This window comes from Metopolophium dirhodum, chromosome 5, assembly GCF_019925205.1.
Source record: "Metopolophium dirhodum isolate CAU chromosome 5, ASM1992520v1, whole genome shotgun sequence".
In the NCBI taxonomy this organism is placed as follows: Eukaryota; Metazoa; Arthropoda; class Insecta; order Hemiptera; family Aphididae; genus Metopolophium; species Metopolophium dirhodum.
The window spans coordinates 30,929,688-31,055,965 of record NC_083564.1 but is presented as its reverse complement, the minus strand read 5'-3'; the positions used below and the strand labels follow the sequence as shown (position 1 = coordinate 31,055,965).

Below are 126,278 nucleotides of genomic sequence, written 5' to 3'. Positions count from 1 at the left end.
ATTTAACAATTGGCCATTTTGAATTTTTACAAAAAAATTTTGCACTGTACTTGTAGCACAAGCGTCTATAAATTATAATATATAAAATAAAAATGTTTATTTATTGATTAGAGAAAAGTTATTTCGTTTGTCTGCTGGTCATTCTGTTACACCTTGTATATTATTTTATAACCTATTATAAGTGAGTATGTAATATAAAGTACAACGCTCCTGCCTCCAATATGTATATATGTGTGTTAATTATAAAATTATATTATATATTGCAGTAGAGTTCTATAATATGTAATGTGCGGTGGTGACGGGGGCTGAAAAACCTCACAGTGACGACTGTCACAAGTACACCTACAACTGTCATCTAGCTATATGTATATTATAATTTATAATATATTTATATACAGTGTGATTCAAGTGAATCACACTGTATAGTGTATACAACATATAACGTAATATGATTGACGTACCTTACATGAACCTATACGGGGCTACGAGTGGTTTTTTATTTTATACATTTTGTTTGACAGTTTGAGCAATATTAACATTTTGATAATTCACAATTATTAATATAAAAACAAGTCTGTGTAAGGGACGTGTACAGCCATAGCCCATAGGCTATAAGCGTATTCTAAAATGAGACCAAATAATAACTATTTATTATCTGAATTGCTGTCGGTTGAAATAAACTGCTTTAAAAGCGAGCTGAATTTCTTAAACACATATTTGTTTGTATTTTAAACTATACAGTTTTTCTATTAGATCCGATACTAGTTAACATTATTGGCAATAACAAAATGTATTCTGTTTTATAACGCCTAATATACATCGATACGCGTGACACGTAAGTCTCGTAAAAGGGTTCGGTTCAGAAAGGGTTAATCGAAAAAAAAAGAGTGAAACACGTCTTGGGAGTTGCAGGAATGACATATGCAGTTTAGATTTATATATATACAATAAATCGTACGATTTCCAAAACATCGTGTTCTCCGTGGTATTTACGATCATGTTATTATACTATTCAAACGTCATTATAAATGTACAAAACTCACCATTTTAAGAAAATGTATACACTAAGTCTCTAAACTCACTAAAACTTACATGATGACCAATACATAATACACAAATTGTGTATATAACCATTATAACCACTGTGCATGTATGTGCGTTATAAACACATCTATGTAGCGTCATCGTTGTTATGTTGTTATGATGTCGAAGAGTAGGTATATACTCAATAATGCATTAATAAAGTTATATGTAGGAACCTTTTTTAAATCTTTAAATGTATTTGTCGTGTAAGTGAGTAACGATAAACTTATTAGTGTATATTACTCGATATTATATAAATATATTATTATGATTATTTGATATCAACTTTGTGTACTCTTCCTGTATACATATATAACTACATAATGGTAATTATTACAATATACGATACGTAATTTTTATATTTTTGTTACTACTGTTGTCTGTCTTAACAGTTTCAAAAGTATATATATCACAAGTCACGTAACCTAAAACTAATATGTACCTAAGATTAAATACTTGAAAGAACTAACGAATGTGTGTGTGTGATTTAAGAGACACCTAACGTATAGGTGAATGGTAAATCTTAATGATTTCCTAGGTACATCGTACATGCATTATGAAAAAAATCATATCACATATTATAAAAAAATAAGTAAGTATGGGTTTTAACTTTTTAAGTATACCTAACATGAGGCTGCAAGATATATTGACTTGATTATCGAGCATCACCGGAGAATTGTATATTTATTTATTGTTTAAAAGTTGTTCTACGAAAATGTGATAAATTTGAAAAATTATTTTTTATGATAATTGTGGACACATACGTAAAATAATACGGAATCGATCTTGCAATAAACATAATAATATTGTTTTTCAAACCCATAAATCCTCGAACAGGGGAAATGATAACAAATAAATTCAAAGAAATACATCGATCAAACGATCCGAGTTCCACCGGGTGGTATAAAAACAACACGACGATCGGATTATGTCTGTTCACAAAATATAGCGAATATAGGGTTCGTTTATTATAGGGCACGTGTTAAACCTTGTAATTTCATCGAAATATATGCAGCACTGCCGATACAAAAACTAGCTGGTAAATTTTTTATACGTTTTTAAAGTTTGATTACTCCAAGTCCATTAACAATATTTTATATTTATATATAATAATATGAATAGTATGGTAAAATTTGTAATTACTTACTAATTTTTGATTTTAAAACTTAATAACATTTGAATACAAGATTGATATCATATTATGTATACTTATTAGTTATTAAGTATACTATAGTTTGTATGTACTAAAGTATGAATTGGAAGTTATTTAGGATAACCTTACCTATTAACTTATTATAGTAATTAGTAGTAAGTATAGCAGGTATTACTGTTTTAGTGTATTATACAATAATAATTGTAGCTTTAATATAATTTCATGTCTAACTATCTTAGGCACTATACGAGTTGAGAACGATGTTGCAAAAAAAAAATTGCAGAAATCATTATTTTGGAAGTTATATTCTTCCAAAGAATACCCAGTAGGCATAACACTGTACTTTACTGTCACGCCCAGCACATATTATGGTTTTTTACGTATTTTAACGGTTTAAGAATGATGGTGAAATAAGCGGTTTTATTTCTGTTTTATCGGACATCCTTTTTCAAATTGTTTGTTTTAATGATTTTAGCATGCTGAAAACGACGGTGAAGTCAGAATTTGGTGGTTGGACTTAGTTCTTAAGTTTTAGCTATTTGCAGACCCATCCAAGGTGGTTTTACCTAATAAGTCAAGGGATATTTTTGATTTTAATTGTCCGAGCGAACGCAGTGAGTGAGTGACCATGCCGCGTGTATAATATGTGCTTTTAATAATTTTGATTTAATTCCTAGGCCCACCCAAGGTGGTTTTACATAACAAACCAAGGATTCCCGATGTTTTCGATTTTAATTGTCCGAGTGACCGCAGCGAGAAAATTACCACGCCGGGTGTATATGAGAACATTATAAATTTTGATTAGGTATATAACTTTAAAACTAAGTCTGACCGCCAAATTCTAACTTCACCATCGTTTTCACATGCTTAACTACAAAGGTACGTTAAAAAAATAGTCATAGTACTTGTTACGATGTGCATATAAATAATATTTTGATCAAGTCAAAAATTTGTTTATTTATTTTATTAATATCCTAATTGAATGTGCTGTAGAAATAAGATGACTAGCTGATTATGTGAATTGTGATTTCACCATCGTTCTTAACTCATGAAAGTACGAATGTTAAAAAAAAAAAATAATAATAATGCTGGGTAGCTAAAGTGAATTTGTTCCTCAGTATATTGTTTAGGGCAGCGTTTCTATAGCGTTTTAGCGTTAGGGAAAAATTACTTATCAACTTTTTTTTTGGATCTGTAGCTTAAACAATTATTGAACTATCACACTTTGTTTGTAATTTGAACATATAATTATTAATATTAATCTATCAATATACTTTATAATTTATAATAAATACTAGATCCGATAATACATCTATTTTATATTTTTGTAATATGGATTTATACTAGAGATATAGGTACCCTTAGGACTTTATAAACATTTTAATAACTAAAAACTATTGGTTCGAATTTCGAATTTATCTCGAGATATCCATATTTTCAAAAAAAATGATCCACTAAATAATTTTTAGTAAAATAGGGGGTTCTTAGTTTTTAATAAATTCATTATTAAATAAAACAATAGGGATTAGCATGCTTGGTGAATCACTGTGTATGTTAAAATTATATATACAATATATATGCGGACTTAGTAGAAGACGTAATCGGTTAGCTTGTCGCATTATTTGATTATAATTTATAATAGTTATAATAATAATAATACGTCGTTATTGAATTCAGATATTCAGAGTCCTATAGTAATTAATATGGCACAAAATATTTTGAATACTCTATTTATATTTTATACTGTAATTTAATCTTACATTCAGAGATGCAGCGTCTCCGAGTAAAGGAGTCGGAATTATCAACCGGATATTTTATAATAATATTACTTACCTAAAATTAAATTATTTCAATAAAATGTGCACATGCATCATCGTCACTCGGGAAATAAATATTTGAAATAGCTTTCTGTTTTACAGCATATTATATAATATGATATACAACAGGAAGTTTGAATTTGTCCTCGGATTTTTTATTTTATTAATTTGATTTATGTGCGTATTATGTTATTACGGTTTTACGAGGAATATTTACGATCTCGATTTTTGTCTATTTTTTTTTTTCGTACACTTTGCAATGACGGGCTGCCTAAAATATGATGATATGATATCACAAATGCAGTCGACACGATTTTAGAGTGACTTTGGTACGTCACGTTGTCCGTTACAAAATTTACAATATTTTTTGTAATAATAATAATGTACACTATAATTTATTGTACGCAGCCATCTCGCGGGCGATGAGCAATATTTTCAATTTGTCTAGCTCGATTGACGAGGGGGGAAATCGAGACTTAAACACACGTGTTACCGAGCGTATCCCCTCCTCTCCCCCTCTCCACCTTACCCTTGGCGGGAGGACCGCCGCTGCACGTGTCGTAGTTATCCGGAAATTACTCGCTGTACACACACCGCGAAAGCGGACGACGACGTGTGCGCTGCAAACGGGGTGGAAAAAAAGCACCGTCCTGACTTACTGTCGAGGGGGGGCAAACGTATACCGTCACGGCGATGGCAGTCAAACGGACTGCGTACCTATATGAAAAAACGCATAATTTTTTTTATAACATCATAATTTTTTTTTATCATATTATAATACCTATGCCTATGCAACTCACTCGAATATCTCGTATGTATATATTTCACGAAAGCGTTGCCTCGTAAATATAGAATCGGGCACGTATATAATGATATAGAAACGGGAAAAGGTCGTTGCATTTTAAAACACATTCGAATATTCGAATTGGTCAAACGCCGCGCGCTGACGGGCGAGGGAGACGACGAAAATAATGTCTCGCCTCCGAAAATAGACGACTGTCGTTATTATTATTACGATTCTAATTAAAAAGCGTGGCCAACAACCGCGTTGATGTTTTTCTCTTTATTAAATTATATATATCAACAATTTCATCACACGTCGCGTCCGTCCGTAAGCTTCGAAAAATAAAACATTCCATTCAAATTTTCGGGATTTAGTGTTATATAATATAACAGTCAACAGCCGAGTACTAAAACAACTGCAACAGACGTCTGCACTTTTAGTGGTAGGTACGCGAATTATGCGTTTTTCTGTTATTCGGACGAAAACATACCTCTCCTATACGCGTGACCGCGATTGTTGAACATCGACAACAAAAATAATATGTTACTTTTACGATATTATAATATATTATAGTTGAAAACCATTATATATTTTGTTAAACCTTTAACTCCAATCATCGACGGTTATTTATTCTACTCTTGCTTTATTCGTATTATTCGAGTTATAACACCTTAATATTTATAATCTAATGACTATTTTAACAGTTTTTACAATCGTTGGATGGAGTTTATCTTGCGGGAGAACATTTTTATATTGTTTCTATAATATGTTCTTCTTCGAGTGCATCAAGCATGTTTAGTGTAGTGAAGATCGATTGTTGAATATTTCATGTACATTGGTATATTTGAATATTTGATAGCTATGCGTTTAAATAGGCGATTGTTAACTCTCCCGATATTAATCACTTGTAAACTCTCTCGGTGGTTAACTCTTCCGGGTCTACTTCAGTACTGACTCTTCCTAGTCTAATAACTCCGAGGTAATAACTTTGTGGGTACTTTATAATAAATTGTACCATAGAAATATAGAATACAATATGAACATACAAATTTTAAAAATGCTCAATTAGCACATCTACTCAAGTTTATAAATTATGGTAAATAATAAAACTAATAATAATATAAATCGATTTTATTAACCATGAGCTATAATAATTATATAATAGTTTTATTATTATTATAGTCGGGATACTAATAAAACAAAAAATTATTAGTTGTATTAAATATTAATTTAAATTTAATTTTTATATAATATGAACATACAAATTTAAAAGAAGTCTAATAATTACTTATATTATAAATTAAAGTGAATAATAATAAAAAAATTTGAATTCCTACAGGTAAACCCAGGTTGACCCAGGAGAGTTTACTAGTTTAAAAAAAATCGGGAGTTCACCACCACCAGTTTGATTAAAAGGTCTTCTTTACATACGTCATAAGCTGGTGCCAGTTCTTAGTTCATGAAGGGAGTATCTGTAGAGCAATAAAAACTGGTTTGGCGGTAAAAACGAGCATTTTTACTATCAAATAAAATCGTATCCAAATCAAATGTATACAAAGAATAATAACAATATTATAATATAATTCCCTGTATTAGTTGTATGAACACAACTTAGATTGTAAAGATGAAAACTAAAACTATAAAAACAGGCATAAGTTTATTATAATAATATCAAAAAACTACACATCATATAGGTATAAGTTCTTAAGTACATGCATAAATTATAAAATATATAGGTGATACACAAATATTAAATATTAAATTTAACACTTAAATAAATAATAAATGGTAATAATTAACACACACACAAAAAAAAATCGTAATTGTATTACCCACCTAATGAAATAATATATTATGAATTATAAAACGTGTATTGACGTGTTGAATATACTTATTACAACGTTATGGCACTATTGTTTTTAAAATAATAAAACCAAATTATGTACCTATATGTCCTATCATATATTTTATTAATACTGTAATCAATTATTACAGGGACTCAATGACGTATTCAATCATACTTCGAACCAAATGGAATAAATACAATTATTTTTAGATTAAATTAATAAGTATTAAATTAATTAATAATTTAGTCATGTACAGAAAGTTAAAAATATAATATTTAAAACGCTGGTTTCAAAATAATTATGCATTCACTTCATATGTCATTATTATTATTCTTAGACCTGCATATTATAATGTATATTATAAAATGCATAACGATTAAAAAAATCAATTAAATAAATTACAATTTACAATGCATGCGTGTTAAACTGTTAACCAACTTTCGCTGTATGTTTACAGTTTTAAAAAAGTTTTTATTGTTTTGAATACAAGAAATTAAGAAGAGGAGTAGGTCATCATTAATTTCTCTTCTTCATTTAACTTCCATAAATGATCATTAAAATCCTCTTCTCATGTTGTATACAAGCTATTACTTTATATTATTTTATTATTTTTACTGTCCTGAACTCACTACTAAAATTGCTGTTTCCTTTTCCTTTCTTCCGTGTATTGGCATTGTAATTGTCAAAAAGTATAATTTCTCCTTAATTACCTATATATGCATTATAATATCTACACTCCTAACCACTGGTGTCGTCGTATTATTTTTCTTTCATATTATTATATAGTTCTCGACTTCTTGATTTATGTGTTCTGTTAATATTCTAAAGAAAATTATCATAATTTATTATAGTCTTACTGGCGTATTATGGTTCATGAAAAATAGCCGGAAAAAAAACTTTTGTTATCAGGTTAGTTAGGCAGGTTTTTTACTGCCCACAATGCAGTCGACGTCGGTAATCATGACAAACAACAATATCATTAGTAGGTTATGCAATATTTTAATCGATTATTAAAACATAATATTTTGCATTATAAATATGCAGACACGTGTGCCTATATACTAAACACTTAGAATTTAATTTTAATATTAATGTTAGTTTCAAATTTCAATATGCAAGCGCGCGAGTTTGTGACACGAATGATAAATATATATTTTTATTGTATTTTTTTCCTCAATAAAAATAGTTTCTCATTATTACTACAATACTACAACTGCATTATGTGCCATATGAAAATAAATTATTATATCTCTTACATTCGAGACGAAGATGTATATTATTTCGTCGTCGGCTCGATTTCTGACTCTTTTGGTGAAATTCCAAGTACGTCGGAATGACTACGAATTCTGCGCCCTCTGCCAACCCTCCTCCACCAATCGTGCACACAAACCCCCAACGGCATACTTGTATAATAATAAAACATTATTATTATAAGTTATAACAATATTATAATGCGGGTTGAGTTCGCGCAGTGGTCGCGGGCGTGTTTTTCTACAACAGAATAATAGTCGCGATAAATTGTATTATATTAATATTATCTATATGCACACAAGTACAAAACGTTAAAATAATATAATAATAATAATAATAATATTATACGGAATAATCGTATCCAGCAGAAGCCGTGCACTGTGAACACTGCAGTGTGCAGCCTCGTTGTGGCTCATAATAATAATAATAATAATATATAATGTTTCGTACATGGTAGACGTTTAATTAAGTTCAATCAGATCAGGCATCGTGTGTTAATTAAGGACAATATTTGAAATCGTCAATCAGACTGCGGCGGTCGTTTACGCACGACCGAGTCTGCGGTGGGGCATGCACGTGGGTCCTGGAGGCTGGAGGGCTATAAAGTATATATATATATACACACTATATTATATACTTTACACAATATATACTAATACATATATATAACGCACGCCGACAAGTCCACAAATCCAATGGCGACTTGTGTACACACGCGACCCAAGACGAACGTTATTATTCTTATACGAGCTCGGCCGCACATTACGACGCTTGTTTACATAGTATAATACGTATAAACTTTTTTCTTTTCCACAACGTGTATCGCGCGCCGAAATAATATTTAGACATACATAGTTGTATTTTTCCACATTTTGGGCTCGTGTTTTAGAGATTTGAATTTTTTACATCGGTATGTCTAGGATGATTTTTCGTACCCATCTAACTGTAAATGTATCCGATCAACATATATATAACGAGGTTTTGCAGCACATACTGAACGCATAACGTCCACTACCTCGATTTTACGTTTAAATTATGTATTTGTTCAAATTCAGATTTTTATAATTTGTTATCAAATAGTTACCTGTAGGTACGCAGTAAACGAGTATAATATATTTAAATGCTCAGATTTATTATGGTGCTTAAAGACCCGGCCCAGGGAGGTTCGAAAAATCTAGCTGACCAAATATTTTTATCCCAATTGTTTTAGCTATTAATTACATTTTTAAACTATTATTTTTAATTTTCTGACGTCTTTAATGATTTAGGTCATTTTCAATTTTATTTCATTTAAAACTACATTTTTTAGAGATTTTATGATCGCACGCATATTTATTTTGATGTAAACTCATAACTATGTTTTTAATGTTGTATTAAAATATGCATAGATTATTTCATATTATTTTTTGTGCACAAAGTGACATCTTAACATTTTTATCTAGAAAAATAATTTTGATATTAATTTCTAATATATCGACATTTCTAAAAATAATCATATAGGTACCTTACTAATAGAATTCTATGTACAAAATGCACACCTATCGGTTGCACTGCAAGTATTTGAATGTCGTAAAAATATTACTATGGAAAATATTATGGTCTTTAAAAGTGCACTTAAAAATTTCAAAAATCAGAACTCGATTGAATGCGTGATTTAAGCAAGAACATTGAGCAAGCATGTTTGAGGATTCGCCTTGCGAATTATACTTATCGCGATGACGAAAAGACGCCCGTGATTGATGAGTTATTCGATTCCTAGATCTAGATTATATTGTATATTTTTTACTCCCACATTGTATTATGATAAAAACGTAAATCCACGTGATTTGTATGGAGGTTTTTTTTTAATACTGCAGGTGATTAGGTTCAAACGGATCGAGACGTTCAGGAGCCGCGACAAGCCGTCAAGTCGACGTGATATCGATGACATTATTATTCGATCATTTTCTCCTTTTCATCATTGCAAAATAATACCTTACTAATACCCCGCGCGTTTATAATCGAAGAATATAAAAAACCACAAACCCGCCGATATGGTTAAATGGGCGTAAAAAAATGTGTTTGTACAATGGTAAAATATGTCTGCGGGAGTGTTCAATCATTCGGCTTCGTTTGAGTCAAAGAGGCCGCCGCGCGTCGGACCCGTCACACGTTTTGTTCGGTAGAAGAAAAGGGTAAATCCTTAGCCTCGTTCCCGAAACGCATTAGTCGCACATACCTATTATCGGTTTTGTATACACATTTTAACGTTCGTTTGTTTCCGAAAAGTTTCTCAAATATTTGTTTAAAATTTCATAATCATCGGATATACCAGTATACGGTAGGCACGAGCCACGTCGTTTTGGAGATTATGAGATTGTGTAGTCTGGATGGGGGGGGGGGGGGGAGTTTAAGTAATAAAACCTGCGTATACCACCTGTTGTGTTTTTTACGACCGCAATGCTAAAGGTGTTTTTATTCCTCTGTTTGAACAATTGAGATTTAGATTTTTACGTTGTAGGTAGCTTTGCAGTTGGTATTATATCATGTTGATTTTATTTTAGAGTGCATATAAGGAAAACCATAATATAGAAATAATAGACACACATTTATTGTGTGTTTACTGTTTCGTTTGAAAACAATTTAAAATACCATCGATATATTTAAAAAAAAACTTCTAACATTTTTACTCAATAAAACATGACAGGGATAAGATCTACGTACCTATTTTTTATCATCTAAATATTTTAATCAAAAACCGGTAGCTATACCTACATAGTCAGATAGTCTGTTGTGAAGAAACTCTGAACGAAAGTTATGGTTATTAGAAGGACATTGCTCTGAACAGTTTACCGTTTACCTGATATTAATCCAATTCTGTACGTAATGAAAATATATAAACGAATATCTAACAATTAACTTTTACGTGTTTACCTCAAACTTTTATCTTCGTTTCTATGATGATTCAAATCGTACTTTATATAAATCGTATTTGATAAACAAAAAGTTTATGTATCGTTTTGAACTGTGTTTATTACAATTCAAACGAAACGTGTTCCTCAAAGTAATTATTTCTAATATTAGTTTTAATATTTTATTTAGTTAATTTTCAATGATTTCATATTATACATTACGGCACTTTTTATCTTTGAGTGAAAATATCGCACAGCTATACAATGGATCTTATAAGATAAATAATAAACCAGCTCTAAATAGTGCCAGAACGAAAAGTAGTCGGTATAGTTGTGAAGATTATTTAAATTTATTTATTTTCTATAGTTCCGTCGTTTTATGATTCACTTTTATCTTGGACACTACTACACTACTGCATTGTAGGCTATAGTATAAACTATGCGTATAACGAGATTTATTTTGGTCAATCTACGCTGTATATTATCTCAATGTTTTGAAAAATACATCAATATAAATTGTAATAAAAAAAACCTAACCTATTTTTTACCAGTTGAATAATTGAGTGACTATAAAATATCAAAAAATTTTATTGTATTACACATATTATTATATAATATTAAATATTTCATTGGATAATTTACATATTAATATAATTTAATTAGGACTTATGTGAATTGCTTAATTAGTTCGTACATTGTGTTTGTCTATACAGGTTGTGATACCTCGTGCATGCAGGCTTAAAAGACGTTATAATTATTAGAGTTGAGTAGGTAACTATTATTCAAGACCTAACTCGTTTAAATGTTATTATCGGGTTTTGAATTAATCCTGAAATTATAGTACGTTTTGCCATTTGAAATGTTTAAAGCAGAAGAATAGTACTATAGAAAAGACATAACACGTATTATTTTGACTATAAGTAAGTATAATAAGAATCATATTCATATATTTAAATCATTCCTATTAAAACTTTAGACTTTTCTACTATAGATCTCTTGCAATGGCTACTTATAATTGTAACATTTAAAAACTAATGTCGTTATTAACATCTAATAGATTTATCGTTTATTAGTATTGTATTAATTGTATTGCTTTATTTATCCTACTCTTAATATTGTACTGAACTCAAACATATATACCCCTCAAAACAAGCTTTTTGCTTAAAGGGGAGTTGCAAACATATATCATGTATATTTTTTTATTCATATTGTAAACATTTGTATTGTTTTGCTAAATTAATTATTATTATTTTATTATACAGGTATACATTGCGTTTAAAGAATAGCGGAAATATTATTTTTATCGGTCTTAAAAGACACAATATGTATAATTAAAACTGTTTTATATTATTCCATCTTGTCTTGTTTATAAATATTTAGTACCACTGTTAGGTTAGGTATCTACAGGGAACGCGTTTATTTTATATTAGGTGTAATAATTTATAAATATTTATATATACGATTTATGGTATGTGTATTTTTTTACAATCGTACTTACTTAACTAATGCGTCTTATGTACTTCACTGTTGTCTGGCAATCTATATGTCTTAGGCGTGCTACCTCTTCTGTTACTAAAATGTTTACAATTTTATACGATAAATTTTATATATATTTAGTCAACGCTAATGTATACATTGGCGGTAGCACTTTGTCGATCGAATGGCCGTAAATCTAAGATTTATTTTAGTGGAAAAACTGTTCCGAAATCTGAAACAATAATTATTAGTAGGGCTCGGATGTTGTTGCATTTGCAGTTAAAGGGTCTCCTACTATATCGCATATTATCTACATCTAATATAGGTATATTATAATATTTTTATTTCAAATTTCAAAACGTAACCCGTGTACAATAATCCCGCACATTTTTCGAATCGGATTCAGAGCTTCAAAGATAATTTTTTATACGACTGTTCGTATTATTAGACGTAATTATGTCTTACAAAGAAAGTTTGAAGAAATCAGATCAGACAGTCGACGTTTTGGTTAGGAAATTATTTTTAACGTGTCAGTTTTTTTTTGTCCACACAAATTTGTACCAACGGTTTATTCCTTTCCGGATCCATCCGTGTAGTTGGCAAGTTGCCTTAGTAAATCGTAGTCTCCTCCTGCGGACCAACTATATATGTCTGCTGCACTAGGCGTTAGATGGGTTTTAACTTTTAATTGATTACCTACGTCGAACGACGCATAAAACACCTTGAATTCCATCTTCTAATGACTGTAATCAAGCAACAATTTTCCCTTCAAAAATCTAATAATTGCCTTTACACTGAAATAATTTCAATGTTGTGAGAATAACACCAATAAAGTTAGGACTTGGGAGATCATTCTAATGAAATATGTCTGTTGGTAAAAATAGTAGGTAGCTAAATCTAAGTATATTAAATAGTAATGTCCTTAGCATTTGATTTAAAACAGAAAACTTGATTTATGAAGTTAAATTGATTAGTGAGTGGTAGATTAAATTAGGTAACATTTAATTAATACACATTTTATAAGTAGGTAATATTATATTACTTATATAAATTATGCTATAAATATATGTGATATAAGAAGATTTTTTTTCACTGTATATTTTTTTGATCTTAAACGAAACGAGAAAGTGTTGGCTTTACAATCGATTATCAACATTTTATTTGATGTTAGGCCTTTCAAAGTTTTATGTTTGAATTTCGGCCAAATTTGTTATTTTAAAATACTATTATAAATCCGAAATGCTATAAATCCTATTCACGGTTTGCACAATGATTCACTTAGAATTGTTTTTTTTAATATTACGTACCTATATACTTTCAAATGTATTACAGTCTAACGCTAATGACTTATATATATTATATAAGCTGTAAAGTTTTAGTTGTTGTTTATAGATTATAATATATTGAAAATAGTCGTATAAGATAGTAGATACTATATTGTGTATGAGTACAGTATTTTATAATAACGTTTATGAGAATATAATTTCTTTAGCTTATTGGGTATTGAGGTTGTGTAGTTTCAATGATTTATACGATTTTAAACTATATTAATATTTAGTTTATATATGTTAAATAAAAAGCTTTTAACTTAAATATTTTGGTTTATTTTAATGTTAATCTGATGAATACAAGGCCATTATGCTGCTAGTTTGTTTACGCCTCTACATTATTTTGCTTTCGGACAAATACTAAAAGCATATCAAACCATTGTCGGCAGATGCTAAAAATAAGCCTTGATGTATTATATATACATATATTACATCTGTAAATGTCGGTAAACTATTTCATACTCTAAATGCTTCTCAAATATTAATTTTTATAAGCTAAACAGTATTAAAAAAATATGATGACTTATTTATAAAACTCCATACTATCGACAGTCTTACCCACACAGCATTATTGTTGAATGATAATACTTTGAAAATATTTTTTGTCAAATATATATTTAAAACGCTTTGTTATCATCTCAATAAACATTATAGCTTAAGTAGTTATGTGAAATATATTTATAATATTTTGTTATCATCTTAAAGAATATATATTTTATTAATTATACATATTATATATATATTTAATTACAAATCAAACAGAAAGACTTCATCCACTGTATGTCATAAACTGCAGTAACTCCAAATAAGTCAATTGAATCTTTATATTCTCTCTTGCAAAATTGTGCATTATAAGTATTTATGACTTAGTGATGTATGTATTATTGTTATGAAAATGTTATGCGATTTGGTGGATTTAAATAATTTTATACTTGGAATGAGAACGCAATAATCATATCATAATATTATATAGATAATTGTTCAATAATCATTCGAAATTATGCATAGGTAAATTAAACTAGGTACTTTAACATTTCTTTATTTGAAAACTCGGTACTCATGTATAAAAATTTTTGAAAAATGTGAATACCTATATATACGAGTACCTCATATTATAGTTGAGTTTATTGAAAAAATAAGTGGATTTCAACCTGTACCTGATGAAATTAAATCTTTTTCGTATATAGGTTGTACATAATATTATATACATATAATTTATAACATAATATGTTAATATCACAATGTGTATTAAGCGTAATAATTACCTTGAGACACTGTTCACACGGTCCCTTTACATTTTTCAACCACCGAGAGAAATGACAAATAGCTATGACTGTATTTTTTTTTCCTTTTATGTGCGGAATTCCGCGTGACGCGAATACAAGCGGACCAACAGACCCGTCACCACTCACCGGGTCAAACGCGCCATCAATCCATCCAGATGTTCCGAGGATTACATCCTGTTCCTGTTCAACATTATCATTTATAGTTTGTTTGGACCACTGGGATAATGTGTAGGTATTATATAAATCATCACGTGGGATTGCAACAGTTCTTAAAACAGAGCGTACTCTATTAATTAAAAATGTACTTATTTTACTCGAATGTCTAAGATACTAAGATACTAATATAATATATTTTGAGGTTAAGATCAATATATTATGTACCGTACCGATTATAATATTTATTATTTTAATCTTACATTCAACTATATATTCAACAACCATAATATTACTGTGATACAAACCTATTTTAAGTAAATATTTGTATAATTTTTGAAAACACGCATTCATGTATTTACATGTATTACGTGAGAAAATAATTTACACTGTTTACACATCAATTTGTTATTATAGTATTATGTGATTATTTTATGTGTAGGTATGACGTGGAGATTATTTGTTTGTAGGAGGTTAATTATAATATAAGGTAATATTTATACGTTAGCACTTAAGACGCATGCTTAGCCATAGAATTTTACACTAATTACTTATTCTAAATATAACCTCAATTGCTATACATTTATCACCAATTACTTAACTGTTTCGTTAAATTTGGTTGAAATTTATGAGAGGCGTACACACTGACCACAATTTAGTATTTACAAACATCTCGGGGGCTAAGCTAACAATTTTCTCAAAATGAAAAACAATTATTTAGTCGTCTGTTAAAACATGTTAGGTTTCATTCATCATCAATACTACTCGCGAGTTCGAAAGTAAATTCAATGATAACTTTTTCTCCAACACGTTCATTATTATCACGTCCTTATGGATCAATATTTCTGACTAATGCAGTCTACAGCTATTAAATGAAAATAAAACCGCTGTCTTCCACTACGCACATAAATAATATATAACACGTCTATACTGAACAAGTATATGTATAGCAGCAGCTAGGTAGTAGAGAATGCTGGAGAAGAAGACCATAATATAATATTATATAAGACCCGCCGTAAAAAGGCCATCGTCGTCACCCGAAAACGACGTATCCTCTCGTCCGACATAAATTGTGGGCCTAAACTGCATAATACCTATTAGGTATAATAGGACACGGTTGCGTGGAGTCGATAACACTACATAAATTCACCACGACGAACTTGTATACAAGTTTCTATATTATATAAGTACGTGGTTGATGAGCTGCTTAAAAAGCGGCGGTGGATGCGGCCTATACGTGAGACCGAATTAGTCGTCTCCTTGGGGATTTGTATCCGACGGACACGATTTGGCACTTAAACCGTTTGACCGTTTACAAACGAGGAACATCACGAGCTGGCCGAACGACGAAGGGAGACGCTAACAGCACGACGACGGGCTTACCCGCGCGATATAATGACGACGGCCTGTCAGACGTTGAATATTATGTATATTTAGATGCTATAAAGTACAATATCGGAGGGAAAACGGGGTTTAAGGACACTACGGAAACTTTGCCGCTAGATATAATACGCTGGATCATCAACAATCGTCCCGGACGTCCGTGTCATTCGTCGTCCGCTGCCGTCATACAAGTGCGTTCATATTATATATATATATAAATATATATAGGCAGACACGCGAGTTATACACATACCCACTATATCTATACATATTATGTTTTACCTACGGTGTACACCGTGTTCGCGGCGTGACGACGGCGCTAGGGAAAAAAGTTTCCGGCTTCCGAAAAGCTATTTCGCTCCGCTCGTTTATTATTAACTCGGTCGTTTTCGGTTACAAATGAATAATATGCGCTGCTCTCGCGGTATATTATTTACACGACGTTGCACACACGATATACCTATATATATATATAAGTGCGTGTATAATATAATAGTACAGAACATTATAACATCCGAACAGGAAACCGGCGAGCGACGATGACGACGGTGACGATCTTACGGTTCACAGACAGACGAGCGGATGATGGCCGTGAAGAAAATATATAATATAATCATTCGGGCCGATGCTAAAAACAACACGCACGCACTAGTTGTTGTAATAATATATATAACACATAATATTGTACAAACGAGTGTGAGTGTACATTATATATACGTAACGACTGCAGTTACATATACGTGCGCGAAAGGGGTCTATCTTGCAGGAGGCGCGCGCCCGACACCCTTTTCTAATATACACTCTGTAAACGGCTGTTGCGGCGTTTTTAGCGCACGTGTTTCGCGCGGTAGGTAACCGATAAAAATGTATAATAATAATATATTAAACGTGTGCCAGTGGCGAGGGGGGTTGTGACTTTGGTGGGGTGGAGAAGTCCCGCGGTGTTGTGGCGATCGTTTTTTTTTTTTTGAAGGGTGGAAAATTGGGCTGGCATGCAGATTTCACGTTTTTATCTGAGAAAAAACCACGAGACGTAACTATCGGCTATTGGTTTTTTTTTTTTTAAACCATACAAAATAAATTAAAAATTTCGCAGAATTTGTTAGGTACCCAAATGTTTTTCGAATAAAACCTCACGACATTAATGCATATGATGTGATTATAAATAATATTATTCATATTACAAAGAGAGGTAGATTATTTTTTGTAGCATAGGTAATAATTGAGTACCTTTATAGGTACATTATTAACTGTAGTCCTTCCATCTTCGGGATATTGATAAATGATTATATTCAAATATAAAATGATATTAATATATTATATATTAGGCACTCGCATAGACATCGTGAGGTATAATCAATAATCATATTCGTTTGCGTGTGACCTACGTGCTACATATTATATATTATTATGTACGCCTATTATATATTTATATTTTCTTTAAGAGCAATGACCATAATATTTATAACCGTGTTGAGTGTTAACATAATTGTTAACAGTTGGTAAAGATTTATATCAGTCAACTGTAATTCAATTGCGGCAGGTTCACAAATCATAATAATTATTGTTATAATGAGTGAACCAGATTGTTCGTTCAGTCGTTCTATTATTGGAGAAGTGTATATTATACAATATATATTTATATATGATAATATTATTACGTTGTCATTATGTGTATAGCTTTCACGTTTCTTCAATATTTCGGTTCGAATTATTTATTTATGAAAAAATATTTATCATTTAGATCACATTTTATTATGTACACCGTCCAGTGAAGTTTTTATAATTCGTGTAAAGCAGTACATTTTATTTGGATTGACCAAACAAATATCAATTATAGGTACCTATGATATAAGCGTTCGAATAAACAACGATTTTGACAAGAATAATTTTAAAAGCCTATAGCTGCTATTAGGTAGGTACTTGCATAATATTATGTTATTTAAAAAATAAATGAAACGATTAGATTTTCGTATAGAGCACATCACGAACAACTGCAGTAATAATTAGATGATTTTCGGAGCGATGGAGATAAAATGGTATTTTGAGTGGCACTGTCTGTATAATAATGTGTATAAAATAATAATAAAAACGTCATAACATCATTAGAATATTATTTTTATATGCTGTGGGACGGAATAATCGCCGCCGAATGCATTTTCATCCAGGATATTAATTATTATAATGGCACCAGGACCGTCTTCAATGGGTATGATGCGTTCTAATGAATGTGACGGTTATTATTATTTTTTATTTCGGCTACCGTACAATGACCGCCGCGGACAGCACTTTTCACGAAACAACAAGACAGTAAAAACTGGTATTTTCGACATACCGCAGTGGCTGATTCCACCCACTCTTGGTGGGCGTACAATATTATATATTTTTATATAACAGTCGTATTAAAATAAAAACACCGTTTGGCCGAAAATTTAATTCTCTCGATGTGAGAAGATAATAATATGTCTTCAACCGCAGTAATAATCGATACCGCGTGTGCGGGCATATTTCATAATAATAATATTTTATACGATACACCGCGTTATAATAATCGTTAAGTTAACATAATTTTCCACCAATATTACTCATATGAACCATAAATATGTCACATTAGTTCATCTTAAATTTAGTGTAGGTAAAATTTATTAGGGAGTAGAGTAAAAATTAGAAAACGAAAATTCGGTGGGACAAAATTCAATTTTAGGTATAATATATTACAATATGACTAAAATATATTACCTATTCAAAACTAGTACTAGACATAATAAGATAAATGTTAATTTGATTGAAAGTTTCAGTTTTTTTTTTTTGGAAAATGATTATATTTACGTAATAAGTATAATAATATAATAACTTAATATTTGATGTAGATGTTGAATTTTCTTTAGTACTTCATATCTTATAATATTTGATGTGATACAAATGAATTATTATATAAAATGTAATAGCAATAAGTTCTAAAAAAAAAATTTCACGGATAATAGACATTTTAAATAAACTTTCATTATAGGTACGAGGTACTTATTACTTATTATTAAGTACACTTTTGAATTTTTAAATAATAATGTTTCGTTCTTTCTATAGGATGAAATTATATTTCAAGATTTGTATTCTATATAATATTCAACTATACTTATACTTCGTACATATTTTATCAAAATACCTACTTACATTGTTTTGATTTTAGTTAGACGGCAAATTCAATATTTTATTTTTGGGATTGATGCACGAATAAAATTCACCTCACATTTTAAAAACTTGACTGCAGCTATGAAATTTGAAAAAACATAAAATATTATTTGTTATTATAACGTTCACAGTTTAGCATTTTCCACGTATACATACTTATTTGGTGGCTGTAGGTAAATATTATTATTATTATTACATTCAAATGTTCAACTTTAGCTGATATTATTCCCATGTCGTTTTTCGTTTTCATCGAATTTCTATGCGGGTAAACATCGATCGTATAACGTGTTTTTACTAGCACAAAATTCAAGGTTTTAGTGTTTTACCGACACGAATAAATCAACAAATACAGTCTAAATACAATACAATCTAATAAAATTCATTTCACTCTATCGATGTAACTTTATTAGCTGATTGTGTAGTAAATAGGTATACTATTGTTTTTTTTTTTCAGGTTAATTTTTATTATTCCGTTTAATTATGTGGTTCCGGTGATGACATAAGTGACCCTATACGCGCTGTTTTGTAACAAAAGAAAAACAAAGAAATTTATGTGGCAAAATATAACTGCATAAAATTAAGTATAAAACGCGAACCTAAACTATACAATATAGATTTGCGTCATACCTAATATTATTATTACCTTCTATTAATATAACCTTGCAACACATATATAATGACTATAATAATTGATAGGTCTTTGAAATATTTTCATTAGGGGCCTATAAAAATCAATATGCTGCTCAGAACTTTGTATGGCGTAGCTTTTTCTAAAATATTATTCGTGTTTGTTGTTAATGAACTTAGAACAGATAAATCATTGTTTACGTCAACCAATAGTGTTGTATCGATTATTTTTTTTCGAATATTTACAATTACTACGTATATTATTAATCGGGTTAACCAACAATAGCAGCGACATTAACAATCATTAGACGTGACGAGACGTATAACAATTAGTCTAGATCAGGGACGGTCAATCTTTTTTAAAAGGGAGCCAAAAAGTAAGAATTAAAACGTATATAAGGAAAAAAAATGAATACTTGCACTTTATATTTTTCACATTTTTTTTACAAACTAAAATTAATTTGTTCGCGGGCCGCATTGAGTGCAGTCGTGGTCAAAATTTGACCGTTGGGCCGTAGTTTGCCCACGAATGGCCACCACTAAGCGCTGGTGAGCACTCAGAACAGGTGAATGGATGTCGTCGGACTACGAATATTGAATCACAACAAAACCAGAAACAGTAAGTCCAGAAGCAGTGAACTCTCCGAATATATACTATATATTTAAGACAACGATTCGATACGTTCAGGTAAGATATTTTTAGAAAAAAAAAAGGTTAGTATTCAATATTTGTGAATAGATCTCAATAGTGGCGTATCACGTAAATATAATTAGGAGTAAAACCAGATTTCTCCTCTTTGCGGTTAAAAACAAACTCGTAAAAAACTATTAACAATAAAAATCGTTTACTTTTGTTGTAAAAATTTTATGTACTTAACGATTTTGTATAACGCAACCGCAGTTAAAAGTTATAACTATATTGTCTATATTAAACTTCAGTGTCTACTCAAAGAAGGTTCTTAAATTTTGACAGTTGTTCGTATATACATCTATTATAATATATTATCGGTATAATATGCTACTTGTCTATAATGCACCTATGTAATATTATAATGACGTGTGTGCCGGATACTTATTTCGTCACCCCGCGGATGTTTCCAATAATATATTATAATATACGAACAACGCAAAGTTTAAAACGTTTATTTTTACAGTTGTTTATTTAACTATAAACTCTTCCGCACTGTCGATTTATATATTTTCGTTTTGGCCATTTTTGAAATGTAGGTTGATGAAATGGGCCACGGGATTTATCTATAGAATATAATAAATGGGTATAATACATATACGATAAACACTATATTATTATAGTTATATAGGTACCACTCTAACGCAGATATTAACCATTCGATTTTTGTCGTGCCAAATGTTGTTTTATGAAAACGAACAGTAACAACGGATACGATGGTAATATGCAAATAAAAATATCAATAAATAATATGTTTTTATTGTGTGTAGGTACATATCGTGTTGAATAAAAATAAGCGATGCCTACTTAAACACCATTAAAAATCAGTTTTGGCTTCGACCGTGCCAATAATATTGTACCCATAGGTGTTGTCCAGGATGCAAGCGCCATTATTTATGTGTGGATATATTAACATTATCGTTATGGGCACTTAAATCTACTGTTTTTTATCATACGATTTAAAAATTTTTTTATATGGAAATTAGTAAAATAGATTTCAATAGGTATAATAACGTTTAAGTGGTTACTGCATAAAACATAAATGGTTTGACTAGGTAGTCCGTAGCCTGTAGACATAGTAAATTTTTTCACTGCTTCTATTCAAAATAAGGCCATTATATTTTTCATGTCTTCAGCTACTAAATACTAAATAGGTATGTAATAAACTAATAATTAATAATAATATATTGGGATTAGATACTTAATTGTACACCTACATAATATGTTTTGATATTATACATTTATAATTTTCACCGTAAAACATACATATTATTATATACGTTTTATATATAACATTACTTGTACCTAAATTCATTTGAAAAAACTTAAATGGGTATACATGTTAGGTAAGGTATACATGTTAAATAAAAATTTTAAATCGTCCAATATTTCTATAAATTACATGAATAATTTTAATGATAAACTTAAGCCAATCAATAATAATAATGTTGTGTTTTTAATAGAAATTCAACAAGTCGTTCTAATATATCAAGATCGATACAACGGGGATAACTGGCCCTGTGGCGCAACGGATAACGCGTCTGACTACGGATCAGAAGATTCCAGGTTCGAATCCTGGCAGGGTCGACGAATGTATGTTTTTTATGTTTTAATTTTGAAAGGTTGCCCGACACCCTGTTTTTTTTTTTTTTTTTGGCAAGCCACATGCTCACAACCGTTGTGGTGGGGGAACCAATTCTGTCGCGTCTCAATAGTTCTCTGAAAACTAGTTTTGTGATTCAAATATGACTATCGACTGGTCTGTAATATATAAGAACATATTGTTCTACCTAACCACGAGGACTGAAGATCTCCGAGATCGAGTTGAAAAAAAATACGAATTTCCCATAATGATTTAATTATGAAATGTTGTTAAAATAATAAACATATGCATTTATGCGTGTTTTGGTGAGATCCACTAAGCGTTGTACCAACAGCTTATAATCAGAATATATTAAACCTAATGGTTAAATGGTGTTATTGTCAAAATCATATTGTAAACCATTATCATATTCAATTGATGTGCGACAGTATGAAAATTACTAAACGTTTTACTGTCTTCTGACAAGTTGCTATTTTTGATTTGACACTATTCCCACAAAAACCGTTTATTTTAACCGAGATAATGCAATACAATAATCTACGAGTTTTCTTTGGGGGAAAGGATCTGAGTATCTGTTTTCCTTACGCAGTATAAGACCAACCGTTTACCATGCGTCAATCGCCATTTTATAGTCATATAATAATGCATAATATAAGTTACATTATATCTTATAACCTAGCTGGTTACTTAACAAAAAAATATTAATATTATGTTATTTTTATAGTTAGGTAGGTCGTAGACTCGTTCTTCGTAAGTATACACATTATTTATTTTCATATTTTTATGTCGGATATTATAGTGGGTAGGTACTTTTTTTTTCTTCCAGTTGAATCGCTTATGAACACCGTTCGCATTACTTCCCCACGGGTATTATAGTTGGTAGGTACGTAGCGTACTCAGTACAATTTTATATTATCATATTATTATATTATTCTCTTATGTCATACCATTTGAATTTTCAATTAAACTGTGTTATGTAGTTAGGTTATGATTTTATAATATTATATTGTTTGTACACATTACTTCACATTTAAATATGTATAATGCCATAATGGTATTTAAATAAAATCGGTTTAACTTTTTTCTTGGAATTTCAAATATAATATTATTATAATAGTATACTTCCATCGATTTGATCGAGTATAGTGAGTACGATCTATATAAAAATAATCATCATAAAATCGAGTAAACAAGTAATCAAACTTATTTACTTATCAAATAAATTTCAATTTATTCTTCTAAAAACATTGTTTGAAATAAAAACATAAAAAATTCTGCCGACCTTGCCAGGATTCGAACCTGGAATCTTCTGATCCGTAGTCAGACGCGTTATCCGTTGCGCCACAAGGCCGTATGACGAAACCCTGGCGATTTAGATTATATTACATTTTATATTATTATTATTAAGTGAATGAACATTAATAATATGTTTAAGTATTATAATTTTTATTCAACCCTTGAAGACTGAAGAACCATGATCGATATTGTGGTGTACGATATTTCATATTTCATATTCATTTTTTTAATAATAATATGTTGACTCTTTATAAAAATGTTCTAACAATAATATTATCAATTTAATAGGTATTTATGTTTTTATAATTTATTATATATTTTTTATTTGTTGATATTCTAAACACAGCATAATTTATCCAGCTAAAATTATTTTTAGAACGTACCTATATGTATAAACTGTTATAATATTACTTACTAAAACAATATTTTTTAAAAACTTAGGTATTTAACAATTTATTACTTTAAGCAGGGCTTGAAACCGATTGAAATAATTTCGGTTTCGGTTTCAATTTTGTAAACCGGTTTTTAATTTTTTCGATTTCGGTTTCAATTTTTCAATACCGGTATTAGGAAATTTCGGTTTTGGTTTTGATTTTGTATACTGATTTTGAAATTTTACGATTTTGGTTTCAACTTAGCAATACCGGTATTAAGAAATTTCGGTTTCGGTTTCCAATTATCTTTTGTGAATAATGAAACGGTTATCAACATTTTAATAGTGATCTCAATTTTATTATGAGTATTAATTATGCTTATTAATGGAATTTACGTATTTAAAAACACGTCAATTAAAAAAAATTATAATTTCCAATTTTTTCAGATTTTGGTTTTGAATTTAATACTGTTTTCCAAATTTTTACCGTTTCGGTTTTGACTTTAATACCGGTATCCATTTTTTTTTCGGTTTCGGTTTTGGTTTTATAACGGTTTATACAGGTTTCTGAAATCGGTTTCAAGCCCTGACTTTAGGTAGTGTAGTGTGAGTTTAGAGTTATACATGACTTAGGGCTAAATGTTAGGTAGGTTACTAGGTTGTAGGTACCTAGGTAGGTAACCTATACGGCTATACCTACTGTTAAAACTATTATAACCTTAAAAAGTAAACATAGGTACCTACTATTTCGATTCATCAATACCATAGAATATAGGTGTATAATCTATCTGTAAGTAGTAACCAATAGGCAGTGTTTGAATTGTGGGGAGTCGGTGCAGAGGTATAGAAAATATATTATAATATTCTGTTTAGAAAATATTTATGCGTACCTTTTTTAATTATATCTTAATCAATATGACATTTAAAAATTCAACACATATTTTATTTACACTTTAACATCCCACTTTTAATTTTTCCCAATTCAAGCACTGCCCTATATATTATGTTCTCTGTTATAGGTTAGATTTTTTTTTAATTATTCAAGAAGATAGTACCTATATCAGTATATATATGATTAGGTGTACCTACTTATGCTTATTAGTTATATTTACTTATTACTTATTACTTATCATAAAACCTATATAAAGTATGCCGGTGACATAGCCACTAGCCAGCCACCCCGGGGACAAAATAGCCATGCCTCCTAATTAATACTTAATAGGCACTGTCTAATAGCCAATAATCTGCCATACACTCATACCTATAATGGTGGAAATATTTTTAAAAAAAATATGTAGGTAAACAAAGTTTTGAGCATTTTGTGTTACAAAAATAGTGTGAGTGTTATAAAAAAACAATATGGAATTTGTTTGGACATTTGTACTCTTTTTAGCTCTTTGTACAATTGGCAGATATATATATATATGAGCAAAGCGTGAGTTCGGTGAAATGCAATTGAATCTTGGACATTTAATATAATAACGTTATATATATATATATATAATTAATGTTACGCGGCATTAAACGACATCCGTCGTGGAGTATAATATTAGATTATATAAACGTGAAAAACATATTTTCGAAACGTTACACTTTTCAATTTTTGAAACACTGCTCAAGTACACTGCGAACACAACACTGTAAACTGCAGCAGCCCAGTACAACGGTCATAAAACTATTGGGATATATTTTTTTTTCCTATATTATATAAGTCGAATTTCGTAAGACTCAAAAGGCCAATAACGACGTTTTGGGTCACATAATATCATTATATTATAGTAATAGCATACACATATAGAGACGACGATGAGCTGCTGCAGCGTGTGCGCTACATGTGCAGGTCATCAAATGTCCGCGGGACCAGAGTCCCCAAGCATAATAATATATATATATATATGTGTGTGTGTGTGTGTGTGGCATCATTAGAACTACGTTCTGGTCCCACAGAAACCCATAAAACCATATATATATGTACTATATATATGCTCAAATAATACGACAACGATTCCTACCGTCGGGTATTATTATTATTATTATTATTATTGTTCCAGTCGCGACCATTTGGAGTACACGTGGATGGATGGCCGATGAAGAATATATTCGTCGACTCTCGACAGCTCATCTCTCTGTATTAAACTTACACATGTAATCGTAATTAAAGACATATTTTTTTCTCGTTTTTACATCCCCCGAGCACCTTTACGTTCAGATGGGAATCTACCGGTCTGTATATATAACACACACACACACACACATATAAATATATATATATATATGTAGGTATACCTAGCTATATCTTATATAGTGCACCTTTACACGCATCATATGTGCCCCAAATCCGTCTCCCCTTTTCCGCGGTATAATATGTGTACCAACACACATCGCATGTATGGTATATAATATTATCTTGTTTACCGTGCGTCGGGATTGTGTGTCATCCGGCCGTGTATACGAACAGAAGCTCATCATCGCGGGGGCACGTGCTAATTTGGCTTAAGGTCTCAACAGAGTTTCCGGACATCTTGATTCCGGCGGAATTATATAATATCTATGTGATGTCAAACAGTTGTCGTCGTCTTCGTCGTCGCGTTGAAAAAACCGTTTCTCTGACATTTTATCTCAAACACGTGTCAGAAACGCAACACGTACCTATCTAACGTACACGTTACCGTGATGCGCATCGGTACGTTGCAGAAAAATGACGCACACGTATATAGTAATTAACGCGGCAGAAAATGACTGAAATAAAAAAACACGCTAAATAGTGTAGGTATATATGGTATACGGTCGCTATATTTCCAACCTTAGAACAGTATACGGCATAAAATACCATGGAATAGTGTTTCCAGAAAAAAACCTCCGTGACATCGACCGTTGTATACAGGACAGTATAACGAATAACCAATATATAATATTATGATTACTATACACTTGATGCAGGTCAGCCAAAATCATAAATGTGTAAACAAACCTACAAGTTAGCTGCAGTTATATTATTCTGTATAGGTATGGTTAAAGGTAATACAGGTACATTAAATTTAAATTACCATAATTTATACAATAAATATGTGTAAGATATAGCTTAATTTAATTTACATTTTATTATGCCGATATTTTAAAATTAATTTGAATTAATAATGGTCGTAAGTAATAAATTTAAATATAAATCACCTTATTAGTGAAATCATAACATAAAAATAAATAATTTATAGTTGCATATTAACGGAATTAGTGGTTGCGTTGATAATTTAAAATATCATAAAAAATATACGCTCTAAGTTCCAATGTCCAATAAAAAACAGAAAAAAAGCTATTAAAGTAAAATAAATCATTAGGTGGTTACTCAATATAGATACTTTTTTTTTTAATTTTCTACGTTATAATGACACTTTTGAGTACATAAAACTTTAACATATGTTTTATTTATAATAAACAAATGAACGTAAAACCAGTTATTTACGAGTTTGTGTTTATTATACCAAGTCGCGGTTGATAACAACTGCGTTCTAGGCGACTTTGAGTAATTGTATGGTTTATACCACCATGGCATCATGACACCATGTACATAATAATATTATAGTTAGTTCATCGTGGTACTGTATAACCTATATGTCATTATTTTCTTTTGTTTTTGTAATTTTAACACCGAATTTCACATTTGCCGATTTATTTTCTTCTGCTGTTAAACGTCTGGAACTATAATAATTCAAATATAATACCAGAAAAACTACTCGGACTAAAGTTTTATTTAAACCTATTTTGTTTCATGCAGATGATAAAACATTATAATTTGGGTCTTGAATGAAAAATTTATTAGTTATACAATATAGATGAGTAAAACGTTACAAGTGTCTTTTTATGCATTTCCCAACTCTTCCCTATTTATGGCTATATCATTATCATACACGACAATATATTATTATTATCATAGGTATGTCTCATATTGTATTTGTTCTTTGTAGGTAGATATATATATATATATATATATTGGAAGAGTATATAAAAACAAATTATAAAACGTCTACTTATATAATTTCAAATTTGATGGAGTTGAATAAAAACTGACGTTTTACAACAAATCAATTATAATTCAAACTAGATTATATATTATTATACTATTAAATTGAACAAATAATGGGGCCTACATTTTATAGACTCTGGTAATTAATGCATATACTACCGGCACTATTACATGAGTAATGATTTGTCCTATAAATATTTGACACATTTTTAATTTATTTGGTAGATTAAAAGTATACTCCGCGGATATTAATGCGTTGTACTTTCTCGGTTAATTAAAATATATTTATATCTTTGAGTTGAAATATATTTAATTATTATACATATTACTATACAGTTATATATATATATATATATTATTATGTTTTTGCGTGAACTTAAAAATAATATCAGATCCACTGGTGTTAGCGAGTACAGCAGTCTCGTTCTATTTATACGGACCGTTGACCGAGTGCGCCGTTAATACTCCCAAATAACGTCTCGTGATTCCGTCATTATAAATTATAATATCGCGATAAAACATGAGAATTCCATATTTTGTGCCATTCAATTTGGGACTAAACGTTCTAATTTATAAAGTATACTAAAACTGCTTTATTTTGTGTATAATTTAATCTGTTGTTTTTCTTTTCGTGTATAATCCGAATATAGGTTCTTAATAACTTTAATGCAAACTCATTATAGTTATTACTTATATTTATTATAATATTATTTGTTTTTTATAGTATAACTAACTGACCTCGTGTATACTACGTTGCCCGTTAAAAATACCAACTCTATATCATTCAAAATGTGTGTTAAATTCGTTATTTAATACCAGGCGTATATTGGTATACAGTGATGTTCAAAATTTCCCGCGACAAATTCCCGTGGATTTACCCCTGCATGTTAAACTTCATTTAAGATTTTTGACACGATGACGTAATAGTGGTTAGTGGTTAGAAGTCACACTCATTTTTATGGTTTTAACCAAGTACAAAATACAGGACTAAAATTATAATATTCAATCACAATAACTGTTTTATTTTTTGTAACTAATACCAACCCGATAATAAACCAAAATGATCATTATTTATTATTATTATTATTTCTATTATTTCTATGAAAAATTCTTAAATATGCAATAAAAAAATTAAAGCCGCTTATCAAGATAAAATATAGCTTATAGATTCTTGGGACAGTGTAGCTTTCCGATGGTAAAATTTTTTTTAAATAGGTTAAGTAGTTCTAGAGATTACCCCGAACAAATAAAACATTTTTCTTCTTTATAATATATTAGTATAGATATAGGTTCTTGTTAAGAATAAAAAAGGTTATTATGTCAACATAAAATATTAAAAACAAAAATAAAGTTTTCATTAAAAAGAAAAACATAATTTTAGCCGAGCAAAGAATAAAGTCAATAAAAATACAAATCTTAAATATGAATTTACTATAGGTGCAATTTAATACGAGTTTTCTACGTTCATATTTTATAGGTACGCGTTTTTACTATTTACTATTATTATAGTATATAGTATATTATAGACTATAGTAGTATTATATTACATATATTAATCATAATTAAATTGATTAATGACCGTGTAAAATGTTTATTTAATCTTATTATTATATTCACTGATAAATGAAAATTGAAAGTTCATAATTCCGGATGATTACCTATATACAAATATAAAATCGCTTATACAATTTTAAGAAAACGAATCAGTGAATTTTAATTTAATTTATCAGGCATATTATATTTAGTATCTGTTTAAATATTTTTTTAAAATAATATAATCATTATCTATATAAACAATTTACCACACACACACACCGATATTACACACCTACCTACTATAATAATAGTATACGGCTATTTATTGACTTATGACTTTTCAATCGGAGTAAATCATCTATGGTCAAAGAAATTAATAACTACTGGCTACTATATAGGTACTGCTGCAGCTGCAAGTTTATATTATAATCATAAAAAGTTTGTAACTCACGTATTGCGTATATATCAAATCGAGATAACAATATTATATCATGGTGGGGGACATTTATGATATTGTGAGTATTTGTAGTCGGTTCATGTTTCGCAACATTTTATTATATTGTAATATAAAAATCAAATTAAATCGTATACCTAATAAATATCAATTAAACAGTGCGACCGGGTGCGGAACTACAATACATATACCTACTATATACGCGCGAACCATTACGACGATGATAGGCGATGATGGATAATATAGATAGGTATAAGTGAAGTTAAAGAAAAGCTAAAATGAAAACGTTTAGAACTTGCTAAAACGTCATCTTGTCACAGGTTGGTAGCCAGTTAATATTAGGTGCAAATGTATAATACGGCAGTGCGGTCTTCAACCGGTGGGTCACGTTTGATGAGGTGGTACATAGTATGGGTATAATAGCATGTACAACATTTGTGTGGTTGGTGCTTGTGAGAAAAAATTCTTCGATTTCAAAAAAAAATTGCGACCGGAACGACTACAATCTCTTATTGCAGCGCGTATACCTACTGCAGCGGTGGCGCAGTATTTCAAAAAAACATTTCAATATTTATGGCTTCTTCTTGGAAAATGTGTTTTACGAATAAACAAAAGCAAGTAGGAATGTAAATATTATTTTCTTAAGTATTTCAATCTGAAATTGAAATTATATTTTATATATTTCACTTATTAATATTTCGAAATAGGTAGTTCATTATTACGATTTTAACACATCCCCACTCGTATATTAAATTGTGACAGTATATTATGTTACATGACACCTATTATATAATATATGTATTCATATTATATTAACCCCACATAACGTACGGGCACAATACGATTAACTGCTGACCGATTTAAAATATTACAATGGGTAATAATATATTCATAGACAATTAACTGTAGCAATGTCTGTCGCCGATACAAATCACGTATAATATAACGTTAGAACACATTTAGCAGGGTTGGAAAGTGTTTTAAACAAAAGGTATTGTTTAAAGCATATTATATTATAAACGTTTAAAACATTTGTGCCGACGTTTAAAATAATTTATTTAGGTTTAAAAAAGCCTATTAATTATTAGTTAGAATTTAATAGTTAAATTTAATATTTTGATAAACAAATATGGGTACATTATCATTTTGTATTTTTAAACTTGGTAAAATTAAAATCAAAAACATTATAAAAAAAACCATTGTTTTAAATAAAGAAAACATAGTTTTAAAAAAATAAAATGTTCGCTTTGTTTAGTTTAAAAAAAGCTATTTTTTCCAAACCTGCATTATAGACATCAACACCTTTGATATTACTGAACTCTATTCATCCGTTCTACTACGATACAGCTACTGCAGGCTGCTATTGTAAAACCTAATTTACCTATATTTTGTAAATATATTATTGTTCGTACTTTGTAAGTATTTGGTAGGCAATAATAAAATAATAGTAACTGAAATTAAGTCCTATTTCAATTTATTTAAACACATTAAAGATCCTTGTATCTTTCTGACTTTGGCTACGGAAATTATATATCTAATGCAGCCACTGTACATTACTACAGAGTCCCACGACTCTCCCTGGATATCTCATATTTAATAACATTTTTACTGGCCACCCCCTGGTCACGTTACAATAGTATTACTATCAAGAACTATAAGTACTTACAAGTATATATATATATCATGTATACGATACGTTTGCTATATAAACTTACCCAAGTATAACGACATGTCAATGCATTGATTTTTATTTATATTCAAAAATTGTTGAAAATTATAGCAGATTGATAATTTCTTTCAGAAATGTATTAAAAGATCAGTTGTATGTATTATTAGGATAATATAGTTCATCCTCGTATTTACAATTTAATATTATTTCATTATGTGTTTCACTTTGGAATTACATTTATTTTCAAGATATTAAAAGGTTAATACCATATTATTTTATAATATGTAATGAACGTGTGTCATTCATATTATTTTTATTTTGTAGAACTTGAACGACGTGATTTGCATACCCCTGATTTCCATCCTATATAATATAAATTGTATGCAATACCATGTACGTTTGAGCAAGGCTAACCTCCCCAATTTATTTAATATATTCGACACTTTGAAGCAGGATTATAATTTTTTAATTTCAAATATTATTATTTATTAATTATTATACATAATATGTTTACGACTTTACGAGATTGATGTCTGGAGACGCTATGTGGATATAATATAAATAATAATAATATAATCACAAATATGTACTGGGTGTGTTGAGTTAAAATTACCTATAGTGAAAAGTAATTTTTTTTTTTATTAAGCCTATAATAAACGGCTATTATAATCGTGTAATTTTTTATGAAGAACTTGTATACATACGATTTCCCCGAATTTGAAAATAATATATCTAATACGACAAATATAGGTGACTATAACATCGTACTCGATATATATGTATAATATGTATGACGATACGTGAAAATATTTCAGATAAATTAATGCGATTTTTTCAGGAATTTCTAATTAGAAAAATGTCTACTAACATCTATATCAGGGGTCGGTAATAGGTGGCCCACGGGCCATGTCCGGCCCGCGGAAGGAAAAAAAATGGACCGCCAAAAATTTTCTTAATTTTCCTATATATCCTATATACTCCCCCCCACCCTTCATACCAAAAATTAAACTAATATTGAAATCGATTTTATGAGGCGCTGAGACAATAATAACGGTTTATCATTATCTGTGTTGTTGTTGAACGTGCCGCAGTAATAATGTATTACTTTATAAATAATTAAATATTAAATACTTTGTCTTAAAATGTGTTTTTAATACAAAAATAAATACATTAATGATAAAACTATGTTTAAAATTTTTTTGGCCCTCGAAATTTTTTTTTTTAAATATCTGACCCGCCACATAAATTAATTGCCGACCCCTGATCTATATTATATTATTATGTATTCAAAATGACCAGCCAAAGCTCTCGTCATGATTGACTTGGGCGTACAATCATATAGTATACATTATAATATACATAAAATAAATATAAATGCTTATATTTTGTTATTATTTTTATTCAGTTTGTACGCGCGACCGGCGGTGCTGGCGGCGGCGGCGACGGAGGAGGAGGGCGAACGTTTACCCTGGCGCGGCGGACCAATGGCAGCGGCGCGTTTCCCGACTCCGGCCAAAGGATATAGCGCGGCGGCGCGCAACACAAGAATAGTACTTACGCCGCCGCCGCCGCCGCCGCCGCAGTGTGTTTATATTATTATTATCAGCCACACGACAGACACAGTCCACCCGACGGCCGCATCGCTCGTGTGTTTCGCGTCAATATACATTCGCCCGCTCGCGATTTCTTTCCGTATAAAAAATTGCTCGTATTATTTTCGATTTTGTCGTAGTTTGAAATAAAAAAAAAAAAATTAATCGAACAGTGTGTACGTCGGTTTTGTCCGGAAAAACTCGACTGCAGATCGAAATATATCGCATAACCCTCCCACATAACACTACAGTGGACCGAGTATAAGATATCATCACACCGGTCTAATAATATACGCGTTCCGACCATGGATTTTTTCGTCGAGTCCCGCGAATTCGCCTGACGACCGGCGCTTCATAAAAGTACAGCGAGTTATTATATACACATCGTAATAACAAACTAGACCACAGCAGTCGACCAGCTCGCCAAGTAAGATTTTATGCTCACACATTTGGCTTTTTTTTTTTGTTAAATTTTTTTTCGCTTATACAACTGCAATTTTGTTACAATAACAATGTAATATGTTACGCGTCCTGAGATATCCTGCATGTGCGTTCCACTTGTATACTACTGCAGACGTTTGAAAATTTGCCGGACTAATTATTATATTGTTTACTATATATAGTATATTTTATTAAACCGTGACCGATGCACGACAAAAATTGGCTGTAAAAAATAGAGATATATAGGTTTTGGCTAGACAATCGTCGCAGGTCTTAAAACATTTATCAACTGAAATTTTGAGTAAAAGAGGATTTGACATTGGCGGCTGTGGGCAGCAATATATTATAGTATAAATAGGTCCCTGTAGGCTGTATAGTGTACATCATATATCTATACATACATAATACATATAGCACCGTATAAGTGCATTTAAGCGCAAATCATCGCACGTTGTTTTTCGATCGGAGGACACATGCGGGGTCGATCGTGTTGGTGCCATCTGTTTTTCTCGAAACGTCCAAAATGTGGACCATGTCAACCCTGCGCAAGAAAACACATTGCGCACGGTGTAAACAATAACACGTTGCAGCAGAGACAGAATTTTTATTATACACCCTTAAATAGGTACACTCTGTGAATTAGAGTTGGATTAAAATTTGGAATTTTAACAAAAATAATGTTTTAGTCTTATTCTATGAAGGTATATGATAAGTGTAAACACACATATTATAATAGATAAATTTACGATTGAATGGGTTTTTTGTTTCTCTGGTTTGAAATTTTGACCAAATAGAGTTACATATTTCCTTATCAATTTCAATCAATCGTTATAATACACGGATATCTACCTATATAACCCTATTTAAAGATTTTTTCGTCACATGTATTTAACACAAATAACAGCTGGTTACGTACTCGTGATGGAAGTAGGTTTTATATTATTTCATTTCTACCTAGATTTTAATAAGCCGATACCGTTTCGACGTTACCTATACAAAATAATAAGTGCGCAGAACTTGTAATTAGATTAAAAAGCTTCACGGTGGTTATACAATATAGTATATACATGTATATGTATATAATATATACCGACCGGAATATTATAAATCTCCAGTTTAATTGGGTTCTGGAAATGATGTAGACTCTGTCACGTATAAATAAAAATCAGGGCTCAAAATAATTCATTAGCCAGTCGTTTTCTCCTACTCCCTCGAACACCACCGCATACGTACATAATAATGTAGTGGCCGCCGCCATAAATTGTAACACATTTAAACACCATCTCCTCGATCTCCCCGCGTTGATCATAGCTCATATTTATCACATTAATATACCTACATGCACATAAAGAAGATTCATAAATTTATCGTCATGATAACATGACAACCTCCTCCGCAGTATATGTTTTTCTACAAAGATATTAGTACCTAAAATATTATTTATACACACATTATGATATAGCTTGGACACATTAATTCCGTATCATCAATCCATATAGATAAGACGTGCACTAATCTTATTAATCATTCAGTAATAATGTCGTACGGTTTATCAACATTTTTTTAATTCAAATTTTTACTCTTAAACAACTGCATAGAGATTTGTAAATCTATGTATAGAATTTGTATTAATAAAAATTATCGCAACTTTTTGTTTAGTGTATCTATTGTATATATAAGTATAGGTTATATACACCAACTAATACCTACATATAATATAAAATGTAAGTCCGAATTACTCGAAATAATTGATGTCGAATAAAACCGCATTGAAATATTTAAACCTCAGACACATTTTGTTGATGAGCTCGAAATCCCATACGTTAGCGTGTATCCCACGTATAAACTAAATAAAATCGTCTCGAGTTACTGTCGTTACGATTCGCAAACGTGCCGCGGACGTAATCTTTTCATCCTCCGGCGGTCCATCTTTACTACATCTAAATACCTATATACTATATAGTATAATGTGTAATATGTCACAGCAAGAAAGAGACGTTTTGCGACCACAACATCACGTCGTGGACCCATGTATATACGTAGTATATCCGGTTCGGAGGGAAAAATAACAAATCCATCTCGACGGACGGACATCACGAAACGTACGTCTCTTTGTACCGTTTGACTTTTATCGACACTATATATATTTAATATATAATATTATGTATTTTTCTCGTTCCCTAAAACTATAATATTATATACACGTCATAATAACGACTCGCATTTAGACGATAAATTTCGGCGTTTATAATATTATGTGAATCCGTCACACGATATGGTTTTTACGAGTTCAATATGATGACAGCTCACCGAATCTTGAAATTAAATTATTATACTGTGAAAATAATAATTGTGATCGGAGCTCCGTTCACATGCTAATCTCTCTCTCACACACACACACTGCACGCGGACTTATCACATGGTGCTTGTGGTCGTATAATATGACTTATAATATATTATATTATTATATATACGAACAATAATAATTAACTCAATGACCGCGGCAACCAAACATTAGAACCGTAACCATTAAGTCATATTCCATAATAATAATAATAATAATAATATACAAGTGTATAGTCACTTGATTTGATGATTTAATGGGCATTTATATTTTATATCTGAAATGCATATGGATACGATACACCGCGGATGAGTCTATTGTTGACGAGTGTGTAAAACTACGATTCCATCATTAAGCTGACCTTTGAGTACCTATCCTCAAGTGTCAGCAGAGTAACATCCATAATATTCATACCTTTATTATAAACCGCTCACAGACTATAATAAAGTGTATCACAACAATATTGTTATAATTCAATACTCCCGAGTGTATTATAAGTTTAACTATAACATCCGCCATCGTAAAAAAGTTATATTCGTTCGTCCAAAATGTTAACGTAATATGTTTTCGATAAGACGTGTACGAACAAATAACACATACTTATCGTTAATAGTTGAATAATTTAATTCAAGACAATTAAATATTTATTGTCCAAAATATGTACAGGCACATTTAAATATAATTTAAATAGAATTTGTTTCACAGATAAATACATGCACGTAAGACATATTATTTACTTCTACCGTGCATGCGACGGTTCTGATATAAAAGACCAAAAGAAAGCACAAGTGAAGTCGGTAAATATAATAAATAATTTTTGGGGAATAAAAAGAATCTGTATTCTAGTTTTTAAGCCTATATCAATACACACCGATACCATGCTTACAGACATATTATTATTATAATCTTCAACATCCAATTATACGATTAAAAAATAATGCGGTCTTCGCGATGAGTTTCAAACGTATATTATAATGTCTCAATAATAGCGTTATTTATTACAGGTACCGGTTACGCGGTGCAATGTCATATAATTTAGGTATTACAAGAAAATAAATCCGTACAGAAAAACATCTCTATGTGTAGGTACCGCTGTCGTATTATAATATTATACATATAGGTACGTAATAAGCTCGTTGATGTATTATGTGTAAACCTCACAAACGAAACGAAAAATACCCATCCGTGAGACATCATAATATATTAAATCAAATACCGTTTATCGAATATAATATAATATTTTATGGTATTTGTTTAACCTTATTTATCTTGTACGCGCGTCTATATTTGTTTAATCCTTATACGCTGTCTAGTCACAGTGGCAGCAGCAGTAGTGGAGTTAATCACGTATTATTTGTAACGATTTCAAACAGTCAACAGGTATAATATATATATATATGTATATATATACACAGTACACACATATATATATATACATATATATATATATATATATATATACGTAAATGGTAAGTCTCACGTCCGTCACACGCCTGCACGTCATTCATCGTCGTCGTCTCAATCGTCACTGCGATATGACGTGCACCTACCTATAAATATGAAAATTTAAGATATCATATACGCTTGCCTCGTCTTGTAACAGCTCAAAATATTGTGTTATAAACTCTGCAGGCTATTTTAGGGAAACAAACCCGTCTTTCGACCGCACCGCAGCGGCGCGGGGTGTGCATGCGCTGCGGGGTGGGTTTTTTTCGGGGGTTGGCCACCGCCGCCGGGTGGTTGCCGGACTCAAACAGGTGTTGTGCGTGTGTGCGTGTGCTGCAGTGTGATGATGATAAGGGACTATCGCGAGACCCGGTACAACAATAATAATATATTATTATATTATGTTATTGTTGGAGGCGCGTGCTCGTGTATCACGTAATATACGTAAATATACTATTTTATAATACACGCGGGTGTGTGTGTGTGTGTGTACAGAGGCACAGGGCGTACATAATAATAATGTGTATAAACACCGGGCCGAGACGATGTGCAGACGGTGTGTATGTACGTACGCGCCTCGTTCCGCGTATATGTGTATCATAATATATAGTAGGTATCATAGGGTGTTGATAAAACCATTAAATCCGTGACGGCCGCGCGTAGGACGGATGATAAACAGATATAGTCGTGTATCGATGGATGCCATAATGACGCACAAATGTACTAACATAATAATAATATATGTACCTAGGCTCACTATATTATGCGGATTTCCATCGTACATTACGCGATGTCTGAATATACACTGCACATCGTCTAAGGTATGTATGAAAATATATTCTGTTATTGATGATAATATTATTATGTATACTATCATATGATGCGAAATCTGTTGAAAGTAGAACGTACATACGTTATCGTGGTAATATACGATATGTGAAACAAACCAGCTACCTACCTATTATTGCCTATATAGGTATTAATTATGATAGGTTAGGTATTATAGTGTATCGCCATATCAAAAACCGTTCCATTGAAGCGCCATCCCTCTTTTCATTAGTGAACTTGATGATTCCTTTTTGCTCCCACATCCACTTCGTAATTCCACTCCACGTGCACAAACTATACACCCGACAGCATTCAATCCACCATATGATGCACTATAAATTACACGTCTATAATGAACGTCCCATCTAACCTAATGAACAATTTTTCGTTCCAGTAATGGGACTGTTTTGTAATAGTATAAATAAATAAATAAATGTGATTTGAGTGTCGCGCGGGTCCGATAGGGATTTTTGGTGTAACCATCACGTACAGGTGACGCATCTGTGACGACTGACTGTCGGACCCTAGACATCTCTTATCTACACCTATATATTGTTCGGTGATATTTATACCTATGTCATATTATTGTAATGTGTACCTTTGCCCTCGCCCCGAAACACTGCGCCCATATTATATGTACGTATATATATTATTATACCTAAACGCACTTACAAGAACGATCGAGTAAATCAATAACGCAGCTAAGTCGGGTGGAACGGAGTGTAAAAACACAGATATCGGTTTTTGTGTACTTTTATTTACTCTAGGGAAACCAACAATCACGAAATCGGACGACGTTTTTATCTAATCTCTCGATGAATATACCACCGAGCCGGGGCCAAAGTACCTACGCCTATAATATATCGTACGCTCCGCAGTGAGTTAAAGTTTTTTTTATTAATTTTACGGTGCGTTATATCGTGTAAACATTATTTTACTGGCTCGAAAGCGGTCATCGTAACACATACACACACACACACACACACATTCACCCTCGTAAGGTACACACATGGCACGACACCGGCACCGCGGGACGGGGAAGAAATGTATAAAAACGAAAAATAAATCGTTGGTATATTATATATTATGGTATAGACGTATACTAGTAAATATAATATATATATATATATATATCATTATAATATGCCAGCATTACACGGGTCATACGCGCGTATCCATCTGCAGCATCATTAAAACATGGCGGGCGAATATTTTATTTGAAACACGACGCGCGGGGTGTACTATAATATAATAGAGGTACCTTACTCGCTGTATGCGTAACGATGTCGGGTCCGATGCGATATTTCACGAAATAAAATATATATAATTAATAACGAATGTCGAATGGTAGGTAATAATATGCAGCACCGTTCCCCAATTTTGCGTTATAACGACTACCCGACCCATGATGGACGCTGCAAAATAATATATTTTCGTCTAATATCGGATTTCACATGTTATATTATATCATACTATTACTGCGCTGCTACTGTATAGGAGTCTCGTTCACAGCCGAGAGCTACCTAAACGAGCGGAATTTTCAAAAAATTGGGTATTCTTCCGGTTTTTGTATTATTTTCAAGGCTCGAATCCTATAATAATTTATAAACGTAATCTACGAATGCGTTTAAATCCAACAATTTACCACTGTTGGTCAAATGATTTAGTCGTGGAGAGGGGGGGGGGGGGGGGATGGGTTCGATTTTGCACTATTCGATCATTAAATTCGATCATTTATAATATTGTAAATATTTAAAAGGGTCACGCGGAGACTTACACTCACCCCCTCCCCACACGATTGAACACCATATTGTATACAATACATATTACTGCAGTTCTTAGCCCATGGTGCACTCAATGTTTCATCATAATATTCCAATGGTATTTTTATCGAATATAATAACGAATCGTTTAATTGAGCTGTACAAACAATATATTTTTTTGATTTGTTTAAAAAGCTTCATTCCCGCACCCTGCGACCAGAAGCAGTTATTGGTTGACGCGTACCTAATCTAACGTGTCGCGATGACATTGGGAAATATTAAAATTGATATAATATGTGTTCCAAAACGATGACGTGCCTACTGTCACGAGCCCGCTGATTATAGTTGATTTAAAAATCAACTCCATAAATCATTATAATATATTTTATGCTACGCATTTACAACGTCTTAAGTCCATTATTGAATATTGCTTGATTTACGATTGGGACTGAAATATATATATAGTACGATTGCGTGTACAACATAGTTGTATAATATATATATATAATATAATACTCGTACAATGCACTACTCTCGTATTATAATTATATCAATCCATGTTATAAATTATAATATACATTGTATAATGGATAATATTATAATATAGCCTTTCGAAAACGGCCATTACTTTCCATTCACTTATCGTTTTAAAAATATATTATAATTATTTATAATTAGATACTCTACAATATTAAACTACCTATTCAAAAATAAAAGATATTTTTTAATTATATTAACGATTACAACAATATTATAATATGTTTCTCGATGATTATAATAATTATTAATTCTTTAAAAATAAGTTAACTCTGAACATTACTTATATTTACTGAAATGAATCACGAATGATCTCATAAGTGCACGTTATGTATAAATTTAATAGTTCATTTCAAAAATAAAACAATTATACCAACTAAAACATTATACGCCTACGTCTTCAGTGTCAGTAAATTATGCCATTATTTTTCTCGTGTAAAATGTGAATGAATTGAGTATAAAGCTATAACCTCAATATCAGTATACAAAGGACGGTGACTTTTACACGTGAGACGACCATATTCGGTTACCGAGTTCCAACATATTACTCTCGCACACGCCATATTATTATCATCATTACGTCGTGCAATTATTTTCGTAATTGCTCACATTTTCCGTATATTTTCACTAATTTAAAATAGAATTGGATACGACATATGATCGTATATTGTAATATAGGACGTATATTATTCTACGAGCCGAAATCGTAGAGGTAATACAATATTTGACGTTTTCCACACATATGTTTCGTATGTTTTTTCAGTCACATATCGAAGGGACGTATGGTTCGACGGAGCAACCCGCCAACCAAAACGATCTTTATATGCATAGATTATTGTATAAAATCATACAGGGTGGTTTACCGATCATGTTCACCCCTTTTTTGGTATGTGATGATTTTAATGTATAATGTAGTTATTCAAATTCTAATTTTTAAAATTCTTAAATAATATATTTAATCAAAGATCATATTTTCAAATTCTTAAAATTGATTGTACTACTTAAGGTCGAGAAAAACGGTCGCGTAACGAAAAACGCTTCTGAAAATTTTGACGCATTAAAATCAAAATACAAACAAGTAGTTTTGTGTCATTTAACTTTGTGTACTTTAAGGATAATTGCAGGTCCCTGGTAATGGGCCCGAAAGATATGGGGGTCGTGGTGATTGAAAATGTAAATATAGTAATTAATATTGATCCATCGACACTTATAATTTGTAAAAATGGCCCGTGTATAATAAGTACTAGATCCAATATATTTTATATTTTTGTAAAACCACTTTTAAGGACCTAAGTATTAACATTTTAATAACTGAGAAACTACTAGTTGGAATTTTGAATTAGGTATATCGAAATGTTTGGAAAAATTATCCACTACAGTAAGAAACCATTCAAATCAAAATTTGAATAAATTCATTAGAAAAAAACGGGGGCGAGTATGCTTGGTGAATCACCCTTTATATAAAACATATGGTGACTATATAATATGCTGCAGAGCGTATACCCTCGATGAGGTACGAATATGATTTAACAATGTATAATATTTTATTATTATTGTTCGGGAATGATATAAGACAATATTTTTTCTTCGTATTTCTGTTGCACGTGTGTGACTACGACGCGACACGCTTTAAAAGTATATTATATTATATTTACAAAAAATGGTCCGCTCTTTTTCGTCACAAAAAAAGGCGTGAAATGCGCCGCAGCGTTATTCGAATCATTATGGTTCGGTCATATTTTTTTCAAGCTCGAACGGGTCGAAAAGGCCGTACAAAGTCAGCTTACGCTGTATTAGTATATTGCTATATTATCGTAATTCATAATAATAATAATAATAATAATAACAATAATAACTATAGTATGCCATATTATAATATATATGGTACGTAATGATATTACAAAGACTGCTCATCGTCGTTGTACAACAATGACGTATAATAAACCATATTATCGTGTAGACCTCTACGATGGAGCGATTAAGTGAAAAGAAGAGAAAATCATCACGTTCTCCTGAAATCCGACTGTGTTGCTCGACACGCGTTAATGTGGAGAAGAGTCCATTGTGTTATGTCCGAGCGATGTCCGTGTGTAGTCGGTGGGTCATCGGAACGTTCAAAACCACACGACAATATTAATATAATATTATAAAACGGCGCAGCGTCGTGTATAATATAATATTATGTGCAGGATGGTTCACCGCCGCCAAGCATATTGTTCACCCCATTATAATATTATCCTTTATAATTATTTATTAATATTTAAATTTAATAATTTTGATATTTGGAATTTAAGACCGATATTTTAAATACTTGGAACATTTTTCCATTTAAAACGAGTGTTCCACGGAGTTAGATATAATTTTTTTTACAAACGAATACCAATATTTTATAATATACTGTAATTTATCGCGTATGATTTTTTTTTCCCAAAATGTTGATGCGTCTTAATCCAAATTTGAACGAGTACACTGTTTGATGTGCTTTTTACGTCGACAAAGTCTACTTATTTTATCGTCCGTTTTTTTTTTTACCATAGTCTAGACTCCGGTACGCGTTTTATCAACTTCAACTTAAGTTTCGTTTTTAAAAGTGTTTAATAATTTATAGTGACGCACTGCAGGACTTTACCGAATAAATCATTTACGATTTTGATTTCTGACACTCGGATACCTACTTAAAGGGTCGTCGTCATCACTGTCCTGTACTGCGTACTATATAGCGCGCGTTTCTATTTTAAAAATAACCGTCGTTTGGGTGTGTAGCGTTTTCACGGGAGATGACTATGACGATGACGACCGCTATATTATACGTCTGGTCCGGGGACTTGCAGCCGTACACAGGGTTTTAACTACCTTCGCAGATGAGGAGTCGCCCGCGGCCATAAAACGATACGACAGCAGTGGCGTATTCCTCTGGGTCTTCGGCGACCACGTGAACGGCACATGTTTCGCCACTGCGGGATTGTCGATAACCTGCGAGTGCCTCCGTACAAGTGCTGTTGAGTACATTATAATATTATAGTAAAATAAAATAAAATTCAGTGTATGCATGTATAGGTACTTTTCATACGGTAACTGAAAACGTATTCTCGTGCAGGAGAGCAAATTTCGGCGACAAACAATCATAATAATATTATCGCCAAACCACGCAAGCATATACCGATAATGCTCAGGTCTTACTTATTTTTTAACCGTCTATATAACCCGTCGGAATTTAGCCAAACACGTGCGCTAAAAAACAGAGAAAAAAAGGGCGTTAAGTGCTTTACCGCGGAGCGGGTGCGTCTACAACGCACAATATTATAATATATTATTATATTTGGTTCGAGACGCTTTTACGAATTTTTTATTTTTTTACTGCTCGCCATCATCGCCGCGTATATTATTGTAATATAATAATACGTCGCTCGCGCCGCACCACCGTTTAATTTATTTTTTATTTTCGGGAAGACGAAACTTCCTCCCCCCGCACACGTGTGACAGCATCGCATCGTCGCCGTCGCTAATCGTTTCCGGTCGAACGTCGCCGAAATTCGTATTCATATAGTATTATAAAAATATATTATGTTTGTGTACGTTATGGAAAAAAAAACGGATCAAAAATAAACAGCGACGACAAGTCCAAAAACTTCTTCGTCACGTCGATTTAAACTCGTATACGCGTTTTCCGGTCGTCATCGTCGTAATGATATTATATTATTATACGTTTTAGTCGTTGTTATAATTTACTATACTTACCATCTTTATTATGCGTACGAGTCGGATAGGTTGATTTTATGTAACACGTTGACGGTAGAAAAATGATAATTATATTATTTACGCCAAAGTGTTGACGGGATAGTTAACGTTCAATACAAGACTATTATATTATGTACGTTACGTGCATGTATATATGATATATCTGCGGAGAAAGCGTTGTTAAACGATTTTCGAAAAGACCCCAAGCCCTCATAAATTATTCTCCGCGGCCGATATTATGTTATATTATACATTTTGACCACGCTGTAGATCATCAACTGCTTGGGGTTTATTATCCAACCTCGAAAACACGCAATTATTTAATCATAGACATCATGATCTGGATTATTTGTCTGTTTAACTGCGCTGCTTTCAGTTTTAGTTCATTTTTCGGAGGACTCCAGGTGGATTTTGAGGCGTATATCCCCGTATTTTCAACATTTGAGTAATAGGTAGCGGCTATCAACATTTTTATATCCGAATACAACATTTTGAAAATGTTCTCGTACCACTTGTTCAAAAAACCCTTTATTTTTGCTTATTAAATAATGTATCTATATAGTCTATACGTTATTTTACATGACGTATATTGTATACGGATCCTTTTATTAGGAATTACATAATTATGCGTAAATATAATCATTTACTGCACAAAAGTAAAATTAAATATTATGTACCTATAGTTATTATTTTTATTGATATTACTAATAACTATTATAGTTTAAATACTTCTATGAGACGATTGGTGATGTGGGTCCAGTTAAGTCTTAAATCGTATTATGCTTGATTAATTTTTTATTATTAATTTTTTGTATATAATAAGCGGGCAAATGTATTTTTCGGACAGATAACACAAAAGGGATTAGAAACCGTTGAGATCGTTTGGACAACGCCGAAAATTAATAATAATTCTTACTACAATAGTTGAGAAATGCTGGAGTAAGGGATTTGTTTTCCATTATACATATTAAGTCTTTCAAGTTGGGTATGTGGGTTTGATTTCTTTGCACGTCTTCGAAGCACCATTATGATCACATTGTATTAAAATTGTTTTAAAAAAATTAATTTTTGTAAGTGTAGAAATTGATTGAAAACCTCGCAGTACTTACAGTATAATAATATATAGAGAGAAATCTAAACGCACCGTCAATAATCGCGGTGTAAGTATATAAAAAAAAAAACAGAAGTTATCAAAGTTTATTTTTGTAAAACAATTTACACGGTACACCGACCGGCGAGTAAGTATATATTATATTATAATATTACAGTATGTTGTATGTATGTATCGTACTCGTTTTAAATTTAGCAGAAATATTATTTCCGCTGCGTATATTATTACAAATCACAATACTGTATTATAATATGTTTACGAGGCCACCCCGGTGTCTGAAAATACTCTTTTTTTCAGTGGCGGCAGTGGCAGTCATATAGTAGTAAAAGAGAAAAATACAAACACAAAAACAATAATATATACACATAATATATACCTATAATAATAAAAAACGCACACGTGTCCCCGCGCGCGCGGACGCGGTTGTTTTACCTAAACAGAGAGAGACGGCTATACTTACGGTCGGCGTGCGCTTTGGAATATTAACGAACCGAATAGTAGAAAAAAATGGTAGTCGCGACTTAGGTACCTACACTGCTGCGAAGATATAATAAAAACACACACACACACACACAAAGTTTAATATTATCATCGCGTGTACCTACCACACAAATATATAAATAAATAAAAGTACGTAGAAATTATTATTATTATTATTATAATAATGTGTAAACGACCGAAAAAGACAGTGCTAACACACACACTATATCGTACTAGACGATGAGCCGAGGGTGGAGACGCTAATTTACGGCACGGCCGGCCGTGTCAACGCGCTCGGACGTTATATCATATTATTATCATATTATATTACCTACCTATATACTGCCACATGTGTATAATAGTATATATTATATAAACGATGCGAGCAAGTCTTTTTTTTTTAATCAGAAGACCATTGTCATCATCGCGTGCGCTAGATGATTTACACCTAATCCTACCGTAAGAATAATGATAATATTTATATATTATTATAATGCTTCAGTTGCAGTAGTTATGTATATAATAACGCACACACACACACACACACACACACACACACACACACACACACACACACACACACACATACCACAATCCATAACCTATCCACTCGCCTGTCCTTCCTCCGCACGAGGTGACGCTTAAATATCGGTATGTACAGGGTGCTCTAAGCATGTACGGTGTGCACCCCATTTATTTCATTTAATAATGAATTTGATAAAATTCTGATTTTTAAAATTTTTAAATATACTTTAAAGACCATATTGTCAAGTTCTTTATATTTTTTCTACTACTCAACGAGTGTCCCGTGGCGATATAAGCTTGTTTTTCAAATGAGAACCACCCCTTTTTTTTTGTAAATACTTTAGTGGATAATATTTTTGAAAATACATACCTAAGTACATAGCTCCCTCATACCCTGCACGGTCATACAAGCTGTATTGTTATAAATTACTGTATATAATATAGATATAAATATAATATTTTAGATATAAAGCATAAAATATATTATAATATTATATTATATTAGCGTCCCGGTTGTGTACGTATGCCGTGCCATTATAATACAGTGCGAGTAAAAAAACAATACCACTCCTTTGAAAATCTGTATTTATTAAAAGAAACATGATGAATATTTTGTTAAGTTGATATTTTGAGTAGGTTACAAAGTTTATTTTTTCAGTAGAACGGCCGTCGTCGACTCACTTTTAACATACCTATACTCGGTAAGGCAAAAAGGTTTCTGTTGAGCAGTTGCGCCATCTTAAAATCTTTAAATATCTTAACACAAACTAACAAGCCGTGGTATCGCGTTTGGTAAAGGACGGTCCTAGGCACATCTCTCAGCAACCAAATGAAACTTCAGAAAGCCACCTAAACGATGACAGATATCCCTTATCCCTCCGTATTACTTCTTAGCAGTGATCTTGATTTTCAAAGATGCGTGGTATTCTTTTCAAAGTCAGTTATATAGTTATATACAGTTATATAGTCGCGGCGTCCCGTCTGAGAATGTTTGTTTTTATATAACGAGTGGAGTAAGATGGTATTATATATTATATTACGTATGTATAGGACGCCACATAGTTTTTCGAGAATTTCAACGGTGGAATTATTATTGAAGGGTTGCAGAGTGGATACCTAAGTGGACACGATAACAAATAGACGTAGAGAGAATTTTTTTTTGTTTTTTTTTTACGGATCAAAGTGTTCGATCAAAGTAATAAGTCAGTCAAAGTATAATTTTCAGAGAAGCGCACAGTTGATAAGCTAGGTGATATAATCATATTATATGAGTTTTACCACGAGATATTGGTGGTATAGATGTGAAAGTTTGTAGTACGTACGCTTAAGCCTTTCGCAAATATTCGATTGGTCAACGATAAAATCTTTCAATATATAATATAATAGGTTTGTACTCCACCACATAGTTTCCTATAGAATTTCAACGGTGTAGAAATTTTTGAAGGGTTACAGAGTGGATATAAGTGGGTACAATAATAAATATACCTATACAGAGGGATTTATCTATTTTTGAAAAACTCGTGGACAAACACGCGGATCGAAGTGGTTTGGCAAAATAATAAGTCAGTCAAAATATTATTTTAAGAGATGCGCGCAGTTGATAAATTAAGCGATAATATCATTAAACTATGAGTTAAACCACGTGATTAAATCACGGATTAAGGTGTGTAAAGTTTGTAAAATGCACTCAAACTATTCGCGAATTTTAGGTACGTCAACGACAAAATATTAATATATGTATGTATACAATATTTACAATTATTATTATTATTTTTTTATTCTATTGAACTCGTGTTATATCGCATTAACACAGATCGGTTCATATATTATAATATAATATTATTTTATGTAGAGTTAGTCGTCAGTTGGAGGTTTTTAATTATATCAAACCTCAAACGGGTGAAATCTATTTAAATAAAAAAACTTGTACCGTAACAAATTTTTTCAACCGTTCAAAAGGATTAAAAAAGTACACGACGTGTATAATATGCAACAGGTATACCTACTATAGGTAGGTCGTTGGTATACCTACTATGTAGTATACCGGCATAGTTCGATTTCAGTAGATTATAATAATTTATAATGACTGATATTATATGATAATAATATGTAATATTAAAAGCAAAAAAATAAATATTTAATTATACGAACGATCAATACAGTGACGACGACGACGACGACGATGAATCTGCGTACGATTTCGGCTCCATGATATAATAACAATAATAATATTATTATTATTATTGCGTATAGGTGCGCACGATGTCGAATGTATAAAATAATAATAATATACTGTTTTGTGTAGGCGCAGGATTAATTGTGGCGGCAATTATAAAATATGTTTAAATGTCGGACAACACGAGCTTAATCAGCGTTTCGATATTATACATTAATTCAACGCTCAAGATTTATTATCTTATTAATTTTAGTCAATTTTAATTGCGTTTCGAACCGACGACGGTGTTCGAGTCGGTACGTGTAAATATTTTTATTTCTACGTAATTTATTTGTAATTATTATTTTATTAACTGCAAGTCCTATTGATTTTTTTTCAATTGACTTTATTACACACATTTTACGTACAAAAAATAACTACTGTATAATATATAGCTCTTGATCAACAATTATCAAATACACTACGTTTATAGAATCCAAAAATGTCATTTAACGGTGTAACAATAATAAATAATGCGTTTTAAATTTGAACACAAAAGTAAAATACTATATTATTATGACGTATCAAACATCACAAAGTGTCTAACCTTGTACATTTATTTTTTACATAAATCATAATGTTCAAACAGTTTTTTTTCATAATTACGTTTCATATTTATTCTTAATTCTTACCATAAATCAGTTTCATAACTTTCATAAACATATTATACATCTAATCAATTCATGTTGATTGTATATTTTAACTATACCTACTATATAATAAAGCCATGCCAATCTTGAAAATCATTAGAAATAATTGCACTTTACATGCAAGAAATTTGTATACACCCAAAAATATTTGCCCCACAGCTGAATATTTTTATATTTCAGTTGACTCGATTTGGAAAAACTCTCACGGTTTTTGTGATCGTATGCGACCCGACGAAAAATAGGTCTTCAGTAAATATGACGTATAAAATGTGACATTAATATAATTCGTACAATCGATGCAATTTAAAATCGAAATATATTTCGTGATTTATCGAATAACGAAGACGTTATTATTTATTCCGTTTGAATTGCCGCAATCCTACACGAATCGTGCCGAAGACTGTGTCTACATGGACTGCATGTCGCGTATAATATAATATTATATATAAATTATAATTGATCAAATCGTACGACCAGAGTTATTTCTACTGGCTTCGCATTTTAAAACTAATAAATTCTGTTGTGACACATATTATAGCTTCTGATATATAATATTAAACGCGAACAAACGACGTCCGCACGCGCGAGGGGTCGTATAAAAAACCACTCGGAGGAAATATCGTAAAAAGAGAAAATTGAAACATCCGAGATCAACGCTTATCTCACTTGTCGTTATAATAATAATATAATATGTCGACCTACCGCAATCGCGGTTGTAGCGGTATCGTGTATCTAGGTACCTACACAATATTGAAAAGATAATTAAACTACGATTATGAGGTAATAATAATAATACTCATATATTTAATGATAAATAACCATCTTTATCACAATAACATATAATAGCTCGACCGCGGACAACGGAATATTAATTATTGCCGACCAGAATGTTAGTGGCGTGCGCGAGTTTGGGGTGGGGGGGGGGGGGGTGCTGCACGATTGCGCAATACGCCAATAAACATTGCGAGTGTATAGTATGTAATTAAACGGATTCGTAAATTTCCGTTGCGTTTTTTTTTTTAATTGATGTCCGCGGCCGGCGGAGATGAAATACAACGACGCGAATCGACCCAGCTGCAGATCTCCTGCATATCTCTCTCTCTCTCTCTCTCTCTCTCTCTGCTAAATGAAGTCTCTGCTCGCCCTCTCGTTCACTCTCTTAACATGAATTTCTCTCACACAATCGGTCTGGTGCGCGCGCAACGTCCACGACTACACACACACATAATATGGGTTAATCAAACGCGGTTAATTTATTTACCATAATAACGTGTAAATGTATATATATATATATATATATAATATATTTTATAATGTTTATTGTACGGTACTGCAGGATTCAATTATTGCATTATTATTCAATTACGCGTGACGAGGGGCCATTGTGCGTGTGTGCTGTTGTATATAGGTACGAGCACGCAATATACGACACAAATGTCGGGTCAGGCCGACCATTATTCGGCCGTCGCGAGTTCATCCCTTCGGTGGAAGTTTTTACCACGAGGGTAGTTATAACATATATAGTGTAGCGAGTGTACGCGCGCGAGAATAGTTATGTTTTATTTTTTTTATAATTTTAAATTACACACATATTGTTGTCGACAAAACGAGACGAGGGTGACTGTGGTGTGGTGGCGACCACCACGACTGGCGACATATGTGGCGAGGAGTGCAGTGTGTGTGTGTGTGTGTGTGTGTGTGTGTGTGTGTGTGTGTGTGTGTGTGTGTGAATATAATATACCGTTACGGTTTTACAGATATACATGTATGATATTATTATACACGCGTCCCATTATCGGATCGGACGAAACAAACTCTTTCGGTGAGTGTAGCAGAGCTGCGACGAAGAGTCCATATTGCGCAGTCAAATGGATATAATATACCGTATATATACGTAACTAGGTATACACACATCGATATAATATGCGCGCAACATAATATAGGGGAGTGACTTGGGAAAAAAAAAATGTTAAATCCTCTACGTAGGTATAACTCAGAAAAAACTAAGTATAGCACAATATCTGTTTGAACCCCACGTGTTTATAGTTCTATATATTATGTACAAATAATAGAAGTATAAGAAGGAGGTATATAGTCCACGTTTCATTAAAATAAAAATAAATAATACGAAAAAATAACTACCATGGTGATATTCGCTTCTACCTAAAATTTGTAAAAATGTAGTTATATTCGTCGTTACTGCGTTATTGAATGCGTATCATGTCTATGAAAAAACACGCGTTTGACCGAATAAAATTTTCGGAAGAAAGCTGCAGTATTACTGTATTAGTGTATACAAACACGGCCTTATGAATTTAGCTTGACACATTTTGAGGTGATCGCGTCAACTTATCGCATATTATATGTGACCCCCACCGATTGCGCATGTGCACACGACATTTAAAAGAGTATCTGTTTTGACTATTCTATATAATCGAAAAATGTATTAGATATATATATTCAAACCGTTTTACGTCCATACAACTATAATATTTTTATTGCATATAATATTGTATGTGTTGTTAATAATTAATATCCTAAAGTATTGTAACTGGTTCGAATAACTTTCGAAGAATATTCGGCGATAACAATACGCGCTCAATGACCAGGAGCACTGTCGAACTGCGTTTTACAGACGATTTTTCAATACGTTTTGCCGAACTATATAATACGTACACCGTCATAATATTAAAATATAATGTATAATATGAGCCATCGCGTGGCGCTCAAATAATGATTTCCCACCCTCGTACGTATTATAATAATAAATAATATAGACAGTCATTGCGTCTCTGTTTTGACGACGGTCCGCGCATTACACTATCTAGATCCTATTGTGGGGTGGAAGAGGGGGGGGGGGGAACACACCACGCACGAACAAGGTAATTACATTATATGCTCCTCGTAAGCCTGGATCAAGGGTAGCGCAGCGTCACACTGTACGATAACAACAATAATAATAATAATAATAATAATAAACATAATGTTTTACACGCCGTCGTCGTTATGGGAAAAATAATAACACTCGACAGACGCGCTCCGCACTCGACTGTTGTACACCATACGCGTCACCATCATAGTTTCTACGATCGTATCGTACTCGGTCGTTCTGTATAATAATAATATGTGTAATGCACGTGGTGTACAAGAGGCACATATATATATATATATTATCTGATTGACGGGTTTTGGGAAGGATTTATGAGAACGGGTCGAGGACGACGAGCTAGGTGTCTGTTGTAATGGGGTTGAAGGTGGTGGTGCTGCTGCAGCAGTGCACTGTCTGGTCTTAGGGTATAACATAATGATAATAGTATAACATACATCATAATTGTGTGAGTTCGAGACAATATCATAATATAAAGTGCTGAGCCAGTGAGGTGCGGTCGTGCAGGAGCGATATTGTACTGTACAGATATTATCAAGACTGGGCGAGTTATCGAATTTGTTAGGGTCGAGTTATATATTTTCTATAATTTCGTAAAGTTAAAAAAAAATGAATAATAGCATTAACCAAGTATTATACAACTATTATAACTTGATTAAAATATGACATTTTATATTCGGTTAGAAAAATAGGTACCGACAAAATAAATAAACGTCAATCCAAACTATTACCTATACCAATCTTGCCTATAATACTTAACCTATATAGTTTTTCACATATATGTAGTTTGGTTCAGCTTATTGATTTTTGAAAATAACTAAATTACCTCTACAACTTTACGTACTACTAGTAAAAAAATCATACCCCTTTTGGTTTAAAAACTTCAATACCAGAGTTAAAATGTAGGTATAGTACTATAGTAGCCAGTAGGTAGTAGGTACTTACTAGAAATATCAAAAACGTATTAAAAGTAACGAGTTACTTAACTTGGTTAATATTAACTTAACGTTTTGACTTATTGGCTTATTTAATTTGTAATTCGTCGATGCCTTGTCGTAGCCTTGGATATTATATTATGTATAACATCACGTTGTGCGTATTATATAATATCGTGTATAACCGAAGGATTTTTAAAATCGGCATGTAAATTCTATAATATTATCGTATATTTTAATAATAATAATAATAATAATGTTATGTAAACATTGTAAACACGCGAGTTTCGTTTAAAATTCCCGCCAGTGTCCGAGTGCTGTATATAATACAATAATATATTGTCGTACCTAATACGCAGTATCAGCTGTGTATCATTTTGAAAACAGATTAAATCGCCTATTGGCTATTGTATTTACATATTATACAATTACAGAATAGATAATGATAATAATAAATTTAATGTAATATATTTGCTATATCGACGGAATAATAGACGTTTAGGCCTTGCGGAGGAAGTCGATAAAAGCCATTATATTATATTATTATATTGTATACGCACGATGGAACACACACATAGTTTCGTAATCAAACGCTATCGTTTCGGATATACAAGATAACCTCTTTCTTATCCGGGACACACACAAGGTTTGTTTTGAAAAACTCAATAATAATATAATATGACAAATTGTAGGCTATTAAACATCGAAACTATTAGGACCCTGTCCCCTCAACGTGACAGAAGAGAGAAACAAATAAATAGTTCCATATTTTAAATGTGCGCGTGTATTCGGTACGCGTCTAAATTATCATATTTGAACCTAACTATATCTACAGTACTTAGCTATAGTTAGCTCCTATAATGATATTATGTCTACCTATACGCATAATATAATACATTATTTCGTTTGACCGATAAATTACGATACCTAATATAGCTATACACAATAAAAACCGTAAAATTGTTTTTATTTAAACGGGAGTTATTTATTTTTTAATAATTTTATTTATGATGATATCATCGAGTTGTGTGCCTGCTAGGTTCGACCTATGAAACTTATACAAATAATATTTTAATTTTATAAGGCTCGGATGAATTAAATGTAAATACATTCATTATATTGTCAAAATAGTACGTGCAAAATACTTAAAATATAAAATAGACTAATATGTTTAATATTATTAAACTTATCCTACATTAGAAGACGCATCTTTAAAATTAAAAAAAAATTTATTAAAAAATGTATTGCCATCAACGAACAATGATTTTACCAAAACACACTAAGCTCTAGCTGTGACTAATGTCGATTTTTCGATTTTTCGTGATAAAAACGAATCAATACTTCTATAAGATATCTGGTATATCAGTCGATAAAATGCATTTACATGTGCACGTGAAACAAATCCGAGCCCTAATATTATTATCACCATCAGCAAACAAAACCCGATTTCATTCTCAATGTTGTATATATTTATAAATTCTGTGGGTACATTTAAATATATAGAATAAGATATGGTGTATATACGCCGTTTTCCTAGTGTCTGACATTTAATTATGTATTCATAGTCAGTATTCGCTGTACCTATTCAGTTAGTTAAATTATTTATACATTTCAGCCGCCATCACAATAACGCAGACGCAAACGCAATGTATAAAATATACCAGTAATAATATTATAATATTATAACAGTGTTAAAAATTAAAATGAATTATTTATACAAAATATCGTAAGTAGATAATAATTAATATTATGACTACACAGAACAAAATAATATGTTTTAAAAAAAGTACCAATTTTTTTTGTTCTGCCGTTCGTTATTTAGTTTTACATTTTTGTCCATCTATGCTCGTTCTTTGAGTACAACACGCAATAACACATATATTATATTATGCATTTATTATTATATTACTAGTGCGGCGTAGTACGTCTATATTTAGGTAGGCACCCAAAGTCGCCAACCGATTTCGAGAAATAATAAATAATATATCGATGTTTTTAAGTGCGTTTTGTACGGGCGTGTGCGTTTAATATATATTATACAAATGAGCGTTTTACGGTGTCGTTTGAAAATTTTGTTTTTGTTCGGTCGCACGTGTAATATGCACGCTTAGGAGAATGTTCGCAAAATCAATTTCACGCTGCATCGTCTCCGCGACGACCGTACGCACAATATAATGCTAATAACGATGATAATAATAACGCGTATATTGGCCATATTAGTTCATACTTATTATAGTGATGTTAAAAGAAAATTTTAATTTGTAAATTTCTGATTGTATGCGTTATACATTTTTCGAAGACGATAAAATATTGATAGGTATTTTATCCATGGATACATATTCAATTTCAGAAAACTGTTTATTAGGTACCTATGTTATAAGTTTCGTATCCAAAATGTACATAATATGTTCGAGTTTTGTATTTTTAAATTAGGTAAGTACCTATATTCAATTACGGAAATTTCCTGTTGACCTTTTTTTCAAAAATTAGTTTACTGTAATCCTACATCACTTGCAATAATAACACTATAGTAATACAATAAATGATAATGTTATACAGTGTCAACATAATATTATTTGGAAAGTGTAGGCCGACGACTACATAATGTTACAGTGTATGTGACGGGAATTGCGAATGAGAGACGTTTGGCAGCGTTTAGTTACAACAGTCCTTCACTCGCACCCCCATAAATGACCTCCACACGCCGTCACTTTATGTAGGTACATAATAATATACGCCGCGGTGACCAAACCTAAATAATATTATGTATTACAGTATATTAAAAATTTTGATCGTTTTGAAAAAAATCACAACTTATTATATTATTGTCGCACTGGACAGCATACGGCCAAACCACGCCGGGAAATTTCTGGAAATTTTCTAGTGCTGCCGTCGTCCGTCGTAAGTTTAATACGATCCTAATAAATAATAAATAACAATAATAATAATAATAATAATACTATGATCGTAAAGTACACGGGTGCCCGTATTATAATATCGCCTGCCGCAGCGAAAAAGGTCGTAACTCTATTTTCTCAACTTTTCGGGAGGAGCAAAACTATGATGGTTATATAAATTCTAATTCTGTTTTAATTTCTAAAATTTTGGTATGCATAATTTTACATCACCAATTAGCTGACTCTAAATACTATATTATTGTTTTTTTTTAAATATCATATGATCGTGTTTTTTAACTAGATACGACCTTTAGAACGAAGTTGTACCTAGTCGTATCTATACTTACGACTTTTTTCCTTGGAAATTTATATGTCTTTATAATCGTATCTATACTTACGACTTTTTTCGTTGGAAATTTATAAGACTTTATAATCGTATCTATACTTACGACTTTTTACTTTGGAACTTAATATAACTTTATAATCGTATCTATACTTACGACTTTTTTCGTTGGAAATTTATATGGATAATTTATGATAGTAATAATATTATAATTTATTATATAATTATTTTATAATAAGTCATAACTTTTACTATTTCCTACATTATTTTAAAATTAAATTCAGGGGGACTATATCGGCCCAGACCCCACCACCCAAAAACTTATGACATGGCATATTACTGTAAACTACCATTGACTATAAATACTGTATTAAAACTGTACCAATTTTATAATCAATATACAATAATATTATCATTTTTTATTGTATTAGTGTTGACAATATTGTTTTATACAAAATAATATAAAACAATGTAGAAAAAAACAACAAAATATATAACAATAAAAAGTTATAATAAATATAAACAGAAAACTTAAAAAAACTTTTTTTTAAATATTTTACTATAAACTGAAGTATAAATATTAAATATTATTAAACAGTTAAGACTAGTAGTAGGTAGTTTTAATTGTTTATAAAAATAAAATAAAAGTAATAGCAGCCTTATAATATTTATAATAACAACAAACATTATAACAATACAAAGTTATAATAAAATTAAAACAAAAAAACTTAAAAAAACCTTTTTTTCAAAATATAATATAAACAAAAGTATAAAATATTATTAATCGTTTAATATTAACTAGTCTTTTTTGTGTACAGAATATTATTTTTATTTTGATGGAAGAGACTTATAAAAATCATGGTATGTGGCTGGGATAAGCCCCATAGAACATAGTGATAGTAAATCTTTGTGTTTGGCTTTTTCAATTGGCAATTTGCCAGCATACACTTTTTCAGGTATACTATGATTTTGAAATCTTCCCCTTTGTTTTTGTTTTATGAAATTTATCTTTATATAGTCTGGAGAATTGAAATCATATTTAATGTTTAGTTCAAATGGAGTTTCAAATGACACTTTGATTTGTTTTATGTTATTCCACCTTATTAAGTCACCATCACAGGTTGTTTTAAAATTAAATCTATTTTCTTCGACAAGAGGCTTAAAATCCAAGAACTCAGTATTGTCCATCTCAAATACTATATAAGGATTGCCTGTAACTTTAGCACACCTTACTAGAGTAATCCATTGGGCAGGAACATAGATTGATTTCCCTTTTTTTGAACGTTCAATACATGAGTGCATACTGTCACCTTCATTTTGAGTGTGGCCTCTTTCTAAAAATGTATGACTAATTTTTATTTTAAGCGTAAAGGCCGCATACTCCCACATTGCATAGATATAACGATTGCGATTCTGGCCACCACAGTTGTCTGAGTAAAAACTAAACTCTTTGAAACCCTTCTCCTTCATCATTTTTAAAAATTTTAACAAGCAAGTTCCAATTTCATTGGAACCTCTTTTTGCATCAGATTCATCCCACATATAACAGTAACCAACTTTGTTAACAATATCATACACCGTAAAATTGTAAACGGCAAACTTTCTTTTGTAATAAAAATTACTGGCCTCACCTTGTGGTGTGGTCAATACTTTTTCTAAGTCAAATACCGCAACACACAATTCTGGATCATTAGCTGCTCGCTTTTTATCTACAGTTTTATTATCTCTGGCTATATTTTTGTTTGTCAAATGTTCGTTGTGGCTTGGTTGTAGTTTCAATTTTTCTTCCTCAGTAGCAAGTTTAAATTCTTCACATTTGTCACATAAGTCTTTTTTTGGTCTAAAAAAACTTAAATTAAAAGTATTAAATATGTCTGTATATTGCCTGACTGTAGCATTTTGAGCCTTGACACAAAGAGTTTTGTCTTTAACCCAATCCAAATAAAGGCGATGCATTTTTGCTATACTTAAGTCTGCTTCCAAATAATTCTTTTGAGATGTTGCTCTTCTATAATGTGATTCAACTGTTGGGAACATTGCAATATGTTCCTTAATGCAATCAATTACTGTTGCACCAATCACATGTGGTCGATTTGTATGCTTACCTCTCATGTCATGTTCTATTACAGGAGACCTATTCAGTTTTTTGGAAACAGTACTAATGATTTTTTCAGATACTGAAATAGTGTTTAAGAACATCACTTTACACACTTTTATTTCAACGAAGTTAATGGGTATATAATATTCTCTGGATAATGCTCTCCGTGAATTTGATGATGTGGTTGCTACTTTTTTTTCTTTTATCCTAACACACCTGGCTATAAAATCCCATTGTCGGACATGATCTCCTAAACCCCAGTATTCATCAAATACGGGTTTTCTCATATTGTCACTAATTTTATCAAAGCATTTCATCTTGCACTTACAAGGTGGACCCATGATTTTTGCATTTTTATTTTTGTCTGATCTATTATTATGCTCCAATCCTAAATTAAGTTCATTTTTTGATTTAACATCCTTCCAGTTAGCAACATTTCTCAAGCGCTTCCTCTGAAGTTTTACACTGGGAGTCATAACACGTTTTATTCTTTTATTTGGAACATCCACAACATTACTAGGGTTCTACCATAACAAAATAACATACAATATGTATAAAATATTAAAAAAGGTACCTTTGTTAAAATGTAATAATATTAAAATATAATAATATATTATATTATTTATTAGTATAATATTATGTTAACAAATAATTTAAATAAATATTAACAAATACCAAAATAACCTATTATGAATTCAAAACTTCAAATAATAATAATATTATTATAACAATTATTTGTTTACTTATTTTGACCATTATTACTAATAATTCAATATAATATATTATTATTATTAAATACTAATAAGATTTTGAATAATTTACATCATTTATATTATCATTATCACCAACTCCATAGTCATCATTTACAAAAGTATTATCATTATTGACTACACTTAAATTGTCTAATTCAGGGGTGTATTCTGGGTCTTTGTCGCTATCATAAATATCTGAACCACTATCCTCAATGCAAAATAAACCCTGTAGTTAAAAAATCAATATAATAATAATATAATTTATAAGCATATTATTATTATTACCTAAGTATAACAAAATACATTTTTATAATATTTTAGTTATATTAATATTACCTGATCTGGTATTGGGATATTGCAATTGTTATTAATCTCATCATCCTCATGCTCATCGGGATCACTACTGATATTCCCATAAACATAGGTATCGAGTATGCTATCACAGTCTGAATCGCTAAAGTCCATATTAATATCCTATTGTACCTAATTGGTTCTTCATCGACTCTTTAGTACAACTAGTTAGCTTGTAAGCTACTTACAATTAAATATTAATTACAAAATATTAATAATTGACATCACTATAATATTTGTGATATGAGATAGGCCGTTTTTCGCGGGAAATATTTGTTATCAAAAGTCGTATCTAAACATACATCTGTTTTCGTTGGTAATCACATTATCGGTGCATTTTTATTAAACTGTTTTTCTAAGGTCTTTGGATAGCTAGAGATACGACCGTTTTCGTGGATAGTAAAGAAAATTATTCTTTAATCGAATACGGTCGTAACTCGAAAATGAAAAAAAGTGAGATACGACCTTTTTCGCTGCGGCAGGCGATATAGTCGTCGTTGTTATATTATTCGTCCGGATAGGGGAAAACGTAAGTACACAAAAGACGTACCTACAACTGGCGGTAACGACGCAGCCTTGTAAAATGGGACCTCCCGAAAAATAAAAACATACACATAAAAAACGGTATGAGATCGTTTTTTACGACCAAACGCTGTAAAAATATATAAAAAAAAATAAAAATTAAGAAACCGAAGAAAGAAAACCGCGTAACGTATTATTGAGGTATACACTATATAATTTTGTATATTATATACTAAAATAACTGAACAGTAGGCATTCGTGTGTATATATAACATTATTATATGGTAGGTACAGTACCTACCGTGGTAGCTGTGGGTTTTGTGACCTATGATGTGAGATTATTCGACACATAAAAACAAATTTACTCTACACGAGCTACACACACACACGCTCACACATTATATTATATTAATATAATATAATATTTTAAACGAATGTATATGCGCGCGACGGTAATAAAACGCGGACCGATAGAATATATAGCTATATAATATATTATAATAAATAATATGTATGCAACGTAAGTGTATATAATAATAGTAATAATGTTAATAATAACTAAGCGATATAATATAATATTATATTAGATACCAATATAACGTGATGGGATACCGTTCAAGAGCGTTTCGTATATTATCTGGTTCGTGGGTGGAAGCACGTCGAACGCATATCGTAATATCATTAAACATTATTATTATTAAAATAAAAAACCGATCCGGCACGAACCACCGGGTCGAGTCGGATACTCGGGACAGCTTAATAATAATTAAAACCCGATTGATTCGTTTCGGCAACATATATATGGTAATAATAATTATCGTTTTAGCAGCGCCGGCAACAGCAGCAGCAGCAGCTAGCTGCCATTACGTCCGATAATATTGTTAAATGTTACATTGTAAAATAATTAGCTTTCGCCCCATAGCAGTGTATAGATAGTGTTATAGTAATATTAAATCTATTGGCAATAATATTAATAATAAAAATATTGCGAGTTGCCGCGAGACCGGCGTTTATAATGCGCAGACGAGAAATATAATTTTATCAGTTTATTAAAATATATAAACTATACATAATATTATATTTGTGTACCTACAACTTGATATAGTTCAAATATTGAATAACATGATCGCACAAGTAAATTAATATTGATTATTCCCTAAATGGGCTAAATTGAAAGTTGCTAATCTCTGTCATTGAAGTAGCAAAAGCAAAAATTAATAATTTCGCTGCTGCGGCTACATGCGCCACACACCGGTTGTGTGTGAAATAAATGTGGCAATAACTTATAAAATTAATTTTCAGTAGGCAATCATATTTTCTTTAATGCTATACCTTCCATCAAAAATTATACGAGACAACTGATGAACTGACGAGACCATGATCGTGATCATTACCAGATCATGATCTGCAGGCCGTTTGGGGTGCAGCCACTTGATTTTAATGCTTATAAGTTATAACAAATACAAATTTTTATACGCTAAAAAAAGTAAAAACCCAGCAATCAAATTTGAATAATAGGTAACTACTAACTATATATTATATACTGATTCGAATCGATATTAGTTTTTGTGCAACAAGTGTAATTTTTAGGGTAGTTAATCGTATATATTATGCAGTGAGTTCAAAGTCCAACTCGATGAATGAATAAATAATTATTTATACCTACACATGTCATAACATCAAACAGTCGCATTATATTATTATTTAATATTTTTGAAATGTCGACGATTTTTGTCTGGATCGAATCACACGAACAATGTCGTCCGAAGTCTTTTTAGACCGTACGAGATTTAATATGTTTGTTATTCGCGTGTCGTTATAATATGCCGCAGGTTAACATTACTTACTCGTAAGTCGTATAATCTGCCGTGTAGCAAACGTATAACCTTGCGTTAACAACCTCAATAATGTTAACTACAATCTACAAAACTTCAACGTGCCAAGTATAATACTTACGGTTTATTGAATAAATAAAATGTATAAGTGCGCTAGTGCGCACAGAACGGGTGTGTGCAAATCGTATTTTTTACAACACCAAACACAAACGTGTATTGTCTATAATATCATAATGGTCACCCATTTGGTCGCTTGTGCACTTATACACACAATATTATTATCTTGTACGATCGCGTTTAACTCTGTTTTTAACCGAATCGTAAAATGAAACAGTAAAAATAATAACTTTATTATAAGTATTGGAGGAATGTGCAAACAATCCTTAAAATACCGTACGAATAATCTTGCCATCTAGTTTTTATGTTTGAACACATTCCGCCGTTTCTATATAGTGACGCAGGCTGTCTTATATAATATTAATATTATAGAATATGTATTTATTATAAAATACCGAATAATACCTATATCATATATTATGTATAGATACGGGGTAATCCATTTAACGTGAGACACTCATTATTTCAGAAATTAAATCACGAAAGTTTTTTAAAAATATTAATTTTGAATAATTTCAAGTCGTTGCATAAAAAATTAGTTTTGGAAAAAAATTATATTTTTACTATTTATTGTTATCATTATCATTTTTAAATTCATATTATTCTATGGAATGACAATATACATTTTTAATTCAATATTTCGAAGCGGAACATGATTTAGAATAAGAAATTGATAAAACTATAACAATAAAAAATGTTTTGTTTTTTAATCACCTAAGATAATTAAAAAATGTTCAAAAATGTCGATAGTTTTTGAAACAATTACGTTAAATGGATCAACCGGTGTGGTGTATAGGGGAGCCGTTATATTATGTATATTGTACCTACAGGTTTTTTTTATTTTTACTCAATTACCAGAACTCGTATATCATACTGTATATGTCTTCGTTCTTGTAAAACACACGTTGAAGTGCTCAGCTAGGCCGCTCCTAATCGTTTAATGGTGGTTTTATTAACGGACAGAGATAACGACGTCTCGATGCTTCTCGTCTGGCCCCGTTTCGTGCGGAGGAGACAATATAATGATTGAGAGTGTATATATAGAGCCGCATGTAAATTGAGATAAAAACAGGGACGAACGGAAGAAACCAATCTGACCGAACGCGAGGTCCCTATACTTGAACGTCATTCGAGTGGTCGCGCATCATCTCGAGTCCGAAATAAACGTATAATATCATAATAATCTTATAGTGGGATTGAAACGGAATATTATAATGCTTATATTATAATATTATAATGTTATACCACTTAGTTCGAGTTCTTTATATTGTCCCTAATGTCGTTAACGACTTATTTTCGTTTTACTATTTGCTACGATGTTGTTATTGCTAAATTGAGAAATTTGTTTTTTTTTTATTTCAGAAAATTGAAAAATGATCAATCATCGGATTCCGTTGAAAATACTACCAACGGTAGTCGTGGCGATTGTCTTCCTAGCCGAAGGATTGTGCCTACCAGCCCATTCGAAAAACATAATATTAGAAGGTACACCAAAAGCGTTAAATAAATAAACGCGTTAGTAAAATAATGTGACATAATATCATACGATTTCAGGTCGATTGTTTTTTATTCCATTTTTTTAAACATACGATTAATTTTAGTTATTTCAAACGGATATTTAATTCGAAATAATATTCGTCTGAAGTCGTGGTACAAAATGTTTTTCAGGTTATTATTATTATTACACTCAGAAGTTAAGTTAAGCTTTTGGAAAAAAAAAAAAAATAATAGTAACTTGCTCATGATTTGAACGAACTCATAGATCATATCCTATAATGACAACGGTCAGGCGGATTCGAAAAAAAAATGGTGCATTAGTCACAGTACGTTTTGAGGAAACAAACACACACACACACACACACACACACACACACACACAAGTTTATAACACGTGTATGATTCATTAACATCGCAGACAAAGTCTCAGACTGTATTGTACTATATGCATGTATACAACATGTACGGTGGCGTCTAATATCCGTATATCTGTTATTAAAATAATTATTTTACTGCGATCTAAACTGGCGCCGATTCGCGTTATTCGTTGGCAACAGACGATAGTCGTCGTTATTTTAATACAGTGGTCGTTGTTGCGGCTTACGATAATACTACAATGCTACATAATAATATTATTGTATAGCACAGGGGTCACCAAATGGCTGACAAATTTTATCCGGAGACCCGCCGGGTTGTTCGTGGCCGTTTTCTACCGACGTCAGCAATTTTGATGTCCCACGACCAATTTTACCAGATTTCTAACGATAAACGAATTGATGACCCCTGCTGGACCATTACGGTTTCGCAACGAACCGAATTCGAAACAAACGTCGTTCGTTTTGCACGGTTGTCGCTCGGGATTCGGAAATCGGCCGAGGAAAATAATAATATTATGCGCAAAAAAATCACCTCACGTCCACTTTTCAGTACACACACGAGAAAAATTATAAAATTATAAATTATAATACTATTAAAAGTGTGCATTATACACGGTCGCGTGTTTACGTTGCATTATATAAAAATATCCGAACGCCAAAGGTTAGTAGTCCACGATGACCTTTGGAACGTGTCCAGAAACGGGTACGGGATATTGCTGAGCGACTGTTTGATTTTTTTACGGTGTTTTTTTATTTATTTTTTCTCGGAACGCGACGCAAAGAAACTCGTGTGTTTTTCGGAATCGCGGGAGGGTCGCAGTTTAAAAATACGTTTCGAAACGGTATTGGATTTCGAATTGAAAAAAATAAAATCGTATTCAACTCGGACGTCGCTTATTGCCATATTATAATTATAATAATAATTCACCTAATAATATATTTATATATTATATTTTATATTTATAGGTACATTACCCCGACCGAAGCATATAGTTATTTTAATGTTATGATAATATAACAATATTTTGAATGCTTATAATATTATCATAATATATACTATATACTACCTACGTAGTTCTGAAAAGTATAATATAATATGACACTATATGAAAGTATATTATACTAATTATAGTAATATTTTAAAGCAACGACTTTTTGTGCATAATTTTAAAGGCGATCTGACTAGATTTTAACGTAAAATGTTATTGGGTTGGATTTAATTTTTTTAAACCGATTTTGATTAACGCTTTATTTATCGCCATAGAGACACAAATCAAACATAATATTATTTTATGATTCCTCAATTTTCCTTGCAGTGGAGAAAATTATATCTACTAGCAATAATTAGTATGACAATTTTTTTTTAAAAAGGTGTTGGTTAAAAATATCGTTACTAACACGAAAATGTCTCAGGACAACTATTTACGAGCGTGTTTACTATAATATTTTAGCATGATACGTAAAGTTTACTGGTCGTAAGTGTAACGATAGTTTTTGGTGTTCATTTAATTTCGACTAAATAAGGTGTATAACAATTATTATAACGCTCGTAAAAATAAGTTTTTATTCACCCAGAGTGGGTTCGTTGTATCAACCATGTTTGTTCAGTACGCAACCACAGTGCCTGCGACTGCACGCATGTATAAATATAGAATTATAATGTTTGAATGTCTGAAAGTTTAAACCTCATTTCTCAAAATATGAGTTTCTACAATTTACGTGGATAAAAAAAATATATGCATTCACATAATACCGTTGAACAACAATCGTATAATATATTATTATATATATTATATTGATTTAGTTTTATAGTTATAATACAACTATATTGTTTTAAAATTTCAAATTAAATTGACAATACAATAATTAATAGTAATAAATAACTAATGAATATACCTAAGGATATTATATTATTATTTATTATGAACAATTAACAAATTATTCAGGATAAAAACAATCACGGATATATATTATAAATTACTTTATATAGGTATTTACGTGGTATTGCAGAATTATGTTTACAAAATATGTTTATATTTGTCTATAATCAGTTGTATCGTTTTAATTTCAGACGAGGTGAGTACTGTCCAGGCTGTCGAAGGTGACCGATTAAACATAAAATGCGATTATTCAGAAGCCAATAAGATCTCTAAAGTCCAATGGACCAAAGAGTCAGACGACGAAACTCCGTTCGACTCACCGAGCATATTGTCAAACAAATTGCAATGGTATGCATTGTTTTGCAATAATAATTTACACAAACGATTACTTATTGGTTTATTGTCCACGCCGATTCCACAGGATGCGTTTCAAAAACGTGAAGCACTCCGACCACGGACGATATTCTTGCTTGATCAGCGGTTTTACCGAGAACGGAGTGTTTTCCAAATGGCGTAATTTTACGTTGATAACGTACAAAAGGTCGGAAGTTACCGGTAATGGAAAATCGCTGAAATTGACAGCGCCTCTGAGTCTTTCACACCGAAAGGAGGGAGCCAAACCGAAATTTATCAACAGACTTTTCATGGATAACAACGTGGCGTTGTTAGTAGACGATATTCTAACCCTGAGTTGTCCCTTCGAGAGTAAGAAATTCATATATTTTCTTTTAAACTATAGAACACAATCAACTAAAGATATTTATCGTATCTGCAGTATCGTTTCTTCTCTATATCATTTTTTAGTATAAGTGGACGATATTAACGGAGTTATTATAGTACAATTATTGCTAGTGCATTGTCTGACATAAATATACGGAGAAAATAATTTTAACATACATTTATATCTTTATGATTAGAAACATATTATTGCATGTTATTATATGACGTTATGTTAGTTAAAATCTAAAACTAATGGCTGGATATACTTTTAAATTGTAGGTACATCTGATGTAGTATTTTCTTGGTATAAAAACGATTCATTACTCGTCGAGGGGGGTGCAGACGTTAATAATTACACTTCGAGTCAAGTAAAATTGTCAGACGCGGGAAATTACACTTGTGTGGTGAAAAACGATTTCGGTTCTATCCAACATAAATTCAATGTGGATGTTTACGGTAAGGATGATTACTACTATTAATTAGTGTGCCAGTTTTTTTTCCGTCTTTACTTAATGAATACAAATGTATAATTGATTAACAGAGGACCAAAACAAATTGCCTCTCCTGGTCGAATATCCACACAATTTGACTTTAAAGCCTGGGGACACGGCACGGTTTTCTTGCAAGACTTTTGATCAATTACATACGAAAGTTGACTGGTACTTTTTGAATGGTACAAATCCGCGTGACATAGAGACCGAGGACCTTTTACTATCTACAAAGATGGTCAACAGCCACAACGTGAGATTCTTATTAGTTATTACTATAATTATTGAAAAGTATTGTTCATCATAATTTATTACTTGACAGCCATAAAGCGCATCATATTCTTAAATGTTATTTTAAAAATTAGTATTAATAGTTACGAAAAATGTATATTTAAAATCATCCCAATACACAGTTAATAATACTTCAACTTTTTTTTAGAAATAATTTATATTTAATACTTTAAAAGACAGTTATCATTTCTTAATTTGAAGACATCAAAATAAATATAATTTTTTTACAGGTTAAGTTGTTTAATGGTGTATTGATACTCGAAGGTGTCACTATTGATGACGTTGGATGGTATGTCTGTTATACAAACGGATCAAAAACGCGCGTAATGACTGGTGCTAAATTGGACGTGGACAAAAGTTTGGGTATGAAGAATCAATTTATTAATTCACATCAATTTATGTCACTAAGACAATATTGTAAAATTATTGAAATTTTTTATTTTTATTTTAGTTAATGATGCAAATGACCAAGATTTTGGAATCGAAGTAGAAGATGGGGAAATTATCGACAATACAAGAAAAATCGGTTTTTTCAATGCAACAGAAAATTCCACTGCTCCTAAATTCACAAAACTTGATAGCATGCACAGAGTGATCGCAAAGCCCGCAGGAAATATGTTGAAATTGAAATGTGTAGCTGAAGGTAAATGTCAAGTTTTTAAACTAACGAAAGTGTGGTAGTAGTTAAAAATTAACAACATTAACAAATTTAATTAGAATTAAATATATTGTTTTTACGGTTTTATATTTATTCATTTACGGTCTATATTTTACATAGTCGTATAGTATAATGGTATTATAATAGCGATCGTTGAATAATTGTATAAATCTTGTCGTGTTTATAGGTAATCCTTTGCCGAACGTAACATGGTACAAAGACGGAGTCACCCCTCCTCAACGCCAACTGGGTGTAGCCCGGTACACGCAATGGGCCATCATACTGGAAGATTTGGTAACGACCGACTCCGGTAATTACACGTGCAAAGTGACCAACGAGAACGGATGTATAGATTTCACTTATAAGGTCGAAATAATAGGTAAGCAAAGCGATTATCGTCGCGTATAATAGTATAATATCGTTTGATGTAACATAATATTATAACATTAAAATTATTTTGAAATTAAAAAAAAAAACCGAAATATTGAAATTAATTTTGCAAAATCAACCCTAAAATAAAAACAGAAAGATTTCCGCATAAGCCCTACATTAAAGAAGGGCAGCCTCATAACGTCACCACGCTGGTACACACTAACGTATCGTTTGAATGTACTCCGTTGGCCGATCTTGAACCTTACATGCGATGGTTCTATCATAACGCCAGTGTCGGGAATGTCAACGAAGAAAATCTAGAAAACGGCACTGTCATACAGGTACCGAAGCCAAACTTTTTGGAAGTCGGTGGCATGCTATGGTGGTGTTTTTGCGGGTGGTTTTGGAGCTTATTTATTATTATATTCATTATTATGTACATAAAAATAAATGTATAATATATTGTATATTATATACAATTCGGAGCGTGCATATTTTGATTTTTGGGGACGGAAGCTACATTATATTATAATGATCGTGAAAAACGCGTCACGTGCACAAAATTGTTTAACGCGTGTTTACCTGTATTTTGTTTTTATTATTTTAGAGCGGTTACACCATCGTCCGGTGTTTACGGAAGCGCCTCACAACCTTACTTTGGTGTTGGGTGGTTCTGGTGTCTTGGCGTGCAAGGTGTTGTCGGACTTGCATCCGTACATCGGATGGTATATTGGGGAAATCACGGTGGAGAATACTGAAAACTTAAACTTAACAACAATGGTGAAGGTCGAGGTACGCTTGGGAAACAACAAAAAATTGAGCTTTTCGGTTAACTAACACGCTTTACGCTTATATTATAATAATATATTAAATAGTAATAACCATCAACCGTTCGCAGTAATGGTGGTTTTTTCTCGCTTTGTCGGGTTAGGTTATGCCGGGTCTTATTGAGACATAATATTATAATATATTTCCATAAGATTATCCACGTCATATTCGCTATAATTGTGTAAATGAATCGCGTCTGATCTCTCACGTCTCTTGTAGAACGGAGCTCCCAGCGAAGGGAACCCGGAATTATTGCAACTGTCCAACGTGACGCATTTGGACGAAGGATGGTATACATGCGTGGCCGGTAACAGTCTGGGCATGAGCTACGCTAGTGCCTATTTGAAAGTCGTCGACGGTAAGCAATCGGGAAAAACAAAATATTACCAATATAATATACACTGCAGGTAACGTGATTTAATATGCGATGACAATATTTCAGAGTTGGAAGATCCGATAAAAATCAAAGCTTTTCAATTGCAAACGTACCAATTGGCTGCTCTGGGCATTAGCTTCGTACTGGTCATTTTCGTGTGCGTCATAATGCTGGTGTGTAGTCAAAGAAAGAGGGAAAAATTGAAGGAGTTGGTGGCTAGAGAATCGGCTAGAAACGCAATGATCACTCAATGGACCAAGAAAATAATCATCGAAAAGCAACAAATGGCCGATGCCAGCGAACCATTGGTGAGTTGAATTTCATACTTACAATAGTAGCTACCTATGTACAAACATGTTTTTTTTTTAAATAATAATATCGAATTAATTTTATATTTCAGTTGATGCCTGTAGTGAAAATCGAAAAACAAAAAAGTAAATACACAAAACTTGACCAGGCGTGCATGTCCGAATACGAGCTGCCTCTCGATCCTTGTTGGGAATTTTCGAGGGACAATCTATCACTAGGTAAAACTCTCGGCGAAGGAGCATTCGGTAAGGTCTTGCGCGGGGAAGCCGATGGAATTTTGTGTGAAAATGTAATGCACACGGTGGCGGTAAAAATGTTGAAAGGTAATTATTATCTTTTTAAAACGTCCAATTTGCCGGTTCCTAAATTTAAAATATAAGCCATTCAATTTACTAATTTAATTTGCGGTTCTTGCAGACGGTCACACTGATACCGAAATGATGGATTTAGTATCGGAAATGGAAATGATGAAGATGATCGGTAAACATGTGAACATCATAAATCTATTGGGTTGTTGTACGCAAGACGGACCTTTGTACGTGTTAGTGGAATTTGCATTACACGGTAACCTCAGGGATTTCTTGAGACAACACAGGCCATCTTCAGGCTACGAACCGGCTATCGGATCAAACCTCAAAGACACCTTAACGCAAAAGGATTTAGTATCGTTTGCGTATCAAGTTGCTAGAGGAATGGAGTATTTGGCGTCCAGAAAGGTGAGTCACATTTTTTAACCGACAGTCGATAATAAAATATAAATAACACTATATAGTTTAAGTAAAAACAAATCTTGAAATATTATTTTTTTTAAAATGCGTGTACACAATTACATGAAATATACTTATTAAATAATGCGTTTATTGCATATAATATTAATTAATGTTATCTTACGTAAAGTGTTTTGCTATTTTTCATTTAGTGTATTCATAGAGATTTGGCAGCAAGAAATGTCTTGGTAAGCGACGACTTTGTAATGAAAATTGCAGACTTTGGCTTAGCTAGAGACATTCAAAATCAAGAATATTACAGAAAAACTACCGATGGAAGGCTCCCGGTAAAATGGATGGCACCAGAAGCTTTATTCCACAGAATATACACAAATCAGTCTGATGTGTAAGTTAAAATTACGTTTGGTAAAAAAATGACCATAGATAAAGAATTGTCATATCATTAACACATAAAACTCTTTATTACTCCTGCAAAACTCTGTTAAAACTTTATAAGTAAAAACATTGATTCCGGGTTTCGGGTTATAAAATAAAAACTGTAACCTAGATATTTACGAAATAACACGACAATATTCCACAGCGTTTAACTAAAATTGTTTCAATATATTTAAAAATTGTTGACAAATTTAGCTTTAACAATACAAATATCTCATTATAAGATTATGCACATCATTTATAAAATTATAGATTTGCTATTTTACTTTGTTAATGACATGATGGTTGACGAAAATATAAATGATAATGACGAAAATATAAATGATAATGTAAACATATTGTAATGATTTTTTTTTTTGTCGTTTATATACAAAAACATAGATGGTCTTACGGAGTGCTGTTATGGGAAATTATGACCTTGGGAGGTACGCCTTATCCTTCCGTGCCCAACATGGAGCAGTTGTTCAATTTGCTACAGAGTGGACATCGTATGGAGAAACCATCTTGTTGTTCCCTGGAAATGTGAGTTTGCACATACTTTCTGTTATTATAAATATTTAAACCACTGAATTAGCTCAAATTCAATTTGTTCCCTAACCAATTTGATGAGATCATCAAATAAAAATTACAATCCAAGAACCTATAGGGTTAACGTATAATTGAATAAATATAAAACTATATCGGTATCGAATATTTGCAACGGTAATATCGATATGTGGACCATCTCCGCTCTGCCTACCTTATACCCACATACATTCTGTTTTGGGGAAATTAATTTTTTTTTTGGTAATTAAATTATTCTTAAGTTACTGTTTTTAATTTGATCAAGTTACATAACTTTTGTGGTAAAAAAGTATCTTCATTACGATTAAAGTTACTTTTTATTGTTTTGTTCAAAAACAATAATGATTACGTTGTCAATACATTAACTGTGTAATGACAATCAACAATATGAATTGTCGGTACACTAATTTTGCAATAGTAAAATATTTGAAAGAGGATTCCATTTCAAAATGCATACTTTTTTTTGTCAAATAACTATTACAAAAATGTTAAATGGATATACCTAATGTCGGAAAATCGTACTTAGGTATATGATAAATGATAATATAATAGATATTTACATATTATATTATTAAGTGGTTCTTAAAATATATTTTTTAAAAATGAGTAATTTAGTAATTCTACTATGGGTACAAAAAAGTAACTTAAATTACGTAGGTAAGTCACCTGCAAATAGTTGCAATACAATGTAACCTAACTAGGAAATCACATCTTAAAAAGTAATTTCGTCACAGCAACTTGTAACTCAAGTCGAGTTATTCCTCGACTCGCTGTACCGTGTACACAATATTACTACAACTATATACAAATATTTGCGGTACTTACCTAAAGATTATTATTAACTCGGTCGTCGCTCGCGTGTGTTCCATCACAGATACATGATAATGCGGGATTGTTGGAGTTACCATCCGAACGAGAGGCCCATGTTCGACGAGCTGGTGGAGAGTCTCGATCAGATACTGTCGGTGACGGCCAACCAGGAGTACGTGGACTTCGGGCTGCCTCAGCTGGACACGCCGCCCACCAGTCAGGAATCGTTCGACGAAAGCATCCTGGTCAATTTCGCCATGTGATTTCGCGTTCGTTTCCCCACGTCGGATGTCTAGTTGTACCGGAAGTGGTATCCGAGTGCGTCCCTCGCAGGTCCGGCGGACGACAGTTTCCGGAGATCTCGGGACAGAGAGCCGCATCAGTATTTTCCCACGACTACTTTATATTGTATTATTATATTATTGTAACATGACGTGTGACGTCCCGTGGATTTTCACATTGTTATCGCCTAAACGATAATAACCAGTACATAGAACATTATTCATTCTTATCACTATTATAATTATTATATATTGTTAGGTAGGTATACTATTATTATTTATAATGATAATAATAATTACCGATTTGAAATACATGTTGTAAATAGGTTTTTGTGTAAGACGAACATTATTGTGTACTGGATTTTAATTATTTAATTGTTTGTAAAATACTAGTTTTGTTTTGTCGTTATATATTATTGCGTACGTTTTTGTGTTTGAGTTTAAGCCACGGTTGGAAATTAGAAAAGAATTGGACGGTATGCGATTATAGCGAACGGCTCGTCAAGACTGAATATCGTATGGAATCAAGACTTAATAACATAATAATATTTCTACAGATTGGAAAAAATAATCAAATAACTCTGTTTTTATTGTAAAACGTATCGACTATATTATTGTATTTTTTTTTTAATGTATGTATAATATTTTAATCGTGTATATATTTATACTCATTAAACAAAAATAAAATATAATTTGAACTCGATCATAAGAGACTTCTAGTCAAGTGAGGCATAAACCGCCAACCTGCTGTATAGTATAATAATGTAATTGCGTATTTTCTCAACCACGCAAATAAGATTCAAAAAATGTATTTTAATTTAATAATCACAAACGGTAAATAGCATTAAGCCGTTTATATGTTTATAATTTGTTTACTTTTGTATATAAAATAGGTGTCCAAGATGTGTTAATTTTTTTTTGTACTGCTATTAAAAATACCAGTCGAACGAGGTGGCCTGCCATCCGGCATTATTTCGCAAATGTTAATTATTGATGCCTAATTATTGTATCTCCCACCCGTCTATTTTTTATTTGTAATTTTCGATAGCAGTAATATTAAAGCAGTATAATAATATTATGCAATAAACCTATGTTGTTATTGTAAGATAGATTGTATATATAAACTATTTTTTATTTACAATATATTATATTTAATTATTTATATTTTATCATATAAGTATTTTTTTAGTTTTAAAATAGGTAAGGCCACAGTAATACTATCGTTAAAATAGTATTTATATACTAATCACTTTAAATATGTACTAAATAATATTAAAATATGTTAAGTAAATAAATAAGTATGAGAACATTGTGTGACAATTATTATAAAATATGTAATATAATCTATTATTTAATACAAATATACATTTTACAAACTTTTAAGTTACAGATTTTAAAACGGGAATTCTTTATTCGTCCGAGAATCATAATTACATTTTTACGAATTTAATTTGCATGTCTACCTACATTCATAAAGTATTTTATGTAACATCTCATAAATAATCTTAGTTACCATGATCAGTAACAGTTACCAACGAAATTTTGATTTAAACAATACAACTGAATGTAAATCAAACAATTTTTGATGAACGCTTCTGGTGGTAGTTCCGATCAGGGAAGACGACAATACGATGATACTATTTTCTGAAGTTCTGAAAAAAATCTTGGTAATTAAATATAGGCTAAATGTTGTTATATACTAAATAGATTTGATGTACATAAGCCGTTAACCCATTTTCGCAAAAAAAACCCAAACAACAGAATATACCTACTATGGGAAATGTATAACCGTCGAGTCACACGATTTGATAGTGTACCTGAATTGCCTATAAAATGCGCCGCGTAACATAATTTCATTATTGAAATATTGAACAGAAGGCCTAACCTTACATATACTAGACAACAATGTATTTTTAATTTTTGATTTTGACAATGTTATTGGTTTGGTATAAGTAAAAAAATTATATTTATTGTGACATGGCACAAAAACATCGAACTGAGTTCGAGGTAAAATCATTGTCCTTAGTGGTGTTCATAACAATAGCGTGAATAGCTGGTTATTATTAAATACACAATAATATAATAAATTATAATATACAATGATGCTTCCTTATCTCATCTAATATGTCATATTATTATAATAACATAATTTAGCATAAGTAATACGATTATCTGAATATCTGCTTTGAGTGGCCGAGTGTGATTTCCATGTAGCAAAAATTCTTACTGGATTCATACTAAAGGTCATTAATTATAACCAATATAATATTACGTAAAATTTATTGTTTCATTATGTGTATGCAAAGATTGTGACACAAGTTTCACAAACGACCAGAGTACTACTAAATTTCTGTGTTTCTTATCCATATTGTGTATATTAATAACGTGATTTGTAAAAATGATTTTTCGTGAAATACTGAAATGGATACAATTCTTATCGGATAAGAACGTAAAATATATGTTACATTTATATTACATTAACTTAGATATTAGATAAATATTGTTGACATTTATTAATTATATTTGTTGAACAATTACGTTTGATTATGATTTCTGTTGTATCATGCATAATATATAAAAAATATTATAATTAAAACTATTAACTAGGTTAAGTAAACATTCATATGTAACAGGTAAAATACCAAAACAAAACAAATAAAATCATACAATACTCAATAAGCTAAGTAACAACATTTAAACAATTATGCATTCCATTAAATTAGGATAAGATAACAATTATTATGTAATACAATAACAATTAGTAGAATTTTAAGCATAGTCAGTAAGTATAACGTAACTAGGTTAAACTTAATATCGATACTACCAATAGTGCCTCGATTGTAAAATTGATATTTAAGGAATAAGTGAAGACAGAAGGGGGTCAGTGAGTGGTGATCGTGTGACTCGATTACCACTGACCACCAGTGGTAGAGCCGGGTGGTGATCGTGTGACTCGATCGCCACTGGATGTCAAAGTTTAATAAAAGTGCTTATTATAAATATAAAGTTTGTTTATTTGTATACGTCTGTTACATAAATAAAATAACTATTGGATATGTTAATAAAAAATATTATATAAATATTGTTAAGTACCTACTAATATAAATATTGTTAAGTACCTACTAATATAAGTCACTAATATAAGTATACACATTTTTCAAAACAGATGAGGAATCCAATGGTATTAATTCAAATTAATGGGTAATTTTACAAATATCCTAACAATAAACTGGATTGTTTCAGTTTGATCTGATTTGTGTTTATGTCAATTTTTGGCTTATTGCCTTCCAAACTGTGACCGATGCCGTAGAACAAATATATCAATAATCCTGTAAACATTAACAGAATGTAAAATTTTAAGTAAACATTTAGAATAAAGAAAAATACAAGGCTGGGCAAGTTAATGATTTTTTTTAACTCAGTTAAGTTAAGTTAATATGCACCAATAACAATAAGTTAAAAGTTAATTTAATTTTAGGTTAACTCAGTTAAGTTAAAAGTTAATACACATTTTTTTAAACTTTTTATTAAGTTAAAAAAAAGTTAATTTTTTTTTACGCATTTTTATTTTCTTACAAACCCTGAAACCCAAAACTAATTTTTGGACTGTGACTAGAAAAAATGTTTATACTCTATACAGTATATTATTGAACTTCATTGAAGTTTTCATTTCCAAAAAAAAGAACAGTAGTTACCTTACCTATATATAATAAGTAGTAAATAAATACCTAAAAATAATGAATTAATATTATTTAATCAAGCCTTGAAAACAGATACTATTTGTGTGTGTGGGTTTGAAATGGAATATTACTGTGTTTAATAAATAATCACTAAATATTTTATTAAATAGATAGGTACTAGGTATTACTAAAATACTAAAATATAACATATAATTTAAAGAAAAAGATAATAAATAAGTTGAAATAGTTGGATAATTATATAATATTTTATTATTTCAACATACACATTTTAGTCATATAAATATAGATATAGTTATTATATTTTATATAGTATATTATATTTTAATAAATTATAAAAGTGCATACTGCATACTGTTTGTGTCGTTCGTGTATAACCAAAGGTTCACAACTGAACACTGGTAAAATTTCAGGACCACATCACACAAAATCATAATATCGATAGTTGGTTTTTGTTTATTTTTAGGCTTGTTGGATTTATATTTTTTTCCCGAAATGGCGACTTCGGTTATCGATAACAATAATATACCCATAAGGGTATAGCCATAAATCATAATGCCATATAGTCATAATGGGACTATATTATTATGTCTATATTTTTATTGTTACTTGATATAATTAATTTATTTAATAATAATATAAAACCTTTTATTATAAAATATTTTCTGATGTATCACTATACAGGGTGTTTCTTTAAAGTACAGAGTGATTGGAAAAATATAAAATTTTTAAAAATTAACTTAACTTATTCTGTAAAATGAAAATCAACTCGTTGATTTCACGTTAATTAAAAAATAAATTTAATAAGTTAATAGGTAAGTTAATGAATATCCAAAAGTAACTAGTTAAGTTAAAAAGTTAAGATAAACTTAACTTTAACTTTTTAACTCGTTAATGCCCAGGCTTGGAAAAATATAGTAAGGAGTTTTTGAAAAATCATATTCTATCAATTATAATCATTATTTTCATGGTTATGAATTTATGATACCTAAACTACAAAACAAATATCTAAGGTACCAAGGGGCAAATGTAAACTGTGTTCGCAGTTACCTTTCTTGTTGTAAACTTGGCCTGGAACTTTTTCGTAATAAAAAAGGTTAATTGTAAGCTCGGCTCGGAAATTTTAGGTAATAAAATAGGTAGATTGTAATTCGGCTTTTGTAATTGAATCCCCAACGAGACCTACTACAGCACCCAATTCGACTAGTTACAAAAGTAGTTAGAATCTAAAACTATTCACAATAATCAAAATATTTTAATGGTTGACGTGAAATTGACTCTATAAAAACATGTAATAAGTATTACGCACTTTCACGAGTTTTGCACAAAAAAGTTTTTACAGCATTGAACATAATATTTGGCTAAAAATGAAGGTATAATAAGATGAATTTACCACATATGAGCAACACTGTGAAACTTATCCAAGTCTTGTACTCTAGTTCCATCATCAGGTAAACATTTAGTACAATGCTCAAACATGGTATGATGGGAACCAAAGGTACCTAAAAAAAAATAAAAAAAAATCGAATTACTTTAATTTTTTTTAGTATTTCTTCAACTTGAAAACTTTCAATCGATTATAATTTATATTGACATGTGTTAATAGAACGATTTTCTAGAAGAAAAATCAATTCTAACAAACCTAAATATGAAAACTCATCTATATTTACAATAATTGTTTGTATTTTTTCTATCAAACATACTCATACCTTGAACGATAGATCTTCCACAGCTGTCGGAAGTCTGCTCAGCATGAACAATGTAACCAACAACACCAAAATTGATATTATATTTATTATCATGAGTACGTTCTTCGTGTTTCCATAGTGTGATTTCATGTTCGCCAAGCTTAATCCAAACACAAACGCACATACACCTATATTGAAATACAGTTATTGTAACACAACGTTGTGCATTTCTGTTATCTATACCGACACCCCTCACCTATATCACGGTCCGCCTACCAAGTATTGTCCTGTGCGTGTGCACGAATTCAGGGACAATCCTAAAGTCACCACATTAATATTAAAATGTATCATATTTGTTATGATTTTCCACCGTGTGACATGGAGATCGTGGGGTAATACACCAGACTATCCTTCCCACAGTGAGCTCCGCCGACGGGCAAGATGTAGGGTAAACCCTGCGGAGGCGCGTATATACCTCCATCGAGTAATGTACATTGTTATATATTTATGTTTAAGCCTTGGCCGGCATTATATTCATAATTTACAATTATTTTTGTTTACATATTATTTTGGCGGTAATTGCCCATTCGTGTCCACAGGTTAGGTCACACGTTTATATATATTTACAGATAATAGATGTATCAATATATAGTTTAATACGTAGTGACTTAAGCTCCCGTCGAAATGTTCTGTTTTGGTGTTAACTTTTCATAGTGTTAGAGTCTTACTCCAGTTGGATTCTCAACAAACTATAATAAACCTCCCCCAGTTTTTTTAAATTAACCACTAGTTTTTTTTATTATTTAACTACTTTTGTCTTTCAAAATATTTTAATTTTTATATAATTTATTTTTAGTTATCTATGAACTATAGTGTTCAATCTATAGTACGAGTATGTAATATCACGAATATTTATTATCACACATACGAAAGCATTTAGATAGGTACGGGAAAAAGTAGGTGCACTTATTTTGATAGGATTATATCGTAATAATACAATAATTTATTATATACATACTATATATAAATATCAACGCCCTTGACACGTATTGAGTGTCGAAGTTCGGCACTTTTGCGTTCGACCAATTCAACCATGTGAAAACCGTGATACCTTTCGACTTCGTTGTGTCGTCCTGGTTCGACGGACTGTTGTCGGTGTACCTGTTAAAGAATAATGCAACAATACATTATTTTCGATTCACCATTAAAAAACAGCTTTTGGACTAACCGCAATATCAACACGCAAATGCAAACGATCGTGTAGGCCTGTAGTGTGCCAATGGACGCCATATCGACGAGCTGGTCAAGATTGAATACGGCGGCCAAAGTACCTGTAGATAACAATAATATATAGACATTTATAGGTTATATAAAAAATACGATTATTCGACGGTATAATACGATTATACGAGTGTTCGCGACCTGGGAATATTACCAGCGAAAAGTCCGCAAACGACCGTGGATATCAGAGGGGTCTTGGTTGTGGCGTTGATATTCGACAAGAACTTGAAAAGCAGACCGTCGCTTGCCATCGCGTACAAGATACAAGGCAGTGGAAATAATGTTCCCAAAATACTGTATAAATGTACAAATTAATGAAAAAAAAAATTATTTATTTAGATGGTATATCGACAACGCTGTGATACGTCGTCGTGGAGGCGGACGTACCTCGTGCACAATGCGAATATCGCACCACCTGTAACTATAATTTTTATCGTCGGCATATCCAAATTTCCATAGAGGACCAGAAATGGTGCATCCGCATCCTGAAAGCGGTACGTCGATATTAACATAATGAAACACCGTTTACTATACGTAAGTATTCTTTCACCATCGACTTTCCGCAATTATTTTTTACACAATCAATCTAAAAAAGTGGGTTGGTGGATGTGACTCTGCTGTACAGTAGGTTACAAGTGTGTCACTGTAATATATGGTGTTAAATTTTGATTCAATGATATATCATTGTATAAGAAAAACCAGCCTACGGTATTACTAAGTATATTTGATGATATTATTGTGAATAAAGTAATTTATAAATTTACCTATTTACGCGAAACCTTGTTTTAAATTTTCAATTCTTAGCTATAAAAGTTGAAAATGTTATGTATTTTGAACTACAAAATAATTATTAAATTTTAAATTTGATAAATTTTGTCAAAATTTGAAATTTAAATGCTTATAAAAAAAAATCGTGCCTATGTATTTTTAATATTTTTCAACTGCTATTGTAAAAATATATCAAAAGCTTGCATTAAATTGTCACGCTTTTTTACCAACAAATAAAATTTAATTGATATTTATAGAAAAAAAAACTAAAAAATTGAAAACTGACAATGGTCAAAAACCGATTTTAATTTTTATGTTGTTTTTCTCGAAGTTTTTGAAAATTATTGAGAATTTTAAAATGCACCAACTAGATTTACTTTCCCATCGAACAAGATACTGTTGAAAAGGGATTAACTGTTTTCAACCAAAAACGTACCCTCCCATTTTCGGCCGATTGACTTTTCGACCAAATTTAAAAAAGGTCCATTCCCTTTTCGACCAAAACTGTACCCTTCCCTTTTCGGCCGATTCACTTTTCGACCAAAACAAAAAGTTTTGTAATATGATATGTAAAATAAATAAAATAATTGGTATATAATTTTTGTAAAATTGTGGCAATTATAATTTTAAAAATTATTTATAGTATAAGTTACATAAAATGTTGTAAAATAAAATATAAGAATACCTATATATTATTAATATTAGTTTTGTGTTAATATGTCACACTGTGCATAATATTTTATAAAAAGAATAACATAATAATATACAATTTTTGTCAATAATTATTAAGTCTAATAGTAATGTGTATAATATAATATTAAGAAAGATAGTGACTCTCTACAATACGTATAACGATCAGTCTTGCAGGTACATACTACATATTATACTGATATAACTATATATTATGGTAGTAACAATCACAGTCGACGATCACCGATCGTATATAATAAATCGTAATAATCGTAATAAAAAAAAAAATGTTAATATATGGGTATTCTATTTTACAAAAATTATATATCAATTATTTATTCTACATATCATATTACAAAACTTTTTGTTTTGGTCGAAAAGTGAATCGGCCGAAAAAGGAAGGGTACCTTTTTGGTCGAAAACGGTCTCGCCCGTTGAAAAAAATCGAAGTAGTTTTCTGCGCCAAACCGTGATGACAGAAACAAAAAAATTCAAAAAAAAAACCCCTTCATTGTAAAATGAATACATTCATCGTTCCACTCAGAATCTAAAATGTATTTAGTAAAAGTACCTACGAGTTACTAAATAAAAATATTTTGAAAGCATACCTGCAAATAGTAAGGGCACATGAGTGTCAAAACGGAGGCCACGCCGCAATAAGCGATCGTGCTAAGAAACAGAGACGCGACGATTGCAAGTGGTATGTCTCTTTTGGGGTTTTTCGCTTCTTCGCCTGTCGGTAAAAATAAGAAAAACCGACCGTATACCTATAAATTATATTAGCTGTGATGTAATAAAATATGATAGTGTGATACCCACCAGTCATGGCGATCGAATCAAAACCGATAAATCCGTAGAAACATTTTGCAGCTCCCGCTGTTACGCCGACCCATCCAAATGGTAAGAATCCGCCTTCGCCGCCTTTGGCATCGGATGGTATTTCGCTTTTTGGAATTGACCAGTTTGAGTAATCGGCTACATTTTCGAGTTTCGTCATAGTTGTTATAAAATATTAGCGCTCTACGATAGGGTCAGAATTTTGATTATAACACTAACCTTTGTAAAACCCTGTGACGATCACGATGCCAACGGTTATCAGATTTAATGCGGTAAATATGTTGTTGGTAAACGACGATTCACGCACACCCCAAGCCACCAATACTATGAAAATAACGTAAAACAGTCCAATCAGCTAGGTATTGTTCAAATTGATTATCATATTTTTGCTTTAGTAATTTGTGTCATTGATGTAATATATTAATATACGTTAGTCATTCTACTGTTTTTTTATTCAAATATATTAGTTTAATCCATACTGTATTTTTTTATAATATAATATATAATCTTAACTATACGATTATAAATATGTGTACTGTGTATACACATTAAGATTTATTTTATAAAGTCTTTTAAAACTTAAAAGTTGTATAATTATCAGTTTATAATCTAAATAAAATTAAGGTTTTATCTTATCTTTTATCTAGATTATTTTTATTTAATTATCTCTTAATATTATTTAGATACTTTCTCAACGTATCCTCTGATATATCTTATCTAAATAATTTTAAAGTAATCTGTGCACAACACTGGTGTAACCTTAGATAATACATTCTGGATAGAGCTATGCGTATATATCATGCGTAGTCCGTGCTTGAAGCCGATTTGGTCGGTCTGTTCAGCCCCGATGAATTTATTGCGCATGCGTTCGCAATGGAAAATATAGCACAGGACGGCGTAACATAATTGCGATAATATTTTGCGCATGTACAGTGGTTTTGCGCATGCTCACTGGTGACATCGGGGCTGAACGGGCCGACCAAAGCGACTTCAAGATTTTAAATCATAGATCTATTGTATGTGTTATCTAAGGGTGTAACAGAAAGATCTGCAAAGGAAATAACTTATGTTATAATCGATATTTAAACATTTTTCATTTTTTTATATATCATTTATAGACGCTTGCATTACAAGTACGGTATTTTGATATTTTTATTTTATTTTTTATCACTAAAAAAGAAATTGTAGTAAGTAGGTGCATGTTTTTTTGGTTAAAATTCAAATTTGTAAATCTAATTTTAAGAACAAATTTTGATTAATTTTTACAATTTTTTAAATGTCAATTTTTTTTGTAATAAATATAATTTGAAACGTCATAATTTTTTAGGTGCATTTCCTTGGCATCTATTAATTTCACATTACTTCTGAATAATTTATTCAAACCAAGGGCTTTCGTTCGTGCTACTTTTGTGCTGGTTTGTGCTCAAATATCAACGTTTGAGCTGCAACTATTCAGGAGTTAGAAGGAATAATAATGGGGAGTGCTAGCGAAATGACTGCATATCACCTCCAAATAATTGGTTCAAAAAAAGGACTTTCGTTTGTGTTACGTTTGTATACGATCGCCAAAAGTTTGAAGTTGGTTAAAATTCGAGATGAGTATTTTTTGTACCTACCTATAATATATTGTTTACATAACTCACCTACATACCTAACGTAAATAAATATTTTTCTATGATTTTAATCAACTTTAAATTTTTGGTGATCGTATCGCCAGAACCTGTTTTATAAAAATACATTTACTAAATATGAAATCAGACAATATATTAATGCTTAAAAAAAATACTTATATGGAATTCCAGAGAACCCCTTGTAAAAAAGGCTAATAACTTTTTTACGAGGAAAGCTGTAACGATAGGACACAGAGTACAAATAAACATTAATGAAGTCAAAACCAGTGGAACTGATTTGAACTCATTTCGTTAAAGGGGTATCGGCATGTCTTTACAACCCCTTAATTAAGTTTAAGGATAACTTCGGAAGTAGTAGAGTACTAATGTCGATAAAATGGTACAGAATATCAGTAACAAACTATTAAAACATGGTTCATTTGGAATTCCAAAATTTTGATTGGCAACAAACGTTTTGTTGGAAGCCCCAATTGTTATCCCTTCTAACTCCTGAAACGATGAAATTCGAGCACAAACCTGCACAAACGAAAACCCTTGTTTTGAATCCAAATTGGATTTGAATCCAATTTGGAAGTGGGGGTTCCAAGGAAATGCTACATTATTTAATGTGTAATAATATGGCGTACACAGTTTAGTGTGTAAAAACGCAGTGTACACATTAATTTAATTCCAATTGTTCTTGGAATTATAAGGGTAGTTTAGAGAATAGTTTGAACCAAGGTTGAACCACGTTCGTATAAATCAAACGTAGTTCAAACGTCATTATAATATTGTGTTTTCTCTTTCGTCACCGAGATGGATTTTATGTTATGTAACTATTTAGTAAATCGAAGGTACTTTTACTTAGGAAATTTTTTTTCACTAAAATATAAATATTTTCATTTGATTTATTTTTATTTTTATTAATATTAATTTTGAGCACTCAATATTATACGCACTTAAAATATCATTGAGTGTATATAAACCTTACCGATATCTACGTATATTGTATGCAAATATATTAACACTTACGCGCGATGATGACGATCACCACGAATGACGCAAAATCGGGATAACTTCCCAAGAAGCTGATGTGTATGGGAAAATATTCTGTCATATATCTTTTCTGCGGATTTCCCAGCAAAGAATCGCAGTAATTGGTCATGGCCTTGGCCGAGCTGGCGGTTCCTGCAAATGACCAATAAAAACTGATAATAAACGTGGCTGTGACGTGGTCAAAAAACGATATAATAATATTATTGCGTTAGAAAAAATTCGGCGTTGATCGCGTGAACATTAAACAATGCTCATTTGTATGTAATTTGTTCCATCCTACTGGTCGATCTACGTCATGTGTATACAAATATAATTTTTCACGTTTTTTTTTTTATATAAAGTTGTTGGTACGCACAACAGAGAAAAATAGATTATTATGAACTTAAAATATACATTGCAAGATATCATGGCTATACTATAAGGACGATTGATACATTCATATTACCAATGAGATATTCGATGATTTGAATCCAGCCGATGACAAACGCAATGAACTCACCAACTGCCACGTAACTGTAGATGTACGCAGATCTAGCTTTGGGTACTCGGCCAGCTAACTCAGCATAAAAAAGTCCTAGTAAAGTTCGTATAAATATTATATTGGCCGTTAATTTGATTTTTTTTATCACAAAACAGTGAACTCATTGTTATTTTATGCGTTTTTTAAGAAAAAAAATTGTATAAGGTTTGAGGTCCATTATAATTATAATATATTTTATAACACGGCAATTTTAATAAAAATGAAATGCTGTCCGTTGGTAGCAACTACATTACTCAAGAATGGCTGGACCCACATGGCTCATTATTTTTCTAAAATGTTCAAAATACTTCAAATGAGGTTCTTATATGGAAAGAAACATTTGGAAAAGTTGTCCGGAAGAGATAATCACACAAATATTTAAAGATTTATGTTGGAAATCGAAAAAAGATTTTTGTTTATAAACGGTTACTTATCATTGGTTACATTATACAGATTATAATAGTAATAGTAGAAGACATAATTATTAGTAGAAATTGGTAATTATTTTGTATATAAATAGTTACAATTGGTTACTCGGGCAGATGAGGTAAAATCATGCATAACATTGTACAGTACTCGAAATTAAGTAATTCTATCTTAAAAATACAAATATGAGAGTTCAAGAGAGTATGGTTTTAGTTTATATATAGGTATTTGGAAACTACAATACCTATAATCGGTATAAGATGGGTATATAATTATATGGGTAGATATTTTGAGATTAAGTGAAAACTGTACAAAATCTCAAGATCAACCACCAATATGCGCTCTCTGCGGAGGAGAACACACGGCCAACTATAGAGGATGCCCTAAGTACAAAGAACTCCAGCGATCAAACACGCAATACATCAACAAAAAAACTCATCAATCAACAACCAACCACAACAATTCTACAGCACCTGTGAACAACACATCTGTGCATAATGTCACCAAGCAAAATCCTAGTTCAAGTAATATAAACCATTCAAAATCTTACGCCCAAATTACAAAAAATACCCCACCCGATGAACAACCCCACACCGTTGACAATCACATATCACAAAAAATGGTCTCTTTCTTAGACGAACTTAAATCCCTAATTAACCCCTTAATCGCCCTACTAACTACGGTTATTAACAAGTTAATCCTTACCAAATGAATAATACACCCAACCTATCCCAACCACTTTGTATACTCCTCTGGAATGCAAATGGCCTGATCAAACATAAAAATGAACTACAAATATCATTAAAGGAAAAAAATATAAGTATAACACTCATAACTGAAACACACCTAACAAATAATAAAATCTTCACCGTCCCTGGATATACTACCTACGTATCTAACCATCCTGATGGAACAGCTCACGCAGGTACAGCTATACTAATAAAATCAAATATTACTCACTCTATCCTTCCTCAACACCAATCTGATTGCCTTCAATCAACTAACATCTCTATAATCATGAACCACATTCCTGTTACAATAGCCTCAGTTTATTCACAACCCAAGTGAAGGTTAACCTACCAGGAATTCTCAACATTAATCGATTCGTTTACAAATACATACATAATGGGTGGTGACTTCAATGCCAAACACCCTTTATGGGGGTCAATCACAACTAATAAAAGAGGTAGAACCTTACATAAAATAATTATTGACAAAAAAACTAAATGGATATCCCCCCTATCTCCAACCTATTGGCCAACAGATCCAAACAAAAATCCAGATTTACTGGACTTTTTTATTACCAACTTACCTAACCATATCCAATCCCATATTGAAAACTCAAATATTCTCTCATCTGACCACTCTCCAATACTTCTAACAATAAACTCTAAATCAATCTCATTGAAAAAAATTCCCACTCTAACACCTGGCCCAACAAACTGGAATGAATTCCAACATACACTGGAAACAAAAATTAACCTATCTATATCTCTCAAATCCAGCATAGAAATTGATAATGCAATTGATTCATTCACAAAATTAATCCAAAAAGCAGCATTAGACTCATCTCCAGAACCTTCCACCGCTAAGCCAGATAAAATTAACCTCCCCCACCACATTCAACAACTCCTCTCAGAAAAAAGACAAGCCCGTAACCGATGGCAAAGAACTAGAATGCCGAGTGACAAAAAAACACTTAACCAATTATCTAATTCCCTCAAAAACATTCTAAAAAAATACAACTCAGACAAATATCAGTCATATATTGAATCTCTCTCAAACAATAAAAACTCTATCTGGAAAAGTACTAAAAAAATATTAAATCACCGTCAAATTATGCCTCCATTAAGAAATAGTGATAATTCTCTAGCCATAACCAATATTGATAAAGCCAACCTGATAAGTACATACCTAGAGGACAATTTCAAACCACACAACGATATAAACGATAACGAACACTCCCTAACTATAGAAAATATACTAAACCAACCACTACCGATGTCCTTTCCAGCCAAACACACAACTCCATCAGAGATAACCTTTATTATTAATAAACTACCTTCCGAAAAAAGCTCCTGACCATGACCTCATAACCAATCGTATCCTGAAAAACCTACCCAAAAAAGCTATACTACTCTTAACTCATATTTACAACGCTTCACTGAGACTCTCATATTTCCCCTCTTATTGGAAAAAATCAAATATAATCCCAATTCTAAAACCAAACAAACCCCCTACATGCTACACATCATATCGCCCTATTAGCCTTCTACCAACCTTCTCCAAAATTCTGGAAAAAATCATCCTTAAACGAATATACCCGTTCAAGTACAAACACTCGACCACGCACCAACTACACCGATTCGTCGATGTCATAGCATCAGCCTTGGAAAAAAAACATTACTGTTCAGGGGTATTCCTAGACGTGGCTCAAGCGTTTGACCGTGTCTGGCACCTCGGATTACTATACAAACTCAGATTCTTACCAACCCCTTACTACCTAATCATTCAATCCTTCCTATACAATAGACATTTCAGAGTCTCATGTGACAATGCTTTTTCTGAATACCATACAATTAACGCTGGAGTTCCCCAAGGAAGCATCCTTGCTACAACCCTCTACAACATATACACCTCAGACATCCCACACAACATTAACACTACCTTTGGAACCTTCGCAGATGATACTGGTATTATCGCCTCCGATACAAACCCTGAAACCGCATCACTCCTACTACAAACCCACCTTAACCAACTCCAAGGGTGGTTTCTAAAGTGGAGAATTAAAATAAACGAAACAAAATCATCTCACATCACTTTTGCTTTACGCCCCCATGACTGCCCTCCAATCTACATCAATGACAGACAAATACCGACTGAACCAACAGTAAAATATCTTGGGATGCATCTGGATAGACGTCTCACATGGTCAACTCACATCAAAACAAAAAGAAAACTATTAAATCACAGACTACATCAACTGCGTCCCCTATTAAAATCCAACTTACCAAATCAGAAAAAAATGCTAATTTATAAGCTTCTCCTCAATCCTATAGCTACCTATGGAATCCACTTATGGGGAGCTGCCAAAAATTCCAACTTAAAAAATCTACAAGCATTCCAATCAATATCCCTCAGAACAATAACCAATGCCCCCTGGTATGTAAGTAATTTAACTCTCCATAATGACCTTAACATATCACCCATTTCCGACCAAGCCTCAAAATTATATAAACGATTTCACAAAAAACTACATCTTCACCCAAACCCCCTCATCGCCAATCTATCCACTATCGAGCTATCCGATACAACCCGTAGATTAAAAAGAAAATGGTCCAGAGACCTCTTATCCTAAGGTCCAACATCGGTTTAAACTTGAACTCTGATTATTACCTAGTTTTACTTTTATTTCTTTTTCATTTCTCTTAATGTATTCATTTTTCCGTTATACCTAGTATTAACTGAAGAGTAATATCAATGGATATTTTTCTCTTATCATGTGAACTCATGTCAAAAATTCTATTACTCAAATTTACTTATTGTATTATATTAAATATAGATTGTAAATAAATTTTATTTAAAAAAAAAAAAAAAGATATTTTAAAGAATGATATCTATTCGTTCTCTGATTTCGGGGGTAATCCCTTCCCGGCATAATATGCCTATCTATGATTTTATTATACCGGGAAGTAGGTAAGTTATTATCCTGGAACAATCTCGCACTCCCTCGGTAAAATTATCCGATTACGAGATTGTCGAGATATTTTGACTATGCGTCATCAGCTTAAAAATGAATTCCATGAAAATCGGACATGTCCTCACCGGAAAACGCTGACACCACAGCGGTGATGACGAAGGACAGGACTGCGGATGGGCCGGCGATTGAATTGGCCACTGCTCCGACCAACACGTAGACACCCCATCCGGTGCCCAATGCAATCAAGTCGAATAAGGTCAATACCTGGTTGATCTTTTCTTTGCTTGGTACATCTGCCTTTTTCCTCGTCAACGCCCACGTCAACGAACCCGTCTGTTGAACACATAATATCAATAAGGTATCAGACTTGATATAACGCGTTAATTTGTTACGTCACAGAATGTTGAGTCTTTTTATTAAAATTTTAGTCATAACATACTCCCCAAATTACATAGATTATTATTATAGCTTACATTATTTTTACCATCCATATTATTATGTTATGACGAGAAATTCTTAGTACGTCAACTACAGTGTTACGTTATCACTCCTCCTCCTGATCCCTTCAACTGGCAGTGATTGTCGTCTCGTTAGCTGGCGAGCTGACGTGCCGCGTCAGGCCAACGTGCTTCCCTAAAGTTAAGTAATGTATTAAAGTTCCCGACGTGACGACACTGATCTCCCTCACCACCGAACAATCTTCTCAACGACCGACCATGGTCTGGCCATCGTTGCCGGCGACTCGACACTTACTTTTTCGACCTCTCACCACAACAACGTACGCTGAGTCACGTCCCCGAATACTGTCACGCCTACTTCGTGGACATTCCTGCCGTCTGGGCATTTTCTGGGCTCTGTTTTGTTTAACGCCGTGTTGTCCACCGCCATGATGTACTAATGCTACAACACGGGCCCATGGCTGGGCGAAGCCCACCCACGTTCAACAAATCTTCCTCAACAGCTCAAGAACTCAGTTGTCGTCATTTCGTAATGTATTATTTTCCCCCATGCCCCACCTTTTCAGGCACAATAAATAAGGCGTTACAAGACGCGAGTCCATATTATTTTTCTTCTATTCCCCTATAAAATTTTAACCTACGTGGTGCAAGACATACTATGTTCATAGAAGCCACGTTTTTTCATTTCGTTGCAAGCCGTATGGCCGTATAAAATGATTTTCAGGTAATTCGCATTCAAATTTAGTAGATAAGAATGATAAACAAAGTAATTTTATTATACAACTAATTTGAAATATTGACTAAAATAAAAAATTATTGTAAAAAATTTTAAATTTTAGAATTGTTAACTATTCTCCACTCAGATAGGAGCAACAACTAAATTGAAAAGAACTAACAACTGATTTAAACAATAGGAACAACTTAATTAATCACTTTTTAACATTCAAGAAGAGCACAGGCCCCCGCTCGCTTCACTTGCTCTGCGAATACTAACAGCTCGTTAGTAACTTCTCCAGACAGCGACAGCCACACGCCACATCATCTGGGGGAGTTTACACTCGGCCTTCCTGCTTAGGACTGTTTTCCTCAACAGTTACAGTTTTACTTTTTTACCAAAAAAAATTTTCAACTAAGCACAACTAATATTATTTAAACATTTCATAAAATAATACAATTTTTAATACTTTAACAATTTATTAATGATTTTACATTAATAACATAACGCTTACAACATTTATGTGTAATAATTAAAAAAAAACAATAATACATAAATGAAAATATTGCATGCCATGTTCATTATTTTTCTGGACTCGCGCCTTAAGCAGATCGTAGCAATCGGACGTATTCAGTGAACGTAATCAGTTTTTTTATCAAATCTTTTTTCTTTTTAAAGAATTAACGACTTTCGAATTCAAACAATCGAGTTACAAATTTAACTACCGAACTCTACTACGAACCGAACCGGAACTCGTTTCCGAAACACTCGATTTATGATCGCGCACTTCAATCGTCAACGGACAACGCACTACGCTTTTTTCTTTTTCCGATATCACACTTCTGAAAATATTATGTTAACTTCTGCACTCAGATAGAGAGCAATAACTAAATTGAAAAAATCTAATAACTGAAATAAAACAATAGGAACAACTTTATAAATCACGTTTTAACATTCAAGAAGCACTAGAAAGAAGCATACATATTATGGGCAGAGTATTGACTTGATTCTAATAATACGATTGTTATCTTAACGTTTATCCATTAGCACGATTGGGAGGGCTTTTCTCCCATTAGTACTCTAATTAAATAATTATTAGGATGCAAACTGAAATAAAGAATACAATTCTTTTTGAATTTGATATAATTATGAAAATGTTTTATTACCTATGTTATCGGTGTATTATCCGGTTGTTTAGACGTACGTACTACCTTATATACTGTTAAACAAGCGTTGTGCTAACGACCAACCAAATGTTTTACCTGGAGTATCAATCATGTGCAATTGACAAATTTAAAAAAATTAAATTTCATCGTAGTTCATAAAAGTAAAATTTTTAAAAATATTGAACAGTTTTATTTATTATTTCACTAGTAAACAATATTCCGTGAAAGTTTTAGATTTGTTCCATATTCGTTAGAGCAAAAAACATCCTTAACCAACCTTCAGCGACGGAGGGAGCACTAGGAGAACACAACACACACTTGATCTATAGCTTCATCAAATCCATTGGCATCGACACAAAAATGTAATATTATTATTATAAGATAAAACTATACAACTAACAAAAAAAAAAAAAATGCAAATACATAAAATTGTATGAACTACTTATCTCTTAGCCATCAATCACCAATTACAACTAAAAAAAAGGTGGGCAAGTGGATGTCACTCTGCTGTACAGTAGGTGACAAGTGGGTCACTGTAATGGATGGTGTTAAATTTGAATTCAATGATATAATATCATTGCATAAGAAAAACGATTCTGAGCGAAAACGGTCAGTCAGCCTATATGATATTACCAAGTATATTTGATGATATTATTGTGAATAAAGTAATTTATATATAACCTATTTACGTGGAGCCTTGTTTTAAATTTTCAATCCTAAGCCATAAAAGTTAAACATTTTATACATTTTTAACTACAAAATAATTATCAAATTATAAATTTTGCCAAAATTCGAACGTTAAATGCTTATAAAAAAATGTGTGCCTATGTATTTTTAATATTTTTCAACTGCTATTAGAACGATATATCAGGAGCCTTATATTAAATTTTCACGCTTATTTAACCAACAAATAAAATTTTATTGATATTTATAGAAAAAAAAACTAAAAAATTGAAAACTGTCAATGTCCGTAAACAGCTCAAAAAGAGTCAAATTATTTTCAAAATGTTATCGTCTATAGAAAATGCTAATAAAAACATTCAGTGAAATTTTCAAGTATCTACAGTCATAAGTTTTTCAATTACAACAAAATAAAAAAATCGTTACATGAAATATCGAGTGAATATCAAATGTTGTAAAAATATGAAGTTCAAACGCTCATAAAAATTTAATTTTACTTTCTTGTAGACACATTTTTTTTTTTTTTGATAAAGGTAGACAAACTTATGGATAATCTTGTATTACATTTTCAAATCTTAGATTTAAAAAGAAAAATTTTTATGAATTCTCAACTCAAAATAATTTGCTAATTTTCATGATTTTTCCGTATTTTGTCAAGAACTTTAAATGCTTATAAATAAAAACTGTGACTAAGGATTTTTAAATTTTTTCATCTGCCTTTGAAACAATAACCTAGGAGCCTATTCTATTAAATTTTCAAGCTTTTTTACTCAACAGATAAAATTTTATTGATATTTATAGAAAAAAAAACTAAAAAAATTGAAAACTGACAATGTCCGTAAACAGCTCAAAATAAGTCAAAATATTTGGAAAATGTTATGGTGTATAGGAAATGCAATTATAAACATTCAGTTAAAATTTCATGTCCATATAGTCATTTGTTTTAGAGTTCCACCAAAAACCAAAATCGATTTTCTCGAAAACCGATTTAGCGTAAAAATTCCCGTTTTTCCTTAATTTTTCTTTTATTTTTCACGTCGCTTTCACTACTAGGACATTTTTACTTTTGACCCCCCAAAGTACCAACTAGATTCACTTTCCTATCAGAAAAGTTACTGTTGAAGAAAATCCAAGCATTTTTAGTGTCCTAAAATGTGATGACAGACACACAAAAAATAAAAATAAAAATACATCATTGTAAAATTAATACATTCATCTTTCCACTCAGAATCTAAAACCATTAATAATAACTTTAACACAACCGCAGACTAATGACCTATAATAGTTTTTGAAGCCTTTATAAAAAAAAAATTCTGTGAACTTGAAGTTCCACATTTGTAAGAATTTCAATCTCAATAACGAAGTATAAAATACGCATATTGTCTTTGAATAGGTATACATTGTTTGTGTATACACTATTATACTATCTAGTCAGTTAAATATAATATACATAATATGATATATAATTATTATGTTCCTAATTCAAAATTATTTGTATTCACATTTACAACTTTGGTCATTATTAGTGCCACTTGTCATAGATTAAAATCGATTATGTTCGGATGACATATTGTCACGAAAAAGAATGACTTACCGATTTGTACCAAGGACTGTCCATAATAGTATTGTAATACCAGTACAACACGTGTGGTTCGTATGCGGTGCGACTGCCGAGACGGAAAATCGGGTAAAGCCGATTTAAATTTTATCGCGTATCTATACGTACATATTAGATGGCATATATTAACATATACATATATTTAAATGTAATTATTTAAATATGAAAAAAAAAACGAAAAATAGTACACAATGCGGTCCGTTCAAACCGCAATAACAAATAGTTATACCTACGTGTCGATCGCGTAGGTACGTTTTGTTGTATAATATGTAAGCACACCAATAGATTTAAAAACGTCGACAGCAGCAGCAGCAGTATAGCGTCTAAATAATTTTAATGACGACGATATCACATGCGGATTGTACGAGGTTTCAATACTATCGGTTATGATGCGCGAACTGTACTAAAGTAAATAAATATTATATTTGGCGAATGGACGTGCTGCCGACGAAACTCGAGCAGTGTCTGCGCGCGTTCTTCGAGCGGATAATAATATCATTTGAACGGCCCACCGGAAAAAGAGGGAAAATAATACTACCTACAATTATAATAATAATGACCGTGGTACAGGTAATAGCCGTGGAAGAAGTTATCGCTGCCACGAAGAACGTTCGGTAATTTTCGTATTGTCAAATTTACTACCACCGCCGTTTCCGTCTATATGGCCTCGAAAACTTTTTTTTGTTTTTTTTTTGCATCTAAGATAATAGGATATACATGTGTGTGCAGACGTGCAGTTTAGTTCGCGGATTCCACGTGTCTGATCTGATGAATTAAAAAGAAAAAAGGTGTAACGAGTTGCTGTAAGTACATTAAGTGTCTAGAGAAATCACTGTAATGGATGTGTTAAATTTAAATTCATTGATATAATATCACTGTAGGTATACGAAAAAGTTTCTGAGGAATGATGGTCTGTCAGCCTATAGTATTACTAAGAATATTTTATGATATTATAATTGTGATTGAAGTAGTTTATTTTACTATTAGGCATTAGTACTACCTAGTAGCCAAGAGCGTTCATCAATTAGAACCTATAGGGCGGTGACAATATTATAAAAAAATAACTAAGAACCAACCAATTTGATTTTATTAAATAATAGAAAATAAACACACAACATATATAAGCGATAATACTTATGTAATGTGTCATGTATTATAATATCATCAGTAAAAATAGTTTATTATTTTATAATTTCCATGATAACAATCATTTCACATTTGTCTAGGGGGGGGGGGGGGTGACATGTCACCTCCTTGCACCCCCTAATGCTCACCCTTATTGCTAGTAGGTAATTATCGCTTACAGTAACAGGCTGTTAAAAATAACAGTTGAATGTGGTGGCCTGCCATCAGGCATTATTTCGCAAATGTTAATTATTGATGCAATGATGCCTAATTATTATACTTTTGTCTTTTATAAAGGGTTTTATGAAATATCTCTTAAATGATTTAATTTTTTTAGTTATCATGTTCAACAATTGTTATGTGACGATAATAATAATAGTTACCAACGTAATTTTGATTTAAACAATACAATTGGATGTAGATCAATCAATTGTTGATGAACGCTTCCGGTGTAAGGCGGTAGCTCCTAAAACCTTGGTAATTAAATATAGGCTAAATGCTGTTATATACTAAATAGATTTGATGTACATAAGCCGTTAAGCCATTTTCGCAAAATAACCCAAACATCGGATTATAATATCATTATGGGAAATGTATAACCGTCGAGCCACACGCGTAGATAGAGTGCCTGCCTATATATTGCGCCGCGTAACATAATTGTATTATTGAAATATTGAACAGAAGGTTAGGTTAGGCTTAACCCAACCTATACTAGACAATAATATATATTTTTTTAATTTTTGATTTTGACAATATTCACGTGAATATATAAAATATATTTATTGTGATATCGACAAAAACATCGAGCTGAGCTCGAGGTAAAATCATCGACCTCAGTGGTGTTCATAAAAATAACGCGTATTATCATTAAAAAAAACAATAATATTATAAATTATAATATACAATAATGCTACCTATTATCTCATCTAATATGTCATTATATTATTATAATAACATAGTTTAGCGTAAGTAATACGATTATCCGAATATCTTCTTTGGGTAGCTGAGTGTGATTTTCATGTTTTACCTACATTTACATATTATCAAAAATTCGTACTGGATTCATACAAAGGTTTTTAATTATAACCAATACAATATTATGTATAATTGTTTCATTATGTGCATGCAACGATTGCGACACAATAATATTATATAAATACTGATAAGTACCTACCAATACAGGTCATTAATATAAATATACATATTTTTAAAAACAGATGAAGAATCCAATGGTATTCATTCAAATTAATGAGTAATTTAACAAATATCCAAACAACTAACTGGATTGTTTCAGTTTGATTTGATTTGTGGTTATGTTGATTTTTTGCTTATTGCCTTCCAAACTGTGACCAATGCCGTAGAACAAATATATCAATAATCCTGTAAACATTAACAGAATGTAAAATTTTAAGTAAACATTTGAATAAAGAAAAATATAGTAAGGAGTTTTTGAAAAATTATATTCTATCAATTATAATCATTATTTTCATGGTTATGAATTTATGATACCTAAACTACAAAACAAATATCTAAGGTACCAAGGGGCAAATGTAAACTGTGTTCGCAGTTACCTTTCTTGTTGTAAACTTGGCCTGGAACTTTTTCGTAATAAAAAAGGTTAATTGTAAGCTCGGCTCGGAAATTTTAGGTAATAAACTAGGTAGATTGTAATTCGTATTTTTTAATTGAATTCCCAGTGAGGCCTACAGAACTCAATTCGAATAGTTACAAAAGTAGTCAGAAACTCAGAATCTAAAACGAGCTACGATAAACACAATATTTTTATAGTTGACGTGAAATTTACTCTATAAAAACATGCAATAGGTATTACGCACTTTCACGAGTTTCACACAAAAAAATTTTTACAGCATTGAACATAATATTTGGCTAAAAATGAAGGTATAATAAGATGAACTTACCACATACGAGCCACACGGTGAAACTTATCCAAGTCTTGTACTCTAGTTCCATCATCAGGTAAACATTTAGCACAATGCTCAAACATGGTATGATGGGAACCAAAGGTACCTAAAAAAACATTTAAATAAATTAAATTACTTTAATTTTTTTTAGTATTTCTTCAACTTGAAAACTTTCAATCGATTATAATTTATATTGACATGTGTTAATAGAACGATTTTCTAGAAGAAAAATCAATTCTAACAAACCTAAATATGAAAACTCATCTATATTTACAATAATTGTTTGTATTTTTTCTATCAAACATACTCATACCTTGAACGATAGATCTTCCACAGCTGTCGGAAGTCTGCTCAGCATGAACAATGTAACCAACAACACCAAAATTGATATTATATTTATTATCATGAGTACGTTCCTCGTGTTTCCATGATGTGATTCCATGTTCGCCAAGCTTATTCCAAACACAAACGTACATACACCTATATTGAAATACAGTTATTGTAACGCTACTTTGTGCATTTCGGCTATCTATACAGACACACCGAACCTATGTAACAGCCCACCTACCAAGTGTTGTGCTGTGTGTGTGCATGAACTCTGGGACAATCCACTTTAATATTATAATTTATAATGTATCATATATTTTGTTATTGTTTCCCACGATGTAACATGGAGACCATGGAGTAATACACCAGAGCACCTTCCCGCAGTGAGCTCCACTGACGGGCAAGATGTAGAGTAAACGCTGCGGAGGCGTGTATACCTTCATCGGGTAATTCACATTGTTATATATTTATTTGTAAGCTTTGGCTGGTATTATTCATTATTTACAATAATTTGTGTGTGCATATTATTTTGGCGGTAACTGCCTGGTTGTGTCCACAGGACCAACGATGACCCTTTATGAGGTTCCCTCAAAAATTGTTGTTTATTATATTTATATGCAACCGCCTGGGTTTGGTAATTTTCCGATCGTATCACAGGACCGACGTCCCTATAGACCGACAGATGTATCAATATATAGTTTCAGGGGTGGACTGGCTAATATTCTGTTCTAGGGTGAAAAATTAATTAGAAGCACGTACATTATTTTTAAACTTACTAAAATTATGATAGAGTTCTACATTAAAAATGGTAATCGGGGTCTGCATTATAAATACGAATGGGGGCCCATGGTGCTACCTGGTTTATAGCACCCTGGGCCAGTCCGCCCCTGTATAGTTTATTACTTGGTGACTTTAGCTCCCGTCGAAATGTTCTATGTTTTGATGTTAACTTTCTTAATATTGAAGTTTTTCTCCCGTTGGCTTTCTTCACAAACTATAATAAACCTCCCCCAGTAATTTTAAATTAACCACTAGTTTTTTTTTTTTTAAATTCTTTTTGTCTTTCGAAATATTTTTATATACATTTTTTTGTTATCTAAGAATTACAGTGATCAACCTGTAGTATTTAACATAACCAATATGATAATACACATACGAAAACGTGTATATAGGTACGGGAAAAAGTAGGTGCACTTATTTTGATAGGATTATATCGTAATAATACAATAATTTATTATATACATACTATATATAAATATCAACGCCCTTGACACGTATTGAGTATCGGAGTTCGGCACTTTTGCGTTCGACAAATTCAACCATGTGAAAACCGTGATACCTTTCGACTTCGTTGTGTCGTCTTGGATGGACGGACTGTTGTCGGTGTACCTGTTAAAGAATAATGCAATAACACATTATTTTCGTTTCACGGTTCACCCTTAAAAACAGATTCTGCCGCCTATCGAAAACACCTCGGACTAACCGCAATATCAACACGCAAATGCAAACGATAGTGTAGGCCTGTAGTGTGCCGATGGACGCCATATCGACGAGCTGCTCGAGATTGAATACGGCAGCCAAAGTACCTGAATATAACAATAATATATAGACATTTATAGGTTAAAAAAAAGATTATTGGTAGGTCAATTGACGACGACGACGAGTGTTCGCGACCTGGTGTATTACCAGCGAAAAGTCCGCAAATGACCGTGGATATCAAAGGAGTCTTGGTCGTGGCGTTGATATTCGACAAAAACTTGAAAATCAGACCGTCGCTTGCCATCGCGTACAAGATACGAGGCAGTGGAAATAGTGTACCCAAAAGACTGTATAAATGTATAAATTAATAAAAATAAAAAATATATTTATCTGATATTATATTGACAACGCAGTGATACGTCGTCTTGGAGGCAGACGTACCTTGTGCACAAAGCAAATATCGCACCACCTGTGACTATAATCTTTATCGTTGGCATATCCAAATTTTCATATAGAGCCGGAAGTGGTGCATCCGCATCCTGAAAGCGGTACGTTGATATTAACATAATAAAACACCGTTTACTATACGTAAGTAATCTTTCACCATCGACTTTCCGCAAATATTTTTTGTGATTATATTTAATAAGTAGGTACCGATTTAAGAAGAGGTACGTATAGTTAGTTTGAAGTAATTTGACATTAGCTTAGCCATAAATTGATTTCCTGTGTGGTGAATGGGTGGGGCTGAATGATCAATTCCTCAGCCAACCCCCCTCTACTCTTATACACACAGACACATGGAAAATAATACTTTTTACAATTTTTTTTTTTAAACCAATGATTAATAAATATTGAGAATAAAGGCAAACAAATTCGAAATAATTACGTATGAATAGGTACTAAATATTCGCAAAAACAAATTTGTGAAAAGTGGATGGTTGGTGTTGGGGAACGACTTGTATCCACCCCGTTCATGGAAGGTATTTTTTACACAATCAATCTAATAAATGTACTTAATAAAAGTACCTATGAGTTACTAAATAAAAATATGCCGAAAGCATACCTGCAAATAGTAAGGCCACATGAGTGTCAAAACGGAGGCCACGCCGCAATAAGCGATCGTGCTCAGAAACAGAGACGCGACGATCGCAAGCGGTATGTCTCTTTTGGGATTTTTCGTTTCTTCACCTGTCGGTAAATATAAGAAAAACCGATCGTATACTTATAAATTATATTAACTGTGATGTAATAAAATATGATAGTGTGATACCCACCAGTCATGGCGATCGAATCAAAACCAATAAATCCGTAGAAACATTTTGCAGCTCCCGCTGCTACGCCGACCCATCCAAATGGTAAGAATCCGCCTTCGCCGCCTTTGGCATCGGGTGGTATTTCGCTTTTCGGAATAGACCAGTTTGAGTAATCCGCTAAATTTTCAAGTTTCGTCATAGTTGTTATAAAATATTAGCGCTCTACGATAGGGTCAGCATTTTGATTACAACACTCACCTTTGTAAAACCCTGTGACGATCACGATGCCAACGGTTACCAGATTTAATGCGGTAAATATGTTGTTGGTAAACGACGATTCACGCACACCCCAAGCCACCAATACTATGAAAATAACGTAAAACAGTTCAATCAGCTAGGTATTGTTCAAATTGATTATTTTTTTTTGTTTCAGTATATTGTGTCAATAATTCATTCGACAATAAAATTAAATGTCCAGATAATTTAAAATGTTAATGCAATATATTAATATCTGTTAGTCATTCTACTGTTTTTTTATTCAAATATATTAATTTAATCCATAGTGTATTTTTTTATAATATAATATATAATCTTAACTATACGATTATAAATATGTGTAATGTGTGAACACATTAAGATTTATTTTATAATGTCTTTAAAAACCTAAAAGTTGTATAATTATCTGTTTTTTATTTAGATAAAATTAAGGTTTTATCTTCTCTTTTAGCTAGATAATTTTTTATTCGATTATTTTATGTATTATATAGATAATTTTAAAAGTGTGCACAACACTGATGTAAGCTTAGATAATACATACTGGATAGAGCTATGCGTATATCACGCGTAGTCCACACTTGAAGCTGATTTAGTTCTGCAACCATTCAGTAGTTAGAAGGGATAATAATTGGTGGTGCTAGCGATACGACTGCTTGGTTAAAATAAAAAAAAAATATTTATTGTACCTACTTCTATATTATTCACATATAACTCGCTTACATACCTAACGTAAATACATATTTTTCTATGATTTTAACCAACGTAAAATTGTTGGCGATCGTATCGCCAGAACCTGCATCATAAAAATAAATTTACTAAATATGAAATCAGACAATAAATCAACGCTAAACAATACTTATATGGATTTCCAGAGCACCACTTGTAAGAAACTTTTTTACGAGTATCTAAAGCTATAACGATGGGACACAGTACAAATAAACACTAACAACTGATTTGAACTCATTTCGTTATAGGGGTATCGGCATGTCTTTACAACCCCTTAATTAAGTTTAAGGATAACTTCGGAAGTAGTAGAGAACTAATGTTGATAAAATGGTACAGAATATCAGTAAAAAACTACTAAAACATGGTTCATTTAGAATTCCAAAATTTTGATTTACAACAAACGTTTCGTTGGCAGCCCCAATTGGTATCACTTCTAAATCCTGAATGGATGCAGCACAAACGATGAAAATTCAAGCACAAACCAGCTCAAACAAAAGCTCTTGTTTTGAATCCAAAATTCGGAAATGGGGGTTCCAAGGAAATGCTACATTATTTTATGTGTAATAACAAAGTGTACACATTATTTAGTGTGTAAAAACGCAGTGTACACGTTATTTAATTCCAATTGTTTTTGGAGATATAATATGGATGATAGTTTAGAAAATAGTTTGAACCACGTTTGATTTATATCCCAATTAATATTCCATTTTCGTGACAAAATTATGAAATCTACACAAAGTTTATTTGAGTTTCTACAACCACTTGATCTCGATGGAAAATATATTTATCGTACAGACGGTAGGCAACAGGTCGTTATAATATTGTGTTGTCTCTTTCATCATTGATGTGAATTTCGTTATGTAACTATACCAACTATTTAGTAACTCGTAAGTACTTTTACTTTGGTACTTTTTTTCACTAAAATATATATATTTTCATTTCATTTAATTGTTTTGTTAATATTAATTTTGAAAACTCATAATATTTTACACACTTACAATATCAATGTGATTATATAAACCTTACCAATACCTACGTATATTGTATGCAAATATATTTTAACACTTACGGGCGATGACGACGATCACCACAAATGACGCAAAATCAGGATAATTGCCCAAGAAGCTAATGTGTATGGGAAAATATTCAGTCATATATCTTTTCTGCGGATTTCCCAGCAAAGAATCGCAGTAATTGCTCATAGCCTTGGCCGAGCCGGCGGTTCCTGCAAATTACCAATGAAAACTGATAACGAACGAACATAGCTGCGACGAGGTCAAAAATAGATATAATAATATCGCGTTAGTATAAAAATGCTTGAAAATCACAAAGTTCGAACGCCCGAGAGTAATAATAATATTATCATTAATGTCTATTGCGTAATTCGAATAAGTAATATTTTTTTTGTTAGCGCCGGACGATCTGGTGTCGATGTGTTAAGTTGCATAACCGTTAGTTTTTAAGGGGATCGGTGGCAGATAATTGTTAAGGAGTTTCAATTAGGCAGTTTTCAAATTGCATGCATGTGGATCTTGTAAATGTGTTCGTAGTAGGGAGACATTTATTAGTGTGAGTGACTGTTTGTAAAAGAAATAGTGGACGCGTTACCGCACACGCATATCATGTACGTGTTGCTCCACGCGTGTACGGTAAACAATGCTCATTTGTATTTCTTATTTTTTTTTAGGGGGGGGGGTTAAATTAGGAAAATCGGATTGACCGATCTCAAGTAGACATAATATTGAATTCAAATACATTTTAAAAAGTTTTTTCGCATTAGTAGGTTAACCAGTGTGATGGAATAAAGATTTGTACGTTTTTGGTTAAATTAACTGTCTGCCACTGATCCCCTTAAGGAGATTGCAAACCGCGACTGTTGTAGATTGTTCTATGTACACCCGTGGTTCAAAAATATAATTTTTTTAAGAGTTCACCATAGGAATACTTTTATGTGTGTGCAAGTGAGTCGTTTAAATGTGTGTGTGTAGTAAATTATGATTGGTGTGTGTTACTGTAGTGTAAAAGAAATAACGGACTGTTTTCTTACGCACAAGTACAAGACGCTACTACGTCATGGCGTCGTGCACAATATTATGAACAATAAATAATATAATAATATTATGCTCATTTGTACATTGTATGTACTTTTTGTCAATCACTCCGATGGATCCATAGTAACGCGATACAACTTCTGAAAACTGGTTTGAATTCGTTAAGGGGGCTGAAGCGTATCGGTTTTTAAGGAGTAATGTTTAGGCAATTCATATCTCATATGAATGTACATTTGGGCTATGTCTATGTGATAGTAGTATATAAGTGTATGTTTCCGATAATCACTGTCACGCATCGTCGGGCAACTGCTTGCGGAAACGCTCTCACGTGTACACAAATGTAATTTTTCACGTTTTTTTTTATATAAAATTGTTGGTACGCAAAACAGATAAAAACGGATTATTATGAACTTAAAATATACATTGCAAGATATCATGGCTATACTATAAGGATGATTGATATATTCATATTACCAATAAGATATTCGATGATTAGATTCCAGCCGATGACGAACGCGGTGAACTCACCAACTGCCACGTAACTGTAGATGTACGCAGATCCAGCTTTGGGTACTCGGCCAGCTAACTCAGCATAACAAAGTCCTAGTAACATTTGTATAAATATTATATTGGCCGTTAATTTGAATTTTTTTGTCACAAAACAGTGAACTCATTGTTATTTTATGCGTTTTTTAAGAAAAAAAATTGTATAAGGTTTGAGGTCAATTATAATTTATTATAATATATTTTATAACACGGCAATCTATTAAATAAAAATGAAATGTGCTTTCTGTTAGTAGCAACTACATTACGTAAGAATGGCTGGACCCACATGGCTCATTATTTTTCTAAAACGTTTAAAATAGTTCAAATGAGGTTTTTATGTTGAGAAAAATTGGGAATGTTGTCCGGAAGAGAAAATCACACAAATATTTAAAGATTTATGTTGGAAAATAGATTTTTGTTTATAAATGCCTATTATTATACCAGGAGTTAATATAGTTAATATAGTTAATATCCTGGAAGAATCTCGCACTCCTTCGGTAAAATTATCCGATTACGGGATATTTTGACATCCGTCATTGGCTTAAAAATGATTTCCATAGAAATTGGGCAGGTCCTCACCAGAAAACGCTGACACCACAGCGGCAATGACGAAGGACAGGACTACGGCTGGGCCGGCGATTGAACTGGCCACTGCTCCGGCCAACACGTAGACACCGCATCCCAATGTAGCGCCGGTGCCCAATGCGGTCAAGTCGAATAAGGTCAATACCCGGTTGAGTTTTTCTTTGCTCGGTTCATCTGCCTTTTTCCTTGTCAACGCCCACGTCAACGAATCCGTCTGTTGAACACATAATGTCAAAAAGGTATCAGACTTGATATAACGCGTTACCTTGTAACGTCACAAAATTTTGAGCCTTTTTATTAAAATTGTATTCAAGATATAGTCCCAAAATTATATAGATTAAAAATATAATTTACATTATTTTTATTATTCATATTATTATGCTACGCATGAGTAATTCTTAGTACGTGAACAACAGTGTTATGTTATCACCTGCCATGTGCCAGTAACTTATTGTTTCTTTTATTAATTATTATTCTCTGTAGTCTATTTGCCCACAAATAATCATTTTATTAACAGCCATTCTAAGGTAAACACAAAATTGCATTGCATTTATATTTTATTAATATTGGTTAATCACAATCATTATATAAATAGTGGCACAGCTAATTGCATTATTTTTATTGCTTTACTGCCTTAAGTCCTAGATTTGTATATTTCCAAAGCTTATCTAACACTCTCTAGTTGTTCAGTATTATTGCTATTATTGTGTGTGATCATTTATGATATTTGGCAACTATAACACGTGATGTAAGTATTTTTTATTACATTTATACTACGATCTGACGCATAAAACATGATTTTCAGGTAATTCGTATTCAAATTTAGTAGATAAGAATGATAAACAAAGGAATTATACAAGTAATTTGAAATATTAACTAAATTAAAAAATGATTGCAAACAATTTTAAATTTTGGAATCACAAATTATATGATGCTGATTGAAGACAGTCTATCTTTTTGGAAACCAATAAGGGTACTAAATAATTATTTTAATAACAATAGTTAGGTACAAATATTTTATGTTTTAATAAATGTTTGTATTATATTTTTAGTCTATCCTGATTATTTTAGAAAGTCAATACTAAGTATTTTCAAATTTAAACTCCCAAAAGTATCAACTAGATCAAATTTTCTACCAGAAACAGTTGTTGAACTCAGCATTTTTTTATTGAAACCCGTGTCTTCAGACACAAAAAAAAAACACACGCACATCATTGTAAAATCAATACTTTATTTGCCCTGCTCAGAATCTAAAAATTATGTCCATTTTATGACTTAAGTCATTTTAAAGCGAGTGTAATACTTAAACAATTGTTCACCAAAAAAAGCCCACCTCGTACCTCGTAACACCATAAAAGTTTTTCGAATCTAAAATTCTTACGGAATAGTATATATTATATTATAGGCATTAGGCATATTATAACGCTATCAAAATCGGTTACATATCTAGACTTGCTGAGCTCATTAAAGTGTACTTAATGCAATTATAGTATACTATAACTATACTTAATCATAATATTGTGTATAAAACAAATGGTCTTCAAGTGTACCTACAAGGTTTATGATTTTATTATTCATATTTCTGCGTCTATCCATCACAGATCCCAATAAATGTGCTATAATATATTTTTATAATACAAAAATGATATCAATCATCATTAACTTAAGTTTTAAAAACTTCAATCCCGAAAATAAAATTTCACAACAAAATATTATTTATTTATTTATTTATTTAAACATACACTACGGGCATGTGCCAATTTACAATAAATATTTAATACAATTTATATTACTTGTGTGATATACAATTAATATTATCGTTAAAAGTACTTGGTAGTTTAAAGATAATGAAAAGGAGGGGTCAGAATTGACAAGAAACATACAGAGTCGAAATGGTTAAAAACCATAATTAGTGAAGGAGGTTGGCAAATTAAAAGTGGTATGCTGACGAGTGAAGTAAGGAGGGACATTTATAGGAATAAGTGAGTCATTCTATCCTTTTGGCTTTTAATAATTCAATAAGTAAATTTAAGGTTAGCAGCACGCCTACAATCTGCCAGGGAATCTAGTTTTAGATACTCGAGAATAGGTCTAACAAGCAAACAGTAAATTATTGGCAGGGTATTGATTTGCTTCTAATAATATGATTGTTATCTTAACGTTTATTCATAAGCGCAATAGGGAGGGATTTACTCCCATTAGTACTCTAATTAAATAATTATTAGGATGCAAACTGAAATAAAGAATAGGTACAGTTATTTTTGAATTTGATATAATTATTAAAATGTTTTATTACCTAAGTTATCGGTGTATTATCCGGTCGTTTAGACGTACGTACTACCTTATATACTGTTCAATAAGCTATGTGCTAATGACCAACTACATTTTTTACCTGGGGTATTAATCATTAGCAAACGAAAAATTTCAAAAAAATTAAATTTCATCGTACCTAGTTCATAAAAGTAACATTTTTAAAAATGTTGTACAGTTTTATTTATTCTTTCACAGGCAAACAATATTCCGTGGAAGTTTTAGACTGTCCGATATTCGTCAAAGCAAAAAACATCTTCAACCAACTTTCAGCGATGGAGGAAACACTAGGAGAACACAACAACACACATTTGATTCATATAGTTTCTTCTAATTCATCGGCATCGACAAAAAAATTTAATATTCAGATAAAACTATACAACTAACAAAAACAAAATGAAAATATATAAAACTGTAAAAACCACTTATCCCTTAGCCATGTAATCACCAATCATAACTAAATTATCCATTAATAATAATGTTAACACAACCACAGGCTAATGATCTATAGTTGTTGAAGCTTTTATTCTTAATAAAAAAAAATAAAAAAATATTCCGTGAACTTGAAGTTTCGCATTTGTAAGAATTTCAAAATAATCTCGATAACGAAGTAGCAAATACGTGTATTATTTTTGAATACATTGTTTGTGTATACAGTATACACTATCAGTATTATACTATCTAGTCAGTTAAACATAATATACCTACCTACTTATGATATATAATTATTATGTTCCTAATTTTCAAAATTATTTGTGTTCACACTTATAAACCTGGTCGCTATTAGTGTCGCTGGTCATAGATTAAAATCGATTATGTTTGGATGACATATTGTCACGAAAAAGAATGACTTACCGATTTGTACCAAGGACTGTCCATAATAATATTGTAATACCAGTACAACACGTGTGGTTCGTATGCGGTGCGACTGCCGAGACGGAAAATCGGGTAAAGCCGATTTAAATTTTATCGCGTATCTATACGTACATATTAGATGGCATATATTAACATATACATATATATAAATGTAATTATTTAAATATGAAAAAAAAAACGAAAAATAGTACACAATGCTGCGGTCCGTTCAAACCGTAATATTAAATAGTTATACGTGTCGATCGCGTAGGTACGTTGTATTGTATAATATGTAAGCACACCAATAGATTTAAAAACGTCGACAGCAGCAGCAGCAGCAGCAGTATAGCGTCTAAATAATATTAATGACGACGATATCACATGCGGATTGTACGAGGTTTCAATACTATCGGTTATGATACGCGAACTGTACTAAAGTAAATAAAATAAATATTATATTTGGTGTGGTGAATGGACATGCTGCCGACGAAATTCGAGCAGTGGCTGCGCGCGTTCTTCGAGCGGACAATATAATATTATTTGAGCGGCCCACCGGAAAAAGAGGGAAAATAATACTACCTACAATTATAATAATAATGACCGTGGTACAGGTAATAGCCGTGGAAGAAGTTATCGCTGCCACGAAGAACGTTCGGTAATTTTCGTATTGTCAAATAACTACCGCCGCCGCTTCCGTCTATATGGCCTCGAAAACTTTTTTTTGTTTTTTACGCATCTAAGATAATAGGATATACATGTGTGTGCAGACGTGCCGTTTAGTTCGCGGATTCCACGTGTCTGATTTTATGAATTAAATAGAAAAAAACGGGTAACGTTTCGCTGTAAGTACATCAGATAAGTCACTGTAATGGATAATTAAATTCAATGATATAAAATCACTGTAGGTATACGAAAAAATGTTCTGAGGAATAATGGTCTGTCAGCCTATGATATTTCTAAGAATATTTTACGATATTATTGTGATTATAAAGTAATTTATTTTACTATTAGGTAATAATAAATTAATTAATAAATCAAATAATATATTAATACTACCTATAGTAGCACTACAGTCGGTTAAATTAATTTTTGTCGAATTGGATTTGGATTTGAAAATTTCATTGTGAGTATAAAATATAATAATATACTTTAAAAGTTTCAAATACCTATAAAGAATATTTTATACCATTATTTTTACCTTATTGGCTCGATTCCGGTTTCAACGACGATAATATTTTCGGAAAAAATGACTATCGAAATCAGATCGTTCTTGTAAAAATGATGAGTATAATATTGAGCATCGAATAAAGTATTTATAGCACATATTAATATATTATACTCAGGGAACCTTTTGAATTTATTGGTATTCGTTCCGGTACAGGTTCTCCAGAAATAAAATAACTGTTTCGGTTCGGTTCTGGTTTTTCGATAAAAAAAAAAAATAAAGGTATCGGTTCCAAATGATTTTGGTACCGATTCTAGATAATTTAGGTACCGAAAAGTATAATAATTTTAAATACCTATCCGGCATGCGGGTTTAATTAATAATAAAAATGAAAAATAACATTAATAATATACCTTTAACAATTATGAAAAATAATATTATTTTATTTTCGAACCTAAAAGAACCTTTTTAATTTTAAAAATTCCTGTTCGATACCGGTACTTTATTTATTAAAATAAAGGTTTCGATCCCGGTTCTGGTTCTTAATATTTTAAAGGTTCTTTTAGGTTCGGTTCCAGTCCCTGATTATACTGCTAATGCAAGGCTGGGCATTAACGAGTTAAAAAGTTAAAGTTAAGTTAAAAAGTTAATTTTATTTTAACTTTTTAACTTAACTAGTTACTTTTGGCTTTTCATTAACTTAACTGTTAACTTACTAAATTTCTTTCTTAATTAACGTGAAATTAACGAGTTGATTTTTAATTTTAAGAAGTAAGTTAAGTTAATTAATTTTGTTTTTAATTTTATAATATTTCAATATTTTGTTTTCATGTCAAAAAATATGTATCGTAAATTGTTTAAAGTTAAAAATGTATATCATTAGAATCTAACTTATATGGAAATAGTGTGTGAAGTATTAACCCTTTATCCTATAATTTAGTTTTGGGTTGGAAAAAAATTAAGTACGCTAGCGTTGTATAAACAAATTAACTTTTTTTTAACTTAATAAAAAGTTAACAAAAAGTGTGTATTAACTTTTAACTTAACTGAGTTAACCTATAGTTAAATTAACTTTTAACTTTTAACTTTTTGTTATTGGTGCATATTAACTTAACTTAACTGAGTTAAAAAAAATCATTAACTTGCCCAGCCTTGTGCTAATGTAACACTCATAATTGCGTACTTACATCGAGTGAATTGTTATAATATGCCATAAGGTCTTCAGACCGAATACATATAATAAAATCATTTGTGTGCATCTCTGAAGGGTGAACTGTGCTCAAATCTACCTTAATATTTACAATGTTTTTGAATTTAAAAAAAATAATAATATGTAATAATATAAGAATTACCTAAATCATGATTGTTATTGTTATTGTGACTACTATTCCCGATTAATTCTATACCCATATTAAATTTAAATTATAAATTATCTGTTAAATATAATATAATATGCATACATTTTATATGCTAATATTTAAATCACTCGTGAAAAGAAAACATCAAATCTGTAAAAAAGGTGAATACTTACTAGGTAATGCATATACTTTCCAATCTTATTTTATTTAAATATCAAATTAATTTAACACAATATTATTATATTAATTTATCAACAATTTACGTAAATTACGGGATTCAAGCTTTTCATATAAAATATTAATCTAACAAGTTTAAATTGTTATGTTTTTCCACCACATCATCGAATATAATTAATACGACCTAGTAAATTAATTTAAATATTTGTATTATTTTATTGTGAACGCAGTTTCCGTTATTTCGCTCGAAAATGTCCATTATTTGTTGGTTGACCTTCTAAAAATCTAAAATCTATGTAATATAATATAGACATAAATTCTTCGTTCGAAATATTATGATAATATTAACACAACAAAATCAATGGCTAAAACCAAAAATTAGTTTTTGATTGATTAACCAACGATAATAATTAATAATAGGTACTGTAGTTATAAAATGATTATTTAAGTTTTTACCTTCGGAATTGATTCAAGAGGACTTAATTTGCCTTCAGTATATCGGGTTTTGGCATTTAATTGTATTTCTTCCGTCTTAACAGATGTTGACACGTCTTGTGGTTGAAATTGTAAAACTTCATCCAGGAAATCGGTTTTTTTTTTTAAACACTCTAAAATATTATCTATATAATATCATAGTTTTGATTTGCGATATTAATGTAAATCAACCAACTAGACAATTGTGAGAACAAAAACCCTCTTATTTGTAAAGGTTTCGATATTTTAATATCGCAAGCTGAAAACAATTTTTTTTACTGGTAATATTTTACATACTCATAATTATCTTTACAATTGAAATACCAAAACCACGACCAACGATATAATTGCACGGACAATAATATTTTATTATTCTTTATATCCTTTAAATCTGATGACGGGTCAATTCACTATAATAGTATTATTGCAAGTTGCAACCAACCAAACTATAAATGGGTTCTGTTGAACTTTGATTTACTAAGCTATTGGTATATTATGCTATAATTTCATATAAGTCCTAACAACAATACCTAACAACAATACTTCGGGCGTGTTGCGTAGGTCTCGATGTCTAATAAAATTGTAAATTATACATTTGCAAACACTTCGATGATAAATCCGTGCCAATGACCGATGTTGCAGAGACGGCGGTGGTCAGTAAATAAATAATAGAACAAAATCATAATACTATAATATTTAGGTTATGATCATTGTTGCTATTAAATATGCCTACTCATATAGGTACTCTGCGAATGACTAGGCAGCTTTAATCATCATTTGAATTTCGTTTGATGTGAATAAGTAATAGTTGTAAGTATCGGCGTAAGGCATCACATTATAATGGCAAGGTTGATAGACACGCCCTAGGTGATAATACAAAAATAAATTATGTACACAAATAGTACATAATATAATGTGCCGAGGCGTAGTTTACAGTTGGGAATCCATTAAGAGGAATTGTTGACGGCTAATTCATACACTCGAAAATATAAAATTTAAAATATATTAATATATTGTTTTACTCGATTAAAATACCTATAAAACAACAATAACAAATTGTGATATTGTAATGTATAGTCGACGATAATATTATTATATTTTAATATAATATCTGCACTCTACAGCCAGCACTAGGTATACATTATACACCTATAGGCTATAATTACATAGTACATACCTACCACAACCTACCACCAATCGAATGATAGTAACTGATTTTTTTTAAGTTTTAGTAAAGTTAACCTTGAAAAATCGCTGAGTAACAAACTCTGAGCTAAACGCATTCCCCCATAAATTCTGCCATTCAAATAGTGTATAGACAATCGAGATTGAATCGTGATAAATTCTAAATTGTTTTTAACACAGAGTTTTCGAAAATTTGTTTCCGTCGCCCTTTTTTTATAATAAACTTAGTATAAATCATTTGTTTGGATTGAGTTTCTATTTTTATTATTCATATCAAAGAAAAAATATAATTAACAATGAGAAGTTATAAATTAATGCGTACAATTATCGTAGAGTAATCGCACGATATTTATTTTATACTTTATTTTTCGAGATTTACATATTATAAAGGTGGACAAGTAGATACCACTATGCTGTACGGTAGTTATCGAGGTAGTAATTGTAATGGATGTGTTAGATTTGAATTCAATGATAAATCATTGCATGCGAATAACTATTCTGAGCGGAGATGGTGTGTCAGCCATACTTGTATAAAGAATTAATAAAAATCAAAAATATCTCATGGCTATAAATTGCGTTACTTTTCGGTAAATTGTATATTAATTATTGTTAAAGGTAAAAAAAACTTAGGAGGAATCTTCTATTACATTTTCAAATATAAGCCACAAAAATCAAAATTTTTCAATTTTAAATTTGCAAATATACCGTATAATATATGCAATAGATTTCATAATAAAGGTGGCTAAACATAAAGTAATACATCAATTATGTTTTCAACAAAAGCCTAAGCTATATAAATTGAACATTTTATATATTTCAAAATATTTTTTTTCTTTTAATTTTTAAATTTTTAAATATTATAATCTATATAATGTGTATTATAAACCATGTCCCCGGCACCGCCCATTCAGCATTTGGAATTTAAACCTAGGGCTTTCGTTTGTGCTGCAATTCCATTCGTTTGTGCTCGATTCCTTCCAAAGTTATAAGTTAGGTAAATATTTCATACCTTAAAAACAGCTTATAAAGGTATTCATCGTCTTTTTTAGAAATTATATTGTACTCCGGTCTCGTTCAATCAAAAAATCAATAAAAAAAATTTAAAAAAGTTTGTCCAGGTTTTTGCCAAATAAAGTAACCCTATTTTATAAATTTTTATCTACAAAATAGTTTACAGATCATTTTAATATTATTATTGTATTCTTCTTAGTCAGCAGTATTGTTAAATTTACCACACTGCGGAGACTATATTTTCGAGTAGTTTTTGAGTGAATAAAACTTTATTGTCGACGCCGTCGGCCAATAATGAAAAGGTCAAAGGGTACCTAGCAACAGTCTTGTTAAGTATTCGAATACTTGTATTTAAATACTTTTTGACCAATGTATTTTAAATACTTAAAAAATACTTTTTATTTGTATTTTTATTCTAGAATACTAAATACTTTTTTTCATTCTCGTGGTCTACTTCAAATTCCAATTACTAATAATTCGGAACGTACTATTTTAAATGTTGATTCTGAAATATTATTTTAAAATGGTTCTTACCTTATTGATCATTTGTAAATAAGGTTTCGCAAAAATACAAGTAGATAACAGAATGACTGGACACTGAAACCCCTATTGGCTCCTCACTCCCGTTATATACCATGGCATACAAGACACTGACCACCACTGATTGGATTGGCATTTATCTTGAATCTTTAAATAGTCTTTCTTCTTATTTAATGGGTAATACTGTGGTAGTAGCTTATAATTTGTGTATAAGATATTAGTATTAATGTTATTGAACTTTTTTTTTTTCATATTTATTTTAATTTTTACAATCTGTATTATTTTTTTTTACAATAAGCACAATAGATGGAGGGTTACATGTGAGGGCTTTGTTTGGTTGATTAAAGAAACTATTAGATAATAGTCCTTCATGGCGTGGGTAGTAGTGATTTTAGTCGACTAGTCATTGAACTGATTGAATTATTGATTTTTAATTATTGATTTATTGATTTTAAAATAAAGTATTTTTGTAAGTATTTTGAACACTTTTAAAAAGTATTTGTATTTATATTTAAATACTTTTAAAAGAAAGTATTTGAATACGTATTTTAAATACCAATTACACCAAGCATTTAAATACGTATTCTGAATACATTTGAAAAGTATTCTTAACAAGACTGCCTAGCAATAGTCACCTCGTACCTCTCCTCCACAGACCACTCACTCATCCTCTACTCACACACACATAATAAACCTGTTTTTATACTTATACATTGTTTTATTTTTGTTCATAACTGTGTCGATTGTAAGTTTTTTAATCATATTGTAGATTAAACGACGCGTTATCGGCCGCCGCCGACGAGCAGGTTCGCTTAACAAACACGGCCGCCCAAAATGATGGCCAGTCGTAGTGTTAACACGGAATACATAATATTATTACGTGCGCAAGTCACCATTTGTTTATATTATATTGTATTTTGTAGGCGCGAATCACCACATTTTTATATTGTATTTTGTGGGCGCGAATCGCCGCATTTTTATAATTTAATTTTATAATAATACAATTTAAATAGTGTGTACTATTACTTTATTATATTCCTAAGTGTGTGCTAATAACCACCTAGGAACCTTATATTTTTAGCTAAATTGTAAGAGTGAACCACAGTAGCATTGCTTTTTATTGTAACTTCCTGATATTTTGTATTAGTTATATTATCTTGTGGGAAAAATTAATTCCATTTTAGGACAGAGACCAGTTTGTGCACCACTAAATACCACCACTCACCTGTGAAAATTTGTGACTTTGTGAGTATATTTTTGTCTTGATATTGTGCTCCTACGTTGTTGTGAATTACTTAAACTGTCATTATGTTATAGTAATTATAACTGACAATAAATAATCCCGATTAATGAATTATAATTATTTTTTACACACACACAATCTTTAAAACTCAGAATCTATAGGTTAGTTTATATCGTGATTATGAGAAGTGAAGCACACAGATAAGACGGCCGCGCCGCGCCGATGCCATTTTTTTAGGTTGGCAAAACATTATTTGTTGTTCTGTTAATAATAACTTATTACATACAGCTAATACATTTTAGTATTTTACACTTCATTATTTGTATGTAAGATCGCGCGATTAAAAATTTTTTATAATAACATAATGATCCAATCAATATGCTTTATAGTGCAATATTATGTAATAATATATTTATTATATTTTCAACACAATCTATAAGCTATAAAAGTTGTACATTTTATACATTTTTATTTACAAAATAGTTTACAAATCCATTTTAATATTGTAAAATGTAGGTACCTATTCAGTCTAGCCAAAACATATAGTCTAAACTCTAAAGACCTGCAAGGGCCGGGCTGGCTCGACCCGGTCCTCAAAAAAACCGGTCCGTAGTGACATTGGACCGGACCGAGCCTTTCAAATAAAATAAAGGATTGGACCGGGCTTTTTTTTGTAAAATGTTTTGAATTGGGCCGGGCTGGACTTTAAGTAATAAATCAAGGGTTGGCCCAGGCTTTTTTAAGTCTTGGAATATTATTCTGGACCGGACCTGGGCTTTCTTTTGTACAATTTTTCGGGTCAGGCTGGACTGGACTTCGAATCAATAAATCAAGGGTTGGACCGGGCTTTTTTCTTCGACAATAAATAATCATAATTTAAAATAGTAAATAATAATGATAAAACCGATGTTGGTACAAATAGATACAATCACAATTATTATAATAATATCTTGATTAGGGGGTATAATAAAGCTCTTTAAAGAGCCTGAAAATTCAATTAAAAACAACTACCGTCTTATAGATGGTGATTTTAATATACTTACACGTATTATAAAGTCGTCTGTATGAGATTCTACAAATATTCTACCCTCTAAGGAAACATCCACCAATCTCCCTATATTTATAAGAACTTTTATCTCACAGAAACGCTGCGCCCGAGCGATCTGCTAAAATACCAGATACCCAGCTGATAAACGCCTCTACAATACTTTCGTGTTAAAACTTAAACGCCTCCTTGCTAATCACAGGTCCTAATTATATGCTAAATATTTATTCTCACTCACGCATAAAAATGGTACCCTCTGGAAAGCTACTAGAAAACTCCTAAGTATCCTCAATCTACCACCCACCTTGCGTAACGATGATGGTAGTTGGGCTACATCCGAACAAGACCAAACAAATATTTTCACAAAACATCTAAAAAATACCTATCAGCCACACTTAATATGCTATCTCCAAATAGGTTCAAAGACGTAGACAGTTTCCTTGACTCAGCCATTCCAATTTCACTTCCTCCTCCTCCATTTTTATTAACTCAACATTTTAAAATTAATATACCTATAAATGCAGTGCCTTCCTTATTAGTTGTTAATTTGGAAAAAATACAATTTGAGAAAAACCAGTTTTTGACAAAAACGATTTTCTTTTTTTGATGTAATTAAAAACTTCTATCCCTAGATACTGCGGGTAGTTGTTATCAAATGTTTATTTTTCTATACATAGCATGAATTTAAAAATATTTTTACTCTTTTTGAAATATTTATATCATAGATTTGAAAAGTTTCCTTATAAGTTGTTTATAAAAATAGTCAATAGTATTAAGGACATACATGCACAAGCTTTTTTCAACGAAATTCGTCAAAATCACGAAAATTGTATACAATATAATACAAACAATAATTACTTTTACATGTGTATATGTACAGGTGACACTATATGATTACAAGTTGATACTTGATCATATTACAATTCATTATGCTGGATGGTATATTTGTTCAAGAAAAGAATTTTATGGGCAGTCTCTTTTGGCTGCAGCAAAATTGGAAGTGGACAAAGTTTAAGTATGATTACAAACATTCATATTTATAAATTATTATATTACATACGAAAATGCTAAGATATTAATATATTGTTATCACAAAATATTTGTACCAACTTATGATTTAAAATAATTTACGAATATTAGATTTAGTCAATTTTGACTTTTTTCATTTTGTTAAATTCTGTAAAAATTTTGTTTTAAACTTGTTATCAGTGTTTGTTCAAAATATTGTTTTTAATAAAACTATGCGAGTCTGTAGACAAATTAGGGATAGATCATGAATTTACGTCAGTAATCATCAAAATAATTTTGAGTTTTTCACACACTTTATATTATTTTCGTTTACTAGGTATATTATCACCAGTGGCGTATTTTTATGCAGGCACTATAGGCATGTGCCTACAGCGGCCAGTTTTTCAAGGGATTTCATATTTTTTTCGATATTAATGGTATTGCATATTAACTCAGTGATAAACTTATTATATTCTTTTCTGCTATTTTAAAGTATTATATATATAGCCACAACTAACAGCCACAACAGCCAACAAGAAATTTATTATTTTTAAAGTTTCTAATCGCCGTCATAAAACTATAAATGAATGTACAGCATTTATAAGCAGATTTCCGTCATTTATATGAGCTCTAAATGGTATGTTTTGTTTACCCATAGTAATAATCGTGAACGATTTTCCTTTATTTGTTTTAACCTATGATCATCTAATCTTTTAATTATTTCTAGTTCTGGCCGATCATAATTTTTTATTAAGTCTTTTGAAGCTTCAACTGAATTTTTATGTATATAGTATTTTCATGTCTTATAAGTGCTTCGTCTTTTCCAATAAGTTTAGAAAAGGAAACAAGAGGATATTTTACTAAATAGCCTGCTTCGCTGTTACATTTATAAGCTCCCACTGTAATTACAATATATTATTATTGTATACGAGTATATTGTTATTTGATAAAATGACTTTGTTTTATTTAAATTCTCAAGCTAACTTAACTTTAATAGAACTTATATAGAACTTAACTGTAACTTTTATGAAACTTCACTTTAATTTAACTTGAACTTAACTTTAAAAAACTTATATGGAACTGAACTTTAATTTGACAGGAACATAGCTTAAACAACCTTATATGGAACTGAACTTTAATAAACTTGTATGTAACTTAACTTTAATTTGGCTTGAACTTAACTTTAATAAACTTTGTACGGAACTTAACTTTAATAAACTTATTTGGAAACTTAACTTTAATAAACTTATTTGGAACTTAACTTTAATAAAACTTATATGGAACTTAACTTTATTGGAACTGGAACATAACTTTAATAAACTTTTATTTAAATTACATTTAGATAAACCGAAAAACCTTGTTTTTGAAAAACTCCAAGCACTGCGTATCTAATAAAGTCGCTGTGTGCCAGTATGACGTCGTTACAGTACCCGGGTGGGGGATTTGGTTTTGCGTAAAAGGGAGAGGGGTACACATTTTTTAAGGAGAGTACAGATGGGTGCAAATCGGGTACAAAACAATGAGATTAGGGGGGTTTGACGATTTATGGGTAAACTACTACGTACAGTGGCTATACATTTAAATTAAAATAGATATGATTTCCATCATATTATATATAATATGTAATAATATAAATAAACAATTCAATAATGAACAATTGCGACAAAAATATACTGACCAAGGACGGTACGTCAGCTTCAATCTCTATACATTTATCATAATCTATACTAACTGTCTAACTATTTAATTAAAACTGTGTACAATACTACAATATCATGTTATTTGGTAGATATATTTCATAAACAGTAGCGTAGCCAGATGAGTTTAGGTGTTTAAACTCCACCCCCTCCATTGAATTTTTTCCCCTGAAAAATGAATTATTTATATACGAAAACTGTAAAAACATAGTTTAATTTATAAATAACCCATTCGTCCCACTTTCAAAATCCTGGCTACGCTACTGATCATATAATAACATTAAGGTTTTGTATGTCAGAAAAATGATTGATCTTAAAAATCCACCGAGATTAATAATCCCAGTGGCAGTTTTGCTAATATTTTTATTGATCGAAGAATCGTGCCAAAAAGACTATTCTAAAGACATAATATTAGAAAGTAATAAATTATTTCTATACATATACTATATTATGTCTACATATACAATTAGCATACATTTTACTTTGATTGTTTATTTAGAAGTACATCCTGTACAATTGATTAAAATTAACTTTTTAATTACATACAAAGGTGTAGTCTACATACTCAGTTTCTTGGACTCAGTTTCAGACTGGATCAATTTTACTCAACAAAAAATAATGAGATTTCAAAAATAACCTCCATGACTTAAATAAATATTTTTACAAACAATATTTTTCTAAAAATCAGATTTATAAAATATTGGTTATTTTGAATTTTCAAAAAAAAATATATTATGTAAAAATTTAAATTTTTTATTTTCTGTAATAAAATATAAAAGTAAAAAACAACGATTTGAAAAGTTATTCCATTCGTCAGATCTTCTACACTCTGTATAAATATATAAATTATTATATTCTTAATACCTTTTTTTTTTTCTTTTTTTTTCGCAAATCCAGTAATACGGCTTATTTAAGCGGTTTACAGCAAAACTACCTGTTACAAAAATTGCAGAGAAGTATTTTTTTTAACGATCGTAAGAAGCCCGATTTAAGGGAAAGAATGCCCCATTTTATCTAACCCTGAGGAATACAAACACATGTAAACAATACCTAATACGGACATGAGTGATTTTATTTTTAATAGCAGAATTGAATTGAACATTATAAACCAATAAAATAGTGTTTTTTTAGAATCGATTATTTTGATATTAATTATGTATAAGGGATATCTCGTATATTTATTTCGTATTCTATATTGTATACGCTTATATGTATTTTTTTTTTTTTTTTTTAATTCTATACCTATGATCTATTAATTACATTAATGATACTGTTAGTCGTCTAAATATTCACTAATTGACTACAAATCATTATCTACATATCACTTGATCTATACTCGATAAAATATAATTAAGAATAGTATGTATTTTACTTGTTCAATAAATTATTGTTTATTGAGAGTAGAGAATGTGCTTATGGTGATGATTTCTAACATCTACTCTAACTTAAGTTACTATTTCACATCCAGAACACAACCGTGTATCGAGTGAACTACAGCATATTACAACTGCACGTCACTTATACGTATACAGTTATAGAGTCGGTGTGTAGCGAAGTATTTTGGGCGCACAGGCTATTATTGTTTGTTCCCAACCCCCCAAAAAAAGAAAAACATTTTTTTAATATGATATAAAATATAAAGAATTAAATTCTTTTTAATTAATAATTGTTAGTTATTTTGCGATTTATAGACAATAATGTGAGTTCAATAAGTGATATATATATAATATAGGTAGAATTAAAAATAACGAAAATATAGTGTATAAAATAAGTAGTAAGTAGTAGTAAGTAATACTTTGGTGTATGAATAGGAGAATAAACATTATATAAATGTACGGATATAAAGCAGATATTTTATAAAAATGTCGTGTACTTTGAAGCAGTCCTACTTACTTCCCAAGTCCTTGGCCGCTGCCGTGCTCTAAGTCATGATTTTGGTCTCCATTTTGCGATTCAGAAATGTTTTCCGGTGCACCCATTGAGTAACTGACAAAGGCAATTGCCAATATTATTGACTAGAAGAGAGAGAAAAATGCATTTATATCACAAATTTATTAGTCTATAAATATAGTCAATAGTTGTACTTATACGTTATGAAATATATTATAGTAAATTATTTAAATCACATAATAGGTGTACTGGTGTACTGATATCTATATAGGTACGTATTTAGAGTAGGTATATAATTCAGCGACATCAGTTTATACGTTGCTTACTCAAAATATTTAAGTAAATGAAAATAAATCACTGTTTACCAATACCAAACATCATAAACGAGGTGGCTATACTTTTTAAATAATTAGAGCGAAAAAACCATTTCCGCATTGATAAAAACCAAAATGATTGTAATATTCAAATAAAAACAATAATATTATTGTATTATCCTTAGGGCCTTGTCGACTGTCTTTAAAAAATTTCCTTGGAGTTTATTTTTCTGAAAAACACGGTTGGTCTTCGTAATCTACTTCGAGACATTATTTCCGCTCTCTCGGCGAGTTGGGACATCATATCCGCATCCACGTTCATAATATTAAGCGCTTTTCCGATAAATCACATTTGCCTCTCTTTTTTATCGATCTAAAAAAAAAGTCATCAACAACTTGGACTTATAAAAAATTAAACTCCCATGGCACACCAAAGTAATTGTCGTAAAACCTTATCCAGCCAAAAAACCACCTCAATACCAAATATCTTATGGGCAGTCTATCTTATGAGCACACACAGAGTTACTGTAATCACGATCCACGATGTTTTTTTAATATTTTTAAACTAATATTTTAACAATGTGTGAGGAGCCTTGCATTATATTTTCAAGACTTTTGACGCAACGAATAAAATTGTATTGATATTTATATTAAGTTATTATTATTGTTATTGTAGAGTGATGAGTAGTGTTTGTACCTATTGACTATTTTTTTTAAATTAATAATATTTGTAAAATGTAGGTAAGTATGAAGTATAAGGAATAGTAATCAATATCAAATATTATATATAATATAATAAATATTGTATTTTTGGACGTACAACAAAAATTCAAAATTATACAAGGTAAGTACCTAAATTATTGTGTATAAATAATGAACATAGACCTAGTAGTGCACATACCATATATAAATTCATTGCATATATGTTTTTGCTACTTATTTATAATTAGTTATAGACAATCTTCTATAAAAGTCCTTGATACCTATATGACTAAACATATTAAAATTAAAAACGAAAAAGCTTCTTATTATACTTATTATATTATAAGTCGCCCAGAATATGGTGTAGTCGGTATTATTTTTAGTTTTAAGGATTTTAAACGAATAAAATACGCTAATTAGTAATTTTCAATAATCAATATTGAATATCAATCAGATAAAAATGTATAAAAGCCGAAAATAAGTACTGCACACTTTTAAATTTGCTGCTGCACATTTAATATTAGCTACTGCACAATGTGTGTGCTACTGCATACAATTTTAGGCCCTGCGGTGAGGACACATATTTAATGGTTTCACAAAATAACAATATAGACAGAAATACAGAATGTTAAGTGAAAAGTGTACGTTCGGGATAATATAATTCTAGGATCGTACACAAAAAAAATAATTCAATATAAAAATAAAAAAATAGTAAAAACCTATTTGGTGATAGGTCAGGTTAATAATATTGTAAAGTATACAATAATTATTTAAATAGAAAATATTCAAATATACCATAATATATTTGTGTATTATTAAAATGTATGATTATTGATTCATTAAAATTACTATCGATGAACGAGAATGTGTCATATCATTAATATTTTGAATATAGCACTCAGGTTTTTTCACTAATAATCGTATAGGTACAGGCTTGGTTGCTTGGTACTAGTATGGTTAGGAATTTAGGAGTACCTACATATTACACTTCGCCTATAACTACAAAATTTTTTAGGTAGGTTAACATTTTAATAATTACCAGACGGTTCATGTTGATTGTTGATTAGTGAACGTGAAGTGTTTTTTGCAAGACGAGTTTATCGGACGATGGAATACTGTCAGTAATCTTCAGGTTGCTACTGTGATCGTTCGTCGGACGTGCTGTCTTATATACTTTAAGTCGACGGACTGGATTTTCCCAAGAACGAGTATAATATGGATAATATATTGCGTATCATGATTTAATGACTGACCTATGAACATAATATAGATTAGCTGCAACTGATAACTCTAAAAGGTTATGATCATTTGAAAATCCATGTTTTTGATAGACTGTACCTAAATTATTATTTCTTATTAATTATTAGGGATACAAATTGGGAAAATTTGGTGTCATTTGTAATTTCCGTAAAAAAACTGGGATTTTCCGGAGAAATCGTAAAATTTCATGAAAAAAACATTTTTTTCCTATAGAATTGAAAAAGAAGATTTACCCTTACTATAGTAAGTTATAGCTTTTTGACCCAACAAATAACATTTTATTGACATTTATAAATAAAATTGAAAATTGAAAATGTCCGTTAACAGCTCAAAACGAGTATTTAGAAAATTGTCTGTGATGGATGGTGTTAAATTTGAATTCTATGATATAATATCATTGTATAAGAAAAACAATTCTGAGCGAAAACGGTCAGTCAGCCTATGATATTACCAAGTATATTTGATGATATTATTGTGAATAAAGTAATTTATATATAACCTATTTACGGGGAGCCTTGTTTTAAATTGTTAATTCTTAGTTATAACATAGCTTAGTATATTGTTACAATAGCAATTGAAAAATATTAAAAATACATATTATGCACTTTTTTTTATAAGCATTTAAAGTTCATATTTTAACAAAATTATCAAATTTAAAATTTAATTATTATTTTGTAGTTACAAATTTATAAAATTTAAAACAAGGTTTCTCGTAAATAAGTAAATATATAAATTAATTTATTCACAATATTATCATCAAATATACTTAGTAATATTATAGGCTGACAAACCATTTTCGCTCAGAATTGTTTTTCTTATACAATGATATTATATCATAGAATTCAAATTTAACACCATCCATTACAGACAATTTTCTAAATACTCGTTTTGAGCTGTTAACGGACATTTTCAATTTTCAATTTTATTAATAAATGTCAATAAAATGTTATTTGTTGGGTCAAAAAGCTATAACTTACTATAGTAAGTATTTTTCTTCTGTACATTTTTTCCAAATTTTTTTTTTTCAGTAATGTAACTCTAGTTTAATATATTTGAATAATCCTTGTTTAATGAAATAAATATTTTAAATAGTTTTTTCTGTTTAATATTCTGGGCATTTCAGTTTGAACTTTGAAATGTATTTTTCTTCTGTAAAATTTTGTCCAAATTTTTTTTTTGTTTTCTAAAATGCATTTGCCTGCAGGCGCCAACGCCCTCCTTCAATTTTTTTTTTTAGTAATGTAACTATAGTTGAATATTTTGTATTGACTTGAAAATAGATAACTTGGTGCCCTATGAATAATCATTCTTTAATAAACTAAATATTTTAAATAGTTTTTTCTGTTTAATATTCTGGGCATTTTAGTTTGTATTTTGTAATGTGTATTCCTACAGTTAAATTTTTTCAAAACTTTTTTTTCGTTTCCTAAAATGCATTTGCCTGCGGGCGCCAACACCCTCCTTCAATTTTTTTTGTAGGATTTAACCTCTAACCAAATATTTTAAAATTGACAATCTGGTACCTCTTGAATAATTCTTGTTTAATGAAATAAATATTTTAAATAGTTTTTTCTGTTTAATATTCTAGGCATTTTAGTTTGAACTTTGAAATGTATTTTTGTTGTGTAAAATTGTTTCCAAATTTTTTTTTTCAGTAATGTAACTCTAGTTGAATATATTGTATTGACTTGAAAATTGATAACTTGGTGCCCAATGAATAATCATTCTTTAATAAACTAAATATTTTAAATAGTTTTTTCTGTTTAATATTCTGGACATTTTAGTTTGTACTTTGTAATGTGTATTCCTACAGTTAAATTTATTCAAAATTTTTTTTTGGTTTCCTAAAATGCATTTGCCTGCGGGCGCGAACACCCTCCTTCAATTTTTTTTTTAGGATTTAACCTCTACCCAAATATTTTAAAATTGACAATCTGGTACCTCTTGAATTATCCTTGTTTAATGAAATAAATATTTTAAATAGTTTTCTTAACTTGGTTGATTCGAGTTTTATTTGTATATCTAGCACGGCGAAGCTTCTTACTTTTTTTATTATTATTTTCATTATTAACTATACTTTTGTGTTTCGACCCAACTGGCTCGGGTAGTGACGACTAAACGGCGGACAGCGTCGCCAACTCCTAGCCAGTCGCGACACCGGCAGACTACCTGACTACCGTATAAATATCAAGTCATGAACACCAGATAAAACCTTTTTGTGCGCCCCGCCAAACTATCTTAAATCATACTCCATTCATGGCCAATTATCTACTCAGGTTGGAAGATGAGATAATACTACCTACCACCTGTAAGTCACCTCGAGTTAAATTAATTAAAGTTCATTATATAAATATAAATAGTAAAATATGAATACAACTCAAGGAAAACCATTAAATAGTTTTAAATAGTAAACAATTTTGTAAATAAATAAATATCAAGTTTCTTGAGTTATAGTTAACAATACGTCAATTAATTTAACCTTTGGATAATCAAGGTTATTAAACATATTATTTTTTCATTTTTCTCAATATCACTAAAACTAATACGTAAAATAAATTTATGGCACACACCATTATGTTCGCAAACACGGCAATTATATAAAATTCTTAACGTATACATTAATAATGAAACAACTGAAAAAGAACAAAACAGCTGAAAAAAACTTTTATGACACTTTATCAAAATAATGAAAATGAATATAAAAAAATTAAAAATATAAAATGTATTAACGATACACAGAGAATTAAACAAAAATGGGGAAGTAGGTAACTCCTGTAGCTCTGGACTGTAGCTGGAGTTGAGTGTACCTAGTCATTGAGTAAGTCACTGTAATCTGTATTAGTTAAATTTGAATTCAATGACAATGTACGTAAACAGCTCAAAAAGAGTCAAAATATTTTCAAAATTTTATAGTGTATAGAAAATGCTAAAATAAACATTCAGTGAAATTTTCAAGTATCTACAGTCATTCGTTTATTAATTAAAATAAAATAAGAAAATTGTTACATGAGAAATCGAGTGAATATCAAATGTTGTAAAAATATAAATTTCAGACGCTCATAAACATTTAATTTAAGTTTCTTGTAGACATTTTTTTTTTTGATAAAGGTAACAAACTTATGAGTAATCTTATGTTACATATTAAAATTTTAGATTTAAAAAGAAAAATTTTTATGAATTCTCAACTCAAAATAATTTGCTAATTTTCGTGATTTTTCAGTATTTTGTCAAAATTTGAACTTTAAATGCTTATAAATAAAAACTGTGACAAAGGATTTTTAATTTTTTTCATCTGCCTTTAAAAAAATAACCTAGGAGCCTTCTATTAAATTTTCAAGCTTTTTTAACCAACAAATAACATTTTATTGATATTTATAGAAAAAAAAACTAAAATAAAATGGAAACTGAAAATGTCCGTAAACAGCTCAAAATAAGTCAAAATACTTGGAAAATGTTATGGTGTATAGAAAATGCTAATATAAGCATTCAGTCAAAATTTAATGTACCTACGGTCATTTGTTTTAGAGTCGCACCAAAAACCAAAATCGATTTTAATGAAAATACGAATAATAAATTACGAGAAAAAATTGTAGTTGTATATGTTTATATATGAATGAGTAGAATGCTAATACAAAACAAATTTTCCAATTGATGCCAATATATGTATTTTGATAATTGATTGTTTAGATTTAACTTATCATATATTAATCACAAAAAAAACCCACTACTAAGCATAGATATTATAAGACCTTAGTGGGTAACTGATAAATCATGTTTTTCCACAATAATGATACGTCATTCATGTAGATAATATAATATATTAATAACATTTTTCATTACTCATAAGAGTGCGTTACACCGACATTTGTTATCTCCGTAATCCGTAGTTTAAAAATTAGTGAGAATTGACTTC

General features: G+C 31.1%; 3 protein-coding genes, 2 long non-coding RNA genes and 2 other non-coding genes across 10 annotated transcripts; 3 read left to right on the top strand and 4 right to left on the bottom strand.

The window, feature by feature from the left end:
- Positions 1 to 7,997: 7,997 nt before the first annotated feature.
- LOC132944196 (uncharacterized) lies at positions 7,998 to 19,959 on the bottom strand. The gene is made up of 4 exons (XR_009664427.1): positions 19,798 to 19,959; positions 19,624 to 19,720; positions 14,896 to 15,096; positions 7,998 to 8,175 (listed from the first exon to the last, which is right to left on the bottom strand). It is a non-coding gene; the product is annotated as an uncharacterized LOC132944196 (long non-coding RNA).
- A 2,511-nt stretch (positions 19,960 to 22,470) lies between these two features.
- Trnar-acg (transfer RNA arginine (anticodon ACG)) lies at positions 22,471 to 22,543 on the top strand. Its single transcript has one exon. It is a non-coding gene; the product is annotated as a tRNA-Arg (tRNA).
- Positions 22,544 to 23,837: 1,294 nt separating this feature from the next.
- On the bottom strand, positions 23,838 to 23,910 carry Trnar-acg (transfer RNA arginine (anticodon ACG)). The gene has a single exon. It is a non-coding gene; the product is annotated as a tRNA-Arg (tRNA).
- A 9,554-nt stretch (positions 23,911 to 33,464) lies between these two features.
- On the top strand, positions 33,465 to 74,290 carry LOC132944922 (fibroblast growth factor receptor homolog 1-like). Of its 2 annotated transcripts, none has more exons than XM_061014478.1 (17): positions 33,465 to 33,927; positions 63,678 to 63,800; positions 66,261 to 66,417; positions 66,491 to 66,774; positions 67,069 to 67,245; positions 67,331 to 67,530; positions 67,799 to 67,931; positions 68,020 to 68,211; positions 68,414 to 68,605; positions 69,206 to 69,390; positions 69,646 to 69,784; positions 69,869 to 70,110; positions 70,203 to 70,434; positions 70,529 to 70,827; positions 71,031 to 71,224; positions 71,656 to 71,796; positions 72,713 to 74,290. In XM_061014478.1, the coding sequence occupies exons 2-17, from the start codon at positions 63,689 to 63,691 to the stop codon at positions 72,909 to 72,911; spliced, it is 3,078 nt and encodes a 1,025-aa protein (XP_060870461.1). In that variant the 5' UTR covers positions 33,465 to 33,927; positions 63,678 to 63,688; the 3' UTR covers positions 72,912 to 74,290. The 2 variants fall into 2 exon arrangements, with proteins under 2 accessions (XP_060870461.1, XP_060870460.1); XM_061014477.1 differs by lacking the exon at positions 69,206 to 69,390 and adding an exon at positions 68,752 to 68,939.
- A 1,131-nt stretch (positions 74,291 to 75,421) lies between these two features.
- Positions 75,422 to 94,583, bottom strand: LOC132944868 (cationic amino acid transporter 2-like). 3 transcript variants are annotated; one of them, XM_061014393.1, is made up of 15 exons: positions 94,071 to 94,583; positions 93,818 to 93,939; positions 89,329 to 89,536; positions 85,003 to 85,131; positions 84,534 to 84,689; positions 82,111 to 82,215; positions 81,874 to 82,029; positions 81,663 to 81,787; positions 79,984 to 80,081; positions 79,751 to 79,890; positions 79,544 to 79,646; positions 79,334 to 79,476; positions 78,337 to 78,503; positions 78,021 to 78,129; positions 75,422 to 76,258 (listed from the first exon to the last, which is right to left on the bottom strand). In XM_061014393.1, exons 2-15 carry the CDS (start codon positions 93,839 to 93,841, stop codon positions 76,137 to 76,139), a joined length of 1,785 nt encoding a protein of 594 aa, XP_060870376.1. In that variant the 5' UTR covers positions 93,842 to 93,939; positions 94,071 to 94,583; the 3' UTR covers positions 75,422 to 76,136. The 3 variants fall into 3 exon arrangements, with proteins under 3 accessions (XP_060870376.1, XP_060870375.1, XP_060870377.1); XM_061014392.1 differs by having other exon boundaries at positions 94,075 to 94,583; XM_061014394.1 differs by lacking the exon at positions 94,071 to 94,583 and adding an exon at positions 89,677 to 89,836 and having other exon boundaries at positions 93,818 to 94,017.
- Positions 94,584 to 96,027: 1,444 nt separating this feature from the next.
- Positions 96,028 to 107,418, bottom strand: LOC132944341 (cationic amino acid transporter 2-like). Its single transcript, XM_061013631.1, has 14 exons — positions 107,297 to 107,418; positions 104,126 to 104,345; positions 103,475 to 103,603; positions 102,019 to 102,174; positions 100,206 to 100,310; positions 99,969 to 100,124; positions 99,758 to 99,882; positions 99,136 to 99,233; positions 98,902 to 99,041; positions 98,699 to 98,801; positions 98,462 to 98,604; positions 97,202 to 97,368; positions 96,886 to 96,994; positions 96,028 to 96,346 (listed from the first exon to the last, which is right to left on the bottom strand). Exons 1-14 carry the CDS (start codon positions 107,318 to 107,320, stop codon positions 96,243 to 96,245), a joined length of 1,779 nt encoding a protein of 592 aa, XP_060869614.1. The 5' UTR covers positions 107,321 to 107,418; the 3' UTR covers positions 96,028 to 96,242.
- Positions 105,934 to 107,009, top strand: LOC132944344 (uncharacterized). Its single transcript, XR_009664446.1, has 2 exons — positions 105,934 to 106,113; positions 106,640 to 107,009. It is a non-coding gene; the product is annotated as an uncharacterized LOC132944344 (long non-coding RNA).
- Positions 107,419 to 126,278: the final 18,860 nt, after the last annotated feature.

Coding starts and splice junctions, on each gene's coding strand:
- LOC132944922 (XM_061014477.1), top strand. CDS start 63,689: ATGATCAATCATCGGATTCCGTTGAAAATACTACCAACGGTAGTCGTG. Junction 70,435..70,528: donor GGCGGTAAAAATGTTGAAAG/GTAATTATTATC, acceptor CGGTTCTTGCAG/ACGGTCACACTGATACCGAA. Junction 71,225..71,655: donor TACACAAATCAGTCTGATGT/GTAAGTTAAAAT, acceptor ACAAAAACATAG/ATGGTCTTACGGAGTGCTGT.
- LOC132944868 (XM_061014393.1), bottom strand. CDS start 93,841: ATGGACAGTCCTTGGTACAAATCG. Junction 89,537..93,817: donor ACAGTCCTTGGTACAAATCG/GTAAGTCATTCT, acceptor TGTGTTCAACAG/ACGGGTTCGTTGACGTGGGC. Junction 81,788..81,873: donor TGATTCGATCGCCATGACTG/GTGGGTATCACA, acceptor TTTTACCGACAG/GCGAAGAAGCGAAAAACCCC.
- LOC132944341 (XM_061013631.1), bottom strand. CDS start 107,320: ATGGACAGTCCTTGGTACAAATCG. Junction 103,604..104,125: donor TGTGGTGTCAGCGTTTTCTG/GTGAGGACCTGC, acceptor AAATGTTACTAG/GACTTTGTTATGCTGAGTTA. Junction 96,347..96,885: donor CACCGTGTGGCTCGTATGTG/GTAAGTTCATCT, acceptor TAATGTTTACAG/GATTATTGATATATTTGTTC.